The sequence below is a fragment of the Drosophila hydei genome, unplaced genomic scaffold (genome assembly GCF_003285905.1).
Source record: "Drosophila hydei strain 15085-1641.00,03,60 unplaced genomic scaffold, DhydRS2 tig00000001-arrow-pilon, whole genome shotgun sequence".
In the NCBI taxonomy this organism is placed as follows: Eukaryota; Metazoa; Arthropoda; class Insecta; order Diptera; family Drosophilidae; genus Drosophila; species Drosophila hydei.
The window spans coordinates 9,170,778-9,313,009 of NW_022045643.1; the positions used below are offsets into that span (position 1 = coordinate 9,170,778).

General features: G+C 37.5%; 2 protein-coding genes across 2 annotated transcripts; both read right to left on the reverse strand.

Moving 5' to 3' along the window:
* Positions 1-3,115: 3,115 nt before the first annotated feature.
* Positions 3,116-113,757, reverse strand: LOC111603338 (frizzled). The gene is made up of 5 exons (XM_023320875.2): positions 112,665-113,757; positions 74,855-74,974; positions 67,475-67,669; positions 67,174-67,399; positions 3,116-4,022 (listed from the first exon to the last, which is right to left on the reverse strand). The coding sequence occupies exons 1-5, from the start codon at positions 113,352-113,354 to the stop codon at positions 3,490-3,492; spliced, it is 1,764 nt and encodes a 587-aa protein (XP_023176643.1). The 5' UTR covers positions 113,355-113,757; the 3' UTR covers positions 3,116-3,489.
* On the reverse strand, positions 52,371-52,861 carry LOC111603331 (uncharacterized histidine-rich protein DDB_G0274557). Its single transcript, XM_023320866.2, has one exon. The coding sequence runs from the start codon at positions 52,765-52,767 to the stop codon at positions 52,498-52,500; it is 270 nt and encodes an 89-aa protein (XP_023176634.2). The 5' UTR covers positions 52,768-52,861; the 3' UTR covers positions 52,371-52,497.
* Positions 113,758-142,232: the final 28,475 nt, after the last annotated feature.

A 142,232-nucleotide genomic window follows, 5' to 3' on the forward strand; every position in this document is an offset into this window, starting at 1 on the left:
TAATCTTACCTTTAGTCTGCTATGCCCATTATATTCAGAGCATTTTTAAAAACTTTTAGAGCAAAATAGAAAAGTTCATTGCAAAAACATTTTTGCCACATTAACGCTTGCACACGCCCACGCCATTTTGTACACATACACGCACACACACATACGCCTACACACACACGCGCACATTAATAACTTTTTTATGGCGGTCACATAAAAACGCAACAAAACCCGCCGCCATATTGAATGTTTTTTCTTTCGTTTTTTTGGGATAAACTTTTGGCTGCATTTGTAGTTGCTCTTGTTTTTGTTGCCCTTGTTGTAGTTGTTAAATCGCACACGTGTTTTGTAAAACAGCGCCATATCCTTCATATCCTTACGTACATGTCCCGCTGTGTGCGTGTTTCCTTTGCACTGGCAGAGAGAGGGAGAGAGAGAGAGAGAGGTTGTCGGGGCATGTCTGGTTGGCAAGGAGCGCAGATTTGCTGGCCCTCGTTTTTAACTGCAATTTGTTGCTAAGGCGCTTAGGCCACATCCCCAGCTCTCGCTCACTGCTCATTCGGACCGCTAACGTGCTGTAGTCCTGGATTTTATTTGCTGCTTGCATGTGTTTCGCTTGTGGTATATTTCTTTTTATAGTCGGGAGTATTTAGAGAAACAAGTGTAATCAAAATTATATGGGCGTGTGGCTTTGCGGGCGGTGGGCAGCGGGCAGCGGGCAGCAGGTCGGGGCGTTAGTGGGTGCTAGTCTGTCTCTCCTATCAGCCCACTCGTAAATTTCAATGCTTACGGCAGTGTGGTTCAAGTGTGGATCGCTGTTGAGACCACATCTCCCTCTCTCTCGCCCACTCACGCACTTACACTCTCTCTCTCTCTTTCTATATATACGTATTTAGCTGCGGGTGTTTCGCAAGTTATGATTGAATTTGAAGCTGCTTTGTGGCTAGCTTTTAAAGTGCCTCTGCATGTGTGTAGGTGTGCATGTGGCATAAGCCTTCGTTCTAGTTGCTTGTAATGAGAAAAGTTTTTTGGTCGACTAACACACGAGACAAGTGCTTATTGTCTGCAATGAAATTAGTGGCAGATGAGCAACAAAAAGGCTTGCAGCTAACAACAAATTTACAACTTCAATGAAGCACTGCCAAAAATTTCGTTGAATGGCAAACAAATCAAATTGTCCATATGAACTTAAGCTGGGGGTTGTTTCGCTTTTTTGACTGGCTTAGAATGGAAAATGGAGTAACATATATGGAAAATGGGTGATATGTATTTTATCTAAGCTCTAGAGTAATGACGTGCATTGTAAGTCGTGATTTAATACATTTTTTGTCAAATAAACTCTAAAGCTAATACACACAAATTAAAAAGATAAATATTAATTTATAGTCAATGACAGTTCTTAGAGTCGGCTATCAATTTAAGTGAACTTGATACCTGTGAAGACTCAGAAAAAATAACCACAGCTATAGAGTTAGAGTTAGAGAATTTGCATGCTTTTAAAGCTGAGTTTTTGAAATCCTCTCATTTTATATTTATAAACATATAAAAAAAAACAGTAGTAAAGATAAACTATAGGCTTGGCCTATCAAAAGACACTGTACCTATTAAAATGTTGGATGTATATGGAATACATAAAACGACCTGCCTAAATCAGAGATCCATTCTTGCTAGCTTCGCATTGCACGCAGCATTCCCAATAGTTCATTGGGCCGGTTTGTAATAAATAAACTTGTTTTTATTGAAGCTAATTTTTCTGACTCATTTCTGTGTGGATAAATTCTACAAATTGCCAAATTTTCTTTGTTTTGAATAGTTAAGATATTCCTTTGACAGCTTTGGGGCAATCAATAAATATCTTATTCCGTAAGATTTGCTTCTATACAAATATTCTTCAGTGGAATTGTTGCAATTCCTGCTCAATTAAGAGTTTGTCTTCCCCCAGCTGAAATCAATTTAAATTTTAAATTAAAGTCGAATACATTTCACATTCAGTCTTTAACAATAAAATAAAGTTTTATTTGTTCATATTGTTGTTGTTGTTTGTTTTTTTTTTTTTTGCCATTTGTTATTTAAATATGTATACACACTTATAATTGTTTATTCGCTTAATACGCTTTAATTGTTGTTTTGCTTTTGCTGTTGCTTTTGTTTTTCTTCTCTATTTTACAACGACTATCATAATTGAATTTCATTTGAATTTTCTTGTTCACTTAAATGCTATGCGAATATTTTGCACTCTACAATTATCAAAAAATTATTATCGAGAATTTACAATAAAAAAATAAACAAAATGCTCAACAGTAGTTAACAAACACACATTAAAATGGCAGTAGATTTTATATTTTCTTTCTTTTTTTCTCATTTAATTAGTTACGCAAATTTTTCGCTTTGAGTTTGAGTTCTTAAGGTTTATGACTACAACGTCATTAAAGATGTAATAAAACAAATGCGTTTGGCTTTAAATATTAATTAGTTTAACAAATTAATACATAATTATACAAATACAAGTTTCGCACATGGAGGACATTTATTGCTACGTAATACATTCATATATATATATATGTATAAAGATATATATATATAATTTCTAGATATATATAGTAAGTAGTTGCTATATTTTTCGTACACATTAATGTTTAATGATTTTTATGTTTTTTTTTTTTTTTTTTTTTTCAATAAGCTGCGATTTTATTATACATTTATTTTTAATTAAATTTTAAGCATTTTAAGTTTTTTAGGCATTTTTTTATTTTTATTTGCTTAAATTAAATTGACTGTGAAATCCTGACTGTAATTATGCGAAATATCATAAATAATTGATGTGAATTTTGTAATGTGAAGCATCTTAAGCGAATTTCGTGAACTTTGAACTGTTCAGTCAGATATTCACAGCAATTCTTACATCTAGTCCTAAAGAGCTTAGACACACATACAACTATATATATGCAAATATCTATATATTTAATTAACTTTAGGGCACATTTAAAGCTTTCACAAATCAAATTGATCAAAAAACCTACTTAAATGCAAACTTATTCGAATTGAATGCGTCTGTGGAGTAGTAGAGTGAAGTTGCAATAGAGAGCGAGAAAACTCTTCTGCACGGAAATGGAAATGGAAAGCGGAAGCATGCCCCATAAGAGCGCTAGCATAAAATACTAGAATATTATCATTAGCTTATCAATTAAAATGTTTTGGTTCAACAAGAAAGCGAAAAGCCTTCATATATAATATATATACGTATAAGTAGTTATATAACTAAATATTAAACAATAGCTTAGGATAAACTTTTGATTACGCTTGATGGGTAGGGTAGACCGGGGCATGGATGAACTTTATACAAAGCTGTTCGAGGCTAAGCTACGACTACTTGTTATCCTTCTTCTTCTTCTACTTCTCTAATTGTGTTCTTGTGGCAGGGGAGACTTGGGGACTTTACGTGCTAAAGGCTAAGTAACTCTCGTTAGCCGCCACCTCAGCCGCCGCCGCCGCCGTCTCATACTAGACGTACGCTTGGGCCCTGGTGCGTGGCTCCTTGCCCTGGAGCCGTTCCACGAAATTGCGCCAGCTGACCATCGTCTTGCTGGAGTAGAGCCAAACGCTGGAGGTGACGCCCACGAGCATGGAGCACAAATACTTCACCATGTAGATCTGGAAGATGGGTCGCGCCTCCGGCGTGCCAGGCGGCCTGGCAGCCGGACAAGGTATGGAGAAGGGCTTGCAGATGTCGCGATGCCATTGAATCATCCACTCATCGAAATTGTAGTACTCATAGAACAGACAGCCCAGCAGACCCAAGGCTGGCAATATGAACAGACCCGAAAAGAAACCGATGCGCAGCATTAAACGCTCCAGCTTGTCTGTCCGCTTGCCATCCGTCTTCATTACGGTGCGTATGCGGAAGAGCGAGATGAAACCAGCCAGCAGAAAGAGAGCGCCGATCGAAAGATAAATGCACAGCGGCAGTATAAGAAAGCCGCCCAGTGAGTGGGTGTCCAGCTGGCCCACAAAGCAAACGCCGGAGAGGATGTCACCTGTAAGAGAAAAGGAAAAAGTATAGGTATAAGTATAAGTATAAGTATAATTATAAGTATAAGTATAGGTATAAGTATAAGTATAAGTATAAGTATAAGTATAAGTTATAATTATAATTATAAGTATATAAGTATAAAGTATAAGTATAAGTATAATTCTACGTATAAGTATAAGTATAGTTATAAGTCTCAGTATAAGTATAAGATAAGTACTACGTACTAAGTATAAGTATAAGTTAATAAGTCTACGTATAAGTAAAGTCTAATGTCTACGTATAACGTATAAGTATCATTATCATTATCCACAGTTATCCGTATAAGTATAAGTATCATTATACAGGGTATCAGTCTCCGTCTCCTTATAATTCTACTTATACGTTACATCATTATCGTCTACGTCTCCGTCTCCGTCTCCGTCTCCGTCTACGTCTCCGTCTCCGTCTCCGTCTCTCAGTCTCCGTCTCCGTCTCCGTCTCCGTCTCCGTCTCCGTCTCACGTCTACGTATCCGTTCGTCAGTACATATTGGAGCCACACTTCAGTAGATGAACTCTAAATTCATAAATTATTTAAATTTTCTCTTTGGAAAGTGAATTGCTTAATGCGGTGTCTTAAGTTGGCCACAGTGAAGAGTCTTAACTCATACAAGTTGCATGAGGCACAGTTGTCTAACTGCAGTTGCAATATGAATTGGGACAATTAATGTCCACATCACACAGAAATGCAGCACAAATATTTGAGGCAAATATTCGTTTTAATGCCAATAGAAACGTCATTTATGGCACAGATAGCCGCAGCAGAGGAGAATGTGGGGCAGAGGGGGGTGTAAAGATAAACAATGCTTAATTTTACTTTTACCTTTGGGGTAAATATTTACACAACGATTGCTTAAACAGCCACAGTGGAACAAAGTCGTCTGTTTTATCAAATAAACACACACACAATACACACACACATTGCTTCAAAGTCAATGTGCCGACGCTTGTTTAAACAATTTACAAGCAGAGCCCCCATAGCTGCCCCTACCTACCTACCCTACCCCTTTCCTATGATTCCCCCTTATTGTTGCCGTTGTCATCCGTTGACACCGCAATGAATCGAACTGAGCGAGTGATGGGGAATTGTTCGTTGACTCTACTCATTAGCGGCATATTTATAAACATGTTGCATGTTGTCTAAGCCGTACGATTTGGCCAGCTCCTATGCTCATAAATTATCGATTAGCCGCTGCCCCACCCTCCCCTCGTTTTTTATGAGATGCTAATTCTATTTTCACTTGAAGTTGTTTTTTTAGCGCTCGAGAGTTTCTTCCGCCTGATTGACTCTCGGATACTTTCAATTAATTTGCCTGGCCTGTTTAACCACTGAAGGAATACCCCTACTTAGCTAAATAAGTGAGTAAATATAAGCAGTTATTTAGTTCCCGCTGTTCCCCGTTGTTTAATGACGATCAATATATTCCAATTATATTAGTCGATAGCTTATTTGTTGCTTTTATAGCCAACAGATGGCGCTGCAATTGGTTAAAGCAGTCCATGGTATATCTGGAAATATTATTCTCTGCCATAAAAGTCATGTGCGCTGCAGTTCTTTAGCAAATTAAGCGCAGCGAAATTTATAAGCGCCTGGAAAATGCAGATAAACGAATACAATAAATAACAGCGGCGAGTTGAAGTGGGGCGGCGGCAATATCACACAGCAGGGAGTAAGAGCTAGGAATGCAACGAACGAGGGGAGGAGCTGAAGTTGTAGCTGTAGCTGTAGCTGGACATCAAAGCGCGCCAATTGAATTGAAAACTAAAACCAAATGCGTTCCACGTTTCACGTCCCACGTATTAAGCGATTTCCGCCACTGGAAACTGCAAATAAATCAGAGATCCGAAAGCGAACACAGCAGAGAAAGAAAGAGTGATAGGGAAAGAGACAGAGAGTGAGAGAAGGAATGGAACAAATGGAATACGAATGCCACCTGCCGCTGGAAAGGCTACCGCCCGGTTTGAGCCACGATATTGATCTTAATTTGCGGTAGAAGAGCAAAAGATATCAGAGCGTCAGATAGTGAAATAGTCAGAACGTCAGGCTACTAAAGGCGAAATGAAATGATATTGAAAGGAAACCGGCCCAGCGCTGCGGATCAGACAGTGGGCAACAGGCATTGAGGCCTTGTGCAATTGATAAATAAAGAGCAAAAGACAATTTGCTGTTGACGATGTGCGCAACCAGTTCCAGTCGCGCGAGTCCTTTCCAAGCAAACCTGTTTTGGGGAACTTGACAAAGGAGTTTGAAAGAGGAGTGAAGAGAAGTTGCTGCTGCTGCTGCTGCTGCTGCTGTGACAATTCACTACAATAACAACAACTACAACAATTCCTGTCAATTGTTTTGTATGGCATGAGGAATGCGTGTTTTGGAACGGGTTGGGCCTCGAGTCTGCGTCTGAGTTCAATTTCTGGTTCTGGTTCCAGTTCAGACTTCTCTCTCGCTCCGTCTTCCTATCTGTTTGTCCTTTGCGTCATTTGGGGCCCCGCATGTTGATGAAGTGCAGACAGCAAAATTCCATTTTTAGTCATGCCATTGCATTTGATTATAAACCAAACCGAACAGCAAAAATATATGTATAAAAAAAGGGAAAAATAAAAAGGGAAAAGTTTTTTGCCAGCACAAATTGAAGAAATAGCAGCAGCAGCTGCTGCCACTGCAGCTGCATTTGCTGCTCTGTGGAACAAGTTTCGTGTGGCAGGCAGCATCCACTCAAAAGGTGTTAATCTGTTGGCCAAATACGAGCACGAAAACTTTTCCCCCCAAGCACTTCAAGCAGGTGAGACAATCGAACAAAGGGCAGCAGACCCAAGCCTCAAAATGGCCAACACATAATGAAGCTGACGCTGACGCTCTATCTGACTCTGACTTTGATGTTGGACTCCAAATGAGGTGTCACTGGCTGATTGTCTATCAAAGGCAAGGCTTTGTCTATTTTTAGCGTAAAGGTGAGAAGAGTTCGTGGGACAATTGTTAGTTAACATTTTTCAATAAATAATTTTTTGAAGAGCTAAAAAAGAACTGAGAAGAATTAAGCACAGCTTTTTGTTTTTAATACCAGATAGACAGGTAGAAGTAAGGCAGATTTAATGAAATTTCAAAGATGTTTTCCAGTCAACAAACTTTCTAACCAGACAAAGCTTGAAGTTGAGTTACATAATTCATGCGCTTCAAAGGCATATTTTCTGTTTAAGAAAAGTAAATCGTAAATCGTTTCCGTATGTGAGCTTTTAGAGCTTTCATGTGCTTTAAAATTATTTTCGACCAATCTATGCCAACTTCAATTTCTTTAGCAAATAGCTTATATTAAGCTTTAATCTGCTAGTTGATTACATTTTTCCTTAAAAGCTTCTACGTAATAAGTTCAAATAGCTTTCTTAGTCAGCTTCAATTTAAAATGAACCCACAAGAGCTTTACTGTACTTTTGAAAATTCTTGAATGAAAACTTTGCCCTGCTTTGCTATCGCGGAAAATTATCTGAGAGACAATTTATGACAGAGCTGTCAAAATGTTTATCTTACACTCGAGCTGCGTACCTTCAATGATAAAAGATAATGAGGCAAATAAACTTTTATGATGGAAGACAAATATGTTGGAGGGGTTAATAAACCAGCGATTCAAACTACTTACAGTGGACAAAAAATAACAAAAAACACAAGAAGAAGAAGAAGAAGAAATTGTAAAATAAAAAGCAAACGGAGCCAAAAGGCAGCTAGAGACAATTGTTTTATAATTATGCTGAGAGGAAGCGGGAGAGCGAGCAAGTGAAAGAAAAGTAAAATTGCTTAATTTATGTGTCACTTATCTAAATGGAGCAGAGCTGCCAAGCAAACTGAGTCAGAGACAGATATAGAGAGGGAGAGAGAGAGAAAGAGTGAGACAACCCAATGAGTGTCTCTTAATATTATTTTTATAAAGCCAAAGCGATAAGCGACTGACAGCTGCTGTGAGGGCTGTGGAGCAAGGGGGAGGGGACTTTGACTTTCGTTGTCTTGTGGCACAGTAATTAAAATCTTGCGGCAAGGGGCGACAGAGGCAGACAGAGCGGGGGGCGTGGCTACAACTGGCGACAATAATCGCGGCGACAACTGCAAAGCGAGAGAAACAACATGCGATTAAATTTTAAATGACAGTTGACAGTTCACATCAGACTTAACGTGAACAAACATAGCTATAGCTATATATATATATATATATATGTACAGATATGCAGATACGAGCTGCAAACAGGATATATGCCAACTGAGCAGCAGGTAAAATGTCATCAGAGGAAGGGACAACGAGAGTGTGCGGGAGAGAGAGAGGGAGCTGAGAGAAGTAAAGCAGCTGTTAAAACTTGCCAGCCAACAGATTAAAGGTGGGCGCTCCGCTAGTGGGCGTGGCAGCTGGCAAAATGTTGTCTGTGCAAGCGAAATTGATAATAAACTTGACTCCAGCCATCAGTGGCAAAATATTGTATGCGCATGCTGCAAAGGGTTGCTCATATTCCAGTCCATAAACTTAATGGCAAAGCGAACTGAGTTTTCACTCAGTCCGTTGCCATTTCTGACTCTTGAGTGTGTTGAACTTTAGTTGGCAATATCTATAAACGTTTGAGCAGTATTATTGAATACTGAAATTAAGTTCATTTTCATCCACGTCATATGAACAGCAAGTAAAACTGAACTTTTAGATCAAATTTGAGCAGCAGTTGAAATCTTTCTCAATTGAAAATCAATTTATAGTTAATGTATTTTCCCGAATTATTATTTAATATTTATATTTATATTTATATTTATTTTAAAATTCATTTAGTTAAGTTTGATTTCAACTAAATGCTTTAATAAAATTGTTAATTTATTTTTGTAAGCAGGCAATGCAAGTTAAAATTTGCTTTGCTTTTAATATTAAAAATTTAAAATGTACAACATTTTTTGACTTTTATAATGAGCGACAAATGAAATCTATAAACAATTTCATTATATTATTAATAGCATATTTACTTCCATAAAATTTATTAATACTACAAAATTTTATTTTAATTAAAAATATGTTTAATTTTTAAATAAATTTGTAGTTTTTGGTTAGGTTCAATGGATTTTTGTTTTTAATCAGAAATGCAATATTTTCATAAGTGGAATTTTCAAATTGTTTATTTTGATTTAAAAGCAGAGCTTTAATTAAGATACACCAACTAAGTTTAGCATTTTTTTTAAAATAATTGAAAAGCAATAAAAACTTATTTAATTTAATTTTAATTAAAGTTAAATTTTCTGTTTTTTATTTCAAATTTATTTTCGTAATGATAAATATATAAATGAAAATGGATAATATATATTGAAATTAAATATTTTTAAATTGTGTTATTAAAATTGTTATATTAAATCGAAATATTTTGTTTTATTTATTTATTTATTTTTTAATTATTATATTATTGGTTTATTTTAGTTTTCTTTTTAAAATCGTTTTCACTTGATAATTATTAATATTTTAATAAAATTTAATCTGTACTGCAAGCATTCCTTTTAAATTAGATAGATTTACATAAATCACTAATTGTTTCCACAAGACAAGCGCCCACACTCTTGAAAACGTGTTAACCAGTGTAGTTAGAAGGACTCTCAGCATTGGCCCTGCCTTGTTTATAATCAAGCCGTCACCTTCTTTGCCGAAAACACGTTCTTTCAGCAGTTCGCATATGCCTACACATGTGCCGAACCGCCACTTAATGTGTGCCCCTTCAACTACGTTGCAACTACGTCTCTGCCTTGCTGACAAGGACAGCCCCGCATAGTTGCATAGTTGAACTTTGGCTGCCATTTTACAAGTGTGTGTCTCTGTCTCCCTTCAGCACCTACCGTCACTCTCTATCTCTCTCCATCTCTTTCTCACTCGTTCTTTGTGTGTTTGTGTCCTTGTTTCTACATGCAAATTGAAATTGTTTGCATTGTCTGTTGCTCTGGCTCTCCCCCAACACACAATCTAACCTCGCTGCCAGCTGCTGCTCTTGTTGTTGCTGCTGTCGACACGTAATATAAATTCTCAACAAATTTTAGGCATGTCTCTGCCTAACCTTCTACCCTGTACCGCAATCCCCTCCCCCTTCCTCGTCCCCGCGCCCACTCATTGTTCATGTCTCATGGTTCTGTGTTTAATTTTCAAATATTTACAGCAAATAATCGCAAATGCGTTGACAACAACACTCAACTTAAATACACAGTAGCAAATAACTACAGTGCGCACCCGCGCCCCCTCCTCCTACCTACACATCATGGTTGTCATGCCCACTTTACCGCAACGCCCACTTTTTACTAAATAAAATGTGCCACAAAATGACATTTAATTGTTTTAAAGTTTTTTTTTATTCATTTTACTTTTCAAGCGGTATGCAGAGCTGTAGTTGGCTGGTGCTGAGGAGGGTTTGTTTAAGGTAGGCAGGGGTTAACGAGGGGGGCTGTTGCTGCTAATGACACTTGTCGCGTGTGCAGATTTCGTGTTGCTGTTGTGTTTGCTGCCTCCATTTTTCCATTTGCGCGCATTTCCATATTTAATTGCGCATCTTGATAAACCGCGCCTCACTTTTCATGCTGCTCCAACTTGCCCCAGCACATCCACCCCTTTATAGTTGCTGCTGCAGTTTTTGCCTTTGTTATTCATTAGCTGTTGTTGTTCTTGTTGTTGTTGCTGCTGCTGTTGACCTCAATTTTTATTGCCTGCCACTTTTTTAATGTCGCGTGTCGCAATTTTTCGGTTTGTTTTTCTTGTTCTTTTTGCATTGTTTTTGTCACTTGTGCAACAGTTTGTTGAACTTTTGATTGTTTTTTTTTTTTGTGAAATATATAACGAAAAGTGACACAATTAAGAGAAAATCGTTACGATTTGATCTTAGTTAGAAGAGTTTAGACAATTGTGTCATGCGAGACAATGGAGAATTCAAGTTGATTCAATATAGAATCATTTCTAATATTATAATTGAATTGAGTCATTATAGAATTGAAATTCAATCAATTTTACATCAATCAAAAATTGCTAGCTGCATTGCACTTTTGATTCTTTAGTCATGTTTTTAAATACTGTATTGGTGTCATATATATTTATAATAATAATATTGCAATTAAGTATTTTACTAATATTTGTTTTAGAATTCATTTTTAGTTTTTCATAATATTTATTGCATTTTAATCCCATTTACTTTAATCCCATTTTATTTATTTTCCAGTTAATGCCTATAAAAATTAAATTTCTGAATGCCAAAAATGTTAATTTTTTTTATATTTAACTTATTTTATTTTTTTATGGGTGGGTCTTTCTTTCTTTTTATTTATTTTCAATATTTTTTATTTAAATTTCATTAAGTTCTTTATACTGAGATTTATTTATTCACACCCATAACATATATTTTTCACAATTTAATATATTTTTCTAAATTTCCCCTTATTATTCCCAAACTTCTTTTTAGCACACCCAAAACTCACAATTCTCTAGACTTTTATGTTCTTCAGTTCAAAAAGTTACACAATTCTTATCTAAGCTTGTGTTGCGCACTATTTCATGAGTGTTGTTCAGTCATTCGTTTATTCACACATTCCTTCATTCATAAATCTTTCATTCATTCAATTCGCGTGTGTCAGACAGTTCCCACTCTCCACGTTTTCCATTTCAACTTCAGCGTGAAAGAAGCAAAGCATTTGATTTCTGTCCATGTCATTTCAAAAGGCACACACACATACTCACACCTATGGCTACACCTACACACACGCACAATGCCAAAAGCCTGTTTAGACATGCATAAATTACAAAAAGGACAGAGCAGGACACGAGTAGACGAATCCACGCGGCATTCCTGCTCATATCCTGTCCCTCAGCCACATATTCAGGCAGCGCGCATTTTAGCGGCTCACACACACTCACACTCGCACATACACATACACTCGCATGCATTCCCGCCATTTTTCTCGCAATTTTCATTTGTTTTTCCTTTTCGACAGTTGGGCGCGTATTTAAATGCCGACCCCAAAGCCATTTCCAACTTGTTATTCAAATTATGTGGCAGCAGGTGAGAGAGAGAGAGGAAGATAAAGAGAGGAGTGCGAGTGTGAGCGAGACGGAAGTGAGCTGTGAGCTAACCGCAGGCATTCAACATGGCGTATGCTTGACATTAAGTATGCTCTTCTTCTATGTCTCTTTGCCCGTTCCAGTTACCCTTCCCACTTCCTCTTCCTCCCCTGCTCTTTGCTTCTCCTGCATCTACATAATGCGAGGTGCCAAAGTAATTAGTGCTGCACTAAGCACTCTTACCCTTTATATTGTACCTCGTACTTAGACAATTGTTGAATGGCCCCTTGCGTTCAGTTGCAAGACTAAAGCGCCATCTGTTGTACGATTATACGCAGAAGGCATAGAACTTAGGACAATATATGAAAGAAATATGTTACGGATTACATAAGGTAACTGAATATGGTAGGCAATTAGTTTTCTATTATAAATAAATTAATTAAAATAGGTCAGGATATTTGCATTGACTTATCATACTCTATGTGGTTTTATTTTTTTAAGAAACTTCGGTTTTGGAAATATTTAATACTGTTTAAAAAGTTGGGAAATTTTAAGTTTAATAAGTTTCCTACTTAATCTGGAGACGTAGTACGTTTTTAGACGTATAGTCAGAGATGTATAATAACTTTTCACTTTTAATTTACATTGTGAATTTATTTATATTGGGAATAATCAATGTATATAGGGAAATCATAAAATAAAGCATGAAGATATTTGCTGTCATGTCTTATGCACTAGCTTTTATCAATTCTTCTAATCATTAAATTTTATACTAATGGGTATTTTCTAGTCAGTTACTAATTTACAATATATATAGCTGATATTTTTCAAGAGATAGCTCTCTTTCCCGCCTCCACTGCGGGCAAATATAGAAAAACCAAGCGACGCGCCGGAAATGAATTTCGTGTATTTCACTTTTCCATTTTCCACAGCACACATTTTGCTTGTCGCCACCTGCACGACACGCCCTCTAGCGGCAGCGACTGGCAATAAAAAAGGATTAAAATTTATGAAATTTCGCAACTTGCGTTTTTTGGCATTTTCGTTTACGAACAGCGCGCAGCAAATGGCAAATGGCAACAGAAAACGAAAAAGAAAATGGAATTTATTGTCCATGGGTTTAAGCGTGCTTTGCGGTTAAGGCTAAGAATGCTTTGGCGTGTATTGCTGGCTATAAATAAACCAATTTTCCCAAAGGAAATCGAGAGAGACGGAGTGGGAGATAAAGGTAGATCCATTCAAAGGGTGCATAATACATAAATCATAGAAAATTCCATAACAGAAAAAAAGTTTCGCTCAATAATTATAACAAAATACGGGGAAATATCCTAGGATTTTTACAAAAATATGCTCAAGTCTCCATATAATGACAAATAACATAATACAGGGATATGCTGCTGTTAGAAAGGTCTACAAAAGTCTCCAGCTAAGCAAACACTAATAAAACAATAAATCCTTGTTTATCACATTTAAACACGCGTTTCTGCGGTCTTTTTATGTGTGACCCATTAAAACCCATCCACCCCTCAGCAGTAGGTTTCCTTAAATGTCCCTCTAAACTCAATTATCTGCGACACGCGAACGTGAAAGCTCAGAGTTTAGCAGAAGCTGCTTTCTACTATAAAATGTATAAAAAATTTTCATTACAGGAAGCTTAATTTAATGTAATTGCGTAGGTGGCAAGAGGAAGAAGAAGACGTATAGTAGGTAACTGGGTAGTTAGGCAAACAAATGTAAATGTCAAAGGAGCAAACTGGTCGCAGATAAGAAATGAAATGCGCTGCCTTGTGATTATGCTTAAGCAGGAAATCTCGTTTTAATGGGATGACTGTTTTTAAAATATGGGGAAATATTGAATTCCAAAGGAAAGTTAACAGTTATAGAGACTAGTTGAAAAATGATTAACATGTATATGAACTGATTCAAAATAATATATATATATATATATAATGGGATTTTATATATAGGAAATATATTAATGCTTACTCTGAATAATTTAAAAAGGGGAAATGGATTTTACTCTGTAAGTTTAAATATGGGAAATTATAGCTTCACAGAGAGATGGTAAATAAGTTGAAAAAAGTACCTTGATTAGAAAGATAAGCAAATATCTAGAAATACGGCTATATTTAGAGATTAGGACAATTTTACTATAAGGAATTTCAGCAGATAAGTACAGAAACTAAGTTCAACATCAAAATTTGATACTTCCTGCACAGCAATATGGGAAAGGGAGACAGATAAGCTAACGCGAGTAGCTTAAAAAAGATTAAGAAGGGAAATTAGAATCAAATGCTTTAACAGGAAATTCACTCACCCTTATAAACGTAATGAACTAAAAGGAGCTTAAATATTACAATTTACAGCTTTTAAGTGTAGAATATAAGCTTAATATAGTAGATCAACATAAGTAAACAAAGCATGTTGAAATGCAATTCTCGTGCGCCTTAAACTATGCAACACAAGCTGCAACAAATCCTAGGCAAATAAGTGAGGGAAGCAGAGCTAAAACCCGCAGCAGTCAACACTTGCGGCGACAAGGCCCAGGAGAGAGGGAGAGAAAGTGGAGGGAGGTAGATTAAGAAGCGAACCAGCTGGGGAAATTGTGAAACTGGGAAAACTTGATGCCCAACGCACGCTCAACTTCTGCTCGATATTATGTGTGGGGAAAAAGTTTTCTTTGTGTTTCTCTGGGCAGAGTTTTTGCTTACATTCTGTCGTCGCTTAGAACAAAACAAAAAAAAGGCTCAAATTCAGCTCAGCTTGCGGCGCGAGGCTAAAGAAAAATACAAAGTAAGTATTATTTAATATGTATTAACACACATACATGAAGAACAAGAAACGGAAGAAGAACAAGAAGAAGAACAAGGGGAAGTATGGAAAATAAATTAGAAAAGTTGTGGTTCGCCAAAAACTTTTCCAGAAATTCTATAGAAAATTTATGAATTTGATTTCTCACTCAGTCACTCACTCTCTCACTCCCTCTTGCTCTATCTCTCTCTCTCTCTTTCTCTCATTTTATTCAATTAAAAGTTGCTCAAGCAACATTTGCCCAGTATTTAGCCTCAATTTATGTTTACATTTCCCTCTGTTTGTTTTGTCGTTGATAGATCGAAAGAGGGAAATCAAAGTTTAGGCAGGCGTCAAAAACATGAGCCAAAAATAGAGAAAATATCTAAATAAATAAAAGCAAAAGAAGAAAAAAGCGACTTTTGTGGTTTTCACTTTCCGCATTCGTAATGAGAGTTTCCCAATGGAAATGGCGAGAATACAAGAAGAAGAGAAAAGGTTTAGGTTTCAATTGCCAAGTGTTTCCCTTTCTTCACTTCTTGTTTTATTCGGGGTATTTGTTCGACTGATTGATAGACAAACAGTATTTGGGGTAAAGGACTTAAGTCCTTCAGAATGTTTCTGGCACTTTTTTAATTGAAGGGGTTAGACCTGCGGACAGTTATTGGGAGTTGCCTTTGGGAGCTGCTTTCGCCTCAGTTCACCGCGATTTCAGTTGATTTGACCCTGTGGCGAGCTGATTTGCTTTGTGTATTGACTAAAGTTAATCAACCTTGCCAAAGAACCACAAAATAAGTAAATGCTTAAATGAAGCGTGCAAAGGACATAACAATTTAATGCTAAATGAGATTGGTTTAGACCAAAACCTAGCAATAAGTGCGCAAGGATTTGAGGGAAATTTAATAGAAATACAATAAATACTTTACTGATTTAAGCAGTTATTTGTTAAGGAATCATAGGCATGTGCTAAAGGAAAATAATATGGTTTTATGGAGTACATTTTATTGAGCTTAAAGGAAAATATCGTTGGATTTATAGTTTAGCAAAGAGTAGTATGAAGGAAATATCGATAGGTTACTTAGACCAATGCTAGTATGTGAATATTTCAATATGTTCCAGGGCAATATCATTCAATTTTTAACTTGACTTCATTCTAACTGCATTTCATTTTGCAAATTTTCCATTCTATTAAAGTAAAATATGAAAACTCAAGTAATAATCTGCTTTTTCACTGTTCAAGCCCTTTCCTCTCGCCTGCAATTACAGTTCCCTTAGCTTCACTCCTTGGCCTTTGCTCGCTCTGTTCCCTTCAATCTTACCCAGCGCTATTCAACAGTCTTATAGTTCCCGCTGCCTCGCTGTTTTTGTCTTGAACGATGTGCACACAAATTATTAAGAAACATTCTAACAAACTGCAGACAAAGTTGGCAACAAAAGGCACCCGCTTAATTATACACACCATTAATAACTAAAACCAATTTGTATGCGCAACAAGACGCAGTAGCAGCAACAGCTACTTCCAATGCCACCGCAGTGCACTTTATGTCTACTCCAGGGAAGTCAACGACGCCGACGCCCACACACATGCGCTCACATACACACACACATACATGCAGTGCACATAAATCAACACAGAAAGCAACAATAAAAACGGGACAAGCGGAAGCAGCAGCAGCAACGGCAGCGGCAGCGGCAGCGGCTGAACAAAACGCAATTTGTGCAAGCAAAGGCAGTGTGGAAGTAAGTGGAAGGAAAACAGCTACAATAACTGCCAAACAACAATAACAAGCAAGCCAAAGGGAAGACACGGTACACCAGCAACAACTACAACAACAGCTGCAGCAGCAGCAAAAAGCACTGTTGCAAATAAGCAATATTGATGACTTTACTGTGCGTTGGGCCGCCAGGTGGCGCTGCCTAGAAAGGGCTGCTTGCACAATCCAAAGAGACAATGAAGTAGCAACAAAAACAATGCCTTCCAAAAAAGAGCTGGCAAAATGTGCAACTAACGAGTAAATGCACACATACACACATACACGCAGACACACTCTCAGACAAAACAATGCCAATGATGGCCGCTGGTCTCGGCTTCGCTTATTCTCTCTCGCCTGCCATCTCGCTCGCACTCAATCAGCCGCCCGCTTTAAACAGCTTTTGCTCCAAAGCCATGCAAAAGTTAACGGGTTGTAGCTTTGGATTCAGTTTTGGTTTTGGTTTTGGTTTCGGTTTCGGCTCTCTCGTTTGCCTTTGCATTCCTACTTATTTTTTTGTGCATCATTAAATCGCATGCCCTCTCGCTTGCTCCTAGTTTGCCTGAATTCCTAGTTATGTTTCTGGTTGCCTCAAGTGGCAGCAGTAGCAGCAGCAGTTGAGGCCACCTCGAAGCCAGTTGCAATCTCATTACACGACTTGGTTTTCGAGAATTGCTCTGGCGCCGCTTTTCCAGGATTTCCCGTTTGCCTTTTCTTACACTTCTCAGCTACATGTAATTAGCATTTGGAGTGTCTTTGATTTTGTTGTTGCTTTCTCCTTCCATTTCTCGCTCAACAGAGCAAACAATTATTGCACGCATTTACACGTTGCATTTGCTTTGTTGTTCCATTTTTTTTTGTGCCGCCTCGTTTACTCGTTCTTTGCAAGCGAAACTGTGTTTTGCCAATTGGCTTAAAGTAGGATTAAATTTAAGTCAATATTGAAAAGTAAAAGTTAAATGAGTACAAACTTCTTTATACTAACTTTAACTTTGTCTAAGTTTGCTCTTGTAAATAGTTGCACTTCAGATTATGAGCTTTAATAGTTAGTGTTTCACTTGCTTTTGTTTACTATCAGTCTTACCTCAACCTAACCTCAAATTAACTCACAATTGACTCTCTATTGAACTTTCACTTTCCATTGTCTTTAACTGCTGTTAGAACTATTTGAACTTCCAAGTTGCAGCTTATCTTTCCACCTTTTCATTGCCTATCAAAACGCACTTAACACAATTGCGAGCCAAAAGTTCTAACAGCAAAACTGCCATAAAAGTAACTCAGTAACTCAACTCTCCCATGCCCTTTCCCAGCCCAGCAGTTGACATGCTCTCGCCCTGCTTTTATCTTAGCAACAGGTGCTCTTTGCTGTCAATAGTTTTGTGTGCCAACTTCTGCGCTAAACTTAACATGAGTGAGCGCGAGAGACATACCATAATTACAAGCTCCCAGTGATGGAAAGAGAGAGAGAGAGACAGTGAGAGAGGTGGCGTGAGAGCTTAAGTAAAGGGGTGAAAAACTAGCTGTCACAATTAGTGAAAATTCGTATATGACTCAATCTAATGATAAGTCTATTACAATGGGCCTGCCAAAAAGGCAGGCGAAGGCAATTGGAAATAACACTGCTGAGTACCGCAGTTCATTCAAAAATAACCCTTGCCCCACCCCACTCACCGAGCATCTAGAAAAGCTACTCTAGTTTATAATGCAGTTTGCCTGGGCCGCATTGCAGTCAATGGGCTAAGCCTGCTTTCGTAGCTGTCTCTCTGTCTGCATGTCTGTCTGCCCGCATTGATGTGTGCTACAGATAGGGTTATGCTCGCAGTAGAGAGGGATGTTCATGAAATTGTTGGATTGAATTAATTTATAGATATTTAGTAAAACAAATATAATAAACTCTATGAAATTTAGTTTAATTTATAATATAATTTACTTGGCATATAGTTAGAAATATTTTAGATATTTTTTCAAATTTCGATATTTTCTCAATTAATCGATATTTTTAGCAATGATAGATAATTTAATATTTTTGTTTATATTTATACTACAAATATCATATTTTTTAAATATGTTTGCTTACATATTTCCATAGTGCCAAAGTCACATAGTTTCATCTACTTAAAGAACAGCCCTCGCAAATATTGTATCTGTGTGGTATGTGAGTTTGTATGTAGCTGTCTCTGTCATAGTCTGCGTTCAGCCAATTGGCAATGATTAATAATCAAAATGTCGGCGCTGTCAGTTATAAAGTCACTTGACAGTTTAATCAAGTTGTGTGTGTGTGTGTGTGTGTGTGTGTGTGAGTCTGTGTGTGTGCTTTAACTGTCGATGCTTTGACATGAAATTTGCATGCGGGCTACGAGAAGGGCAAAGAGAGAGACGTTAAGAGAGCCAGTTGAATTAATTCGAGCATAGAGCAAACAAATTAAAGCAGTTTTCATTACATGCGCTCTCCCTTTCACTCTCTTTTACAATGCTGCTTCCCATATTAATTCCAAAGACAATCATTTTCCATTATAGAATACATAAGTAACTAGAGTAGTCTGTTTCATAGTTACCCAAATCAAAGGCCTACTTAGAAGGCAACAAAATGTGGCCAATAAACCGACAGCTGTGGAAATGAAAGCAAATACTGGCAAGTATCTATAGCAATATATATATATATAGCTATACATCTTTATATATATGTGTGTATGGGTGTGTGTGCTTAGCCCACCCCTGATATATCAAGAAGCACAGGCAAGCAAAGAAAATAAACAAAAATTATGACAAGCAGCAGCAAAAAATAATAAAAATGCTCAAGAAAAATTGCAGAGACCACAATTGGTTCGAAATGGGGCACACGTTGCCAACATGTGTGTATGTGTGTATGTGTGTGTGTGTGGGCGGCTGAGTGGGTAACTATACTAATAAACAGACCCCATATGCGCACTGTATACGAGTTTTAGGCATAAAAATGCCAAGACATAAAGCCAACTAACACGTAGGAGACTGCCCCTGCCCTTACCTCGATTGCCAAGGGGCTTATACCTTGAACGTTTTAAAGACATAAATACGAGTGCCTTGCATGCTGTGGGGAATGGGCAACTGGGAACTATCAGCACAACAGCCATATGGTCTAGTCTGACAGATGGGCGGGAGATGCAAATTTGGAAGCTGAAACTGTTTTGAGCGTAGCGAATCAATATTAATTCATGGAAATTTATTAGAATTTCACTGACGTTAATAATGAGCAAATATTATTACAAAATTGATCAAATTACACTGTGCGAAACTGATTTGGCAACTAGAGTCTAGTATAAATAGAAAAGAGACTTTGAATTTGAGATACGTTTCTAAGTTTAAGATGATTTAAAAGTAATTTGAAAATATTTACTAAAATTATTTATAAATAATTGGGCATTTTATGGAATATTATGTAATATTTCATATTGTATTTTAATTTTATTTTTTGTAATTTTAATTTAATATTTAAAAGCAAAACAATAGAAAATATGTCAAAAGCTCTCAATATGAAAGTAAGCACTTTTCAAATTATTTTTAACAACAAGAAAATATTATTTTAATAAGGTACACAGCACAGGCTGCTTGTGGACTGTTATACAAGAAACTGTTATATAGCTAGCAGCATTGTTAAGTGTGCGGCCATAGCAGAGACTGAATGTCTCACTGACTTTCAAATTACCATTAGCGTACGCTGTTCGCCCTCAGGCTTTGTCACATCAAACGAGTCCTTGCCCCTTGCCCCTCATCTCCTTTCCCGTTTGGCTTGGAAGCCCATTAACAATTTCATTATTCCATGTTTTTCTTTATAAAAGTTCTCCGGGGCGTTTCTTTGGCTACTTCAGTTGAGTGCGCGCCGCGGTCTAGCAAAACTAATCATTTTTAATAACCAATAATTTATTTTTAATCAAACTTTAATGAAAACTTGGACGTTGCGCATAAAGAATTAAGCAAAAAGAGGCAGGGGAAGAGGCAGAGGCAGAGGCTGGAGCGTTCCCAACTTTTGGGCCAACAAATTCAGTAGCCTTGTCATGCATAAAAATTCAGAGCAGTAGCAGCTATGGGCGTGGCTGCGATTCATCTCAGATTTATGGCGCAAAGATTGTGCGAGCCAGATAATATGTATATAACCATATATATATATATATATATATAGTATAACATATATATATAATATATGTAGCAGGTCGTGCAGAAATCAAATCAAAGCAGCCAAGCGAACGACAACACCTCACTCGAATCACTTGTTGCCTTCGCACTTGCAATCTCTGTTGCTGCTGCTGCTCAGTTTTTTAGCCCCCCTTTGCCTTAATTAATTTCTCAGCCAGGTCCAAAAGGGTTACCAGCTCATTATTTTTGCCGGGTTTCTGTCTGTTTTTTTTTTTTGCTTCCATACGAACACTTGCACTGCCCGGGGACCTGCAATTGCTTTGATTGTCCACAACAAACCGCCAAGAACTGGACAACTGGGCAAAGAAAAAAAAGAAACGGTGGGCGTTATTCTAAGGGAATTACAAGAAGGTTGACAAAGGCGTAGTCAGCTGGCAAGTTGCCTAAAAGGGATGAAATCGAGACGGAGAGGCAAATGGAGTGAACTAGCAAGCTGAGTGAAAGAGCCACAGATGTAGAGAGAGAGAGAGAGACAGAGAGATACAGAGAGAGAAAGAGAGAAAGATATAGGAGCTAGAGGGAAAGAGGAAACAAGAAAAGGGGCGTGAGAGAAACCGAGACAGATAGAAAGGTATAGAGCGGGATAGAAAAATAATCTAAATAAAAATTTATATATATTCTATGATAATCTGTTATACAGATTATGAATGTATTATACTAAATTGCAAAATACCTAAGGAAAACTAACTAGAACTCAGTACTTGAGTTTTTAATACAGTAACTATTATACATTAATCTCAATATAATCGTTATATATATTTATTCAAATTGAATATTGACTGTTAAGATTCATTTCAGTTTTAATTTTAAAGCTTACTTCAGCTCTTTTGAGCCCCCCTTCATCCTATACTAGGCTGTTGTACATATAACAGCTTAATTTCTTTATTTTGTTAATTATTGCACTTAACGCCCCTTTTGGACTACTTCACTGTTTCGCTGGCGAACACTTTTAGCCAAGTTTGGTACGAGTTTTTGCGCCTCTCTGCTGTCCAAGCCATTGCCCGTTTAGTTGCTTGTTCAGTCTGCTGTCTTCAGCCTTTGTCTTGTTTCTTTCTCTCTCTCTCTCTTTCGCTCTGTCTCTGTCTTAACTGTCTGTTCGCCTTCGCCTTGGCATCTGAAAAATGTCGCTGGTTAACTTGCTTTAAGTATAGTTTGCTTTGGCTTTGATTGTCCACTTGGCGGACAGTCGCCCACTGGGGTTACTTGCAGCAAGAATTGCAGCAGCAGTTGCAGCAGCAGCAGCAGCAGCAGCGCCTCCTGCTGACCACAAGATGATGATGACAATTATTGCTACTGTCCTTTACCCCAGCTCTCTGCCCCCTGCTTCGTAAGTCTCTTGTCGTATTGTTATCGAGCTCAGAGTCTGAAGTCACTTTTCCTCCGCTGACTGTCTGAAGTGCTTTTTATGAGTTTTCATTTGCTGACAGCCAACCGCAGACCAACTGCCACTTACATCTACCACTATCACTATTATTATTATTCGTATTATTCTTATTTTTATTTTATATTGGTTTTATTTTAAGCAACGTGCAACAATGGCGCGACAATTATTGCGTGTACTCGAGTGGAATGACTTTGTGGCTAGCTTGTCTACCCGATCGTAGTATCTCCTATATCCCCTGGCTTAAGCTCTTTAGTCTGCGTGCCATTTCGTTTTCGCCGCTGAATGCCGCTCATCAACTCGACGCTACGTGACAAGCAATTAATTAAAAAATTAAACAGGGGAGCAGCTGTGGAGAGGGCGCAGCATTTGATTGACAGGCCAAGTAAATGAAAAAAAAAAGGAAAATAAAATTGCCCTAAAACAGATCTCGATTCAAGCCTCAATACCAATGCCAATGGTCATGTTCATTGCGACTTTATGGCCAAACTGCTGGCCACAAAATTTGTGTGGCCATAAAACGAGCGTTGGCCAATGATAATAATTGGCCAATGATGCACATGGGAAAAGGCCAAATGGCCAATTGGCCAGTTGCTGCTGCTGTTTCTGCTGTGACTGCTGTTGTTGTTGTTGTCATTAGGCGGCTATTAGGCCATAACCATATATGTGAGGCGCTCATCTATCGATCATAAAAAGCCACAGTCACAGTTTGTCCACTCGGCCAGCTGTTACCCCGAATGACAGATGACATTTCGAGTGCTCAACTTTGTACATTGTTGTCATGGCTGTAACTAATTTTTTTCCTTTTCTTTTTTTGCACGAAAAAACATGGCTAAATACGCAGAAAAGTTAGCTCACAGAATTATTTATTTACTCCGAAGACTTCTCATTATCGGACCAAGCGTATGCAATAAGATGAAGGATGCGACTAGCTGAATGTACTTCATATATACTAACTACAATATGTGTGTACAACACAGACCCTAGACAATGCTGACCAAAAACAAATTCCAATGAAATGTGACAAGACAGGGCACAAGTTGAGGAGGAGCACGAGGAAGCTGCGCACATGTTTGGGCATAGACAACGCAAAAGTCTGTGGAAAAATTGAGTGGGAAAGAGGAAGCTGCCGACTGCCGACTGCTGACTGCTGACTGCTGACTGTTGGCTGTTGGCTAAGTGAGCTTCGGCAGCCACGGCACGAGTGTAACAAACAGCCATAATGGATGCATACACAACATGGCAACAGCAACAACAACGTTGACAACATGGCTCAAATGTCAAGCAATGGTCAACGGCTGTTCACAGCGAAGTTGTTGTTGTTGTTACTGTTGCTGTTGCTCCTTCATCTATTGTTGCCTTGGCTATTGGATTTTACCATATGTGTCTGTGTGTTTGACTCGATGTTGTCGTTGCTTCTATTTTACATGTGCCTAAATCTCTCTCTCTCTCTCACTCTTTCTGTGTCACTCTTTTCGTTGCCCCTCTTTGGCAGTCACAGCTGGGATTCCGGCTGTGCTTCGTTTCCGCCTGCCAAACATTTTGGGAAAATTTCAACCTCCGCCAACTTCCACTCCCACAGCTACTGCCGATGTGTGCATTCGCATCTGCATACCAGGTACTACAATAACTTGCCATACAAGGGCATTTAGACACTGGTCTGACGATATTTGCATGATTGGCTGGTGAGGCATGTTAAAAAATGCATATGCCGGGTCATAAGTCGTCGTGTGCACTCGGTTTGACGACTTATGAATAGATTACGCACTTCTAATAGTTTGGTCTGTCCTATGCTAAATGAAAATGTGAATATATAAATACTGTTCAAATATCAATTTATGTATAGCAGTTATATTACAAGTTAAAGTCTTTTTATAACAGTTTGTATAACAGTCTCATATGCCTACACTTGTAGGCACTACACTTGTCTGTATACAGTTACAAATCCTTTATTTTTGGGTTTAAATAAAAATATAACAGTTAGTATAACAGTTTCGCGTGCTATGAACTCCTGGAAAACTGGAGAACTCTTTAGAACTGAATAAAAATTGAAATATTATAGAGATTTAGAATATAAGTATGCATATAACAGTTTATTTGACAGTCTAAATGGAATAATTTTGTTGTTTAACATAATTAGTTGACCATTAGAGAAGTGAATTAAATTTTATTGAATAAAAATGTATAACATTTTTAGGCAAACAATTTTGCTAATTAATGAAGATATATAAATATATATTTATAGAACAGTTTAAGCATGCAAATGCGTAGAACAAGCATGGCATATTAATTTTTTCTATATAACAGTTCTATATAACAGTTTCAGCATTCGTTCACATTTTACCAAGAAACCAAAAACTCAGAAATCAAAAGTCAATCAAAGTATCGCACAAGCAGTATAACAGTATAACAGTTACAAGTATCTCTCATTCTGTATCGCCTCAATCAAGAGTCAAAAATGCACTTTTGAAGCCAACGGCAACAAGAGCCAACAGCGAACTGCACTTGAAAAGCGTCAAATGTCGCTCAAAAAATTGAGACGCGCGACTGTGCCGCAAGGAACAGCAAATTTCCGCAGCAGATGAAAAACTGCACTTGAGGCGGAGCGCAGCGGCTGATGGACAAGTGCAGATACTAGATACCAGATACTGACTCTACTCTATATGTATACCTAGAGCCGGAGCCAAGGCAATTGGTGTGGCACGAAAAGCTGAAAGACATGCCACAGCCAAGGGGAAGGCTTGGCCAATTTTTCACACCGAAAAAGAAAAGCGAACGAGCGCGAGATTCGAGTTTGTTTTTCGTTTTTCTCGATTTTTTTCTCTGTTTTTTTTTTTTTGCGTGAGTTGTACAACAATTTGTTATCTATGCATTTGTATCTAAACGTTGCATTTAACGGTACACAGACACAGCCGGGGCACGCACTGGAGTCTGAGTTGTTGTGGTTGTTGTTATGCAAGTGTTGCCAAAACATATTGACACTCAACACTTGGCTAAAAAAAAGCTTTCTGGCATTTTATATAAATTACAAAAAATAAACGAAAAAGTATCTCAGCTAAATGTATCTCAGTAAAATGTATCTCAATGTATGACAACAACCGAGCTGGCAAAACACTTTTGACAAGTTTTAGCTGGGTTGCATCTGCATCTGCATCTGCATCGGCATCTGCATCTACATCTGCTTATGCACCTTGAGCTGGTTTTCCTGTGCAGCATGTTGCAAGCTGCAAGCTGCATGTAGAAAGGGTTTGCGGGGGCATTCATTAAAAATGATTTATGTGCGTTGTCAATTTTGAAAATTATTTATAAGTTTTTATAGTTTATTTATGCTGTTTTATTAATGTTAATTTATGTATGCTTAGCTAGCCACGCATATATCTGGCAGATATTTTCACACAACAGCGAAGTTGATTTACAGCAGCTGCTTTTTTGCTTTTTCTGGCTCCTAGTCCAATATGGACACGGCCTAATTGGAGCCCCGCCTCACGCATTGCCACACACTCAAAGCGCGAACGTGTGTCCGAGTGTCTGGGTCTGGAGTCTCGATTTGTGGTAATACGAAACGCACTTTCGAAATGCAAAAAATTATGATTTATGGGCCAACATAATGGGCTACATTGTGCAGATTTTGCGGTTTACACTAGATTGGTCACACTTAAAAGCAATTCAGCTAACTGGAATAATATAATAAGTTTTCCTAGTATTCATTAAATCATGCTTATGAGTTTGACAACAAAATGTTGTTAAGTTCTTGAAGTAAGCTTAGGTCATGTTTGGTCGTCTTGGAGTTTTCGTTTGCTCTCTGGAGAACAACATAACCTCACTTTACTACTACGTAAATATTGTCTATGAGTTGTGAGCTCATATTGTGTATAACTAGCTTAGAACCAGTTGTCTGGTATTTAAATTCTAAACTGCTGTTCTAACCTCAATTAGCCACAACCTAACCTCACTTTTATGTTACTGAAATATTGCTCACCGGCTCATAAATGACTAGTTAAACTCATATTATGATTAATTGACATAGGTCATGTTTGGTAGTCTTACAAACTTCAAATGCTGCGCTAACCTCAATTTGCCACAAGCTAACCTCACTTTTATAGAATCTTAAAATTGTTTATGAGCCCTAAAAGTAATTATAAACTTACTCACTTATGTTTAACTAACTTACATCTAGTTTTCTAGTCTTGAAAGTACACAATGCTGCCCTAATCTCACTTAGTCTCACTTTCATTTTTACTTAAATAATGATTATGATGTCTATAATTGTGTTGTCTTCCAGCTCATATTAACTAACTTGGGTCAAGTTGTTTGGCTTTAACAAGCTATAGTGCTGCCATAACCCCAATTTGAAAACAACATAACCTCACTTTAATGTGGCTTCGAGTTATATACTCGTACCTTGTTGCCTTGCTCTTTTTTTGATATATTCGAGATAAGTTGAACTAAAAAGCACATTTCAAAATGGTTAATGGCCAGGTGACAATCCAAATGCCAGCTTGTTATACATTTTTTTTTCAGCCACAGATCGAGGCTTAAAATATGCCATTTTTTTTATCTGTATGTAAATTTATGACACTCCAAGTGGAGCCGAATAGCTTGACTTGCAATAATTATGACTTCTTGGCGTGGCACACAAGTATTTCTTTCAGTTTTCAGTTCTTTTTTAATGTATATAATGCCCATTTTTCTCTTTATCATTTCTTGTTTTTTTTTTTTCATTTTTTTTAGATATATATATGTATTTTGCACGAGTCATGGTGACGTGTATTGACGCTCCATAGCCGAGGAGGCACTTGACAGGCCGTTTCGAGTGGCATTTGGAGAAACCAGTCTCAAGTGCCACAGAACGATCTGAAGTGGGAAGCTGCGGTTAGAGAGCTTGAACGTACAGAAAAATACAAAATGTGAAAAAATGTTGTGCGTAAAGCAGACTGAAAGCCAAATAGACGCCGTGCTTCACATGTTAAAAAAAAAAAAACTGATGAGACGAGAGCCTGCAATGCGATTCCCAACAGTTCAAAATGTGTGGCAAATGAAAATATTTACACTTTGCTCTGATTTTGTTGGCTAGCACAAGCTTCAACCGGTTTCATTAACAATATCTCGTTAGCTTGCTCCACAAAAGACAACAAATGGTAGAGAACAAACAACAGAATGAAAGAGAGGGAAGAGAAGAGAGCGTGGGGTAGAGAGTTTTCTTAAACAATCATCATTAAATAAATTTATTTTCGGTTGACTTAATGCAGCAAATCGAAATGGCGAGTTGGAGATACGCTTTCCAAAGAGACCCTACTTGAATAGTAAGTAATTGAATCTAAATTTAAAATTGTATAAAAAATATATTTAAATATTTTTACAGATTGATCAGCTGTGCAGAGATTGAATCAGATGAATCTACATCAAAAATTTATATAAATATTTACTGAGCCTTGGAATATAAATGAAACAGATAAGCTTCGAGCTAAAGACAAATATATTCTGCGTTTTCCAATTAAAATGGGAATAAATATATTTGTTTATATGGAATGAGATTAAGAAAGGCACATTCTGGATTTTTTGCTTGAAGGCAGGCGACTCCGTTTGAAATGTTTTTATTTAACACCTAGGAAATTTGAATGTAAATAGAAGATTATTGGGAACAGGGCTTTCTCAATAATTTGTATACTTTTTGGCTCTAGCAAATAATACCCTACACTCTCTCTGTCTCCCCCTATATATATATATATATATATATATATATTTATATATATGAATGTATATATAAGCTTCTTTGGCAAGCTTCCCTTGAGATGGGAGGCTAACAATAAAAATAAAATAAATTCGCTTTATGGCATAATTATGCTACTCTGGCTAAGTGGTATGGACAACTTGGCTGAAGTGCAATTGGTAACGATTGTAAAGCGTTTTCCCATTTTCCATTTGCCGCACATGCGATTTTTTTATCTCATTTCCATAAGCCAGGCAAAGTTGTTCGAGTTAATCAGCGGCAGCAGCCATAGAATTAATTGGCTCTATTTACAAACAGTTCAAGAGTTTCAGCTGCTGTCTGACTCTCTCTATGTGTGTGTATAAGTGGCTCAAAGTGCATATCAATGTTGGAATTGATGGCCAATGAGCTGGCAATTACATGCGTATCTATATACATGCATATATAGAGAGCAATAAAGCTGCTTAATTGTTGTAAATTAGCTAATGGGGTCAATAAAAGACAGTTATATAACCCATTTTATGTATGAGAAATGAGGTTAGTGCACTTACTACCAATAGATATATATATATGGGAGCCTGCGTGCTATTGAAAACATTTACATACCTGCAATGAAAAAAGGCAAAAGAAAATAATTAGTCAATTATTTTAATGCAAAAATTATGTATTTTGTAAAAAAAAATATACAAAATATCCTAAAATAAATTTTAATTGTGTTCATATATATATATTAAAATTTTTTAAAATATTTGTTTTAAAAATATACACATTAAATTTTACTAAACTACACAATAAGTGTTTGACTTTCACCAAAAAATTTAGTCTTAATGTTTTTCAGTTAATTTTTTACTTAAGACCCAAAGTTTTCTTTCTTTATGTATTTTAATATATTTTTTTTCATTTATGTTAAGATTTTTTAGGTTAAGCTTTTTCTTGATTTTTCGAATGCATAAAAATTCTAGGTAATATTCTTATAAAATTGCTGCTAAATAGTTCTTAAACTCTCTATGTCTACTTTTACTAAGTCTTCTTACAACCTAAAATTTTTTTTGTCATAATTTCTCCAACTATATTTTTTGCTATACTTTCAGCTTAAATCTTTATGTTATTCATGGCATATTCATATCATATTCTATTTGAACTATAACAATGCTTCAGTCTCGCATACTTAAGCTTCTTAACACTACTTAAGGCTTCGCTCTTCATAGTTTGCACGGAATTCTCATATTATTGTCATTTAAATAAAGACACTTAGACTTATTTCATAGTTCTTCTGCTCGCTTCTCACATCGCTTTTCTCTAATCTCAACTTAACCTGGTGACCTGCCAATAGCCACACAAGTGCCACATACACATAACTTCGCATCATTTTTCCCATCTCATTTTCCTGCAGCTAATTTCCAGCGCATCGTACAGAGCAGCTACACATTTATAATTTTCCCAGAACCCCGCCCAGACTTAAGCCAAAAGTAACTTCATAGAGCACTTTGGGTGTTCGTTTACATGTTTTTGTTGCTGTTGTTGCTTTTTCTACTCTGCATTCTAAGTGCCCTGTAGACAGAGCAAGCACAGACAAGCCAACTCCCCCTCGCTCTCCTCTACAGAGTGTGAAAAACATAAAAAGGCCGCGCTTCAAAAATAAGAAGAAACTTTTGTTGTTGTCTTCTTACTACAGAAACTAAAAAAGTAAGAAATAGTGAAAAAAAAGTAAAAACCTCTTTTACATGACACGACACAATTTGCAAGCTTTGTTGTTCGTTGTTGTTGTTCGTTGGCTGTTGTTGTCGCTTCGACATGTTTGTCTGCGGCTTGGCTGAGTTGCCGACTCTACGTCGACCTGGTCGCCACTTGGACTACAGGTAAAGTCTCTAGACCAACTCGCTCTGTCGCTTTTGGCCGCTTTGTTTATGCGTGTGAAAATTTTTTGCCCCAAACTTTTCATCACATAAAATGTTTGAAATTTTATGCTTTTCCTTGACGAAGAAATTGGAGTAGGACTCCAATTGGCAATTTACAGAGATAGCAGAGATGGCATCAGTACATCTTTCTCCCTCTCTCTCTCTGTTCTCTTGCTAAATATGTGTATTTATTTACCAACGAAATTTCAATTGACCTGCTGCGCACATTTTGCATTAATTATGCACATTTATTCAATAAAAGCCAATGTAGTCTTTATTAAAAGCCAAACATGAATGCAAAAGTAAACCAAAATGCAAATAAAATAGCCAATATTTTGCACATTATTAAATAAATATGCCCACAGACAAATAAACGAAAGTTGACTGAAAATAAAAACCAATATTAATAATGATCATAATTATAATTGAAATTGTTCGATAGCCTGGCGTTTTGGCGATTGGGTGGGTTTGTGCGGCGCTAGATAAACGCGTTTAATTGCCGTCTGATTCTTATTAACATATCGGCAAACTTCAATTAATTGGCAATCAATCATTTTTAATGAAACAAGCCGAGATGGAGAACTACGTAGAACCGGCGACATTATCGACAGCCATCGATCTAGACAACAAATGGCAAAAGGCAAAGCGCAGAGGAAAACTCCAAGTAAAGAAAATAAAGAAATATCGCGGGAAAAACGTGCCCCAAACCAACTTGGCCAAGCGATTGACAAGCGGTTGCCAGTCAGAGTGCCTCGACTCTCACTTCTCTCTCTCTCTCTCTCTCTGGGTCTGGCTGTGTCTCGGCTGAGTGGCAGGCAGCATACCTGCGCCTGTAGCTGACTTGGCCCCATGGCATGGCTGGCCAAGTCAAGCAAGACAAGTCCGTTGCCCGTTGGTTAACGCGTTGCGGGTGCAGCTGTGGCAACTGTCGAATCCTTCGCGTATATTTCAGGGCTGGCAGCTTTATCGTTAAGGCCACTTCAATAGCTTACCAACTAATCAAATCAACAGTTCGGCCAAATGAAAGTGTGAATGAATAGTTGTCAATTAAAAATATAAATAGCTGCTAGCAATCAGATATGAATCTGATAAATAAATATATATATGTGTAGGAAACTGCCGACGCTAGGCCTTAGAAACAGCAGATACCAAAGTGAAAACAACTGAAGAGTTTATGTAGCTTACTGTAGAAGAGCATACAAATTTTAAATAAATACATAAATATAATACTTAATATGTATGTGCTCAATAATAATGAGAGTTTAAGAAGGCTACATTTTTTTAAGTAAGTAATTAATAACACAAAAATCAATCAGTCAAAGAATAAATTCCCACTCAACCTCAACTTCAATAAATTCAATGAAGAAATCAATTTTTCACTATCAATGAGTGTTCTTGGCAGCCCTAGTTGTTGTATTAACGGTTATGTGAGAATTTACATGCTATTAAGCTGGCCATTTGGATGAACACCAGCGGAGCGCCCACAAAATTTTGAACATATTCAAACAAATTTATTTGCGCCAGTAATTTACGAGCTTTCGTTTAACAACAGAAGCGGGGAGAAGACGAAAGACGTAGAATAAACCTCTAACGGGGCGCATAATTAAAATGTTAAAGCAAATGAGGAAGTTGTTGCTGCTGCTGTTGCTGTTGCTGTTGGAGTGTGGCAGAACATGGAACACGAGCAGCTTGCAACTAGCAAACTTGCAACATGGCAGGCAGCTATTCAAGTTGCCTGCTACAAGATTCAACTTTCAAGTCGAGTCGCGCATGCGCCTGACGCAAATTAATTTTCAACTTTTCTTTTTCTCTCTCAACATGTTGTAGATATTATGCTGAATACCTGGGGCACCAGGTGAGGGCAGTGCGCGGCTGAGTCGCTTAGCGATTCTACTTAATTTGCCAGTTGACTACAATTTTTGACTCGTGTTGCTTTGCTGTACTGACGCCCAGCTAGTTACGAGTGCAGCGCATCGCATCGCTGTCTTTGCCTTTGACTGAATGAAGTACACGAATAGTTGCACCTTCAACCTGTTCCTGTCCCGGCGACTGCGCCTGCCCCCTTATGTTGCAGAACTTTCGCATGTGCAGCCAGCAGCAGTTGCTCATGTGTAAAACGAAATGCAAAATAAAAAAATGTTTGGGACAACATCAGTTGCCAGCAGATGAGCAGAAGGCACATAGCTGCTGCAAAAAATTCAACAAATACACATTTCGGGGGCACACACGCATCTTTTTATTTACCCCAGGAAAGGAAAAGCCTCGAGCTGTTGTGTATCTGGGTACGTCTTTTCGTAGCTGGGAAATTTGTTGATTAAACTTGTGCAGAACTTTTTAATTGCTCCAATGTACCTGCCTCACTACACTGCACACACGCACACATTTTGTAATGAACCGTTTCCAAGATTCAGCTGAAGATGGTTTAACAGAAAATTGTAAATTGTAAAAATGAAAATAAAAAAACCTGACGCATGAAAACTTTGCGTTTTCACTTGAGTGTTTATGATGTTGACTGTAGTCTAACTAAAGTTTAACTACAAAATTTGAAAATTGATAAACCCAAGCAATTAATTAAGGTAACAACGTGGTGGTTTAGTAGAAAAATGCATGAAACTGTTATAGCTAGAAAATATTTTTTTAGCTTAAAAGTTACTTTAGCATACGGTTACATGACAGAGAATTGGGAGAGACCATAGAATATTATAATTAAAAGGTTCCAATGGGATGAAAATATATTATACGGATTATAGGAACTAGACATGCTATAGATTATTGGAAGAGCAAAATATCTTGGTTAGTTATTTTAATTATTCTGTCTTTTTAGATGATAGTAGGAAGCCACACGATTGGCATTTTAAGCTTGAATATGAAATAAAGCAATATTTAAAAAATAATTAGAACTATTACACAAAATATTTAAATAGAATATAAATAAGAAATAAAATAAATAAAAATAAAAAATTTATTTAAAACTGGTATACTATACACAAAACTGTTGTACTAAAGTAGTTATCTCCCATTTTATTCCCATTTTACTGTATAAACGTTTTATTGCCCAACAGATTTTATTTGCTTCGAGCACAGCTAGGAGCGATCCAACGATTGAAAAAGTGGAAATTTCAATACTCTTTTCGAAACTAATATATCTATATTCCTGTTAAGAATCATTCTCTTTATATACACAACATTGCCTAAGATTCTTTTTACGTTTCACAGTATATGCGCTTGTAATTCCCAACAGGTTCTTAGCACATGTTTGTGATAGCGGACAGTGAGAAGCCATAAGAATTTCATTAAAAGCTGAAATATTAAAAACATATATACGTGTCAAGATTCATAAGCAATCCAATTATACTGATCTCTTTTTATCACTTCAGACCAGCAGGTTTTTCGCATAAGCATAAATGCCAAATTATTACGGCTCAGCATCAAAATGTCACAAAAAGTAATTCATAAAAAAACTTTCTATATGCGTTAAGCATCTCTGTATATATCTCTACGGCACAGACTAAACATTTATATTTTTATTTATGTTCTCATTTAACTTCTAACTTCACCCTACGCAATATTTAACTAACTTTAAGAGAATTTGTTTGTTTTTGCAAATTCAGTCACCCCCATTACTTTCTCAAGCCATTAAAATATTAGATATTTGCTATAGAACATGCCCCATGCGCCGTCCCCGTAAAAGTAAAGTTTAATTTTTAATAATCCGATTCAGTGCACAGCAAAATGCTTCCTTACAGCAGCAGGAAGCTGAGGGCAGACAATTTAGTCGTCGCTGTGTGATGATCTATGGCGCCTGTAGTCAAGATTTATGCCCAGATTGGAATAATATGCAAGTGAGGCATGTGAGAGGAGCAGGGGCAGTGGACAAGGGCAGAGTAGAGGGACAGAGGCCAGGCCGATAAGCCATAAAAGCTGGCGAAAAACCTTGTGCTTCGAGCCTTGTGTAAAGAATAGTACAATAAAATAAATAAGAAATTGTATAAATTTATGGGGGAGGGCAGCCGACAGACGGTAGTCGACCGTTGGTAGTGGAGTTAGTCAGTCAGTCAGTCGGTTCTCGGTTGTCCGTTGTCTTACACTATATATATATGTACATATGTGGTTGCTTCCTGCACTTTGGCAGTCGTTGTCTTCCTCTTTTCCCTTTTTTTTAGAATTTAATTGGACATTATATCGCATATTCGCATATTCTGCTGCTGCTGGGCAGGCTAAATCAATGCCCGGCCATATATCAAATTGTGTTAAAGCCAAAGGCAAGCAAACGGCTAAGGATGTTGGAACAACAAACGGTAATGGCCATGCTCTATTGTCTGGCTCCAGCTGCTCGCCGAGTGGGGCATTATTTATGGCTAGCCATTGCCACCTTCCCGCTGTCCATAGTCGGCAGTCAACAGTCGCAGCTCGCATTCACATTCGCATTCGCACTAATGCACACTTGGCATGTCGCAATCGCTTGGAGGGTGTCTGCCCTGCCATGCTCTCCACTTGTGGCGGCTAATGTGTGAAAAGTGTCTGGGAACACTAGCAGCTGCAGCAGCAGCAGCAGCATCATCATCATCGACAACAGCGCCACTTAGTCGCCGCTCATCGAGGACTGTCGTTTGACAAACTGCTTGGCAATGATTTGCCGAATTACACAATTGAAACGGAGAGGGGGTAGCCGGCTTATTCGCATATGAGCAGAGTCTACCTCCTATTTGGCTCTAATCAAATTTGCTTATTGCGCTCATCAGGAATCGCGACAGCTTTTGGCGCTCAGCCAAGTCAAAATTCAGTCAATTGTAACTAAGCGGATAAGTTGGGCCACAATTTTGACAAGGAGCCAGAGCTGTCCGGCCTGATAGCTGTCGCTCCATCTCGAAATCCCATTGTTGTGCACTACGACACAATCTGGCCACGCCCACGCTCGCATTTTACGCTGGCGCCAGTTATTTTTTTTTAAATCGGCTTAAAATTTAAGCGCTATACGCCATTTTTTCATTCATTATTCTTTAAGATGTTTATATTTGTGCCGAGGACCAGATAATGGAAGAGAACCAAACTATAAGCCAAAAAAGAGCCCAAAGAGAATCAAAATAATCTAATTTGCATAGAGCTTGACAGAAACTTGTCACATAAATTGACAAATTGTCATAAAGAATTAGTTTTTCCCTCTCGTTTTTTGCATTTGATGCGCATAAATTAAATAAAATTTGATTGTTATTGCCAAATAAATAGAAGCGAATAAATTTTAGATTGAAAATTTAAGCAAACACAGCCAATGAATTGACTTCTAAGCCATTTGAGTTGAAAAGAAAATGAAAATAAATATAAATCATTTCTTTTAGATAAAAGCTGATTTTAGTTTAGGCCTGAGCACTTAAGTTTTAAAGGAAATTAAAATAAATATATAGAAATAACAATATACTTGATAAAAGAGCAATAAAGTTTAAGCTCAAGCTCTTCATTCAATATGTTAAGTGGAATAGAATAATGAATAAGGTACTATATACGGCATTGAAATTTATCTTCACATATTTCAACGAATGCGCTTTAAGCTGTCTTTCTCTGGGTGAAGTTTGCCCAGCTCAGATAAAACCTGTTTATATATCTAAGCTAGATCCTGCTGCTCCCATTTCCCTATCTCCTCAAAGTTGACATTTTAATTGGGGGCGTGCTTAGCATATCAAAAAATAAAAAAAAAGTAAAAAAGAAATAAAAACAAAATTGTCAAACTCTGCAGCAAGAAAAGTCCCATATGCTGTTAGCACAACAGAAAAAAAAAAACAGAAAAAAGTAAATCCTATTATTAAGCTGCGCATTAGATGTGAATTATGCTGGACCCTAATTATTGTTGACATGGGAATATTCCTGATACCTTGCAGCCTCACTCAGCTTTTGTCTCAGCTGAGAAAATGCAAAAGCATAAAAAAAACAAAAAAGATGCCGTAGATTAGTGCGTTAACAATGGGTCAACGCTGGGTCACTGGGACGACAAGTGGATTAAGTGCGACCCAGAGAAATGTCTACCCTTGTCCACAGATTAGTCTGGCATTCCATTCCGATATAGCTCACGCATTTAAAGCGCATTTATGGCCAGCTGTGCTCAATGCCAAAAATTAAAGCAAATTGCTATATGTACTTCGTGCTCATAATTAATTTCGTTTTTTTCGTTTGCTGTCAAATTGCAAACTTTTTGTCGCACCCTATGACAAGTAAAACTTTATCACATAATTAAACAATTTTTACAAGTGACTTTTGCTGTCTGCTCCACCTGCTAAAAAGTTGCAGAAGGCAGGCAGAGTAAAGAGACCCCCGCTCAAGTTTTTTCAGCTGCATAATTTACTTTGGCCCACCTTTTGTTGTTCGCATAAGTTCTGATAAATCATAAGAGCTGCTGGAAAATGCGTACAGTAATTAAATGGCAAACAGAGAGTGAGAGAGAGAGAGAGAGAGAGAAGACAGCTACAAAAGAGAAGACAGCTACAGCTTAATGAAAGGGAAAAATTAGCCCAGATACGAAACATGACTAGGCATATAAAACTCTTTTATTATATATATATATATATCTTTATGTAAATCCTGATGTAAACAGCTCATTAATGACGCTACATTATCTTGCTTAATCTATCTTTAGTATTTCGCAGAATTTAATTGAAATATTGCTTGAAGGTAAACAATATTGAAAGCGAAAATTTAGCGTTCCAATGCATTGTTATCCTGTACTAAACTCAAACAAAGGGCACATAAATCTTAAGGCTATGCAGCTCGGCAACTTCTTTGGGTACTCGAGTCTTCTGTTATATAGACCTCGCTCTCTCCCCTTCTCTATCATTCTCCCATGCTGGCAGTAAGCGTTCTTCTCGTGCTCGACTTGGCATTTAAATTGCCGCTGACTTGCGTCGACCTCTGAGAACACAATGCAAATACAATTCTTGCCAAACTATGCCGCCTGCTTGTTTCGCTTGTTAACCAACTGCAAAACCGACAAAACCAAGCAAAAAAAAAATTAAAATAAAAATAAAAGAATAAAAAATAAAAACAAAAAGTCAAGCGAAACCCGCAAGTATCTTCAGCATTTTGCATACGAGAGTTCAACTCGAGTGGGGTTGACGTTTGAATACCTATAAACAGGATAAATGTATACAGGGTATATGCGCCTAATCGAAGAAAAAGTATTAAAGAAATACTGCAAGGTAACAATATAATGAAATCCAATACTCCAATACTAGAATACTGGACTGGAAATAGTAAAATACTGACATACTAAAATACTACGTCACCAATATATTACAATAGAATACTATACTAGAATACTATAAACAGAAAAACTATAAAAATTTTAAAATACCAGAACAGCTCAATCTTCTAATCTCATTTTACAATTTCGATCAAATTTTCTTTGGGAAAAATTGTGATATTTTCCGATAAGCTCTTACCTTCCAGAGTATCTTCATATATATCATTATTATAGACTACTTGCTGCCATTACAGCTGCACACTCCACTTAAAATATCGTTAAGCATAAAAAACAATAAAAATAAATACCTATAAACACTTAAAATGGCACAAGTGCAGCAGGCCACTGCCCCTCGATGCGCCTCTCCACACGCCACAACTCACCTATGGCACACTTGGTGCCCCTCTTACGAACGGCTACCGAGTGCCCACATGCGCATCAGAGGTTGAAGGAGAGCTGAGCTCCGACTGCCAGTTGGCAGCAGCAGCAACAACTAGTTGGCCAGTTTGGCCATTGTAAATGTCAAGCAAATTTGGTTGCTTGCATTTTTCGCCAGCCCCCTTTGGCCGGCTCTTTCAGGCGAGTTATGGCCATGTAGATGTCGCCAGAATGCTGTTGTTTGCAGAAGGTAAACAAGGAGTTAGTTGCCAGGCATTTGCCTGGCAGTTTGGCATTTAAATGGGTTCATATCGAGCGTTAAGCTTTGCGAACTAACTGTCGATGCATCGCATCGCTCAATGTCGATACTTAATGGAAGAAGGCCGGAAAACCTCCTTCGATTTGGCAGATGTTCAGCCTTATTTTATTCCCAGGCATAGTTTTTTCACAAGGAAAAACAAAAAAGTAGCTCCCATATCGAAAAATAATTAATGCCCATGTATTATACTCTGGTTATGGCTAATTTGTGCGCATATTTCTCAAGAGGTTTGCCCTCTACCATCTCCCTCACAATTATGTGAACTGTAAGAAAATGAAAGCAACATTTTGCTAATGAATTCGCACGTATTTCTTTTCTGAAGAGTCTCTTTCTCTACAGCTTGTTGGTGGTACGTGCCGCATGAAATGCGCATTTAAATGTGTAGGAAAATTAGTTAATAAATCACACATGGAAAATTGATGAGCTGACGTCGAGTGTTGGCTTTTGCGGCACGCAGGTAGGCTGGCTGGAAAATGCCATGAAAATTATATTTTACCTTTCTCATATACACTTATTGTTTACTTTTGCTTTTGTTATGCATTACACGTAAATTATAAAAATGATGTATGGCGGGCAGTAGCCAGGAAGAGGAACAGCAGAGACGGTTCACGTAAATTGATGCAGCTCCCCCAAAGGAATTCACAATGGATGCCTTAATTATGTGAGTGGCTAAAGGGAGGACAGCGGGAGGGAGTACAGCTCAAGCTCAACTGCACTGAATTCGAAATTAATGTCAGAGTTGAGAGACCTTTGGCAAAGCAACTCGCATTATTTATTACCCACACAGGTAAGCTGAGCGAGATACTGCCAGCATGGAGGAGAAATTGAATTTGAAAGTTGCGCAATAATTGAAGAATTAGTCAGTTGTCAAGCCGGAAACGAGAGATTTTTCGTTTGCTCTTGCTCAAAAGAAACCAAACCACAAGCCAACAAGAAGAGAAAAAATGGTGTAGAGACCAAACCACTAGCAAATGAACAGAAATCCGGAGCACAAAACTCCAATCAGAAATTTTAAGGTAAACGAGAAAAAAATAAACAAAAAACTTTAAAACCCGATGAACTCATTGCCATTGTGCAGGCAAAGACCCCAATAGCTCCACATTGTCATGTAACTCAAATCGAAACAACAACAACATCAGGGTACAGCAAAAACAACACTTTACATGTGTAGCCAAGGCACAACAAACAAAGAGCAAGGCACACACACACACACTCACAAAGAAATGGTAAGAACAAGAACAACACAAATAGCTGGCAACAAAATAGAGCCAAACAAGTAGAACTTGTCTAGGCCTAAAGCATAGCAGAGGCGTCGCTTCTGAGGGGGGTCTTAAGATGAAGTTTGTGACTAGTAGCAACAGCTACAATTTGTAACGAATTCAGTTTGCGTACTTTGCAGAAGGAATTCATGAGCCTTTGTCTTTTGATAGCTTCATTTGAAGGCAACTTCAAATGTTAATGAGTTTCCAATTGAACTCTGCTTTATTAGTTTTTTCAGGGATATATGATGTGTGCAGAAACTCTCAGTAGAATGAATTCGGGCTCCATAATTGCATCAATTTCTATTTTAATTGATATTTTAAGTTTGGGAAAAGATTATATATAGAAACGATTAAGCTAATTATGATTTTCATTCATTATTTTTCATCAATTATTTAAGACATCATTAAAATAATTTCCACCAACAATTTTTCCTATTTTTTCATGCTCATTGTTATATTTTTATTTTATTTTTTTTTATCTTTTATTTTTAATATTCATATTATTTTAATTCCCAAGAACTGTTATTGTATTTAATTAATTATTCTGTTTTATCGATTTCTTCTTCATTGTGGCACATGCCGCCTCTGAGTTTGCGAGCTGTGCAAACAAATGTTTCCCTTTAACATTTTAGTTCTTAAAGCCGGCTATTTAAATGACTTTTCTTTAGCTCTTTTACTGTTTGGCGTTTTCCAGCGTTTTTGGTGTCGAAAGTCAAGATCACAAACGTGATTTCTACTTGTTGTTGTTGCTTTGTTTGTTGTTTGTTGCTCATTTTGGCAAACGCTTCATGGCTACGAGAGATCGTGATCTTTAAACTAAGCAAACTCTGTTGTTATTTATTTGCGGCCATTGCATTTGGCCCCTTGCTCGGCCACGCTGATTCGATCAGTCGTCACTTTGTAGCCGCTGCTGCAGATCGGAGCCAACTTTGGAGTATATATATATATATATATTTCGATCTAGCCAATGCTCGATTTATGTTGGCTCATTTATTTTGACAAGCGCAGCGCCTAAAACTACACTCGAGCTGTGTTTGTGTGGGTGCCCACAGTCTCTCGATAGCTGAGCAACTTCAAACATTTACTGATCACCGCTAAAGTTTGTTATGTTTATTTTATGCGGCTCTCCCTTGCGCTCAGCCTCCAGCCACCAGTTCTCTGATTAATGTGGCGCACATTAATCAAGCCATTGAGCGGCTCACTTTGTTTGAAGTTGATCAAGCTATCTGGTACCGTAGTACTCATATCTCTCAATCGCGATCAGTCGTTCGACCTGTAAAGACGTGAATTCGAACAGCCTTCGCTTAAGCTCTACTGCTGCAGAGTTCTAAAAATAGAACTTTGCGGTGCATTCTTCAACGCAACAGCAACAAAAACCGCACACGCAGCGTTTTCTTATCGCTTGCTTCCGCGTAACTCAATTGCTTTAATTGCAATTTACGAAATTTCGTCGCTTGGCGCGAGTGCGCCTGCACTCAAAAGCACAATCCGCGATGACATCTAATGTCAATAACCTCGCTACAGCTGTAAAGGTAAATGCAGAAATGCAAGCCCAGCTTAACGTTGTGATGGCAAATAGGCAAGCCTCCATCATGCCAATAAACTCAAAAATAGATATCGCCTCCGTGCAAGGCATCACTAACAACAAAAACACGAAACGTAAACAGCCAAATTCACCAAAAACCATCAAGAAAAGGCTCATCTTCGACGAACCAAGCACCAGCAATGCAGCATTAATATCAGAAAATCGATTTTCACTGCTCGTAGAAGAAGATGAAGACTACAGCGAATCACCTGTAGCTCCAGAAGCCCCAGTATTGACCGACCAGCAAACTACACCGAAACCTCGTCCGCCCCCCATATGGTGTCCAAACATCAAGTCTGTGGCCCTACTTCAACAGATAATAGATAAAGTAATTGATGCTAAATCATACGTAATTAAGCCAAAGAAGAATAACATAGGTGTATTAACCCAATGCAGTGAGGACTATCGCAGAGTTATAGACCACTTTACTAAGCTGGAATTGGAGTTCCACTGCTACCAGCTTAAGGAGGACAAACCATATAGAGTCGTGTTCAAAGGGCTTCACTCCAGCACTGATACAACACTAATTAAAAAGGAATTGGAAACCAAAGGCCACACAATTACAAATGTGCACAACCCACTGAGCCGTATGGACAAAACACCGCTAAATATATTTTTTGTTGACGTGGCTCAGGCCCCCAACAACAAAGAAATTTTGGACATTCGAGTTGTCTGCAGGCAACGCTGCACAGTGGAACTGCCAAGAAGATACAACGACCTGACACAATGCCATCGCTGTCAAGAATTTGGACACACACAACGCTACTGCCACAAAGCTCCCAGATGTGTGCGTTGCGCCGGGAAACACGCATCCAAAGACTGCACCCGCGAAAAGGACCAGGCACCAACTTGTGTGCACTGTGAGTTACAGCACCCAGCCAACTATAAGGGCTGCCAAGTATACAAGCGGTTGCGCAAATTGCAATCCCCAGCACAAAAAAGGAGTCCCACACAAACACCGTCTACGGGTCCGAGTACTGCTTCCGAAATTACAAGGCCCCGGAGCATTACCCAAGCCACGAGCTTTGCAACGCCTATTAGTGGTGTTTCTTACGCACAGGCCGCTAGAGGTGGACCGTCAAATAAGAATACCACAAGTGACACTTTGTTCACTGAAATGCTTCAGCAACAACAACGTCAGTTTGACGCAATTAATGCCGAGCTCAAAGCGATGCGAGAAGTACAATCCCAACAAGCAACCATGCTAAACAGTTTAATGGCCATCATAACCAAGCTTGCCTACAAATAATGGCTTTACGTGTGGGTATCTGGAACGCCAATGGCCTGAGAAACAAGACTCAGGAACTGGCTGCGTTTCTCTCACAAGAAAACATAGATATAATGTTAATAACAGAAACTCATGAGTGCCCCACTACACAAATTTTCGGATACGAACACTATCAGGCTCATGGTGAAGGAGCAAACTGCTTTGGTGGATCCTCAATCCTCATACGAGCAACAATACCGCATACACCTTTACTGCCAATTTGCAACGCAACAATGCAGGTCTCAGCCATCACCCTGCCTACGTCTATTGGAGCGATCGAAGTTGCGTCAATTTATCTTCCGCCAAACACTGGTCTGTGTGATCATCACATGGAACAGGTTCTAGGCCAAAGGTTGAATAAGACCCTCATCGGCGGCGACTGGAATGGATGGCACCCATTTTGGGGAAGCAATAGTGCGAATCGTCGCGGAGAAGTCATATTTGAGGCGATTCAAAACTTACAATTCAGCATATTGGCGACTGGAGCCCCCACCCGTTACCCAATTAATGGACACAGGCCCTCGGCAATCGACTTCGCTGTCTACAAAGGCATCTGTGACCGGCAATTGACCATTGAAGAATCCTTGGACCTATCCTCTGACCACCTGCCACTAATAGTCACAATCCACGCGCAGCCACAGCCCTTGCCCATTAGGAAACAACTACTGCCAGCAGGATCAGATTTAGGAGTCTTTAGGCGCGAGCTCCATTACTCTTTGCACATAGAAATGGAACTTAACACTCCTGAAGACGTGGACTACGCAGCAAACAAACTGCAGGAAGAAATAGTCAAAGCTGCGCACCAAGCCGCCCCACCATCTTGCCAAACAAGACAACAGTCTCCGTACAACATCCCCCTCACCTTGGAGGCCCAACACCTACTAATACACAAAAGATGGGCCAGGAGACGCTGGTTAAGATTACGCACGCCTGATGCCAAATCCATGTACAACGAAGCCACGAGGCATCTTAAAGCTGCTCTCGCCCTGCTTCAAAAGAGGTGTATCAGCGATGCGCTGGTACGAGCTGAATCGCCCACTGACGCAGAGTTTCAATTATGGAAATTTACAAGAAAGCTCAAACGGCAGCCAATACGACGTCATCCCATTCGGAGCATTTCTGGTTCCTGGCACATTGGAGACGAAGCTCAAGCTGAGGCTTTTGCAAACCACCTTCAAGACCAATTCACGCCGGTGATTACCGCAGAGGCCTCAGAAATCGAAGCAACAGAAGACATCGTTCTCTCGCCCCTCCCAGCTGAAGACCAGATAACTGGATGTACAAAAGAAGAGGTTCTTGAACACATCAGAAGAGTGAAGGCAAAAAAATCCCCTGGATATGATCTAATAAACGGCAGAGTCCTTAGAGCACTGCCTGACTCCACCATAGACTACATAACTATGGTGTACAACGCCATGCTCCGCATCCGGCACTTTCCAGCCTGCTGGAAGCGCGCCGTGATTGTGATGATTCCTAAGCCTGGCAAACCCGTGGGAGAAATTGAGTCGTACAGACCAATTAGCCTGTTGCCAGTACTCTCCAAAATATTCGAAAGAATATTTCTGGAACGAGTACTGACACATCTGGGACGCCAGGAGGCCATTCCAAACCATCAGTTTGGCTTCAGGAGACAGCATGGAACACCGGAACAGGTTCACAGAGTTGTGCACCATATCCTTGGAGCCTTTGAAGAAAAGATGTACTGCTCTGCCGTCTTTTTAGACATCAAACAGGCGTTTGATCGAGTTTGGCACCTGGGACTGCTGCAGAAAGTGAGGACCACCCTTCCAGCCCCATTTTTCGCGTTGCTATCCTCATACCTTATTGGAAGAACCTTCCAAGTGTCAAGGGGGCAAACAGTATCCTTGACTAGACCAATTATGGCTGGAGTACCACAGGGTAGTGTTCTAGGCCCAACACTTTATACTTTATTCACAGGAGATATGCCAACTCCCGAGCCAAATATAGGAAGTACAGATGCAGTACTCATAGCGACCTATGCAGATGACACCGCCATCTTATCACGTCACGTATCTGCGCAAGAAGCTTCAGACTCACTACAAAAATATCTGGACTCTTTCGGACGCTGGGCAAAACGGTGGTGTATCACCATTAATGCACAAAAGTCTGTACATACTACCTTCGCCACTAGAAGAGGAGATTGCCCAAGCGTTGCATTGGGGCCCACTATTCCCAAAGCCTCAAAAGTAAAGTACCTTGGTATCACTCTTGACAGAAGGCTGACTTTTAAAGCGCACATAAGTCAAGTAACCTCAAAATGCAAAAGCAAGCTAAAAACCCTCGACTGGATGCTGAGAGCTTCAAGCAAGTTGTCTTACAGCAGCAAGGCCGCCATCTACAAGGCAATAGTTGTCCCAACCTTCGTATATGGTATCTCTCTATGGGGCTCCTCGGCGAAGACTACAAGGAACAAAATTCAGACCCTGCAGAATAAAGCACTACGCAGATGGACTGGAGCCAGCTGGTTTGTAAGAAACTCAGTCTTACATAGGGATTTAGCAATTCCCACAGTTGCTGAACTCATTGGGCGACACAGTTCAAGATACGCGGACAGACTTGCAGCGCATCCTAACCATCTCGCAAGCAACCTGGCTATAAACAACAATAGGCGAAGACTGAAGAGATTGCATCCTCTAGACAATATTAGAACTAATTAAGATAGTAGCTACAAGTGCAGAATAATTGGCATATCTGCCCTCCCATTAGTTAAGGTTTAGAGCTAAATGCGCTATAGAGTCTAAGACAATAAGCTGCAACAAAATAAAGAAATAAAAACGAAAAAAAAAAAAAAAAAAAAAAAAAAAACTCATATCTCTCCCTCTCACTAAATGTCTCTCTCTCTTGCTCTTGCGCCGCCCGTTTGCGCTCTATTTAGCAGTCAGTTTACTTTTAATTTAAAACGATCGATCGATCGCAACTGAAACCGAGTTTCGTTAAGGCTCGTTCCATTGATCGTTTCATCGATCGGTCCCGGAGCTGCTGTTTACGTTTTATGCTTTGTTTTTAAGTTTATATATATGTGTACTTTTTCGGGTGTTGATGATCTCTGACGATCGTTTTTTCGTTTTTGGTTAGTTAATGGTCAATTTGTTTTCAATTAATTGGCTTGTTGTGTGTTAATGTTTGTCGGTTACGTGTGTAGCTCACTCAAAGACAGTCGTTGTTCAACTGTGTGTCTGTGTTTGTTTGTGTTTGGAATGTCAGGCAATCTTTTGGCTTAAGTCACTTGCACTTTTCAGAGCTCATAAATTTTGAACTGAACAACGCCAGCGTTTCCTATTAAAAAGATCAAAGCAAACGCCAACAGAGCGTAGCCAGACAAACTACCCACAACTACACAACAGTTCATCAGTCAGTCAATTGAAAGAGTGACGCATTGATGGAGTGAGGAATGGCTACAGCGACTACAGATTGTTATGTAGATCATACGATTAGAAAATAACAGCAGGGAAAACAACAAAATCCCACAACATTTACAGATGGAAAGATAATTAAGCATTTAGAGCCGAATTGCCTGTGTCGAGCTCTATATAAATTGGGCTAAAAAGATCCAGAGATATCTTGAGTATTCTAGTTTATCACAACTTTCCGCTTTAGCACAGTTCTCACTGTACTCAAGACATATGTTGATGAGTCAAATTTTGAGATTCTGGTCCATGCAAAATAGTTTTTCTGCCATATTTCAAACGAGAGCAAAAATTGTTGCTCTTTGCCAGGGTCTGCCCTTTTGATCATCTGCCGCCAAGATGAATTTTCTTAGAATTTCTCTTTGATGCCCCACCACTTGGGGCAATGAGGAAACGCGCCGAAACCAAAAGACAGACACCCATAGGAATAGACACATTTGAAACGATCGCCCCTACACAAATGAAGATGAATGGCAGATGTATCAACGCACAGAGCTCTAAGAGCTTTGAAGTTTTGGTCTGTGCAACTTTTGTTCATTAGCTCATTTCCACTAATTCAGCTGCTCCCAAGAAGTCTTAATTATGCATACACACACATATAGACATGAATACATTTCTATATATATCTCGGACTACCTCAGGGGTGAAGTTTTTTGGGGTTGGCTTGCCAAAAACTCTTTTGAAGTTTCTTGTGTGTGAAGTTTTTGGCAAAGTTTTGGCATATCTCACATATAAATACGTTTATGAAGAAATGGCTTAATGCTTAAGTGAGCAGCTATATAAATGCAAAACTTGTTTTCGCGTTAAGGGCAAGGTTATCATAATAAAGCATTAGGGTCGTTTAATGGTTAAGTTAGAAGCACACGAAAGCTTGTAATTCCAAGAAATACAAAAGATCGAGTTTTAAGACTTTTTAGGTACAAATGAATATAAGAATTTAAGAATTTATAATATATTATAAGTAATTAAAAAATAATTATTGTAATAAATAATAAATAATAATAAATATTCAAAATTAAGTAAGTATTTAAAAATTGAAGTTAAAAATATATTAAATTAAATTTAAGATTTAGTCAATTAATTAGAATTATCCAATATAATTAAAATTTATTAATGTAATAAATGGTTCATAACCTTTCGATTAATACGCAAATAAATTTATTATATATTATTGTGATGTATACATTATTTCTGCTTAAGCTGCGAAAAATTTGGTTTCTATTGCTAATACCCATGCATCTACATTTTAATAAAAAAGATCAGAGTTTTTACATATTTAAAAAAATATATTTAAAATAAATAAATTTTCTATTAAAGTTTATAATTCGCGCTCAAGTCTGCATAATTAAATTTATTAAAAGAAAACTGTTTAGTGTCGAGTACTTAAACTTTTTATTATATTGAATTTAATGTCGCCCTCCATTAAGAAGCTGCACAAGTTTTGCTCTGGATTTGCGAATTTATTTCGCCCTTCGCCCAACGTTGGCAGATTTGGCCGTCTGCTGTTTGGCTAATTTCATTTTTATGACTTTTATGCGAAGCATTTGCGTTTATGTTTTTTTTCTGCTTGTTTTTACTTTTGTCTTTTGGCCCGCTGCAGAATCTGAGTCGGAATTGTAGTTGGAGTCGGCATCGGATGATTTATGGCAGTCTGAATTTTCTTTGAATTTTTTCACATTTATTATTATTTTATTTTATTTTATTTTGTGGCGTTAAAAATATTGCCAAGCTGCCATAAATTTTGACAACTAATAAAAATGCAGGCCACTGCAAATGCATTCCATTTGCATAAGGCTCAAAGGGTACCAGGAACCAGAATATTTTTATATCGATTTTAAGCTAATTTGCATATTAAAACCAAGTCGTCTCTTCTTTTATGGATGTACCGCTCAGACATGGCTTGACAAGTGTCTCCACATATGGCTGAGCCATCCATCGATCGATCGATCCGTCGATATCGAATGCATGATTTATGCCAGCTCTTTTATGTTTCTCTTTCACATCAAGCATCATTTGTTGGTTCCATTGTCTACAACTAATTACCATCATCAACAACAAGTTGTTTGTTCGCTTCGAGTCGAGCTACCAACACAAGTTGAGCATCCATCGATTTGTTATTGGCCATTTGCCTTACCATAATATTCAGTATTACCGTATGAAGTTATCACTTAATCATTTTTATGATTGCACTATTTTTGGGCTTCGAATCGAAAATTTTTAAATTCTTTTTCCCATTTGGGTTCTAGTGTATCATAAAAGTTAGTTTACGGTTATGGTTTGCCTTTTTTTTAGTACGACGTAGGCAGTTGTAAAATCTTAATGAATATGAAGTGACTTAGATCTTTCTCTATCTCTCTCTCCCTCTGTCTTTCACTCTGCTGCAAGAGGCAGCCCTGAGCTCTTATTGGCATATCATAGTAAAGGAATATGGTATGTGCTTAGGCCAAATGCGTTTTATGGCTAGATGAAACTCTTTGTAGCTAACAGCCGAGAGTTTTTCTCACAGTTCTTTCATTTTTTAAGGTTATGTTTACAGTTAGGAACTGTTCTGTTATATACTAAAAATCTACAAAATTTCCTGGTTCAAATGAGTTCAACTTAGCTTAGCTAGCTCTTTCGCTCAGCTACATCCCTCCATTCGATTACTCGTGTTGGCAAAATATGCCATTAATAATAATTTCACTTAGCTTAATTAATGTGCACTTGTTGCTCATTTGGCTGCATAGCAATTGTCATTTCAATTAAACTCTAAAAGTCATTAGCTCGTTTTTATATAAGCCGGACAAACCGCCTCAATAGCGATATACTACCATAAGCTCTTACATAATCGGCCATATATTTTCCATGCGCGCACACACAGAGCAAAAGTTTTTCAATTTTCCAAATCTTCTGCTGCTGCTGTTGCTGCTGTTGTCTGGCTCTCACATATAAATAAAATGGCGCTGGGGACGGCGTGTAATTATCATAAAGCGGAATCTTGTAGCGCCAATATGAAGCTCATAACTTTGTATGGCAGAGCAGAAGGCAGTGTGCGAGTAGGGGTACAGTGGGTACAACTGGTCACCTCCTGCTGCCTGCCGACTAGCCTAATGCCCATTTCGGTCATCCGCGTCACCAGCCCAAACGATGTAACTTTCAATTTGCGTAATTTTCAAGTGAGTACAGGCAAAAAAGCTGATCCCTCACCTGAACCCAATGACTGTTGCCGTGCGATGCCATGAGAAATCATTGGTGGGTGTTCGGGGAGGGGGCCAGGAGCTAGCTAAAGTTAGTTCCTGGCTGGATTTCTCTGACTGTGAGGCGTGGCTAACTGCTGCGTTAAGGTGCACGCTTGTCATAAAATGCCGCTTATTATGCTGGCTATTAATTTTTAGTGCTTAGACGCAACTGCCTGGGCCTGGACGTGGACGTGGACGTGGACGTGGACTTGGACCTGGCCTGGCTGCTGGCCTGGGACCTGAGCGTGCCCCCAGTTAGACTGCTCCAATGCCAGCCCCATCATAGTTACCAAACCTTGTTGTTGTTGGCCAAGGCAATTTATGACATACATGCGGAATGGACAACGCCATCTCTCCATCCCTATCCGCATCGCCATCCTCATCGCCTCAGCGCTATCATTGTGCCTGGCCACATTTTGGCGGCATATCGCGCGGCTTCTATCGCAGCCGTACAAATTTATTTTGCGTTTGCATGCACTACACTCCAATTGAGCCTAATCACTACGTAATGAAGCTTGCAAAGCTAGCTTAAAAAGATTTTATTTGTGTGCATAGGTCAACTTAGGAACTTAATTTTATGGACTCAACTGACTCTTAAGTATATTTATACTTTCAAAAAAGGTGTTTAGGGTTTTTTATGAAATTCTAATTTTAAGTGGTGTACAGCAAATATTGCAAAAAGTATAGAACATAAACAGAACTGTCAGATCGATAGATATATCAGCTAGATATAGATCTAAATAACTAGAGATCGGAAATGCGAGTGAAAAATAGAGATCAGAACAAAGGGGCCGGAAGGTCGATCAATGCAGATACAGCTGAGTTCATTAAAATTACTATTTTTACTATACTATTACTGTATAGAAAACTTAAGCTAAGAGACGATTAAGAGATATAGATAGATCAAAAATACAGTAGATAGGTATATAGATGATAAATGTAATTGATAGACAGATAAGAAATATGATAGATATATCGTTCGTCTTAAATGTCTGTTATTTTTAACTGTAATGAAATATGTTATCTAAGGAGCATAAATATACTTTAGTATAAGAATTGTATCTAAATAAAGGTTGAAATAATATTAGGTATTCGAGAATCTCAACTGAATAGTCTTCCATACAAAATATGTTTGCTGGAGTAACATTCCTTCTATTCATTCTAGCTAGCGCACAGCATCTACAAACAGATCTTATAGAGTATCTGCATATCGTATATGTGAGCATATGTTTATTTATTAAAACTAAGCATCTGCTGGCGTATTGGGGCGCAAGAAGCGAGCATGTCGAGAAGTTACCCATCATTAGTACTAACAAGCGACATTACGCGGCAGCGCTTGCGTTTGGGTCTCTCTATATTTCTCTCTCTCTCTCTCTCACTAGTAGTCTGAAATCTTTGTTGGGGTCTCAGCTTCTTGGCTGATTACATTGGCCAGATAGTTGCGAGCACGCGTACTTGATATGGCTTTGTCCCATTACGCTGAACTCTTCCCCTCTCACTAGTTCACTCGCCTCATATGTTTATTTAAGGAATTTTTATTACCACATATGTGTGTATGTGTATCCAGTTTGAGTTTGAGTTTCTGTTGTGGGCATACTTATCGCATTTTTAGATTTTTCATGGGTTTATTAAATTGTTTTATGTGCACTCCCCCAGCTGGTCAAATGTCATAATGTGAGTTGTGAATTCTTGAAATTGGTCTCGAATTTGATTGCAGTGCGGCGGCATTATTACGCTAATGATGGCATTGACTACAGACAAAATTTCCTGCATGTTAATAGCTAGAGATATGGTTCTTAGATTATGGCTGTTTGTGCAGAAATTGTTTAACTTAAGTAAGGATCACTAGCTAGACAAATTATTATGAAGTATGTGCCGAAATTATATGTTTCTTAAGTACTTTAGCCTGTGTTATTATAGAAGAATTTGTTGAGTCGTATATTGTTATGGAGTACACACCTGAAAGGAAAAGAAAAAAAGCATTTATTAGTCATTGGAATTGGAATAAATAGATAGATACTGTTATATTTTTATAGACATTACATACGAGGAGATATGAGACTTGAAACTATATATTTTTTCCAGCAAACCTATTTATCTTTAGCCTTATACATGTAGCTTTAAAATGTCATATAATATTGAATATTCATTATCTTGCTAAAAAACAGGTATTATTGATTGTAAATCACGATGATTTACCGTAGCCTTATCTTTAACTCTTTTATGACGCTGCCAACTTGTGCCACAACAAGCTTAAAACACATAAGATATGGTTAACTTGTTTACCATGGCTTACGATAACAGAGTCAAACTTGAAAGCTTTACGCAATCAATCAATACATCAATTTCCTCGTTAATCAACAAAAACACAAAACTCATTGCCTGTTCATTTATGGTTTTCTATTTATAAGCAATTTTTTGTTGACTTGCCATATAATTAAATACAAATAACAATTAAGATATATAGCAAAAGCTCGTTTGCTTTTGGACTGGCGGAGATTCAAACCCCATTAGTGGGCATATCAAATAATTGAGTTTTTTTTTTTAATTAAGAGCGACAAAAATACGATGACAATTATGAATTGAGACGTTAATTGTCTATGCATAGAGTATGAGTGTGTGTAACTAGATTCATTTTAGCAGCCTTCAATTTGAAGCCTGCCGCATGAGATTGTTCAGAATTTGCAAGCAGTCAAGCTGGTGGGTTGGTCAAAAATAATTTTCATATTTAATTGACAGTCAGACAGATTGAGAAATGCTACCGATTCCATTAGCGCGGCCTGTCATCAAGAGTTTCCATATAAACCACAATATATTTTGGTTTTTATCCATTTATTTCGGTCTTCGTCTGTCAATAGAGGCTGTAAAATTGAACGCCTGCTGCTGCCTTCGGGGCGTATACATATTTTTTCAAGCGTCTGTCGCTTTATTTAACAGCAACATGTTTTACAACATTATTAGACAACGTCCACGGCGAGTGACTAGACATTCGAGCTGGCGAATTTTAATTACCAATATTTCCAGGTGTCGAATCAACGTCCCACTCGTCTATGGTCAACACTTTGCACTTTATGACAGTTGCCCTCCTTTTTATTGCTCTTTGCATAAAAAGTAGTTAATTACACATTTGTTGCTTGCAGCTAATTAGCAATTTGCGCCAAACAGTTCTAATGGCTTGTAATTGGCCAACATTTGTATGGCTCATTGATATATAATTTCATTTATATTTATGCGCTTAGTGCGCGATTAGCTCGTGGGGGTTCACACATGGTCCACCTTAATTGAATTGTCACTGCGACTAATTCGCTTTCATGCGTGGTTAGCATGAACTAGACTCATTGTTCTTCATTATTGGGTTTAATTATTTAACTTATTAGTTAAATAGCACACATATACACAAATGTATATATACATAAATATTTGTGTATAAACATTATTTAACCTTTAGACTCCAATATTAAATTGCTAGTGCTTTTTTATGTCTAATGTTTTTTTTTCGTTAACAAATGATAAGATATCAAGTATCTTCCTTAAATACGATAAGCTTTTTGCGCAGTTTTCTAATTTCACAATTGCTATTAATATATACTAATTATTTATCGTTTTATTTGGCAGCTGTAGTAATTAGTAAGCTATTATTTCTATAAATATATTACTTTTGTTATGACTAATAATTTTGTTTGACTTTTTGGTTTTCAATAATATATATTTTTGATGAAAACATATTTAATTTTTTTGTTTTTCATTTTTGTTGCAGTGCTCTTAAGCGCTTTTCAATCACTAAAACTTGAAAGCAATAAAAGAATTATTTTTTAGGTTTTGTTTATATATATTTTGTATATTATTTTTATATATTTTTTTTATATATATTTTACATATATAAATATAGTTGTATTTTGTGTTTAATAAATAAAATTCGTGATTAAATGTATACATTTACATGTATGTAAATTCACTTCACAGGCAGTTCACAATAGTTAGAATAGATAAATTTGTGGCCCATCGCATTCCAAGTCAACACTTAGCAGTGATGATGTGGTGGTCCATGATGATGATGCTCATAGTGGCCATGATGATAATCATGGTGTACGTGATGTGGCGGTGGACCGTGATGATGATGGTGATGATGATGATCGTAGAACGGCGGCGGTGGTGGTCCGTGATGATGATGATGATGATGGTGCGGCGGCGGATGTCCGTGTCCATGGTGTCCATGGTGACTATGATGGTGTCCCAAGTGCAATCCCAAATGGATGCCAAAGAGGCGGTCGTCGTGATGTGGTGGCGGCATTATTTTCACTTTTAATTTTCTTGTAATCCTTTGCTTAACTGGAGCTCTTAATTCCACGAGCAAAACAATTGTACTGTGCCCACTCCTAACAGCAGTTGTCAATATATACTGGGAGCAAAGTGTTGATTGCCTATCAGATAACATTTGTAGGTGATGCACACGAGTTGTTAGTTATCTTATCGCCTGGCCATTTCGTTTATTATGAATCATTGTGATTCATTGACTTGTAAAAATAATAACACATTTCTTATCTTCTTCAGGGCTGGGCTAATCTGAGGTTCAGGTGAGTAAGTCCATTCAGCTTGGGGTACTTCCCTCCATTGAATAGCCATAAAAAAAATGTAGCCAACTAATCGCGGTAAATAAATATATAAATAAATAAATCTGTTTACGCTTTTTCCGCAAACCAGAAACGAGAAAAAAAGCTTCAGACAAAACTTATGGAAAATGCAAGCAGAGTAAAAAGTGGAAAAAATGGAAAACATGCCACAAAGTGTAGCAACTTTTTGTATAGCGGCGTCGAAAACTTTTTGGCATCTGCTAAAAGAGCAAAGAAAAACTGGCTGAGAAGCGGGAGTGCACGACTAAAAAGCACCCTGAATCTAATCATTATTATCATTGGCATTATGTTTATTGCGTTATTCATAAGCATTAATATCATCATTATCATGTTGATCAATCAATTTCATTATCATTACTATTATTATTATGATTATATTATCATTATCATATCATTATCATCATCATGCGTATTATAATTATTCTTAGCAATGGCTCAGCAATTATAATTATTATTATAATATATAGAGATGGACTGCCAAACATATCTCGGCCAATCAGCTCATTATGCCGATCAGGTTCATACTTTATAAGAAATACTTAATCACCTCATTATATTTACATTTACTCATTGCTATACCCTATTTATGCACTTTCACTGGTCTCAGGGTATAAAAAACTGTGTATAAAAAGTAAATGCAAGAAGTCGCCGACAATAATTTCCGCCTGCATAGCTGGTCCGGACAAAAGGAATGCCAGACAGACTGGAAATGCTATAAATACCGAGAGGCCATTGCAAAAAGTGCGAAAAAAGAATACAAAGCACGCGATATACACTCTAGATGCAGGCAGTCAGAAAGAGTGAACATTTTGTATGGAGATTTAGCAGATGCCAGCGTGCGGCAGGAGGTGGGGGCGGAGGAGGTGCGATAAAGTGAGGACGTTGTCATATCAAGTGCTTAGTGCGTGCCAGCGACGTTCTCATAGACTTAACAATAACTTTGCCTGGCTGAACCCTTCGTGGAGGCGCGAGAGCGGGTGTGCCAGAAAGCATCGGCGCAGATAAACTGCGTTAGAAGTTATAAAGCGATTAGACTGTGCGACGGGCTGGCAACTCCATTGGGAGGGTTGCAATGTGCGCCAAGGAAAATTGCGACAAAAAAAAAGCGGAAAACTTTTTGCTGTATCAATTTAATGCCTATTTAAAGTGTGAGCCGAACCCAAAGGGGCGATAATATCAGACACCCAAGGGAAATGGCAAATAGATGCCGCGAACTGCAGGTAATGCATAAATTTGATTTTATGGAAAGTACTTGACAAACTTTCTATAGCCAGAGCAAAGCTGGTTTATTAGCTCGCAAAGTAAGGAAAACTCAATTGGAAACTGAGTTTTTCTAGAGTTTAAATTAAATTACGAGAAATGGTAGAAAAGAGGTAAACTAATAGATAAGAAATGAGGGAAAATATATATATAAATAATAATGAGTAAGTATTCGTCACTTAATGAGAATAAATATAATATAAATTGTTATTCTAATAACTCATTACGTCCACAATCAGGCCAAGAGCTCTTGCCGGCTTGCCGGCCCCTTGACTTCAGCAAGCTTAATATGCTCAGCAATCGAACCAATTATAAGCAACAAATGCCTCAAATCCCATAAATTTCAGTAGTCTAGCAAATCAGAGCAGTTCAATCGACCTTTTACTTTGAGCCGGGTAAACAAAATCAAATTCCATCCACACAATTTAGCCCCAAACCCTCTACATAAATATGGCTAATTAATTAATATATCGACAACTGTTGAAAAAGTTGTTGTTGTTGTTGTTGTCGTGCAGGATTCGAATCATACGGGCCCCAGACTCAACTCAACTCAACTCAAATTAATTGAAAATGTCAAAAGTCAGCGCAATTATCGTAAATTATAAACACGCGTCGGGGTTATTGTGGGGTTTCATTCGATTGCCAAGCAAAATCAAATCCAAATATTATTATTATTATTATTTTTATTACGTGAGTTGGCAAAAATCAGCAGAATTGCAACCCCTAATAATGAGGGTGGGTAATTTGTCAACGCATAATGAAATGTCAACAGAAAAATGCAAATATAAAAATATACATTTATTTATATACTTATCTATGTAAGAGATGTATGTATGTTCAGCGTGGTTAATAGGAGAACTTGCTTGGCTGGTGGGACGGAGACTCATGACTCATGCTCACAAAAAACAAAAACAACTAGAATCAGTGCAAATTTGATATGCAATTGAGGACGGACAGACAGAGAGACAGACAGAGCTCTCGTCTGCTGTAACAAGCCATACAAAATGTTCAAAGCTCTTTTGCCGCAGCATCCTTGCCTGACTATGCAGAAATGTTCAGCCAAAAACCATATAAAATTATTATGCTGGCCAGGCGGGTGGACGAGGTGAGGGTGGTGCGAAAACTCGCTTATGACAATGCTCAAAGGCATTTTTTGGCCAGCATCAGCTAAAAACCCAGACAGCTAAGCCCGACGGCGACAAGAGCCCGGACCATGTGCATATAAAGTCCAAATAAACTCAAGTTGTTGACAAAAGGGTTAAAAGGCCATAATTGTGGCCAGGGTTCCGGACACAGCTAGGGGCAGCTCTGGCACCCAACCTTCACCCAGCCCTCCTTTTAAGCTACAGCATTTTTATTGAAAGTGTAAACATGACAGTCATCAAAATTATAAAGCCAAAAATCGGGTGGCTTGACAAAGTGCGACTGCAGCTGTTCGGGGAGCAGTGTCGTCCTTCCTTTCGGTCTATGTATAGAATTTTTGTGCGCATATTTGTGTGGCACTTGAGTTAAATACAATGTGCCAAATGGGTTTAAAGTAGACAAAAGCCACTGCGTAGACAACATTATTGCTAAGTGCTACAAGGGCAATGAAAACTTTCCGACTATGTCCTGCCGAGTCATAAAACTCTATAAATAATTATGATGCAGACAAATATGTGTGTCAGCCGCAAACAAATTATTTGATATCAGAAACGAAAATGCAAAACGTATTTAAAATGTGGGTGCCTAGGTAAGAGACTATTTCAACAGAAACCCACATTCCTTGGTATTGGTATTCGAATGTGAGAAGGGAACCTCTTCTGTCTATCGAGTTACTAATTTGCCTAATTAAGTGCGCCGCTCCTCGTTCCCTCTAGATATAATCATCAAAAGCAAAAGAGCTTTAGCTAAAATGAAGGGCGAGTCCTATTCAATTATCTATTCAACTCAGCCTTGGCCGCACAATTTCCATTAGTCTGATAACAATAACTCAATCAGAGCGCAAAAAAAGGAGAGGAGCAAACTATAGATGACTCAACCAAAAATAATAAAAAAAAAAAAAAAAACAAACCGCAGATGGAGAATCTTTTGAAAAGGCATCAGAAATCATTGTGTCCTAAGTAGATTGTGCGAGTCAAAAGCGTCTCAAAACAAACCCCTCAAGTCAAGCGACTCGCGCCAGCCAGTCTTCAAAATTCAACCCAGCAATATTTATTTTATAAAGCTAACAAATTTGCGCAAATTTTCTCTTTCAAAAAGAAAGAGACAGCGGCATGCGTGCATATGAATGCGATCCTTAAGGCTGAGCACAAAAGACATCGCTCCGACTGTGTAGCTAACAAGCGGCCTACCCCGTTTCTGTTCTTTTAAGTGATTTCAACCCGGAAATGCCCATAAATCGATTTGGGGGTAGTCTGGTACCTTCCCCGTCAGCCCACCACCCACAACAAAGCTCAACTCGAGGACATCTTGGTCGGGCATCGACGACACATGAGGGGCGTTCGCTTTATGGCCTAAATGAATGAATTGAAATGGGCGGCAAGTGTATCGACTTATGGTTGAGTTGAACACAAGAATGTGATGGTGATGCCACACTTGTCTCTGCAGCTCTGCCGGTCTCCCGCCCGCTGACCCGCAGCTCCTTTTGTGCGGCAGTTGGGTCGTGTGTGCGGCACATGCGGCAACGGAAACGCCACATCCGTAGAGTCCGCACAGTCCGCACACAGTTCGACGGAGCGCAAGCAAAAGTCAATAAAATAAAATTCTAAAGCCAAAAAGGAAATAAATTAACAATAACCAATGATTTTTCTTCGCTTTTTTCCCTGATTTCTTGATGCGTTTATAAGTATGACCATGATATGCTATCGCACCATCCACAATTGTCGGATGTTGTACATAATTTGGCGCCGGTCAGTCAACAGCCAAGGCAAGCAAAACCGGAATACGATATAAAAGAAGACAACTTAAGAAAGTTTTGTATAATTTATAACAATTGAAACTCAATTTGCATATAAAAAACCGACATCGCTAAGTAAATTCTTGACTAGATAAATCTAGCAAAATACTAATTATTTGTATTTTACCTACTTCATTAAGGATGCTTTACTCTACAAGCCATTCAATACTTAATCTGCTTTCATTTAACAACTTTTTTCTTTATATTTCACTCACTTATGCAATTTCAATTAAATTTTCCTTTCATGAACACTCTGACGAACGCTCACCTTAACCTCAATTATGCTGCAACTTAACCTCACTTTCCTTTCAAATATCAACGTCATTGACCATGGCCCGTCCATAACTTTTGCAATTTGTAATCAATTTACTTGCACTTTTTCATACATTTCATGCTACATAATTAGCCCCCAGTGCAGTCGGCGATCAGTTTGGCTGGCAAAAACCTTAATTAACCCATTACCTCTGTGCAGCAGGTAACTATTCAACGCGTCATGCAAAAATGCCAGGCGAAAAACTTTCAGCAGTTTTTCATGCCCGTAACATGTGAAAGGTGTTGGCCTGGCAAAAACTTTGCTCGTTCTCGGAAGTTGTGCCAATAAATTTCTTCTTTTTTTATGGCTCGCAGTGGATTTAAACAAAAGCTCTGGCAAGCTGCCGAGTCACACACCTCGCCTAAGCCAATAATGAAAGCCACACAGCGACGAATGCGTACGACATGAATGAAGCAAAAGAAAAATGTTTTAGTTCTGGTAATTAACAAGAGTTCGAATTTTCTTTTACGCTCGCCCAATTGAAATCGAGTGGATTTTTCGACTAACAGAATCCTCTGCCCGCCAGCGATTTCAGCACTTTACACAGCACCACTTGCCACGCCCCTTTCTACAAAAGGAAAAAGGCAATTTAGAAGCCCGAAACGCAAAGAAAAAACATGGCAAAAGATTCGCTTGATTCGTCACTCTCATTTTATCAAATTAGACAAAGGGGAGAAGTTTTCAGGGCACAAGCCCTTTCAATGTCTTATAAGTGCTCGAAGGTTGGGCGGCTGGGCTATCAGGGGTTAAAGGTGCTGGCAGCGCCACAGGAAGCGCTGGAATTGCCCACAGCCCGGGCCCATATCGAAGGAAAGGCCTCTACTCGATACGAGCATAAACCTGCCACAGAGAAAAAGAAAAAGAAAAAAAACGAAACCAAACAAAAAGAAGAAGAGATTTTAATGACAGCAACAACCGCTGCGCTTTATGGGCTTTACGTGAGATGCTCAGAAAAGCATTCAATGTGGGCGTGTTTATTGTCGCCAACGGCGGCAGGATATTAGAAATAAACAGCACAGCATGAGGCGCCACCAAGCAGCAAGCCGATAAGCCGCCGCCGCCGCCACTGCCACAGTCATTGCCACTGCCGCCGAAGCAACTGCCGCTCGTATGGTAGACAAGTACCAAAATGTGGTAATAATTTGAGTGAAAACGAAAATGTTCCAAAAAACATTTATGTGACTCTAATGCTCGATTCTATTAGACTTTTAGTCAAGAGACGGAGTGTGTGAAAATGGGAGACAGCCTGAGAGTTTGCAAAAAGAAATTCAATTGTCTTATTAAATCTAATCGCAAAACATAAAAGTCTAAATATTTTCTAGTAATTCAAAGGAAATATACTTAAATATTCTAGCTAAACTTTTATGAGAATTTAATACCCGATTCTCTTGGAGTTTTAACAGAGTGAAACAACTTTGCCAAATACGTTCAATTGTTTTATTAGATCTCAATTGTTTATTATTATTAATAAATCTGAATTTAAAAACTACCAAAGATGGAGAGAAGGGCGAAGAGGGAGCAGGGACTGACGGCTTTCAAAATTAAACTTAATTGTTCTTTAAGCTTATCTTTCAATTAAAAGCTTGAAATATTTAATTAATCGAATCTAAGCAAAATATTTTACATTCTATACGTTAGCAGTTCCTCCTTCTATTACTCTTAAATCCACTTCTACTCCTTTTACTAATACTTTTAGTTGCATTTCTGCATCTTTTACTAATACTTTTAACAATACTTCTATTGCTACTACTATTACTATTACTACTATTTATACTCATAATTTTACTTCTCCTCCTACTACACACAATGCTACTCTACTTATACCAATCATTTAACTTCATCCTAAAGTTGAGTAATTTTTTTCGTATCAGACACTTACAGCTTGTTTTTAGCGACCTGCAACACATTCATTAGTCTCTGTCTGTTCGGGTCTCTCAGATGTAGCATCATTAACATTGCTTTTCACACTTTGCGGCATTGTTTCCTTCTGGTCATTGGCCTGGTCTGTCCGGGTCGGAGCTTACGGTTGGGTCTCTTGCCTTTGGGGCGCATTCAATAAGAAGAAGTGTTGCGCGAAAAACCTTTCTGTCATTTGCCTAGGTCTGAGTTTTTTACTTTTTTTTCACGCTCTCTCAAATTATATTAATTCGAATTAATGAATTTAATTGCCACTAATTAGTGGACACCCAGTGCCGACATCTTGAGACCCTAATGATAGCGACCGCTATTCGAAAATATCTCTTTGTTCTATATAATTATTGTGGATACCAAAATTTGCTATGTTCAATCAAGAGTTAAGCTCTTCGCCAGAAGCCACAAATAACTTAAATAAACAAAAATGGAAACTTATTAAAAATACAGCTAAGAGCAAAATTGGAGTCTGCAACCGGTGACTAGAAAATACCCTATTCTAAGGGTCTTGAAGAGAGAAGCAAGTAACTAAAGTTGGGTTTCTACTATTTGTTCTACTGCTACTTCAACTACTACTGCTACTTATTACTAATACTCTTATGACCACTCTTTCTATTACTCTTGCTACTACTTCTACGAATATACTACTACTACTATTTATATTTATTTTTATATTACTAATTCTAAGTACTTCTAACACGTAATTACAATTTCAACTGTAGTTTATCCATATGTCTTAGTCATATTTTTATTTCTATTTTTATTATATATCTACTATTTGTACTAATCTTTCTACCCCTTGTTATAATTCATCTTCTATCATTTCCTTGACTCTTAAAAATAATTTGCATTCATGCAATAAATTTAAATAGAATTTCAAAGTTATTTTATTTTATTTTTCCCATGTAATGAATTTCAGTATTTGCCCAAACAAATTGGCAAATTTCGTAAATCAGGAATCGAACACCTTCTGCAACACGTAGCCACAGACTTCCCTCTATGCCTTTGTCTAAACAAACATATGAAATTGTAATCAAACATATAATCTGCAAGAGGAAAAAAGCTATGAAAAAATTCATGTAGATACAGAAGCCGCACAAAGCTGGACATAAAAAAGCCATACAAAAATATAAAATACTTTTTAACTTAGTCGAACTGTTGATGCTCTAACTGTTTAATAGAGTATCCAGTTCAGATACACATCTATACGCATAATGTTTTATCGTGAATACCCTTATGTAGAGTGCTAGACAAGCGCCAAATTGTAAATGTAATCAAAGATATGGAGACAACAATGTCAACGACAGCAGCAGCAGCAGCTCTAATGACAACAACAACTACAACAACAAGTTAGTTTGAAAACTAAAGCTGAAGCTGAAGCCGAAGCTGAACAGAAGCCACGCCAATCGCAACATCTAGCCGCGTGTACCGCATGTAGCCAAGTGTAGCTACAACATTGCTGTATCTCCAACTGCGTATCTGTTGCTGCTGCTGCTGCTGCTGCTGGCGTTGTTGCTGCTGGCGACTCACGCACGCTTCACGCTTTTTGTTGTCGCCAGTCGTCGCAGTAGTTGGCAGCCATTTTAGCTACCGGTTTTACGCGTCAAAGTGCGCGTAACTTTTGCCGCATGCCACGGCGCATATTGTTGTTGCTGCCGCTGTTAGCTGAAGTTGCAGCAATTGTTGCTGCTGTTGATATTGCTTTTGTTGTCCTGATAGTTGGTCAAGAGCTGTTGGCCAACTGGCAACTTTGTTAATTTTGCCCTTTTGTTTAAGTTTCAATTTTGCCTTTGCTCCAGAGAACATCGTTTTTTTTTAAACTTCGAATTTATCAATATGGTCAGTCTAAGAGTGCTTTATATGGTTACTCTAAAATTGAGTTGGTGGGAAGTGAAGAAAATTGTATAATGCAAATTTATAATAAATATATATTAACTCAAAAAAATTTATATTTTTATATATTGTTTTTAGTTCCGAAACTAACAAAAAATTTTCATTGATTAAAATTTAAATAAAATGTAGAATATTTGCAAATTTTATCAAATTTAAACATTACTTTAAATTTAAAAAAATAGATTAAATACTTTTTTAATTTTGTAGTAATTTTTTAAATTTAAAGCTTAAATAAGCTTTATTTTTTTTTTTTTAGGTATTATTTAAAATAATATATTGTGTTAATTATTAATAATATATTATTTTTAATTTACTTTAATGTTAATTTTTATTGCATTTTTGTAATATGCTCGTACTAATTATGTCTAAGAATTCAATAGGGAATTCAAATATTTCTCTATTAATTCGATTTTATTTGTGCATTCTTTATTTAAATTCCATTTAATATGCATTTTCATGAACTTATTTTTAATTCACATAATATTGTTTTTGGTGTTTTTTCTTTCTATACATGCAACTCTCAAAATGCTGTCCATTATCCATTGCTTCATTCCTTCAACTCCTCATGCGTCTTTTGCTCACCTATTCATATAGTTTTCTATTGTCTTTGCACTCACGAATTACTCACAGTTCGGGAGGAGGAAGCTTCTCACTCAATCGTTCTGCGAACTAGTCATGGAGTATGTGACCTGCATGTGCCATGTGCCATGTGCCATGTGCCATGTGCCTCCACCTCCTGCTGCTCCTTTGTTTTGCAATTCGTTTGGCATTTCATTACATTCGTTTTCTCGCTCTCTTATTGCGAAATTCATTCATTTGCTTTGCTATCGCGCAAAAGATTACTTGGAAACTGTACGGAAAAACGTTTGTGAAATTCTTTGCTTTCACTATTTGATTATATTTGCTCCGATTATTAGATTTTCGAGCTTTAAGGATATTTTGTGCGCGTCTTTTGAGGCATTTCCTGCTAACAAAGTGCTGCCTAGCAAATTTCTGCTGACGCAATGCATTAGTGCAGCTGATCTTGGCTCCAGCTACTGTCGAATTGCTCAGCCCCACCACATCATAAATCATTCATACGCAGCTTTTTTTGTGCCACTCGATAAGTCGTCGTCGTCGTCGCCGAGCTGCCCGCTGCCAAATGCTAGCTAATGCAATGCCAGTCTTCAGCCAAGTCCCACAAGTCGTCTTGCAACCGGCCAGGCCTGGATAAATTATGTTAATTCCATAGCTGCTAGTCGGTTATATTATTTTTCCCTCTCTCTTTCTCTTCCTCTCTCTTTCACTCACTCTCTACGATAATAGCTTGACAAATGAAAGAAAATGTACAAGTGAAAGAACTTGTTAATAGAACTTGGTAATACCCTAGGCAACCAGAACTTTATATAATAAATTACAATTCTTTCAAGCAGCACAGCAATGCATACCTCTTCAGCACTTGTCCGCAGGGTATTTGCTGCCCTGCCAAAGAGACAACTCAAACTGGAACACGACTTTGTCTTGCAGCATATAAATTGCAAAAGCGCAACAAATTGTTAATTTTCTTTTCTTTCAATGGCTGCTTTTTCCTCTAGCTCCTCTGCCCCTCTCTGCCTCTCCGGCTCACGCTGGCAGTCACAGTCGCAGTCACATTCATTCGTCTCTGCGCCTTGTTGTTAATTTACATATTTTTGTGTCACAGATGGATTTATATTTCTTTCTTCTTTTTAACAAGCGTAAAAGGCAAAAGACGGAGAATGAAATAAAATTGTTAAGAACTTGAAAGCCAACTGTTGACCAGGCTTACTACAGTTTGATATTTATTTAAAATGCCCTAGGCTCATTTTCGTACATCATGTGACAATAAAATATATATATTTTCAATACATTAAATAGAGTTTACGGCAGATCCTACTGAAAACTAATCCAAAATTGGAGACAGCAAAGCTCAGGGCAGAATTTAACACTGTTTGTTATGCCTCCCATACGGACATACATATTGGCATTTAGCATAAATTAAATATTAGCTTTTGCATTGAAATATCTCCCTGTGTGTGAGAGAGAGAGAGAGAGAATATATATATTTATGCAGGTGATTCATAGGCTTTTGCTGTCCCAAAATGGCAAATCCATCAAATGAGCTGCCAACGCGTTGCACAGTCAATACAAATTGATGTGTCCCCAACTCAGGGTCTGTCGCTGTAACGTTTATTTACTTAACGAAAAGTGCCGGCAAGAGAGGAGGGAACGGTGAGAAAGGTGGAGAGAGGCGTAAAGGTATACAGACAGCCAGACTATTCGTATCTGTGAGCATTATTCAATGTTTGCTGCGAACGTGCGCAAATTACAAATTCAATGCACGTAGCCAAAGGCGGCGAGGCTTTAGGCAAAGTTGGTAGCTGGAAGATGGTAGCTGCTGGCTGGCTGGCTGCTAACTGTTGGCTGACACTGTTTACGGAACGCCATCATCGTCGCCTCTTGGGCAAAGGCAATGGCAACAGCTCTCAACCAGCTGACGACACATTAAAATAATGTATTTTTAAATTTAACATTAATTGTCGCTGAATGGTTTCTGAATGGGCTGCCTTTGCCTTTTACCGTTATGTAGTATCTCTCCCTCTCGCTCTGTTTGTCTCTTAAGGAGTGCCGAAGACATTTATCCCCTTCAGCCCGCTGTGCCCAGTGCATTAAGTCATCGGCAAAGATTTTCATAAATCGTTTCGGCTCGTTGTTAATGTTTTCCATCTTTTTTTATTTTTTTTGCATATAACGAAAATATGTTTTTTATGGCTTTTGCCATTTTGCATGCATTAGCGACTGTCTGCATTGCTGTATGAGTAGTGTAACGTGGGTTGCGTGGCGAATGCGGGGGGCGTAACAGGAAAGCCTGTTTAAATGGAAATATTTGATTGTGTTTGCACAGCACTTGCGAAATTGCAATGAGCTCATTTCGGTGAGACATGCACTAAGGCCGCAAAGATGAGAAATATAATACTTTACAAAAGCTTTTTCAATATAAAAGCAGGCAAAATAATGGAAAATTAATAAAGGAAACGATTTCATTTGAATCTCCCTTAAAAGTTTATTTACTCATATATATATATATATATATATAGTAAAGAAAATAAAATGTTCAAAGTTGCAATGAAAGAAACTAAGAGTTATCTAGATGGTAGGACCCGACTCAATCAAAGAATACTTTAACGACATAAGGGTTCTTTATTTGTGAATATTATGTAAAGAAATTAAATCATGTTTCTGAAAATGATCATAATTGCAGAAATTTACATAATTTATTTTATTATTGACGTAACTGAAATTGTTGTTATTAGGTAATGATATTTCTCAATATGGTAATTATTTCAATTACTATGATCATTATTATAACAATCGCTGAACCTTATGAGTATAATTACTCTACTTAATAAGCTCATGAACTATTTAAATATTTTCTACAATTAAAAGAATAAGAGAAGCCTTCCACTGCTCTGCATTACTGCCCATTTGACTTGGCTTTATATGCTCCATCCGGAGGTCCCTCTCTGAACTAGATCTTACACTTGATTCGATTAAGTGAGAACTAAGTGTACCCTCTGCAGATTGAAGCCTTCTATATATAACACTTTTAAGCACCTTCTATCGTTTCAATGTCAAATGCATAACCAAGGTTGGATCTAAATTCAAATAGACAGTTAGATTGACAAGCGGAAAGGCAAACAAAAGTGGACATAGGTTAGACTTCCTCACCTTTAAAGAGGCTTGCCACGTCTCCCATCGCCTGTTAAATACATTTGCGTCGATCCATTATAACCAGAAGACCTTTTCTAATGGGTAATAATTTGAATACGCACTGCCAAGACAAACAAACAATATACAAATATATAACCTTTTCCATACCATAAACCTTGACCAAATTCTATTTTCTTGATTAAAAATCTGGGGCATACCCTTTCGGCCTATTAAATGCAACTAATTGCCCCGGAAGCTTTAACAATGCGCTCAGTTTAAATTAGTTTTACGAGTAGTTTTGTGCACTTGCTAATGCCGTCGGCATTGAAGGCAATTATCGGGTGTTAAGCCCGTGCCAAAACCTCGCTCACTTTACATTCGACATTTACAGCGGGCAGTTAATGTTCAATATATGGCCGTAAGTGGCCATCCAGAAGCTGCAGCCGGAGTGTTCTCCACTTTCATTGGATTTGCCTAACAAGCCATAATCATGTGGTGTGCTGTATTTAATTACTGCCCGAATGCGTATTCGCATTGCAAATTAACAAGGGTTAAGGGGAGGGATATGTATATATATATATATATATCTTTGTGTGGGGTATCAGCTTCAGCTTCAGCTTCAGCTTCTGTTTCGGCAGCCACAACGACATCGTCTCAGCTGCGCTAAATTCTAATGCGCCGTAATGCCAAACACAATTGAGTCATTAAGCCGCAATCTAATTAAGACCAAAAATGTGAACGGCTCTCCAGGAAAAATACTAAAAAAATAAGAAAAACATGGCTGAGGCTGAGCGGATAAGCAAAGATGCTCGAGTTGCTCTTCCCGCTTTGACCCCCAAAAGTCTAGCTAAAAGGTAAGCGCATAAAAAATATATATATATTCGCCTCTTTACGGCAGTTTAACGTGACCATTTTAGCAACCATTTTGTTTTACATTTCTTAGCCAAGATTTATTTCGTGTCGGCTTTCGACCACGTAGGTCATTAAATTGCTTAGAAATCGCGGACATCAACTTTCCGGCTGCTCAGCTCGTTTTTAAATGAACCACAAAATGACTGTGAAACGGGCGGCACGCACCGTCTGCTAAGCCCAAGTACAATGGGCAAAAAATGTCAATTTGTGAACAAAAAAAAAATTATTTTAATTATTAATTATTTTACAGAAATATAAATTAATTAATAATATAATTTAATAATTAATAAATATAATTTAAAAGAAACAGAAAAAATGGCATATGGCACATAATTTAAAAATGTATGTATTAACTAAAATACTAAGTTCTAAAATTTGTACGCATTGAAACTTAATCAAAAATAAATCAGAAAAAAATTATTTATAAAATATTTTGAATTGTAATAAGAATTCTTTTATAAATTTGTTCAAGGAAATTAAATTTAAAACATTTAATGATATTATTTGCTCAATAAAAAACTGAATTAAAAAATATTTAAACATTTTTAAAAATAATTTATAGCTATTTGAGGGTAGCAGCAATTATCTAGTCTATCCAGTGTAAGGCTTATATATCTACTCTAAGTCTCAAGTAAATATAAATTGAATTCCTAGAATTTTATATTACTTTATCAGTATTTCAGAATTATTACAATTTCAATTCCTTTACTCAATATCTGTTAATATTATTTTTCAGATTTCCACATAAAATATTTGAGTACTATATTTTATTTTGCTTCCCACTATTTTGCCGCTCATAGGGTTCTTTGGGTTTGTTACTTGGGGCTTTGCAGCATCGAAATAGATACAGTTAATGCCACAAAATGATGTCTAATGACGGTTTCGTCTTACATGACGAACACTGACGGCTGCTGCTGTTGTTGCTGTGGCTAAAGCCGAGACCGCATTGCCTTTGGGCTTGGTTAGTTTGTGTATCTATTAAGTGCTGGTAATTTATAATATGCCTCAAGTGGACTACACAGGTTAAAGTTCAATGTTGTTCTCCTACTCGCCTTCCGGTAACTGTAGCTGTCTCTCTCCCTCCCTCTTGTCTTATGAGATTATTAATAAGCCATTGGATGACGCACTTACCTTCAACTTTGGCCAGAGCCAGCACGGATATGGTTTGAAGTGCGGGCACCGCCCAGGCAACCAAATGGAATAAATGAGATTTATTTTCAATTGCCTCGTGGCCCCATTTAAGGCCAGCGGCCAGGAACCACGCGAAAGCCAAACATGACCACCAAGCAAACGCGGCCATGCAACAAAAATACAATGCCATGAATAATACCGTACAGGAGGTTGTCTGGCGATGACCCTGCCAAGGAGAGAGGCAGATAGAGGGAAGTTGGTTAATAAAAAATAAAATTCATTTCACCTGCTCCACACTTACCTGCGTTATGGTGGACATCATCTGCAGTCGGCCCAGCTTCACTGGCGGCGGAAATGGCTCACGGCACGACACCGAATCGCCCGCACCCAATCCGGCCACATAGGCACAGCCAACGACGAGATAGCAGACGGCCAGAAAGACGATCGCCCGCTCGGGATAACGAAAGCGGGACGAGTCTATCAAAAAGGTGAGCACCTGCAGTCAGTAAAACAACAAAATTAAATAAACATATTAATTATGCATTTTACAATTAAATCACTTTGTAATTATATAAATATGTAAGAAAAGATGCCGCTGCGTTCATTTTATTGCCAACTGGCTTAAAAATGCATTAGGCATTGGCTGGAGGGAGAAGTTGAGGCCTGAGTCTCGGGACTTGGTCATTAGGCACTACACATTAGCTGATTGTTGTGCAATTTATTTGATCTGAGCTCATTTGTAGCTCATGTTTCTGGCTAAACGAGTTGGCCCTAATGAGACTACAGCCAAGTCCTTGGCCAGCCCAGGCATTTAGGACGCGATTTAACTAGGCATAGCCAGAGCAATTTGTATATATATATGTATATATATATATTTGTATTTAATACTTTGTATTTAATAATGCTATAAGGCTTTATTTCGCATTGCTTTGGGAGCTGTACACACACCCACAATTGCCTGACAATTCGTAAGGCTTTAAAGGCAATTTCCAATTAAATGGCTCAACCACTTTGACGAGCCACAAAAGGCAACTCAACTGAATTCAGCCCACCCACACAATTCAACACATAAGCCGCCATAAAGTAGAGCTGCAATTGGCTAACTCTCATCTTCCATCAGCCAAGACAGCGGCTGTGGCTCTGCCTCTGGCTTTTGCCAGCTAATTACGCACAATTTAAATGAATTCATTACCATTGAACTAAGCCTGGACTGAGCCTTAAATCTTTTGGCTCTTGTCTCTTGCTTCTTGCCCCTAACGTGCCTAATCAGTGCCCTCCAAGCAAAGCCATATAATTTGATCATTACAAAACTATCAGTGGAGCTCTGCAGCACTGCTCCGCAGTTGTTTTCCATTGCATAATGTGCTGCTATTATTATTACGACCAAGAAACATTTGAATTATTCATAGATGTGTAACACACGACCCAATTGTCGCTAGGCGCAACTTCTCATTTGTATGAATTTTCTAGCTTTCATATGTGTAGAACACTTTTAGGGTATATGGGGTCTGTATGTGTTATGTGTCTGACTGTGTGTAGAACCTTTATAAGGCCTACTAAATTCCAATCGAGAGGTAACTGTACTATTTGAAACGTTTTTAAAATATTCTAGCATATAAGTAGAAAGAAACCGCATTTAAAATTTCACTTTTTCACTCCAATTTTCTTTGCACTTCACACACTTCCCAAAGCATATCTTTGACCTCTTGTTTAACAATTACAGGGTATTACTGAGCTGTCTATATACTCTTCACAAGCTAACGTTCTTCTGTCTTAAGTTATAGTTCTGCCATGCCTATGTCTAATTCCCGCCCACGTCTTAACGTCTAGCTCATTTACATGCAAAATTTATGCCTGAGATTTGTGGAGCGCGCGCGCGCTCGAGTGTCTGTGTGTCTGTGTCTCTCTGTGTATGGGGGAGTTTTTGTAACGCATTTGTTGACATACACAAGGTATATAAAAAGCAGAAAAAACACACACATGCAGACACACAACAAAATTGAATTGAATTGTTTATTTATGCCAAACAATTCAGGAAAAGGATTGCGCAGACACAGGTCCCGCAAAAGGCAAGGGTTACGCGACGTCTATTTTAGATGCTCGCTCTGCCACTTCAAGATTATATACAGATACAGATGTATGTATATATATATACCTCACACTCTGCTGGCAATTTGTTATGCCACGCATGCTGTTCATTTGTAGTGAGGGGCGTTGGGCGTGGCCGCTTGTAGGTGTGACTGCTGAAATTGTAGCTACAAATGAACTGAAATAAGCAAGCGCAAAGGCAAAGCGAAAGCCAAACCAACGAAACAGTCGGAAACAGTCATCAGAGTCGCAGCTCCCCTTTGGTACTACTCCACAGTTACACCTCCCCCACCCAGCCCCTACTCACTATCTCTGGCAAGCGACTAAGCCAAAAATTATGCGTTACTCGAGCTTCAGCGCTTGGCTCTTGTTGTCTTCTCATCGTCGTGATGGGCGTGGGCTGCGCTTTGATAAACACGGGGCGTAGTTATTCAGTTTCCGGCTGACATTTAACTACGTTCATGATACGAACAGCAGTCAAGGAAGTTCACTTGCAGAGAGGCAGCAAAAGCTGAAGAACTCACCATAATGAAAATTTGTGTTTTTCGGAAAAATTTTAAAAATTTCTCTGATGTTATTGCTGACTAAGTTCTTGTTCTTGAAACTTTGCTTATCAAAAAATAATTTTTTTTAATGATCCTTTGATATTTTGTTAAAAAATAACAGTATTTACTTTGAGCAAAATTGATATAGAGTTTTTCCTATAAAAATACATTGTTTTTTTATTTAATTAATTTTTATCATTAATTTAACTATAATATATTATTAAATTGACTTACATAATACTTCTATATTTATTACTTACTCCAAAATATTTTACTGTTTTTATTATGTAGTTTCATTTCAAATTCCATTCTACTTATTTTATTCTACATTTTCTCTCCCATACAATTGCGTGTTGGATTTCCCTCACACAGTTGTCAACAACTTTATTTGCCTTCTTTTAGCCTATTAAATACCACCTAAAGTCAGCTCTCTTTAATGCGTTAATTTTAAGCACCATCTTTGTTCGTTGCCAACTCCCAGTGGATTAAGCCCATTCAGCCCACGCAAAGTGTGACCACACCTCTCCCAAAAGCCGAAATTTAATGTTTAATTTCAATTTCAACGCCGCTGCGGCTCATAAATTTTCTAAAACTAGTCATTAAAAACAGTCAAAAACTAAACCGTACTGCCCCCTCCCTCGCACAGCTTTGCTTTACTCTTGTCCAGTGAGTTTTGCATAAATTAAATTAAATTCTTTTTCGTTATGCTCTAACGTTTTGTTTGTAGCGTTTTTTATTTAAAATTCAAACCAAATGACTACGTCATTTGCATACTGCCAAAGAGACAACAACAATAGGGAGGGAAGTGGGGGTGCTATAGGGGGCCTATATAGTTATACCCTCTATCCATTGAAAACGGAGAGTGAGGGTATATTGGCTGTGGTAACGTGTATGTAACAAACAGAAGAAGACGTGCTGCACAGCATAATGATGCAAGACTCTTCACCTGAGAATTCCCATTCACTTATCGATATTTAATATCATCGATTTTTCTCATTTCCCAATAATATTCAAAATCAAACTTTAGATATTTTGTCATTTCTGGAACGCTTCAAGATTTATTGCGTATAAAGTTTCTCCCCAACTGTAAGCGAATAAGATTGAATGATTCACACAGCTACTCCTCACCGTGGTCAGGGTATCTTCTAGTCCGACACTTAAAACTGGAGCATTTTGACTTATTTTAGTTAGGGGGTGTTTCGGCGTCATCATCAATTTCAGCGCCTGCGATTAGCATAAAGCTTTGCACAGGTTTTTTGTGAATTTGTTGAAAAAAATAATTGCGGCATAAATTGTGGTAAATGTTTACGGCTACGTTTGATATTCTGTTTTTAGTTTTACAGAAATATATTGGACAGTCTATAGTTGTTGCTTGTCCGAACTCTTAAATGATTAAAAAACATAAAACGAAAAAAGATTGTTTATGTTGTCATTTAAATGTGCATATTTAACAAATGTTTATTATTATTTTCAACATATTTATGCAAATGGCAGTCAAACAACGAGAGTCGAGAGGCTTATTCAAAAAACGGTTTTCGGCTCTGGGCCCTATGTGTATATAGATATAAATGTATATAAATATTGTTAAAAACTTCAGGATCTGGTTGCAGTTACTTTCGTCAGCGTGACAGAGCATATTTGCACACATCCTGTGTCCGCCCCGCTTGTCTGTCTGCCAGTCAGTCAACATGCGCCTCAGTGAACTTCTGTTACAGGTTTTGTAATTAAGAAAACTCATCAAAGTCAACAACATGCCGACTGACTGACTGACTGACTGACTGGGTCGCCCGCTCGCTTATTTGTTGTCAACATTATCAGCGCTACTTGCCGTGTGTTACGATGTGTATGTCACACTATTCTAGTAGGTTGCATGCCCAGCCCAGGTCTGGTTCCCATTGGCAACTCATTGAGAGCCCATTACAGCGCCATTCATTTCCTTTTCGCTTTCGTTGTAAAACAAATGTCATGGCTTGACATGTCTCTCATCTCATTCCCAGCCCATGCTCATCTAATGCGTTTAATGAAAAAGGTGTTGATTGTTGACAGTTTTCTACCACTCTATATCCCACTCGCAGGGCGACATTCTCGTTGTCTCCAGGCGTTAGCTTGAGACTCAGATTCCACGGCATTTTATCTGTCAGGTTGTCAAAAGTCAAACGGCAAAGTTCACAGTCAGGTTACATAGTAAAAAATATTTGTTTGGTTTTAGTTTGAGTTGCGTTTACGTTTGCGTTTGCGGAATTGAAATAAATGTGTTTGTTTATATTCCAGTTGATACTCTGCTCAGCTAGACTCTGGCACACTAAGCCCCCAGGCACTGGCATCTGCAACTTTGTCATTCCAACCGACAAGTTTTCAATTAGACTAAAAAGAATGAAAAACTTTTCATTTTATTTTTTACTTTTCCAGTAGAGAGTAAATAGTAAATTGATATACTCTTACTGTCTTGACATAGTCTTAACTTTTGTTTATGCACTCAGCTAAAGTTTTGTATACCTCAAGTTAGAATAATATTTTAATAAAAGGAAATATATATATATGCATATATATATAAATAAATATGCATTTTATTAGCAAAATCTTCTTAAAATAATTTCATTATGAAAAGCTATTTTTCTGAATACTAAACGGACAGATGATACTAAGATAATTAAATCTGTAATTAGTTTGTAGTTTTAATGTTCTTTTAACAAAAGAGCAAGGTTATACTGAAGCATTAATTCATAATGCAGGCTATTAAATTTAAATGCAATTTTTTGGGCTAGAAAATACTATTACTAAATTATTTAGAAATTTGAATATGAAATATAAAAAAATTCACAAAATGTTTTTCATCTAGATCTGGTCTGAAAAATAAATAAAATAAATTCGATTTCAGATGCTTTTTGTTCCTAAACAATACAAGAAGTAGGGATTTTATCCATTATCATATTATCATTAAGAATTTTATATACCAACTAGTCAATGAACTGTCAAATGAACAACATTTTTGTTTTTTCTCTAAGGCAACATTAGCTCTCGTTAAGCGACACACACAACTTCATTTGCCAGACAATCGAATGTTAAGCCAAAATATCATCATGTTTTGCACAGAAAATGAGCAAAACAATCATTTCCATCATCAGCTATGTTGAGCAGGAAAAATGAAAATGGAAATGAAAATGGAAAATATACAAAGCTGAAAGTGAAAGCTGCTACCCCAAATGCAATATGCAAAATGAGCGCTTGGAAAACATAATCATTCTCATAAAAAAAATGAATGTAGAGCTGGGAGCTGGCAAAGGAAGTGGAGCAGTTTGGCAACTAAGTGGAAATAGGCAACAAAATAATCATTTTTCTACATACATATTGCGCAGTGTGATATGCGTGGCCACGCCCACAAAAAACAGAGAGAAATGCCACTGACAATGGGCGACAAATGACATGCAAGGCGAAATTTATTACAAAAAGCAAAAGAAAAGTGGGAAAATGCGAGAGGAAACAAGCAGCAGCAGCAGCAGCAACAGCAGCTATGCAAAATTTGTCGCACTGAAAGTGACAATGTTCTCGCCCCCACACACACACCACAGTATGTATGTGTGTGTGATGGATGTAGCTCAACTTTATGACATTCTGCAAGCCAACAACAGTTTTAGCTGTAAGTTAACTCCCAAACATCCGCCCACCCCACCGCAGATCGTACAAATTTGTGCTGTTGACTAAAATATTTGATAGATGTGTTCGCTAGCTCTCCACGACACTCCCCCTTTAAGCCCCTCTCTTTCAGACTTATTTCATTGTTTTTGCTTACTCTGGCCAAATTATGGCATTTCGCTCAGCCAAATAGATTTTTTATTCAAATTGAGCTTATTTTTTATGGCGCATGATACTTGATGGATATGTTGGTCTATATGATATTATATAAAGAGCGATGGGCTGCAGTCAAAAAGGTAACAAAGTTAAGATTGAAATTTCCACGAGAGACAAGGGTAAACATATATATATATATATATATGCATGTAATATATGGATATGCCTGAAATAAGGCAATAATTTGCATATGAGCAAAGCGTAAATTGCTTGAAAAGGGTTGGCTAATATGTAAATAAAGTCTATTTATGGTTCTGCGAATATTAAAAAATGATTTATATTGAAACAATATTCAATTTCGCTTGCCTGCGGTGTTTACTGATTGGTTAAAAAAAGTTGTTAATATAAAAAAAATGTTAAAAATGATGCACAAGTCAGCATAACTATCTTAATGCTTAGCTTTTCTGCTTAACTTTTTAATTTAATTGAAATTTAGTATAAGCTCGTTGCCATTTGTGGCTTTTCAGCTATGCAAGACTTCAGCTATAACCGGAAGCCTTTTTCAGTCATAATATTTATTTGCCTTTGTTCACAGACTCCCTGCCTCCCTCCCTCAGTCTCTCACTCTCTGTTATTTTCAATGCCAACACACAATCATCTTTTATGCAAGCGACGTGAAAACAAGCCAAGAGGCACGCTACACGCCCACCTGCAGCCAAAAGCAAATAAACAACGAAGCAGTTAGAGCAAGCATATTCGAGTTGATATGAAACAGAAGTTATGCAGCTATATGAAAGGCGAAGGCAGAGAGTCTTCCCCAGCTCTGTTTAACCATATGTTTTGCCAAGCTTATTGAAAAATATGCTCTGACAGGTAATATGTCAATGCGTGGGATTGGCCAAAGTGCCAGCGTCGTCTCCGCAGTAACATAATAGAACCGGCTGCAGGAGCACAGACAGAGGAGGGGCTGGCATCTGATGGTTAAGGATATATATATATATATATGCAAAGCTTCGTTCGGGCCCCTCAAGGCATGTTCTTAAGCCAAAAGAAAATATAGCAGCACTCAGTTGAGAAACCTGCGCAAACAGCAGCAGCAAGGATAAGCTTAGGTAGTGGGAGGTGTGGGGAGTACTGCAGTTCTGTCTCTGATGATTTATCGCCGTCAAATTGAAAATTGAGTGCCTGACATTGTGGCAGGGACGAGCGCGCATTAATATTAAGTTGAAAATAAAAAGAACTGTCGTTCGTTCACTTACCGTAAAGAGACAACTGGCCACACAGATTGCTGCCCAGGAGCCAACCCAGTAGCGCAGCACGGTTCGCTCGCGTTCCGGAAAAAACATCGCATGACATGGGGCTCCGCAATCATGTAGATCCTGTAAGGAGAAGCCCCATTCAAATGGGAATGCAAAATACGTAATGAGTAATGCGAATTGACTAAGTGAAGCGGCACAACGGAAATTAATTTTCTGCGGTGCGTAATTAATTAGACTTTGCATTTAACGAATGCTCTTCTGACAACAATAACAATCTGTGCACGTAATAGAAGTGAGTGACACAGAGAGAGAGAGAGAGAGAGACAGATCCGAAGAGAGAGAGAAAGAGAGAGACTGAGCTATGTTATGGCTTGTCTGTACGCCACGGCGCAACACTTCATCATTAATTAATAATTTTAAGCTGCCTGGCAGCGGGCGGCAATTGTCGTAAAAAGCAAATTGAAATTTTTAATAAAAATTAAATTGTTGGCTAAGAGAGGGTAGCACAAATTTCAGAACATTTTTGTAGTTCGACAAGAAAATCCTTCTTGCATACTTTTTAACTATTTTATTTATATAAACATTCTTTCTATATGTCTACTACAACGTTATCTAAACTCTGGCAAATTTACACAAATTTTTAACTAAATTACACATAAACTAAATTTCGTAAAGTTTGTCTTCCTTTTTCCATTTTTCTGTTTAAATCTCTCTCTTAGTCAGTGTTTCTCCCTTCTTTCTTGCTCTCTCTGTCTGACCCACTAACAGTCTTGTCTCGCTCTTCTATATCTAACTTTTTGTCCCTATCTCTCTCTTCATCTGATTTCTGCAACATTCTTACTCTCTCTTCCCCTTTCTGTGGTCTTCCTGCTACATTTGCTCTCATTATAATTTTGTCGCTCATTATTTTCATTTATTTTTAAATTTCATTCATTCATGGATTTTTTTTCTCCATGGATTCTTTTCTCTCTCTCTCTCTCTCTCTCTCTCTCTCTCTGTGTATATATATCTTTATATTTCTTATAGCTAACTCTTTCACAGTCGTCTTTCTATAATTTAAGCACAGGGTATCTTGGAATCAATCAGCTTAAAATAAGTCCTCCATGGTTTTTTCAATAAACATATTCTGTACATTCATATTAATTACTTGTTACATATTAATGTATATTTATATTAAAATATAGCAATTAAATTTAAATTTATCAAAATTCAAATTAAGAAAAAAAGAAAATTTAACGATTATGAATAAGTAATCAAGTAGAAGTTAAAGGTATTAAATTGTTTGCTTGTTCAATATACAATCTTTATAATATATTCTAATAAAAATATGCTAATAAACATATAGACTCAACAGCTCTGGCAAGTTTTTCACTTCTGAAACTTTTAAACTTTATTGAAATCTTGTTCCGTTTCAAATCAGATTTTAGTTAATTTCAGATTCACATTCCGTCTGAGTGTATAATTTTTATGCCAGTTACTTTGGCTGGCAATTTGGAGGCGCTTCCGCTGTTAGCAATGTTTTTTTTTTTGCAAGATTCAGAAGTTGTCTTCCTCTTCGGGCCTGAGTTGTTGCATGCGCCACAAATATGCGTAAGTATATCCCAGTCTTCCCTGGTTGCTTATCATTAACATCATTATATGAAATTTGTTGCCGGCTGCTGATGTTGTTGTTTATTTTCTGCGCTTCTCTTATTTGGGACCTGAGCTCGCGCCAGATAAAACGCGTTTAACGCGACGACGTCGACAGGTTCGCCCAGCCCACACTCCGCTCTAACCCTCCGTTTCGACTCAGTAAGAAAAAAAAACGCAATTTGCGCCGCTAACCTAACGATGATTGCCCCAAGTGAAGAGCAGAGGACCAACAACATCCAATCCAGTTGCAGGATCAGCGGGAAGCGCCTTTTAAATTTTTAATGGGAACTTCAAATAATGCCCTGGCCAAACACATAAAATTTTTCGGGGTTGCTCTTTGACAGAGGTTGACTGCGGCTATGGCTGCAGCGCCTCCTGCCCACAAACTGCTTAGTTTTGTTTTCCTTGCTGGCTCTGGCTTTAGACCATCAACAGACGAAGAGGCAGGCGGACAGCCAGCCAGCCGGCCTCTGTGGGGGCTTTGGCTGCATGTGAAATGAGCTCGACTCGAGTTGAGTCTCAGAGTTGCACAGAGATAGAGAGACAGAGAGAGAGAGAGAAATGCGTGAGGCAAACATTTGCAGATGTGTCGAGAGATTTGCATCAGATGCAGATACATTTCGTATTCGCAGTTGCCAGTCAAGAACAATTTTTGCAATGTTTGTTTGCCTTTCTCTCTGTGCGTGTGTGTGCGTGTGTGGCTCTATCTAAAATTCAAATCTCTTGTGCCATGGCAGGCGCTGTTGCCGCTCTTCACAATGCAATTGGCGGGGTTGTTTTACAGTGTGTTCACTGTGTCTGCGTGTAGTTCAAGGTTGAAGCTCCCCTCGAGCTTGGACGGACAAAAATAATCTCTAGCGTAATATCATTAAATTGCATTCATTGCCCGCAGAGAGCTGGCAGAGCTGATGAATTGCATGGGCAGGGCTGGGCACAGAGAGTTCAGGGCTGCAGTAGTTGTAGTAAAATTTCAGTTTGTTTGTGGCGTACTTTAAATGAACTCGGCAAGACAAACAGACGCCTCTTCTATGGCCAATTAAAGCACTCGAGCTTGCGGCATGCAACATCGTGCGGCAACAGTTAGAACAAAAACCCAAAAGACAACGTGGCCCAAAGGAGTTACAATAACAACAACTAGCACACTGACCACAACAAAAGCCTTGGGACTTGCACATTGCATTGTTAGGCCTGCTCGGTCTCAGTCTGGATACAAGTCACTGCCCGCATCTCTGCTCTGGCTCACCCCGCTCGCCGGCCACCGCCTGCGTCTCCTCTGGCGGCTCTAGTCCGGCCCATTGTTTTCGATTTTTATGAGGCATGTATAAATAATTGCGCCCAAAGGCCGCCGACATAAGTTTTCATGCCGGCCGCGTGGACGAACACCAACAGCAACAACGACTAAAACGCGACTAAACTGAAGTCCGTTGCCAGCTGCCACGCCCCTGCCCTTGCGCCCCGGCCACGCCCTTACTTTGCAACAAACAACATCTTCCATCTTGTTCTGGTTTTTCTCTCTCTTTTGTTTTGACTGCCGGCTACAAATGTAATAAAAAAATGGCAGCAGGCTGCAAGTATGAGCAGCATTTAAGGAGTTTTTAATTTATTATAAATAAATTTTATACAGAGACGAGGCCGGGGCAGGCACAGAGGTAGCAGAGCTCAGGTATGCTCAACGATGGTTGGAATATTGGGGGGCGTGTTGATGATGGGCAACCTGCAAATTATTATGACTAAAGTCAAGAGTCAGGCATAGGGCATGAAGCACAAGGCAAATGCGAAGGCACAGTGAAACGAAATCCGTTGTCAAGTCATAAAAATTATTAAGTGCAAAACTTATTCAATAAATTTTTAGAAAATTGTAACAGAAATGCTTATAAATAATATTTTCAAAATAAATAGAAAATTTAGACACTCAAGAAAATGCGGAAAATGAATAAATTGTTACAATATTTGTGGTCTAAGCTGTTTAAAAAATGAATATAAAACATAGCTAATACTTAAGCTAAGCTATTTGGATAAAGTTGTTCTAAGTTATATAAGCTGCTGAAACAATTTCTTACAATATATTAATTCTTAGAAACTTTAATTTCTTATATTTTCTTAAATTCTCTTAAACGTTTTCAACCCCTTTTCTTATATATCTCTCATACCTCGTCGAAAGTATTATATCATTACCTTTAAGCAACGTGTGACAGTTGTGCGAATAAAAAGTGTTAATGGCTTCAGCTCAGACTGCTTTAATAGACACACGCACGTTTTTCAAAGCAATTAAGATAAAATATTTGCTATTTTTTTGTGTTTGGCAGACGCTGTGGTCATAAAGTTGTCATTCTATGAAAAGCTAAACAAAATTTGAAGAAGTTTATATGAAACTTTCTATATATATAGACCAGTGTGGAACAAAAACTTTGGCCGTAGCGACTCTAGCTGAAGGCATTTAGCCACAGATTCATCATCAACCACCCGGGCCAAAAGCCAAAGCCATAGACAACCCTCGACAGCGTTAATGATAGCTGTGACTCTGTGTGTGTGTGTGCGGGTGTGTGTGTGTATTTTTGGGGGTGTTGCTGACGTTGTTAAAGTCAAAATAGACGGGCGAACAGACGGTGGAACTGTAGAAGCTGCAAGGCAAAAGATCTAAAGCATTGAGCGGATGTTTCCAATGTGCAATTCGATTGTCCTGAGGGTGGATTTTCGGGGCGCAGGATGTGTGCAGCACAGGATGGGCCTGTCGTCTAGTCTGCTCTCTATCTCTGTGTGTTTGTTTGTGTATGTGCTGCTACTGATGTCTGGCAGGTCCTTTGGGAAGGACGCCACGGCGTCGCACTTGAAACAACTGGCAAGGACAACAGGAAACAGCCTGTGCTGACAACAAAACATGCATTCGAGCATTGAATAAAATTTCGAAATAACAAAAGAAAAAATTGATATTCAATAATGCGACCGGAACGAGCACAAAAGTCAAGACGACGACGACGACGTGTCCAACAAGTCTTAATAAGCAATTTTATGCAGGATGTAGCCACAGACAGAGGAAGAGAGAAGGAGAGAGGGAGCGAGCAGGACCTGTTTGAGCCCGGGTTCAGGCAAAGGCGACAAAGTGTTAAGCGTGGTTGACCAAAACACCAACTAAAACGGCAACGAAATCAAAAATTGCGCTCATAATTTATTAATATTATCGGATGGGTCGCCAGCCAATGGTTCAAAAAATGAAAAACGAAATGCGAAAAACCACAGGGCCCCAAAAAGCTCAAAGACAAAGTTCGAGGGCCGCACAAATTACACATGTCGACACTTTATTAAGGACACTCCGAACTGAAACTGTGCTCGTGCCGCTGCCGCTGCCTCAGTCTCTGCCGCCACCTTTGCCTGACGATGGGTTCAACCATTTCGATGGCATATCAAAAAACATTTGCTTTTTGCGGTCCCTCAACGAGGCTGATCCTGAATCCACGGCATAGCACCGCCGGCTATAAAATGTCGACCCGTCCATATGTTTGCGGCATAAAAACCAGGCAGTAGGCGGGGCTACACCCCTTTTATTTTGCAGCACCAGCCAACTGATTTTCTTTTTGTCTCCTCTTACCGCTCGGCCTCCTCGCCCTCTCTCTCTGAAGTTGGCAGCTCCATCCAATTTGTTGTTGCTTAACCCTTTCATGGCCAAATTGTTAAGGCAACGTACAAATTATGCCCACAGCGATGAGGAGCGAAAACAACAAAAAAATTGCATATGGAATGCGCAGAGAATGGGAAGATATAAAAGCGGTTCGAGCGGCTTCTGCAGGGTAGGCGAGTCCGTTTTTTGGGCACATGTAAATGACAGAGGTAGGGGAATGATGGAATTTATAGCGGATCCTCTCAGCCTCTCGCTCTCCCGCTCAATCCCTCTCTGTCTACCACATATCGTGTAATTTGAATGGAAATTTATAATGAGCGACGTTTTAAAATTTATGTTGCCAAAGGTGACACAGCACGCAAATTAAGGTTGATGGAGAGTAGGGGCCAGGGCCCAGCCTTTAGGCTGTGTGAATGTTGTCGGCTCGTAAGAGAGCGGCAAAAAAAAAAATGAACGCAAGGTGTTGTAAAAGGGCGCCCAGAATTTATTCATATATCAGCACAAGCTGAAATGTATTTCATCTTCTGCGCATTTGTTTTCCTGGCTGGTTTTGCCGGGCAAAGTAATTAGCTATTGAAATTAAGAGCGAAAAAGGGTTTTGAATATGAATTAGAACGACCCTTCGTGGCTAATGATATAAGCCAGAAAAAAAGAGGGCTAAAAACATGCACGTACATGCGTATTAGGTGATTTCACATATATAAATATTAATTAATTTCTTATTCATATCTGAATTAAAGCGTGGAGATAAGCTTTAATGTGCACTTGAAGTGCTTCATAATAATTTATTTATTATAATTAGACACAGCTAGCCTTAATCCTCTCCATGCTACTTCTGCAGATCCCTATGCAAACTTTGCTCAACTTGAAGTCCCCACTGACTGCCACTCGAAGCGCCTTCGAGCAGAAATCTCAGTTAATGCCAGCTAAATGCTAACAACTTAAAACCAACTTAAAAGCGACTTAAAGAGCTATACTCACATTCCATACGCACTATATATAATATATACGATATATACAAATGCCATGTACGACGCTTGCCCTAAAGACTCCGGCAAATATTTATCGGATCGCTTTATATGCGACGCACGTACGCAGCGGGTGAGAGGGACGCAGTCGTGTTGCATACCGCATACAGAAAGACGGAAAGAGACAGAGGCAGACAGAGAGTGAGATGGACAACGTGACGTTGACACTCATACCACATGGACACAATCCAGTTGCTAGCGGTCACAGTCACGCAGCTGACGCATAGCAACAGCCACCACCACAGCAGCAGCAGCGGCAGCGGCAGCAGCAGCAACAGCAACATGATAACCCACATAATACAACACAAACCAATCATCCAGAAACAGGCTTCTACTTGAACATTAACCCAAAACAAATTAAACAATTTGTTGCGTCTAACCAAAAAAAAGAAGAAGGAAACGAAATTGTTTACGGCGGGAAGGCAACGTTTAAATACTCTTGCAGGACATGGAAGCAGATATAGAGAAATTAATTAAATTTATAGATTTTTATATTCATCGATCTATCTTTCTATATCTCCTCTATTTCTATATCTATATATATATATATATCTGCATCTCTTTAATATTAACAATAATTCATATAAAGCTGACTTATTACACACTCTCTAATCTTATAGAACAACTCTCTACACAGAGCAGAGTACAACCAACTGTAACTGTAAACGGCTGGCAACATGCACACAGGCAACATGTTGCAGACGCAATGTTGCACAAGTTGCTGCCAGACATTGAATTGATTTCAGCTTAAATGTTCAAATTTTTAGCTCCTGGCACGTTTTTTGCTGCCGCGCTGACATTGACGCTGACAGCGCCGGCGACTGCGATGGCGACGTTGGCAGGCTGCAAGCGCAGCAATTTTCGATTTGACATTTTGGCAGCTCTCTGTCTACTTTTCTAATTGCATTGCCTGTAGGCGGGCCGAGGCGGGTATAAAGTTTTAGGTCGTGTTAGCTGAGCTGGGGTCGAGCTCTGGACACGCTTCGCTTGGCAGCATCTTGTGCATAATTTGACATATTAATTTTTAGTTGGCCTGTCATGCGGCATTTTCTACAGTATGACAACAACTAATGAGCAGCAAGCACAAACGAACAAACTTTTAGCCGGGAGGGGGCTGAGAAGTTAAGACTCACACACACTCAACCCAACAAGACTCCCCCACACACACATAGACAGCCGCTGCAGCCTTGTCATTATGCTGTTTCTAAACTGTTTTTCTTTTCTATTTTTTTTTATTTTATGACCACATGTAGCGCAGCTCGTCAACGCATTCGCAGTTGGTGGCAATTTCTTTGAATTTTCTTTTTAGCTTTATTTTGAATATGCCCTGTAATGGAGTGCGTCAGAGAGGGCATAGTAATTTTAAGCAAAGGAAAAATAGTGTGATCTTATTCAGATCATATAAGAAATAAAGAGAAGTGAGGAATATGTGTGTAACTTTTATATAGGGCCCAGTTGTATTACATACTCCAATCATCTCTTAGTAAAGCATATCAGACTCTCAACTACAGAGTAACTGTTAGTCGAGTAAAGTTTCATATTTTCTTTTCAGTGACATATTTTCCTATATTCTTGATTCTATTCGAATGCTCTTGTGCTCTGCTTTGGACATTTAACGTCAACTTTTCCAACAACAATTTTCCTTTGCCTTGCGCTTTGTCTTCGCTTTGGCTACGTTTACCCAGCGCGCCACGCCGCGTCGTCTGCGCCGCATAATTTAATAAATTTATGAAATTTAATAGACAGCAACGTGTTCGGTGGCCACAAATTTGCGGTGGGTCTTGAAATTTATATGCCAAAGCTGACGCTGACGCTGACGCTGAAGCTTTAGCCGCCGAGTGGGCGTGTCAATGTGTTGCAGTTGTGTTTGCCGGAGCATGAAAATGATTATACTTAGACCGTGTCTAGAAAATATAGCTCTTAAAGACTTGCCAAAGAACTTCAAGCAACAATGGAAATTAATGCTGTAGCCTATTAGACGGCTTAGGAAGTCTTTTTCTCAGTTTATAGAACTAAGTATTATAGTGGGATTTTGAATGGAATTAAGTTTATTAAAGGCACGCAGAGTTGGCTTTGGTGTAGGATGATGTAGGACTAAGCTGATGGCTTTTTCTTAGCCTAGTTTGGCGGGTTGTTTCTAACTAAATTTATAATATGATTGAATTGTAATATTATACTTCCCTGCATAAAAAATCCAACCATATTTAATTTAAAAACCTTCTTAAGCTCTTCATTATCCAATTGCTCAGTACCTCCCACAGCTGCCCAACTACCCATGCGGCTTGCTTAAATCGCTTATAGAGCTGGACTAAGCAGGTTTAGCTCTTCTTTTATTTTTTGCTTTCTTGTCTGTAATGCCGTATCAAACAGTTTAAGCTTGAGCTTCAGATTCAAATAATTTCCGTCATTAGGCATACGTCACGCGCCACTCATTAGACTTTGTCAAAGAGTGCTTGGATGCAACGGTAATTTCGTATTGTCGCGCTGTAGTATCGCCTAACAAGCAAACGGTCCACTTTTCAGTGAAGTCCTCCCCTCTCGATACATTGCTGAAGAAGAAAAATATTACAACAATTTGCATGGAGCTCAAAGCCTGTTACTGCGAAGGAGATGCTGATGGAGGCTGCTGCTTCAGCTGCAGCAGATGCAGATATGCCGCGAGACCTGAGGACTAACGGCACAAAGTGTGCGGCACACAGATGCATCGATGATGATGATGCTGCTGCTGCTGCCTGGTTGGCAAGCAAGCCATACAGTTAGAAGCCGGTTCTCAACTGCAAAGGCTACCAATAATAATTACAAGAACAACAATCAAGTTATGGGCAGGTGGCTAAGCAGTGGCTGACGAGGATGCCAAAGTCTTGGCCCTGCCAGGTAAAAGTGATGCGCTTCATAGCTCTGGCCCAATCTGAATGCAGCATTGATATAATGCTCAAAATTATATATCATTTGAATAATAACGCATCAAATTACTTAAAGCAATGCCATATAATCGATATGACAGCTACACAAATTGTTAGGAAATGAAAGATGATCGACCAATCGTGTTTTGGCTGAATGAATGTGAAGCTGCCACGACTGAGTGCCTGGTAGGGTATTTGCCAAGTGCATTGACATGTGGCAAGTCCATTGTGAATAGCTCAAGTTGGAAGCAGACACTTTAAAGACTTCTTTTATTTAGAAGCTTGTATAGATGAAGCTGGATATGTAAAGATAGATTTGTGAGATTGGAATGTCAGCTTAAAGGCAGTTGTTCGTGTCTAAAGATTCAATTTGACAATTGTAAGAATAAACAAAATGAAATTAGCTTTCCGCTAGGAAAATACTCAGTACAACAGTTGGTAGATATCAGTAGAATGATCATAGATCTTTGTTAGACTTGTAAGTTAGACAGGCCAAGCATTGAGTATCTGATGGAAACATTTTATTTCTAAAGTAGAACAAGCTTAAATCGTAATAAGAACAAGAAATTTATAAATATGAATTCAGCTAAGCACAATCTGGTACACCAATTTTCACAATGACAACCAACATCGTTTTTGAAGAGATGTGAACCTATAACTCCGTCAACCCATTAAGCGCACCACACAACGATTTGCTGTACATGCAACTCGCACACTCTAAATGCAACAATTCCACTTATTTACGTACCCATTCAACCAAAAATGGATTTCAAGTGTACGACAAGTTTGACGAACAAAACTATTGTTATGTTAACAAATTTCAACAATCTGCCAGCATTGCTCTGGTGTAAGTCTATTTAAATGAAATGTTAAACCAAAGTCAACAAAAAGCAACTATCAGCTGTTAAATAGATTGTCAAATAAAGCAGTGTTGTCAACTCTAGGTTGTGAACATCTAAAAAAAAACATGCTTTATATTGTAATTAAAATTAAATTAAAAACTGTTTTAAAATTTATTACTAAAATGTTTAATAAACTCTATATTTATATATATTTTTTGATATAAATATAAAATTTTTTGGTACTAAATTTTAAAACTGATTTTAATTTAATTTTTTAATTTAAAATTAATTTTAATGACAACATAAAGCAAGTTATTTTTTAGATATTCACAACCTTGATTTGGAAACACTGCTTTATTTGACAACCTATTTAATAGCTGAAGTTGCTTTTTGTTGACTGGTTGTTGGTTCCTTCTATTAGCAATAACCTCCTATGTAAGACGCTACTTTAAAAACTATTGATCTATATTTGAAATCCTGCAAGTGTCTAAATTGCATTTTAAAATTAATTTTTTTTATTTATTATTTTCCATCGCCACATTAACTATGAGTCCATCTAACAGATACCTTCTCTCATCAAATTAAAATCTTTGGCATCTTCTGCTCACTTTCGTTGTTCAATAGTAAGCGCTCATCTGCACATCTTGAATATTTCTAAAAATAAGCGTTGGCCCCATAAAATATAGAGAGAGAGAAAAATTTGTTAAATTCAATTTTGAGTTTCAATTTTAATGCAACTCTTGTCCGCGTGCTAAGTTCATCTTAAAATTGTTTTGCGATCAAAATTCTTTTAGTTTAACAGTCACGTAAAGGCGGCAAATTGTATTTCTCATTTCCAAGGTCTTCAGATGATTTTCATTTGGCCTGGGAAATGACACTTGAACTTGCAGCTGCATTTCGTATGCCGCATGCCGCAGATGCGCAACACTTGCCACATCATTGGCTGACATCGATAGCATTGAATCAATTGAAAAGCGCGCTCGCGTCATGAATACAAGTCAGAAAGTGTGAGAGCGAGATAGCAAGAGCGGGTTAGAGGGAGAGAGGAAGAGCTTCGGCTTCTCCTTTGGGCATTCGCAGCCTGAGAGGCTGGCCATTAACTAAAAGCCAGCGCTCTTGATAGGGAAACATTCAGAAAAAAAAAAACATTTACTGAAAACTGTTTGCAACAATTTTTCACAGTCGGCTGCCATAATTTTTCACACAGAGCAAATGCTGGTCTACAGATCTAAAGCTTGATTTTTTTTATTTTTTATTATTTTCTGCTTTCGTTGCTTTTATTTTAACACTTTAAGCGCTGACGTTTAGAGGCGCGAGAGACAGGGAAGGGCAGCGGACATTGGGGAGTTGGTGTTGGTATCGCGAGAGCCCAACTGCATTTTCATTTCCATTTTTTGTTCGCTACAGTGGCGAGCGCTTTGTAATCAACAGAGTCGAGTCGAGCTCCACTCGGCGGAGTCCGGTCGCAGATGCATCGCAGATACAGATACAACCACGATTTATCTCACAGTTTGCAGTCTAAACAAAAATGACTGCCGAGTTCGCTTTGGTACTCGTTTGGGGTCTCTGGTCTGCCCTAGCCATAGGGTAGTGTAGCTGGCTCATCGGCTCATCTACTGCCAAGCCATTTGCCATGTCCGCATCCGCAATCCATTCCATCTTACCCATTCCCTCAGCACCTTTGCTCCACGCGGCGACAGCGATAAATGTTTTAGCATTTCCAAACTACACAAACTACAAAACTCTGAAATATACAAATGATTTCGTATTTATTTCAAACCAAGTTCCTAGTTCCAAGTATCCAGCCGCTGATCCACAATGCCGTTTCGCCTAACGATGACAGCGCATTCGCTCTGCCTCTGGCTCTGCATCTGCCTCTGTCTCCAACTTCGTCTCCCGCTGGCCAAAGCCTCGTTTCGTGCTGTGCTCTTCGCTTGGCTTGAGCCATGTAATTTAGTGCAAATTTCAGCGGGGTTAGGCAATTGTGATGCGGGCCTAACTGCATCTGATATTCAGTTATGGGCTCTGTATGTTCAAGTCCTTGCTTTGCATGCGTAAACACAATTCTAACACGGAGCAGCTTGGAACTTTGAAATGCTCTTTAGAGGCATATCTTTGTGTAATTAGAACTGGCTAGCTAAAGCGTATGTCTGCTATGCTTGCAATTAGCACTCGGTTAGAGTTTCACGAGTAAAGAAGAGTCAAGATTGTATTCTTACAGATCTATGTCTAACCAATGTTTGTCAGAGACTAATAGGCGTGTTGTACAATGGTCTTTTTATACAGCATAATTAGTAGCTATAGTAGATTACTATATCAACTACTTCTTATTCCACTTAAAGCGTAATTAGCTGTGCCGTATATTTCTATAAAGTATACTTATACATTTCTACCGAGAGATTGAAATAGCTAGCAGAATCTGTTAGGTTGGGCCTATAATATATAATATATATATTATTAGCTTAATCAAAATTTCCAAAATTAAATTTCTTAACTTTAAGATATTTTTATCTGTTGATTGTTATCTTCACATGCTTCTTTCACCCTCATATTGCATCGAGCTCAAGATTTTTCTATAATATTCATCAGCATTAACTACTTTCCAACCTGTCTTAGTTTTTTTCTTTTAGCTTTATACGTTGCTTCTAAAAAATCTCTTACAAATATACATTTAAATATAATCTGTCTATAAGCCACCCTCACTAATTCCTTCCATAAAACCTCTCTATAGACACAGCTCAACAAACGCTCTCTGCCAACCATCTCCATCTCACCCTCTCTCTCTCTCTCTCTCTCTCTCTCACGCCCATCTCTCTTTGAATTCCACTCATAATTATAAGCAGCACATATTAAGTCCAATAGCATCGATACCAATTTACAGCTTAATATACCCACACATGTCCAGAACACGATCCTGGCTTAAATCAATAGTTCAAAATGCCAGCCGCAATCCTCGATGCTCAACATATAATATAGTGGGGCTTGCTAAATATAAATCTATGGCACTCGTATATTAATTTGCTGGCCATTGAAATCGCTTCAGCGACGGCAACAGAATTCTCGTCAGTGGACAAATTTTTTTAACATAAACAACTCAGAAAGTGAGCTGGAAAAAAGCTGGATAACTGACAACTGGCGAGCTAAAAAACTGCGCTATATGCATTTACAATATTTGCCGCATTTATTTTCATTTATTTTCCTTCATTTTTTTTATCCCGTATCTGTCGATAAACGAAGTGCGCGCTGAGGTCGCGCTGGTGGAGCTCTACAAACGCCGCTCATTGAATTCGCAACTCGATGGGGCTTTTGGTTCGGCGTTTCTTTTGTTCGCGTTGATAAATGATTTTGATATATACATATATATATATAAAGACATATATATATATATATATATTTATAAAAAGCAATGCCAAAGCAGCGGGGAATCAAATTGCGTCAAAAGCCTGTCGGTCTCATTAATTTTGAGCGTGGAAAATGCGAGACGCGACGAGACGAGAAAAACCTTTTAATACGCATTCAAATGCTTTGTCTGCAGCCTCAACTGATATTCAATTGGTGGAAAATGCCGCTGTCAATGCTGAAAACTATCTCTCAAATAAAGGACCACAGTCAAGCCAGGCCATTGAGCCAGGAAGTGGTTTGGGTTCGTTTGGTTATTCGGCTTTCGATGAGGTTCTTCTGGTCAGGGTATGTCGGTTCAGCAGAGGTCAACGTCGTGCCAGCTGCCCAATGAATCAGCATTCGTCATTCAATTCATTGTACAAAAAAAAAAACAGCGCATTTAACAGCAGCTTTTGTGTAAAGCCCATTACGTTGAGTGATTGAAACTCAAAGGGAAATCTGTATGGGCTATAGAAAACTGTTTAGAATTAGGATAAAGCCTATAAATCAACATATATTCATAGTTGATATGGGTAGGCATTAGGACATAGGTAATTAATTACTTAACTCAATATGCTATGGCCATTTAGCATGAGCAAAATTTCTATTAATCAGCAGGCATTTATGGCCAATGAGAGGTGCAATAGCTTAAGTGAAACTCTTTAGAAATGAGATAATGTTCATTAGACGGTATGAATAAATAATTGATATAGTCAATCGATTTCTATATATACATAGAGTTTCATATATTTAATATATATATATATAAAACATATTAGAAATAGTTGCCATAAGACTTCGCACAGAGGAAGACTCAAGACTATAGAAGATAGACCCGTCTATAAAAATAAGCAACCTAAATTAACTCAGCTCGGCTAAACCCCTCATCTACTTGAACAAACGAGTCTAGTTGTATGTCTAATCATTCAATACTCCAGTACACGTCGCTAGGTCTTCGCAATTTCTTCGCCTCTACAACATCAAATATTCTTCCCATGGCAAAACATTTTATATAAATAAATCATATTGGCCACGCCAACTTTAATTCCTCAAGAAAGAAAAAAATCCGATTTAACGCTTATTAAAGGCCATTCCATCCCACATATGCTCTGCCAACGCCGCCTAGGCCATCTTCTCTATGCGATTCAACCTATCAACTTTAAGCCATTTGTCAACACGCTTCGTTCGGGCCATTGAGGTTGCCAGATAGCCATGCAAAAATGAATACACGCTCAACAAAAAAAAAAGAGACAACAGTGCCCAGCACAGACACTGACGCGAAACTAACCGAATTTTTGGCACTCTCCCATGACCGCAGTTCAAATTTATAGGCAGAGCAGCCAAAAACCCAAATGTCGCTTCACTTGAGCGTAAACAGTGCCTACCAAATGTACGACAACAACAGAAACGAAAAAATTGCTGAAAAAAAAAAACAATAAACAACGAGAAATGGGAGCCACTGTTTGGAAGCATGGAGTTCCGATTGCGTAGCATAGAAAATCTCAAATACAAATACAAATACAAAAGCCTGGAATATCCAAAATAACAAACAATTTGTTCAAAATACCCTGTAAATATAGTAGGGTAAGGAAAAGTTTAAAGAGGACGTCATGTTAAGCCTTCTAAAGCAATCTATCTTAAATTTGTTTTTGCCTATTTAAAAATATCTTCGACTTTATTATATAGTCTTATACTTAAAGCTGTTTATATCACATTTATTACAGGGTATTTACTAGTTAGACATTCACATATGCTCGAACAGTTCCCATGAAAAGCAAATTAAGCCGTCAACCAAATCTGAGGAATAGAAAAAAATTTCTGTTTGCGTATTTGACAAAACAAAACAAAAAATGGAAGAAAATTCTGGAAAATTGCAAACTGACTACCGCTGCACCTGCAACAATGCCATGCCCACAATTGTGCTTTCAAACAAAAAGGCGGAATGGGGTACAGCAAAAAAAAAAATAAAACAAAGAAAAAGATTTAACAAAATGTTTGTTCGAAATTTGTTCGAGCGCAATTTGCTGTATAGGCCAAGAAGAAGGGCGCCCAACGCGGCATCAAATTCTGTGATGCAGGCGAAAAGTTTTGGGAGACCCACAGCCATTGGTAACCCCCAGCCTGTCTAGCCATATTTAAGGGTTTAGATGAGCGCAAGCGGGAAAGTTGGCAACTTTGACAGGTCACCAGTGCTCGGAAAATTCAGTTCGGTAATTGCAAAATTTGTGCGACTGGCGCGTTGCAGATAATGGAAAACTTTCGGTGCCGAGTTAATGCCACTTGAAATTGTCGACGCTTTGACAGATAGAGGATGAGAGGGGTTCAGGCAAGGGTACTATTTACCTGCCGCACAGGTAACCAAAAGTTTATATTAAGAAGCAACAAAACGAAACGAAAAGTGCGACATTCAGCAGCGAATTATTTGCGTATTTATGGTAACAGTTTTTGACCCTTTGCTCCTGACTTGCCACAACTGGGATTACGCAAGAGCACTACGTATGCGCTCGCAATGGGGCCTAAAAACTTTGCCAATTGGCTTTTGGCGTCAAAAGCTGCAAAAGTTTGTCCAACGCTTTGCTCTCAATCCGACATCTTTGACAGCTGCCAAGAGAGAGAGAGAGAAAGCCCAGAGCTTAGGACTGAACTTTACTGGACTTACGCTTGATAGATGATTATTACTTCAGTCATATGCGTAACGTACCTGAAAGTAAAAGAAGAAGAAACCATAATAAGTATTTCGTAAGTGCAATTAAAGCAAAGTAATAGGAATGGGAAACTTCACCTAACTCAGTCACTTCTAAATATTTCTAGTTGGGAAGTTCAGTTCTCTAACGATTCTGAGACTACATCTCCATTATTAAAACTAATAAATGACCGAATTCGTTTCTTATCATGTTATGCACCATCTTCAAATACCCATAACTCTATTAAGTCTAAGCAGCCTAAATTGTCTATCCTTGAGCCGCTTATCTCACTCTAAATTCCATCTTCGACCATTTTCCTTATATCTCACACTCTATCCTTGTTTGCCCAATTCATTTTGCACAGCTCATTATGGCACTTGAGCTCCACATTTTGTGCATCGAGCATCGTTTTACAGTCTCCGCCAGCAGCTTTCACCCAGGCGCTGCCACACATACTCCTCCCAAATTGCTCAAATGCCTCTGCTGCCGCTGGAACATATAATTTTTGCTGTTAATGCATTTGGAAAGTAGCTGCATAAAATCGCTCAATTGGCTGTGGGTTGGGGATTACGTAGGGGGCGTGACGAAGGCCACTTTGGACTGCTGCCCAGAAATGAAAAAAAAAATAAAAACGGCAGCTGTTTTGTTGGCCATTTACTGCCACTTTAACCTAATTTCATTAGCAATAGTAAAACGGAAGGAATGAACAGAAGTGGAGGAGGGGCAGAAGGGTTCCAGTTGCCACTTTTACCTGCAGTTGTTAACTCAATTAAGAAACGACCCCAAAACATGGAGAGAGATAAAAATCAAATGTAAAAATAAACCAGGCCCGGCACAGAAGCCAGTCCAGTCCAGTCCAGTCTATGTCCACTCTCTCACTCTCGCCCTGGACACGCTGGCTGAGCGAGCGGAGGTGAGCGGGCATCGAGTGTGAATGGGGGCCAAAGCCTGCCAGCTCCACATGCATGTCAAGTGTCTTCGTCTCGGTCTCCGGTCGCCGTCGTACATAAAAATCCAATTTTCGTAATTAAAAAAATAAAAGCCGCGCAGCAGCAGTAACAGCAGCCAGGGGTTGGCTCTGGACACAGCTAAAAACGAGTCCCATCTCATTAGAGCACACACGCACACACACACACATGCATATGCACACGCAGGCAATTCGCTCGAAACAGTAGCAAAATCACTTGAAAAGCATGAAAAACAAAATAAATATCTGAATACATTCAGTTCATATTCAAACCAAACATGCAGAGCTGGAAAACTAAGTCAATAATAAAGACATAACAAAAGTAATCTAAAATAAATAAAATGAATTGAATGCCAAAGAATAATGTTCTAGCTTTTCTCTATATATAAAAATCTCTCTCTCTCTGTCTCTGTTCAAAATCATCGCACAGTGGACAACTGAAAGAAATGGACACCAAAGCTTCACATTTTTTGACATTGTAAGGCTAAGCACGTTTTTAATTATGTGCCACTGTGAATGAAAATGAAGCGAGATAGAAAACGAGAAAAATAGAGAGAAAATGCTATAGTGAAAGTGAACTAAACAGAGCAAATACAGTATATTCCTTGTGCAGCTGCAGTGCCTATTTTAAATCAGCAAAGCTCAAACTTCATATAGTTGAGAATGAGTTTATTGCAGTTGAGGCTTATTTATATATTAACTTTTGCAAAAGAGAAAACATTTACCTATATAAATATTATTATATATTATTAAAATATGCTATTTAGCAAATATCACTATTAATTTATTCTTTCTGTTTCTTATATTATTTTTTAAGTTTTGAATCAATTGTTTATTAAATATCAAGGCAACTGACATCCAGGTGCTTCACATTTATTTTATAATAATTTATTTACAACACTCATATATCTCTTAAAGTATGCGCTTTATAGGCATAACAAAAAAACTATGCGACAATTCTCATAGCTCTCCCATGCCTTTAAGATCGTATCATACTCAAATGAGTCTGTGCTCTGTATAGTTTTTATGGCTGTCGGGCTCCACCTTCGCAGCAAGCATCAGACTTTAGAGTGCATAAAAAGGATTTGCTGCTAAGGCGTTTCATCACGTTCAGCTCTGAGAGACAGAGCGAAAAAGACAGGAAGAGAAGCGTAGAGAAAGAGAGACAATGAAAGGGATTTGTTTGGCACTCAGAAATTTTTTATTGCATTTTGATGGCTTTTAATCAGCTTAAAAATTAGTAGCCAAGGGTGCACATAAAAAGGCGCCCAGTTGCTTTTGTTGTTGCTGTTTTTTTTACTTACTCTCCTTATATGTACTCTATATGTAGATTAAATTTTTATCTTAGTGCCAGATTATTATGCTTAATGATGCACAACATAAAAATCCTTTTTATGATATGCAAAGCATTTTGATTATTTGCTGTAAATAATAAACCAGCTACAACTGCAGCCAAAAAAAAAATTGAAAGCTCTAAGGACAGGATGCAGCGGCTATAAAAAAGTCAGGGCATTGCCATAAAAACACTTAAGCCGCGTCTTAATATGTGGGCATGGAGCATGTAGATCTGGCGAGGCGGAGCGACTGATATGCTCCACTGAGAGCTGAGAGCTAAGCTAAGAGCAAACATCATTTCCATTTCATTCTCATGTAAATTGACACGTTTCATTATGAAGATGCAGCCGCGCCTTCTGTGGCAAGGGACGAGTTGATTATGAGCGGTTGCCCTTGTCGCAGTGGCAACAACCAGCACAAACACCACTATAAGCGGGAGCATTGTCGGCAGAGAGAGTAGGGGGAGGTGAAGGTGGAGGAGGAGGGCGATAGCGCATAGCGGAAACCCTTTATATCATATCATGCTCGCATCATGCCACACATTGTGGTCGAGCTTGCGGATTGCGAAACTTGATCTGAGTGTGTACATGTGACTGTGTGATATATATGTGTGTGTGTGGGTGTGTGGTAACTGAACCAAGTGTAATATCAGGGACAACAACTAAGCCAAAACATTTCAAAATGTATTAACTAGAAACTGTCCGCAAATAGCTTTTGAATTGGGCTAAAGCTAAGCGACAGTAATAAAGTGGTTGAGGTAGAGAACACCCAAGCATCTTGTAAAGAAGGTGAGATTGATGAAGTAAAGAAACTATATGCTAATATGAAACTATATACAAAAAGATTTGACTAATGTGGAGTTAAGTATTATATGTAAAAAATAAACGTGTGCAGCGCATGATAAGCACGGACCGACAGACGGCCAGACGGAATTCCCATTCTTAATGTGTTCAGAGTTGAATAAAAAAAGAAATATATTTTAAATATCTATAATATTCTATAACTAACTATATTTATAGGCTATCTCTCTTATGTTTATCAAACTTTCATGAAATTCAACAGTTTCGTAAAATAAATAATCTATAAATTAGCTTCTATGTGCACCTTCTTTAAGCAATCTAATTACAAAATAAACCCTAGTATATATTTATTATCTTAAAAATAAAAGCTGCTTATTAGCTGTAAATCTTTAAAAATAAATTATATGCCTTTCGTCTAACAGTTCTGTTCAGCTTTAGCTGACAGCTCTCTAATTGCTAGCCAACGAATCTCCGGTATCTGTGGCTGGGGAGCTTAATTTCCCGAACGTTTGACACTTTGAGCTACTGCCGTTGAACCTAAAACGTTGCTTGTTGTTGCTGTTATTATATATCGGCTAAGTGCTGCCACAGCCCCATCATTTATAACTGTCAACAGTTTTGTGGCCAAAACATGCCACAGCAAGAAAGACAAGAAGTACGCAAAAAACTAATATTTAAGCCATCAGCAGAGAAGCAGCTCTGTGGGGGCAATTGCCACACTCCATGCTGCATGGGGCAACAAACGTTACTGCAACTGCAACAGCAACAGCTAGACAAACAAATTATGGCCACTGTCAATAGACGCGCATTTCTATGCCAACAAAATTGCCGAGAAGCAGCAAAGAAAAAAGGAGCGGAAAGAAAAATGTAAAAACAAAAAAAATGTAGCGAGAACGCTGCAACGGGCTGCAACTGACTGCATAATACTCGTTTAGCTGGCAAGACGAAAAATTAGCTAAATTAATAGTGATATTACTGAAATGCCAAACTTGATTATCTGAGCTGCAAACTTGTGATTCTGATTCCTTGCGGAAGAGTGATGATCAGCAACAATTGAGTGGTATCAAAGCCGTACGACCTTAGAAGCCTGCTCTTTGAACCATGAACCAAATTTTGGATTTCTGAGCTTAAAGAATATAGTTAAACATTTGGACAACAGCCAAAACCAATATGCTCTTCACACTTCGCGAACGAGTATGGAAAACAGGCCAAACAGGGAAAAAGGCACCCACAGCTAGTTGCACGAACTTGCTTGACTGATGCCAAAGTTTGCCACAGCAAAAGCAGTTGGAAACGAATTTAGTTTTCGTATCTTTTTCTTGGATTTGCTGTTTCAACCGTTTGCCAAATAGCGAAAACTGTGAAAATGGCCAAAGGCAACAGCAGCGACGGCCGCAACAGGCGGTTCCCTTGGCTAATCATTGCAATTGGCATTGGAATTGAGCGCAGGCCAACGTGCTGGCAACATGTTGCAGCAACAACTGTAATGCAAGCAACTTTTTAGCACATTGCATTTACATTTAAGGCCGAATATCTATGTAGCAATATTTTTTTTGTGCAATTTTTTACATTTTTGTAGAGTTTATTTGCTGTTAAACCATTTGTAAAGTTTTCAAATTCTTTTTTATTTTTATATACATATATTTATTTAGCTTTGTCTGGCCTAAGGACATTTTTTAACTGTGCAGCCAGGTGTAGCTGTGTGTGTGTGTAGGTGTATTGGCGAATCGTTTGGCAGCTAACTAGGTTTTATTTTGCTGCTGTTGTTATTTGTTTTCGTCCTGCGGCGATTTTCGTCTGTTTGCCAAATTATTTTTGCATATTATTTAAGTTTATTGTGTCTTTTTTGGGCAATAAAATGAAAATGAATTTAGATGGCTTAAATGAGCTATGCGGTGAATGGGAAAATTGTGTAAATATTTAACAATTACATGAATCTGTAAGCTCTATTATCAGGCAATCAAAGGGAAAGTAGTTGTCCAATAAAACAATAAAAAAACATCTGTTTCCATTTAAGTAAACATTTTAACAAACTTTTCGCATATGAAAAACAATTATTCAAATTAGAACAATTAAATTTTAGTTCAAATGAGAACAAAATGATTATTTGTTTTTGTAATATTTATTAACAAATCCATGAAAACATGACTGCTCTAATAATGAGTATTCGACTCTATACTCTATACTATACTCTCTTTATAGAAACTTAAAAATTCATTTTAAAATTTGCCTATTTGGAAAAAAAGTTCCCTGGCTTGTAGCAGCTGTAATCTAAACAAAAAGTTTTTCATCTCAAGACAAAAAAAAACATGATTTATTCTATTTCCACGAAAAATCCTATCTTAAAGCATTACAAAATGCAATCAGCTTCCTGTGCAACGCTTGCAAAATGCAAGTTTTTTAAAGATTGTGTGCCTGCAATTGATATTTTAGGAAAAATGCAGTGCATTTAAACCATATTAGTCATGGTAAATTGAATGGAGGCAAGATCTTGAATGGCCGACGCCCATTTGTGGCACTCGGAGGCCCATTTATCGTTCATTTTTTATCGACTATTGCGCTTTTGCATAGCTAATTTCCTTTCAAGATAAAGCCATAGACACAAATGGCCATAAATTACGCACTGCACTCGGCACTCTTGCGGCTAAAAATCGCATTTATGTTTATCGCCAAAGATAAACGCAAACTGCATTGCCTCCATAAAGATAGCCATCAGATAGACAGACGGCGTACCGACGCGAGGCTTTCACTCTATAAATATAATATAATCTAAGCATATTTGTAATCTTAGCAAGGCTATCTCGGCAATTCAATCACCAACTTTAATTGTAAATTTCAACTCGCCTTAAACTAAAACAAAAACGTCGACTGCTCTTAATGGCTTCACATTATAATAATCGTCTATAATGGTATAATGGATGCTACAGCAGTTGCCACAGCCTCAACCAGTTGCTGTTTAAGGACAACAATTTTCACTTGATCCATTGACAGGTGACCAACATGCGATATCTGTTATGTTAGGGTAGCAGCTCATTACACAGCCAACAACTAGTTCGACGGCGAGTAACCCAATGCGAAACCCACAATATACATTGCAATATCTTGCAAAAACGGATGTTATATGCACTCACTCACTCACTCACTCATTGGCTCTGTCTTTGTTTCTTTTTTTTCATACATCTGTCAGTGCTCCAAGTGAACTCTTTTTTGCGGCGGCACCAGCAGCACTTGATTGTTTTCTCACCTGCAGTGTAGCTCAATGCAAACACCGAAGCTGAAATTACCTACCTATTAACAGTTTTATGTTAAAGTTTTTGAATATTATTTCTTATAGGAGTTTCTATATATCTCATAATTCTCGTAATTTCTAAACAGTCAGTATATAGATTTTTAAAAATTATTATTAGATTTATTAGATTATAAAATGTACAAGATTATATATTAACAGCATAAGACATTGTTTAATATATAATTTTAACTAAGTTTCTGTAATTCTTCATTTGCAAGACTCCACTGGCATATAACAGCTGTTAGTTAACAGTCTATCAAGATAGCTAAAGTCCTGAACTAAACATACGTCAAATTCTAGCAGTTCATCAAATATTTTTACCGAACTATATACTTTACAGAATATGTTATTTAACAGTCTCTCAAGTTAGCCAAAGCTTTAATTATATACCAAAATAAACACTGTTACTTCTATGTTAGCTACTTATTCAGTCTCAGCTAGCTCAAAGTCTGCTCCGTATCATCTATAAAGTCGTTACTTAAATTTATTCAAATTTAGAAGCAACTTAAGTGGTAAATCCAACTCAATCATAAAATGGTTATGCCCACATTTGAGCTATAAAAACGAAAGAAGAAGAAGAAGAAAAGTTATTCGCTATGTGGGCATTTTATCACACCGCACTTTGATTCTTTTGAGTTGTGTGAGCCCCGGCTTTGGGGCTGAGGCAACTGCCAAAGCTGCCGCTGCATTTTAACTCACTCTCTCTCTCTCTGCCTCTATCTCTCTCCCTCTGTGTTGGCATGTCTGTTGCGTGTCCATCTCAGGCGCTTGGGTTCTGATTGTGTTTACCTGTACGGGCTATGCGTGCGATAGATCATCTGACGTCCAGATATGTTGTATGTGTGCTCTGGCCCTCGTAACAGCGTTGGTCAGTTGCAGATATTTTAATTAAATTAAACTTTACTTTGAGACACGTGTCGGACTCTGGCAGAAAACTACCTTTCGCATCTTGCATGGGTGTGTTTGGTTTTGGCATTCGCATCCGCATCCTCACACACTCAGCGTCATCTTCAGCCTCATCAGCATCGACATTGGCCCTGCCTACAGAATTTTACGACAGTTTTTATTCTTCTTCCTGTGCCTGTCCCTGGGCTGAATCTTGTTATTCAATTAAATTTCTGCCTTGTCTGTGTTTTAATTGCATGAAAAATGGGTTTTAACAGTTTGTTTATGTGCTCGAGTCTTGCTCTCTGTCTTTCTGGCCCCTCTCTCTCTCTCACTCGCTCTTTTTCTTTTCCTCTGCCTAATTGATGGCCCGTGATTGTCAGAACTACTGCAAATTGTTTGAACAGTGCTTGCATCTTAAAAGCTGCCAGGAAACTAAATATATATTTTAAAGAATATTTGCTAACGAATGTAGATGCCGAAACTACGACAAATCTTTAGGTAATTTAAAATATATTTTTGAATAATCTTTAGCGAAGTTCGTAATAATTTTTAAATATTTCTTATGAAATTTTCGATTGTAAAATTCTCCATTTCTAAATTGATTGAATTTTCTTTCTAATCAGTTATTTTGGAATACTCAATTCTTTACATCAGTATTTATATCAACTGAATTCTATATATTTCAATATTTTTTAAAAACTTGAGTTCAAAATTCTACAAAGAAACGTTAAGTTACTATCAAAAATGCAATATTATTTGTATTATTCCACATCTTTATTTTCTCATTCAATTTCTCATACCTAACTCAAGAAACTTTCTATCCAGTGACTACTGTGCCCACAGCACATGCTCAGCTAATATTTGTTCGAGTCGGTCTCATATGTGAACTCTATTAAATTTAGTTATATAATCACTCAAGCTTGTCTATCTATATTTTTATTCATCAAATACTCTCGATTACAGAACACAAATGTTTGACCTACAAAAACCTTTTCAACTTTTGACTTTACTTCACACACAGTTCAAACACACCCACCCACACACATACAAAAAGTTATCGTGCTTGTTGGCCTTTTGGATGACATGCCTGCTGTTGTTGCTTTTGTTGGTCTAACACAATTTGGTCACGATTTAAGCAACGCACACGCCAGAAATTCATCAACAACAAAAGCAACAGCAACAGCAACAGCAACAACAACAACAACAACAGCAGGAGCAATATGCATAGCTATGTTCCCTTCAGGCCCACTGGCAACATTTTTGGCGTCGCATTTCTCCAATTTGCCTGATAAGAAGCGTTTGGCTAAAAACATGCGCCAAATTACAGCAAATTTCTCAATGTTATGTGAACAGCTGACCCACACCCACAAGCGACAACAAAATTCTTTAGGTTTTATGGCTGTGGCATGCATAAATCAAGAAAACGTTGCATGACTTTTGTGTTTCGTCAACATCTGTAATCGAACGAACAGAATTTCATAGCCATGTCACGCAAATCTAGATAGAAACAACAATAAAGGAGCACCTAAATAAAAGTAGGCTACATTTTCCACTTGTCGCTATGCAACTGAAAGGCACACAAAATGTTTGACTGGCAGGCAAAAACTACACGCAAGCATAGTCATATTAGTTCAACCCCATCCCCTGCTTTGCTCGCAATTGAATAGGTTGCAGAAAACATAAGGCCACAAATCAGAAATTACGAATCACGAATCACGAATCACGAATCATGTTATCGCTGTGATTTGTCAGCTGACAGCCCCACAAGGCAACCTCTGCTCCTTGTATCTGTCTCTTTCTCTCCCTCTGTCGCCCTCTCTCATTGTAATTAACGCTGTAATCAAATTGAATACCCATGTCAAATGGCCCTCATGACAGATCAGCATCAGCAGCAGCATCTGCATATGCATCAGCATCAACATTGGCTTCAACAACTGCCTTCGCCTCTGCTTCGTCTCTTCCCACAATTCGGCCTTCTGCTAGTTAAACAACTTTGACTGCTTCAGTTTCAATTGGACCAGACATGCACAGCTCTTCTCTTCGCTTCTCATTGCAGTCGATCCATCATCGGGCTTTAAAATCAGTTGGCGTTTTCTTTTAGTTGTCTGCTAACAGGCAGTTGGACTTGTTTAAAGGGTAAAACGAGTTTTCCCCTTTCGGTTTTGTAACAAATCAAATAGAGCACATGTGCTCTTTTTCTTATTAATAATTGAAAAGGAAGGTACTATTTATAAATAGAAATAGATGCGTATGTAGAAAAATTTTATTATATTCTATGTATACATGTATGCTTATGTGTATGTTCTCTAATTGAATTGCAAGCTATATGTGGATGTATCTATATCAAATGAAGTTATTTAAATTTAAGGCATTTCTTCTTCTTCTACATACAACATTTTTTTGCTTTTTTGTATTTGGATATATAAGATGATATTATATGCCATCTATCAGAAATTTTTGTAGCCGTTCTTACGAAATATTAGAAAATGTATATAATATATATTAATAATATTATATATTTAATATATTAATAATATTATCGATTATTAATAATTGTATACATTTTTAATAATATTATTAACAAAGTAATTTATTTTATTGCTATTATCTTTTATTTATTTTTTTTCTTAATATTTTTCTGCATCACATAAAATAGTTTCATCGTGATCAAATATTTTAAATTATTCTTTTCTTTGGAAATCATCATCTTGATGGTTGTTTTGAATCGTTACTTTATCAAGTTCAAATTTTTCTCATAAAAAATATCTTGTTTAGGGTATTCCAAGTTCGAGCTGCCATACAACTGATATCAAATCTTTATAGTTTTATTTTATATTCTGCCCACGCTTTCATACCTGTCCAGCATCTGTTACTGCCTCTTTGTCTGTGGCTGTGCTTTTGGTTTTTGTCTCTGTCGCTGATTGCTCTAGATATGTATGCACGCTCCATAGGTTGTCATGATTTACAGTTATGACAATTTTAAGTTGGTTCATTAGAGACAGGCACGCAGTTGAAGGCTTAAATGCTCTACAAAATAGTGTTTACGTGGCAGCCTCCCTCTCATACACACGCTCTCTTTATTCCTCTCTCTCTCTGCCGCACTGGGTGTGTGCGTGTCTGAATGTCTATGTTATGATTGAAGATGATTACAGATGTCTGCTTATGGCAATTGCCTTTTTGTTGTATGAATGCTGTTGCATCAGTCGCTTGTCGTGTTGCATATTTCCCAACTCGGCGATTTGTAGTTTAAGTCGTAGAATCGCAGCATTCGCGATGGTTTGTGTCCACACTTAATTAATAGCCTCTGCCTGCATTTTTCAGCTAAAGCATTCAAGCCAACTGCTGCCTAATGGCTCTTTAACTATATATTTATGGCTTAAGCGATGGACGAACGCGTTGGCCATAATGAAATGTTGGCATGTCGAACCCTAGCATCTAGCATAACCCATTGATAATTGAATGCCTGTGACTGCGCTTTGTAATATCTTCAAGTTATGTAATAGTTCTTTTCTAGGGAACTCTTTGACTGAACGACCCAGCTCTCTTGCTTTGCTAATAATATTCAGCCGACTTTTTCACTCAAATTGAAAGAAAGAAAGAAAGGAAAGAAAAAGAACGTCGGTCAAAGATTTTACACCTAAAGACCTTATACCTGCAAGAAAAAATACGGACTTACCTTTTTATGCCATTTAAATGAAAAACTCAGTACTCAGTCTCAATTATAGCTACATTATAATTATGCATCTGATGCAGCAACTTATATTTTGTAAGCATTGTTAAACTGTGATCTTAACTCTTGGGCTAATGAAGCGCGATGCTGTTGCGTATGAGCTTTTTAGCAGCTGTTGCGCCATTATCATTTGCTGAGCTGCTGTATGCTCGTAAACCTTTAACAACTTCTTTATAAACCTGCTGTAGAAGCCCACACATCCACACAATCACACACATACATATACATTTATATATAGACGAAGCATATTTTCCCCTGGGTCTACCGCCAAGCCAATGCGCTGAGCATAAAATTTATGATTTGCCTTTTGGCTGCCTTTTCTGACAGCGACGGCAACTTGGACTTGGGACTGGGGCGACATCGATTCGTGTTATACATTCGACTTGGGACAAACCAGAAACGAGTTTCCAGCTGCCCATTTGTGGACTTTGGAGCTGAAGCTGAAGCTGAAGCTGAATCTGAACTCGATCTTCAAATACGAGTCGTGCCTTTTAATTAAGCTACCTGCTGGACATGAGCTCGAGCTCCAATTCCAATTCCAAATGGCAATTCAAAATCGAAACTCCTATATGGGGAATCTCTAGGCGAGGTGTTAACTGGTCCGACTGGCAAGCGACTCCAATTTGTATTTGGCCAAAAGCAGCTACGGCCAAATGCCCCAAGGTATACCAGACCAAAACAAAATTTCCATTCTGATTATTTATGGCGCGGGTCACATGAAGTTAGCAAGTTTATTGGCCCAAGGACCACTTAATATGTCAGTCGGTTAGTCCCGATGCGGCTCTGCATATACATATATATACATATGTATATGCATTTGTATTTGTGGCCATGCCTATTTTTGGACTTTTGCTGCGACCTTTTTTTTGTTTTTCTCTTGCCAAATGATCTCCGTGCGCACTTATTTATGGGCCAAGTTCTTTTACTTTTGCTACCAATGTTTGCGCAATTGTCTGGCCAGCAGACAATGGGCATTATAAATTCATCAGACTGTCTCCTCTGACATACAAACAGGGTCGCCTCAGATGAGAGAGAGTTTAACAGCGAGAGAGTGAGATGGGGAGGGAGACACAGAGTCTTGGCTGCATAATGTATCTGTATCTGAATCTGTGTAGCCATGTATCTAAGTATCTGGGAGATGCCTTTGGTCACAAAATGGCGCAGCGCTTAGCGAACAATGCAAACAATAAGCAAGGCGGCTAAGACTAAATCTATGTGATTGACCATGAGATACCCTATATATATATATATTAACCTTTATATTGATTCTTCTTTAAAAATGCGTGTAATCGAGAAATCTCCATTTCTTGACATTATCCTAAATTCATATTAAAATTAAGTCTTTCTGTCCAACTGATTGAAAGGAACTATTCACACACCCAGCCACCTTGCACTATATACAGGGTATTCAAAAAGGATGTCTGCTTTGTGGTTGACATTTGTTTTGTTTGTTGTTCGCATTGTTGTTGTTGTTGTTGTTCTCGTTGTTGTTTATGTCGGCTTGTTCCTATTGTTTTTAATTGTGTCAAATTTTTTTAGGTTGCGCGGGTGCTGAGACTACAAAATGGCAACTAAAACTATGGACTGGGCTGCCAGATGCAAGGAATTGGTGAGGGAGAGCACTAGGCACATCTCCATTTCACTAAAGTGGAGCACTGCGGCAGTAGGTGCAAAATCAAAAGCCACTTCACAAAATATTTACAAAGACCACACACAAAAAGGCTTGTCATATTGTTTTGTGAACTGAATAGCGAGCTTTGAGTGGGGGCGGGGAAGTGGCAGGTGCAGCAATTGGAACGATAATTAAACATGCAACAGTGTAAAGCTAAGCAAACTTTATATATATATATCTAACAAATAAACGGGAATAAAAGATTAAAGCTTCAATGGGCATAGAAAAGGTGAGTTTTGGGTTAGGCAAATGCCTATGCAGAAATTTGCTCTAAAGTTCTACAGAAATAGAGGCTTGCGTATAAAATGCTGTTGAATGTGTGTGGGCCTTAAAAGTTATGATTTTCAAAAATTTATAGTTTCTAAACTTTACTCTTATTAAAATTAAAATCCAAAATCAATTTAAATGGTTAAAATTCAAATAATTTAAAATATATATTTAATGATTTGCTAAAATTGTTTTTCAGTATTTTAAAATTTAACAAATTTTTTAGTCTAACTTTTAATTTATATTTGTTTCAAATAAAATAGTACAACTTTTAAGTTAACAAAATAAATATTCTATATTTAATAATAATCAAAGAAATATTTTTTTTAGTTAAAAATCGTACATTCCCTTAACATCTATGTGTCATATATTTTATTTTATTTGTAAATTATTTCTTCTTGTCCAATTCATAGACTAATTCATTAGAATAAGTTCTGCTTCAAATTAGATATTCAAAAATGATTTGATTATTTCTTTAGTATGAAAACTGTCAATTAAGAGCTTAGCATTCAGTTCCAACCAACTGACAATTTAGTAGAAAATTTTAGCCAGTGCCAAGCTGCTCGTCAGCGCTGGCTTCCAAGCCTCGGTTCATAGTTTCATTTTCTGTTCGCACTTCGTGTTTATTTACTGTAAAATCTGATATATGTGAAAAATAGGTGTCAACTGAATTGTCTGACTGACTTTAATGCTAGGTGTGGCCAGGTTCTGACCAGTTATTACGGTAAATGGTCGATTTTTGTCATTCGTTTCGGCTTGGCGCGTGGACTGGCATTAAAGGCTTGTAATTAAATATTTTAACAGTCGGCTGTCAGTTGAAAAAGTTGCAAAGCGAGCATTAGCATTAGCAAAAAGGAAAAGCCGACGGCCCATGAAAATACTGAGTAGACATATATGAGAGGGGGTATGTCAAACTTTGTCAACCATTTGGTAACAACTGCCCACACAACATTGCGACGGCGACAACTTGTGAAATGGAAATGCGAGACATTCGCAAAACTTGACAGTTGGTTGGTCAATCTATCAATGGTGGGCTATTTTTTTTTATGCGTGGGCAGCTAAGCAGGCATGTACCCTGTAGAAGAATGGCTAACGGGTGAGTTTGAATTGCAAAAAGCAATTTAAATAAGCCAAGCGAATCTTAAGGAACACACGTGCAAAGCAGCTTTCATCTATGTAATTTATACCCTAATTAATTTAATTTTAATTTTAAATATTACCGGGTATATCATAAGTTCCTTTTATTTTGCTTTCAAATACAAATTGAACACTTATTATTTGTATTAAGCATTCAACTGAAACATTATTTTACAGGGTATTGCATAGTCAAAATTTAAAAGTAAGAATAAACTTAAGAATAAACACAATGTATCTGCTTCAAGTTTTTTGTTGAAGTATTGTTAAAAATGTTGTTTACAGTTTCACTTTTAAATTGTTGCTGCCATCGGGACAAAGGAAAGTGGATGACAAAACGAAGAAAATGCAACGGTACTTCGTTGTTGATATTGCCACTTAGTTTGACACTGTTACCGCTAAAGCTGTTGTTGCTCTGTTATCGCCCAGTGCAGCTAGTCAAAGGCGAGGCGAAAATATAAAAACAAAAACAAAAACAAAAAGCCAAAAGCGAAAACACAAAAAAATAAAAGCAAATTGTTTGCCATCGAGTCTTCGATGTAATTTTTATAGATTTACAGAGACTTAATGCAAGGACACACACATACATAAATAAAAGAGTGACAGAAAGAGCGATAGAGAGAGAGAGAGAGAGAGCGTATGTGTGCTTAAGTAGCCGGAAGCTTCTTTACTTATTTTTGCGATTGTTTTTATACCCTGATCCCATTAAAAATGGGAAATCAGGGTATAATGGTTTTGTGCAAATGTATGTAACAGGCAGAAGGAGGCGTGGCAGACCCCATAAAGTATATATATTCTTGATCAGGACGACAAGCCGAGTCGATTGAGCCCTGTCCGTCTGTCTGTCTGTCCGTCTGTCCGTCTGTCCGTATGTGTGAACGCGTGGATCTCAGCATCTATAAGAGCTAGAGACTTGAAATTTTTTTTGTAGGTCCGTGTATAGCACGCGCAGGTCAAGTTTGTTTCAAATATTCGATAACTATTCGCATTTAATTGTTATCGAATAAAAACATTATTGAAATGCAGTAAATAAATTATATCTCAAACGTCTTAAGAGCTAGAGCCTCCAAATTTTGTATTTAGTCTTATGTATATTTTATGCAATTTTGATTTTTGTTGGATTTTGGATACCGGCTCCAAATTCCCCCAAATTCTTAGAATTTAAGTTTAGTTGGAACTAGGGCCATTATGTGAAGGCGTTTGCATCTCAACCAAGCCAATAGGATATGTAGATCATATGCTGAAAATTTCATTAAAATCCATTAAGTAAAACAGAAGTTATTAAACAAAACGTTTGGCCAATTTGCAAAAGCACATGTCAGCAGCGCCACGCGCACGCATTTTTCCTATGCTTGTGCACACATACATTGAAATGCGTGTATTCTTTTCTATTCCAAGAATTGAAATTGCGATTGAATTAAAGCTGAATCTTAGCTGCTACTTATGTTCAAATTTGCAACAGATCGCATAAGAAGGACAGCGGCTGCGTTGGTAGAGGCGCCGCTCGCATGCAGCTTGGTCCGGGTTCGAGACCAGTGGAGATGAAATGTTTTTTATTGTTTTATTTTTAGTTATGAAGTGGCGGTGTTGGTAGTGTTTGTGCACGTTGCGCAAATAATCCGGGTTCGAATCCTGGTCTCGCAATGTCGATTTTTATTTGTTTTCTTTTTTTTTTTTAATACTCGATACAAACTACGGAAAATATTACAAAACTCAAAGGACTGGGATCAGGGTATCTCCTAGTCGGGCACCCCGACTAGAGCTTTCTTACTTGTTACTTCTTTTGCTGGTCTTCTGCAAATTAATTGAGTTGAAATTGTTGTTGTTGCTGCTGCTCGTGTGAGAAATAAAAACAACAACAATGGCAAATAAATAGTCATCAGCAGCTCGGCATTTATTGGTTAAAATTGATCAATTCGAGCGGAAAATATTAAGTGGATTATAGTTTTAATGCCGCAGGAGCTAAAGGACATTCCGTAAAAATAAATTACACAGATTGCAAACGAAGGGCAAACACAGATATATATATGTACGTATATATATTGGTATTTATCTATATAGGCCAGCAGCAAGTGGATTTTCGACCTCGTCTCCGGCTGTCTGTAGAGCTTTGCCCACCAAATGATTAGAGAGGCGACTTTTGTGTAGCTTAACGAAAAAGCTTACAAAAGGCTGATAAAGATAAATGCGGGTGTAGTCGGCGGGGGCAAAAGCAGAGTGAGTGTCTGCTGGTATGAAAGTTAAAAGACACATCAGTTGTTTTAGCGCTTATAATAACAATTAATAGTAAACAGTCTAAGAACTCAGAGAGAAGCTATAGAGGTGATTATGTGAAGAATATTTATATGTAAACTTTAGCAATAAAAGCAGAATTTAGAGGCAGGCGTTAATATACTATATACAAAGTTGTTCAAAATAATAATAGTGTGAGTGAGCAGTAAATGCTGGATAGGAACATTTAATGCTAAACACAATAATTTGAAAACAATTTGAAGCGAATATTAAAATACTCTAAAAAAAATGTCTTTAGAAGAGAGTTGTTTGTTGCCTGAAAAATATTAAATATTTCTTAGACTTTTCATTCAAAAATGAATAAATAAATTAAATACTAATTAACATTTATAATATAAGACTAAGGTATAAGAAAAAATATTATGTACAAATATGTAAATGAAATATGTGAGAAGAGGCATGTTAGGCTTGATAGATGTGATCTGTCAAGTTTCATCCAGTTTAATGGCAGTCTAGATAAATAATGTATTTGTAAGCAAATTTATTATTTTTAATTTTTTTTTCTGAATCAAATGCTCAATAAATTAGGAAATAGTTTGAACAATTTAAACTCTCTAATTGATATATACAGCAAAGTCCTTGCAGCAAACAAAAAAATTAATTAGAGAGCTGCCAAGAGCTTGGATAATCCAATTTCAAAATTTCTTAGCCAATTATAAGCCCCTCTAAGCCAGATTTGAAATAAGCAGTCTTAGGCAGTTTGCCAGCTGACAGCTTTAAGAGCCATCATTAGGCGCAGATACCCTATAAATAAAGCAACTAAGACCTTTTGCTAAATCCTTTTAGATAAATTAACATTTACAAAGCACGACTTTAGGCACTTCTGAAATTTTAAAATCAAATTACTCAAACTGAAAACGACGAATAGGCTCAGCTGTGTGTGTGTGTCTGAAGGGGCTTTTCTATTAAATTAGTTTGGGTTTGTGTTGAAAATACTCATGATTCTTGTAGAAGGATACTCAGCATATGTTTATTATGCAAAGGCAGCGGGGTATCATCGTCCACAACAAAAGAGTTTGATTCCTCTTGGCTCCGTCCAGACCCACATACCAAAGGGATTGTGGGTATCCCTGGAGATTAGGGAGCAGTTGAAATGTACCAGAAAACAGGACACAATCAATTACATATTCGCTTGGCTGCTTTTGTTGGCCATTCATCAATTAAAAAGGGCATCCACAGCAAAATATTTAATGGCATTCAGTCAATGGATTATCCTGCGGGCCAATGAATTATCCGACGTCTCGTCTCGTCTGGCTAAAATGCGTCAAAAGCGTTTTCAAATGAGCCTTTTAATGGGTTTACGACTCTGCCCACGACCCCCTCACCAAGAGAAGAGTTTTCAAATATTGCCCGAATTGGGCGTTTGCGTTGTCCTTTCGCGCTCTTTGATTAATTTATTTTTGGCCGGATTTCAGTTTGTTATTGCTATTGACATTAGGCGGCCGAAGTGATGGCGTCGCTGCCACACATATTGAGCGGCAATCGCTGTCACTGTGCAAACTTAATTCCAGGCCATTTTTAAGCCGCAATCCCTGCACACGCCCCCGCTGCCGACCCTTTTGCTGTGGTCAAGCAACGCATTGCCAAAATGACGGACGGGCTGTTTATTGAAACAGAGTTGCTGTAGATGAAAGGAGTTAATAAAGAGTATTCCCTCTAGCGCCATGGATAAGGAGAGATAACGTATAGCCGGCATTCCCTATCGCGGCCCATAGCTCTTGGCAGAGCAGAGATAGTGTAAAGGGGCATTCCCTCTAGCGCCATTGAAGAGCAGAAATGGAGCATATGGAATATTCCCTGTAGCCCATGGAAGAGACGAGATATATAGATAGCTATATTCCCTTCAGCGCCATGGAATTGCGATTTTGGTTTCTGCGGTTAAAGCGCAACAATTCAGAAAATCCGCTCGCATAGCTGCTGAGGTTTTGAATTACGAATCACTGTTCGATTGTTAAATCAATCAATGAAGTGGCTGGAATGCCAGCAACAACGCGAGCAACAAAAATTTAGACCAAATGCATGTGGAAACATTAACTGAGATGTGCATGTAGAAAAAGCACATCCAAATAGGTAAGCCCTTAAACTGACATTTGAGACTGAAAAATGCTGATTATTTTTAAATTAATATATATATATCTACAAATTTAAAACATATATATATAATAAATAAAATATCGTCTGTATATAATTGTAATTGATGGAAATATATAAAAATGTTACATCAATAAAAAATATTAATTTATACCTATTAGTAAATATATTTATTTTTCACAGATTCCATTCATATTATTTACTTTCCTATATAAGATTGACCTTAGAGCGCGCAAAATATATTTTTATTTATATTCATAAGTTTTATATTTATATAAACATTTTTATTTATATTTAGTTTCATTTTTCAAGCATAATTTTTTTAATAAAGGATTTTTTGCTGATATATATAGAATTTTAGTTGCTTACAGACTCAAATAAACTCAAGCAAGTAAAAATGTTCTAAAATTTAATGTTTGACTTTTTGTATATTTTTTATATGTATATTTTATATATGAAACAAAATAAAAAACCATTTTAATGTGGGTCAAAAATTTTACAAATATATAAAAGTTAAAACTATATATATTACATATATGATTTATATTTTAATTTTTTTAATGCCATAAGTTAACATAAATAAAGTAGAAACAATAAATAATACTATTGCTTTTATATTCAATATAATTATGATAATTAGCAATATTTAAAAGCAACAACTACAAATCTAATTCCTAAATTAATTGTTAATTGTCATTCATTGTCATTGGCATTGTTAGTGTACAAAAAAAAGTTCCACGCACTTTTATCTCCTGCATTCAATATCATTTACAAAACAAACTAATTGCCTACACACGAATCTCCTTCTTTCCCTCAATCTAAAGTGTGGAACTTAACAAGCTGCGATATTTCGCACGCAGCTCTCCTTCTTGAAAAAAAAGGTATTTAAGAAATGGAATTGCGAGAGATGTGAATTTTCTGCAGAGGAATGATGAGAAATTCACACACACACACACACACACACATGCTAAGGCAATAGCGAAAGAAATGAAATAAAGGCAAAAGGAGACAAGCAAAAGCAAACACAGCGTATCTAACAGCTACAGAGATAGATATGTATCCGTCAGATACTCGCAGCCGGGCAAAAGTGTGAACTATCCTGCCTCAAAGTATTTAATGCGCTTTACACACGACAAACAACGAAGGGGCTGAGACCAAGCAAAAGGACACACAGCCAGGCACACACAAACACACACACAACACACTCGAAGCACACTTGAGCGTGAGCAAACAAGCAATGAGAGCAATTGAAAGATATATTATATTAAAAATAGAAATCGAATGGATGGAGGCAAAAAGAACATCGGCTACAACAACAACAACAGCAACAATAACAATAAACAACAATAAGAGATAGAATAGCTGAACAGCTAAACTCTTCAGTCAGCCGCAAACTAAATACTCTTCAAATTTAATGAATATTTAAATATATAAGAAAAAGTGAAATAAACTTATTACTATCAAAAATTTTAACATATTTTGAAAGTGCATAAAATATTAAGAATTCGAAGAATGGCATTCATATATTCATTTCTTAATCTTAAATATTTATAAAATTTAAAAACTACAAAAAATTTAATTTAGTTTTCTTCAGGCGAATTTTTATTTATAACTTTATATTAAAATTTTTCTTTAGATTGAATTTGTTTCATTCGCAATGACTATATTTAAATACATAATATTTTTGAGAAACCTACAGAAGTTATGCAATGGAAATTAAATTATTTCTTAGCTCTTAAACTTATTAGTCTAAAAACAAAATTACCTCATTAATTTTTCTCTTTGTTGAGCATTCTGAGCTTACATAAGAACACACACAACCTTAATCCTACTTCCATAACAGCAATATGATTGAAAACAAAAGCCAAGCATTGTTTTAGAGACATTTTCAATATCAAACTTTGTACATATAGCTTAAATTACAAGATAATATCAGTGAGGGCTTATTAACTTTGTTGATAAGAAAAAAATCCAGTTATAATCATGATGGATCTTTTCTAGCAAATAAACGAGTTACACTATTCAACACATATTGCATAATGCCCTCTGCGTAGAGTGTGCAGCGCACAAGAATAATAACAACAGTAACATTAAAGACATTTGATCATTACTCATAAAAACAAACAGAGAAAAGTCAGGGGAAGGTTGGGGTAGGAAAAAGAGGTAAACAGTTGAGAAAGCAAAGCAAGACAATGCTGAAGCTGATGATGCGGCTGATAATGATGACGATAATCGTAATGAAGCTGATGATGGAGGAGCCAAGAAAATTAATTATACAACGTGAAAATGCGCTGAAATGCATATTATCAAACCCGAAGCAGGCAGGGGGTCAATGGAGAGGGAGTTGCGAGATTTATTAAGCCTTGCCACAATTTTCGGCTATTGGAATCATGAGCCATAAGCAGGCATTACAAATTGCATTGAAAAACTGGAAAACTGGTTTTCCCAAATGCACAACACGAAGAAGCCAAAGCAAAAAGCAAACGAAGATAGAGAGAGTGAAATAAGTGAAGAGGAGTCTTCCTTCTGTGAGCTGTTTTACCTGCTGTTCAGGCAGGTAGGCGCAGCCAGCCACAGGGCGACTCGAGTCACTTGACAGACGCCCCGCGGCTTCGACATGGTGGTTGAAATTAATTCCACGACGCAACAGGATATGCAGCTATCCTTATATTTCACTTCTTCTTCTGCTACTTTTTTGTGTAAAGGAGCAAAGCGAATTGCGCATTGGGTTCAAATGAAGACATAAAAAACCATTTGACCCAAATGAAATGCTATGGAATACGTCGAATATAACGGTATACAATGTCTTTAGATATGCAACGGATAGGCCAGAGAGGGAAACTATGGAAAAGAGTATTGCAGTTGACAAAAAGGAAAACTGCTACACCAGAAATTTTTTATATATCAGAAAAAGATCAGTAAAAATCAGTAAATTTTATAATCTTTTGTTCGAGGAAGAATTTGTAAAAAATCTTAAAACAAAAAAAAAATAAAAGTTTAACATATAAAATAAATCCTAACACACATTTTCCTATTTATAGACTTGTTCACAAAAATAGTAGTGCGACTGAGAACAATATTTAGTGATAAACAGAAAAAACAATTCATAATGTTTCACATTAATTTAAGATTTTCTTTCTTTGAGTTTCACTTCCTTTTGCTCTATCGAACTACATATAGATCACTTTATATATCTCAACTAATTTTCTTTCAATTAATTCATTTCACTTTTCGGATATAATTTGTTTTAGACTCTTACCTTTCCTCCCACTTTCAGTTCATAGCCCATGCCGAGAGGCGTCTTCAGCTGGACGGGACATACGAATCCGATATTTCGATGGGGACTATCGACGCTGATCTGATGCTTGCGCGTCGTCACTTTGGGTGCACTGCGTGTGGGGGCGGGCGTGGAGGCGGAGGAGGTGGTGTTCTCGGCGACACAGAGATCCTCGCCGCCATGCACTGGGAACTTGGAACACTCCAGATTCTCGGGCCAATTGAAATTGTAGGTTTTCATTAGATTTTCGCAAACGCGCGCCGATTCGCAGAGCGAGCGACAAGGAGGAATCGGCCGTTCCAATATGGTACAAACGGGCACGTAGAGGGAGCAGAGGAACAGCTGCAGATCGACACTGCAGCCGATCTTCACGAGTGGCGCGAACTGATGCACCTCCAGGCCCGCCTCCTCCTGCTTAGTGTGGCCGATCAGATTCGGCATTATCGTCATATTATAGGGTATATTCTTGCATATGGAAATTGTGATCGGTTCACAGCGATTGTGATGCGGAAAGCCGTCCAAGGAGCTGCCTGCCAAGTCGGAGCGATAATAGGCGCTGGCATCTAAAGGCGTTTGATCGTAACGCTGTGCAGCTTGGAGCATCGCCGGCAGCGACAGCAGCAGCAGCAGCAGCGGCACTGGCAAGGGCAGCATTTTTCGATTTTCACTCATTTCTTGAGCAGCAAAATTTTGATTTGTGAATTTGCTTGTAATTTATTTTCCTTTGAATAAGTCTTCCTTCGCTTTGCTGAATTCTTAAAACTCACTCATTTTGACAAAACACGCGCACACACAAACACCGTAGCTGGGTTAGCGGTAAATTTTTACTTATTTTATTTAAAACACGCACAGAAACAAACAACCGCTATTTAGCCTTAGCATAGCACAATGCATTATTTCATTTCAATTTAAATTTCAATTGCATTTAATCTTTTTTATTATCACTTAACACTTTATTTTTCGGCGTTTTTGTTTTGCCGTACAAAAGTACCGTATGCAGGCAATAGAAGTTTACGTAAAACGCGCGAAACAGCGTTAGGAATTACATCAAAACGAGATATTCAACCGAGAGCACAACCGAGCGGCAGGGCAGACGCTGACAAACTAACTATTGCATTGAGCGTCGCTCCATAGTGCCAGAGTGTGGGAGAGAACAGGTCTCTAGTGGTGGTGGTGGTGTTTGGTGGGCGAACGCGAGCACGAGCGAGAGCATCGCTGAGCCGAACATGCAACAGCAGCCGTCGTGTCGTCACTTGTTTGCATGGCTTACGCTCAACTTGCTGAATATGTGTTCTCTTGTTCTCTCTGTATTCAGCAGTGTATGTTGCGTGGAGCGACCTTGAATTTGACGCTCAATGCAGTTGGGGAGAGCGTGAGAGAGCGCCAACTTAAACAGGGCTGTTAAACGTTTTTGTTTTGGATGATGTTGCGGCGGGAACAGCGACGTCAACGACGGCTGCGGCGACAGCAGCTTGAGCTCCTGTTGATTGAGTTAAGTATCAACAAATGGTTAAGCGCCGACGGTTATCAAATTAATTAAAAACACAAATTCAATAGAGATAATAATAATTAAGCTTGAATATAGAGTTATTTATACAACTGTTATAATCATTAGCATGCTTAGCGTAGAACATCAATCTTAATCATTTACAGCTAATGTCTGCCCAGAAGGTGCCGTTATTTTTGCATTTACTTTCATTGCAAAGACAAAGACAAACACATGTTAGGCGCAGTGAACTCTGATAAATGTATTTCCGTAATTGTTCAGTTCGCATATTTACACGACTAATGCGACAATTTATATCTATCTCTGCCTATTGCTATTCTCCCCTCTTTCCATTCAGCTCATTCAGTTTTTGTTAGAGACTTTCTTTTGCACTACACTTGAACTTAATTAAGTCATTAACTTGCGCTTAATCTGCGCTTAGCATGGCAACAATTGCTGGCAAAAAAAAACAACTCAAACAAACTTCGCATATCTAAGGAATTTCTTACTGCTGAGTCGAAGGGGGACAGCCAATGAACTTGTTATATTGACAATAATGATGACATTAGAGGAAGCTTTGTCTTTATCTTTGGTTTTGTCTTTGTCACCTGCAGGCCGCTGTTGTCCGATCGCTGCTCAGAATGCATTCGCTCAAAGTTTAACATATTTTTACTCGCACACACACACACGCACAGACGCATAGGCATGTTTGCTGCTTATTTCCCTCTGTCATACATAAATCGGCTCTCTCCACTATGTGTCCCTTCTGCTCTCTCTCTCTTTCTCTCGCTCTCTCTCTCGCTCTCGTGTGGGCTGTAAACAAGTGTTACCGGTTTAGCCGGCGTTGTTCCTTCTGAGCCGCTGTGGCTTCTCTTGTCTACTTCGCCTTCGTCGGCTTGTTTAATAAAAAGCGCCAAAGTTGAGGCAGCATAAAAAGACTTTTCATTGTTGTTGCTCAGCGATGTCGACGGCGCTGCTGTTGGCGCTGCTGCCGCTACTGCCGCCTTTGCCATTTGACTTGCTTTGCTGCTGTTGTTTTCCGTTGGCGCTCGTTTTATGTTTACAAGTGAACGAACTTTGACGCCGCCGCTCAGCTGCTGCTCCTCTCGCTCTTCCTCTCTCTTTCTGTCTCTGTCTCGCGCACACTGACTATGTTAGAAAGTATTTGTTGTTGTGTTCTCCGTGTGTCTTTTAGTATTTGTTTCGCATGTCATTTTATGTAATTAAACTGAAATTGCCTTCAAACTGTAAAGCATATGAAAGGTAAAGATTTGATAGAAGATAGCGAAAGTTAAATTGAATATTTTTCTCTTGTTGAAGCGAATAAGTGGCCATAATGAGGGCTATTATTTGATATTTAATAGTTCTACTTACACCTAATGAAATGTTTACATGACAATAAGCTTGATCTTTATGATTGTATGATACGCATCTTAAGTACGAGTGGGAGCATGCTCAACTTGTCGTTTGTCATAATAAAGATCTTGTTATTTTTCAAAAAAATTTTGTTTGGTATATTTTGTTTAATAACATTACTCTTAACATATATATGTTATATTTTATTATAATAATTTTTATTATAAATGCTACATTTATTTTTATTTTATAAAATTTAATATTACTATATATTTTTTTCAATTTTTTATATTTGATACTACATTTTTATATTTACAAAATAGTATTTATATAATATTAAGAATAATAACAATAATATTTAGTTTGGTTGAATTATTACCACTTATTTATTAATATACATTTTTTTTATTTTTTAGGTTTCTTTTTATTTTTTATTTTATATTTTTCAGGCAAATATTTTTCTCTTTATTTTTTCTTTTATTAAATTTTTGTATAACACATATTTAAAAACTTTTAACTTATAACATACAAAAGTTCTATAAATAAAATTCCACATATTTGATATGGTTATTGTTGGTATTCTTATTAAATGCTTTGAGCGCTCTTTTCAGCTCTGACATTGTTATCCTTTAACATTCAAGTTGTTTTTAGCTACATAAATAATCTCCACTAAGCTACACTCAAAGAAAAGACGGGGAGCAGGAAACACAACCTCATTTGTAGCTACATAATGCGAAAATCAATCCACATAACTTTGCTAGCATTTTTGGCCCCGTAAGCAAAGAAAATAAACAAGCTGCCAAACATGGCGTCCAAATTAGAAAGGGTTTAACAGAACGAACTCATATGTGCGTGGTTTAGCTGGGCTAATGCAAAAGGGACTCGGGTCCTAAGTCAAAAGGGTTCTGCTACGCTGCTAACTGCAAGTATTTACATTTGTCTGACCTCCCTTAACGGAAGCCAAGTCAAAAGCAAATCCATTTCTTAGCCGGAAGCCCACCCCCAACATCTTCGAATTTGCCATCTTAGGTCACATTAGTTGACCAGTTTTACAACCCTCTGAAAAAGTCACGTGGCAGGCGAAACTTTTTGTAGTAGCGCCCCCAACGCCCAACCCCCTTTGCAACTCGATTTGAAATGTCAACTTTGGAAAACCTCAGCCGCAGCCTCAGCCGCAGTCATAACAAACTAATTAGATGTAAAAGCTCGCTCTTACACTCTCGCCCTCTCTCGCTCTCGCCCAGGGGCTCACTGATTGTGGGGGTTGGGGGTAGTTGAGATTTTGTTGTTGCTGTTATTGTTGTTGTAAGCCCTCTGGCGAATTTCTTGATTAAAAGTTTACGTTTTGTCTGCATTTGCCAGCGCCATTTTTACAGCTCATTTGTTGCTATTTGCGCTGAGATCTCCCACGGCCTCTCTCTGCACCCCCTACCCCTGCTCTAGCCCATCCCTCGCCCAGTACACAACACACCAATATAGCGCTGAAAAGTTTGGTAGACTTACATAAATAATGCATTATTTACTTAAAACAGCCAAAGGCCAAAAGCTCAATTAAATTTTTGAAAAATGACCAACAACTTTTACCCTGGCTAAGTAGAGAGAGAACGACAGAGATGGACGTATATAAGAAGAAGTGTGGGAACTGTAGGTTACAGTAAATTCGTTCATAGGGCTACCGGAAAAGCTGTTGGCTCTGTTTGCATTGCATTGGCCAGGCCCATCAATCAAAGTAAAGCGCTGCAATGTCCATCAAACTAGGCTCGTTACAAGCGCCCTGGCACGTTGGATGTCCTTCGAACAAGATGGCACAGCAAAAAACAAACAACAAATAGGGGTAGTCCCACTTGAATACTCTGCACAAATGGATGATTATGAAAAGTGGCTAAGGATTTATAATGGTAAAAAGTAGATGCCTAACTGGGATTGTTTTCTAAGACTAAGCAATGCTTCAGCGGAACTAGTTTTTAATTGATATGGAACTAGTTCTATTTTTCAATTACTATGGAATCAACAAACAGCAAAACAGAGCATTCCCCTATTTAATTTTAATTGATTTTCATTATAATATATTTAAGATATTGATATAATTTTATTTAATATGGAACTCGTATTAAATTTGAACTAGTTCTGATTATTAATAGAACGTTGAAATTGAACTATTTTATGTACCTTATTTTGATTAGTTCTTTCCAAATATAGTAAATTAACTGAAATTTTCTGGAATTATTCATAAAATTGTAGCGAACTAGCTATTTATAGATATGGAACTAGTTCCTAGAACTAGATCCTGGATATTTAATTTTGTTTATGTGAGCTAAAAATAATTTTTCCTTAAAATTTGTACAGCTTTTTCTTTATATTATCAATAATATAATGACTTTGGACTCTCCGTAAACAAATTTTTTAAGCATTCGTCAGAATGAACCAGTTCTTTTATATGATATATTCACGATTTTAGATACTCTCATACTCATACTCATGCGAAAAATGACTGAGAAAAATTTCAAAAAATTTTTAGCCAGACAAAAAATTAAAAATATGTGCAAAAAAATATTTAATTTATAAATTTTAGATTTTACTCAAAAATTAATAAATATAACATATGCAGATCTTAAACAAGGTCAACTAACAGTAAAAGGAGCGCAACAGCAATTGAACTGTGCTTGATTCCTATATCTGGAATCAAGTCAAAGATATTCAAATCAAATCAGAGCATTATGCGTAAGGCTAAACATATAACTCGAGGGGAACAGAGTGCATGGCCAAGTGGTAAGAGGAGCACAGCAGCCTGGACTATAAATAATTGCATTTGAAATTTTGCATTCAGGTGAAGTTGAGCGCAGGTAACGGGATGGGGAGAGGCAATGTGCATTGCCTGTTGGTAACATGCTGTCTAGGCCTTGGCTATTCCCGACAGAGTTCACATGCGGAGTCGCATTCGCAATCGCGTCGAGTTGCGGAAATTTGCAATTCGCTGCCTCGGCTGCGAATGCACTCACAAATGGGGCCGTTGGCTGTGGCATGGCATACGCTGCGTATGCGTGATAAATGTGCTTACCGTGGGCCGATGGGGCAACGGGCATGGCCACATACCGCCCCATAATTCCCTCAGCTGCGTTGGCATCAGCGGAAATGTGTATGCGGTTCCACCTACGCGCGCCCCCATCCCAGCGGCGTTATTTATGCTATTTGGTTTACGACTTTTGCCACTCACTAGGAGAGCAGAAGTGTAGACAGAGTAGTGAGTCGCGGCAGGTCGAAGAGGACGTGGGGAACGAGTGGGCATGGTCTATAACGCCGTCGGCTAAAGATTTGATCAACTTTTGTGGGAGAGCGCAAAAGATTTTTGTTTGCCTCGTTGTGGGCCATTTTGAACTCTGAACCGCATTGTGATTTACATGCAAAAGGGCAAGAGGGCGAGGATCTCCCTCGATGAGGGGTCTTCAGGCAGCAGTCGAGGAAGTTGTCGACACGTTGCTTAATTGGGCGTTACTCTCCGTTCAACTAGTCGCCTGCGTCTCTGTGGCTGGGACTTAATTGAATGCATTTTGTGTTTATTTGTGGGTCCAATAGTAGCCGCATGCTTAGCTTCGAGTTATGAATGAAACACTTTCGTGTACAAAGTGAATAGATTGGGATTTCAAACTCAAGAAAGAGTATCATGCAACATTTTCAGATTTTCCTTTATAATTTCCTTATCCATTTGCTTTGTTTTCAGCTCTACTTGTGCTTCCGTTCGCTCTCAACATTTGTCTCATCAGACAGTTTCCTGTCCTGCCCTTTTTCTCTACTAGACCCAACTGCAAATATAGTTATTCAACTTTTAACTCTTTTTTCCACCTAAAAATCTGGCCAATTATCCAGGGCCAATCCGAGCTAAGCTTGGCCAATCCAATTAACAATACCCTTAGCCCTGGCCCTCATTATTCCATAGCTTAACTTAACCCTTGTAAACCACTTCAATTGTATTAAACTCATTTGCCTTTTTAGGGTTTGCAGTAACTTTCCATACCCTCTAGAAATTAAATGTACTGAAAGGGTGTATTGAAGATAAAGAACATTTTGCATAAAAAAGTACGTGTACTGAAATAAAATGTAATGAAAATTATTATAAAAAGATTTGGCTGAAATCGGAGCATATTCTATGCAGGCATTAAGTGTATTATAACTGTTTTATAATTTTTCTTAAAATCATTTTTGTATTCAATTATGAAAAGAGCTTGCTAAGGGAAAAATTTCCTGACGAAACAAATTTAAATGATTACTAAATTAGAATGTTTTACTAATATAATAAGAAATTGCTCAAAACAGGGTATCTTCCAGTCGATATACATTAATTTGATCTGATTTGATTTTTTAATTATTAACAAACAATTTTTTAAATTTATTGCTAATATGTAGCATCACTAGCTATACACAGGGTATCTCTAGGTCAATCAATATTAACTTGAACACTTTTTACTACTCGTTCTTTTTTTTTTTTTGGATTGTCTGAAAATGTTGCGAAAAGCCAGCTAATTTATTGTCCAAATTTCATTTTTGATGAATGCATTTTACTAAATAGGTGTCTAGGAGAAACTTTTGGTACCTGGCGGGATATTCGTAGCCGGTACAGCAATGCATAGATGAGGGACAACAGCCGCAGCGGGGTAGATACAAAATTTGTTAAGCGGATGTGGAAGCCCACACACACACACGCACGCACACATGAACTAGCAACAAATTAAATATGGCCGCAACATATCGTCTGGAAAAATGGCAGACACACGAAAAAAATGAACAAAAAATAGAGAACTACACAGCAAAATGCGAGTGCAAAAAAAGTAAAAAGATGGAAACAAACAAACACGAACAACGAAAACTTTTAGCAAGGGTCAAAACGTGCACAGACTGTAAAATTAACGCCACCTTTAACCGGGACCCGGCCTGATGGGCGAAACGTGTGGAAAAAGTCAAACAAAAGGCCCGCCGAAGGGTGCAAATGTCTGCAAAGGGTTGCCCAAGCTGCGCGTTTTATTTATAAGTTGCTCATACGCCACGTGAACCCAACATGAAAGAGAGACTTTGAACCAAGAACGGTGGCTCCATAATCAGACGGGAAGCTGACCAAACAAAAATTAAACAACCAACAACCCGCCTTTAAAAATGTAAACAGTCTAGGGTGTGTTTTAGAAAGCATGACCCACAGCTGGATGCTCTGTGCAAAATATAAATATAATAAAAATATAAATTAAATTTTAAAGAAAATTAGATTTCCCAATAAATGAATAAATTTAAATATGCCTATAGGAATAAAGGAAAAATTATTAAATATTAATATAAAAACCAACGAATATTCAATAATTTATTAATAATATAAATATAAAACTCAAGTAAATAACATTAGAATATAAAACTTAAATATTTTTAAGGATGGAAAACGTTAAGTAAAAATTCTAGTAAAAAGTAAAACATTTGCATATAAAACATAAATAAATATTGAAATAAAATTATATAACAATATATACATAAAAAATTATAAAAAATATTTTTTTTATTAGTTTATCTATAAATCAAAAATACTATTAGGTAAGTGATACTAAAAATAATAATTTAATAACAGAAATACATTTAAATACATACAAAAAACAAATACTAAAATTTAAAATATAAAAATTAAATAAAAATAAGCAAAAAAATATTTTTGTATAATTTTAATATAAAAACACATAAAATACAAATTAAATAGAAATTCTAAATAAAATAGATAAAAATGTATTTAAATAAATACAAAAAACTATTCGAAATAAAAAAAAATATATAAGAATATAAACGAAATCTACTTTATTTCTGAAAAATGTCTTCTTTAAAGTGTCCAAAGATCCGCATACCCTTAATCCGTAGTGTGTGTTCCTGTAACATGATATTAAACACTCTCGACTTTCGATAATCAAGTAAATAATCTACATCTATTAATGCTTCTTCTGCCTTTGTTGGACAACCTCTTCAGGATGGAGCAGAGCAGAGCAGAGCAAACGAAAAATAAAAGGGGACGCTTAGCGTTTTAAGATTGGCAAATTTTTACACGACTGGCAGCGACGCGTCGTCTGGCAACTTTGACTGCTGGCAAGCCACCAACTATGACGTCGACATACACACCCACATATATATACACATGTATATATATGTGTGCATGAACACACACTTCCGCTTCCGGTGTGAGTTTGAGGGGATGCCAGGTAAATACCTAAACAGAGTCAAGGAACTAAGGGTGAAACATGGCTCGTGGTAAATGTTATTGATTTTTGCTTAAAGTTGACTCGATTGCAGCTTTAATACATATGGCACACACACCATGCCACGCTGCATGCCTCAAAGGACATGTTCCAGCGCGCACAGGACGCAGCTATCTAGAAATGTTGCGCCATAAATTGGCAGCCAACAATTTCCTTTGTTGTTGCTTTTGTTGTGTAATTAAAAGCGCAACAGGAGCTCCAAAATGGGGCGTAGTCAGGACGCGGTGGACGTCCCGCACGGTGGTACCATATGATTTGAAGCAGAAAATTAAATAAATTTGCATGTCAAATGCGCATTAAAAGCAGCGCAGGCTGCGCTTTTTTTTTTTTGCTTCTGCGACCCAATCTTCTTCTTTGTCGCCCGTTGATTGCGACAACAGGCAAAAGGATTTGGCAGGACAATAACAACAACAACGAAAAAAAAATGTAAATACACATGCCAAATGGAAAAGGAGTCGCAAAACAGCATGCAAGAGATGAAAAAATATATGCAAAAGACTTAAAGGCAAGAGTAAGGCAGAAATGTGAGAGAAATAATCTCTGAGGCTTTGGAGACAGCACAAAAACAACAACAACAAAAGCTGCGCAAATTAAATTAAAATGTTAAGTCTGCAATGTGGGGGAAATTGGTGTGGGGAGAGGGAAAGGAAGGCTCTGCAATTTTGTTGCTAATGATTTTGGCTTGTTTTGAGTCTTTACAGTTGGCCATAGTCAAAAAAAGAAAGTAACCGAATGCAGCAGTCCTTGCTGTCCTTGCTGTCGTTGCTGTTGTTGTTGGCAACAAATTCTAAAGAAATGTTCAGCCTGCAGGGAATTGTGTTGCTACTCCAATGAGCCAAAAGACCGGGGGCGGGCCTAGAGGATTGGCATCGGGTTTGCAATTGAAACAAAAACAATGCAATTTTACTTCAACTAAATTAGTTGTTTTTACCAGAGCTTATGCTGAGCTCTGCGGAACATGGGCCGAGGGGCGTGGCTAGCTGTTGGCAAATTTGTTGAAAAGTGCTGGGAAATTTGTCCAAAAGTGTTTCGTTAATTGGCCAAGACAAATGATGAAGCAGCGGCAAAGGGTGAAGTTGCTGAAATACTTGCATAGCCATTTTTGTTGCTGCTGCTGCTGCTGTTGGTGTTGTTGTTGTTGAGTAGAGCAAATGCTTGAAGTTCTCATAGCTCAGGTTTGTTAAATAACAAAGAAAGCAGATTACAGCAGGATTCCTTTATGTAACTTAATTAGGGTTATGTAACTCAATTTTGTAACTAACTGAGAGTTATTATGTAAGCAATACTCAATTGTTGTAATATCCGTGTGTATGTGCGTCTTCTTAGCTTTGATTATATGTTGATAAGCGCTTTAAATTTATTGAAGAATAGGCAGCGTTTCAATTTGAATTTAATTAAAAATGAAACTACGCTAAAAAGCAATTGTACATACATCAAAATATTTAATTTATATTGTAAAGATTTATTTATATTTTATTTCAATCAAATAAGAAATATAAGTAAAATTGTAATTTAATCAAATTTATAATATAATAATTATATTAATAAATTTAATAAATAAAATAATATAATTTAAAGAGAAAAAAAAGAGAGTAAAAATATTATAAATAAAATTCAAAATATAAGCCAAACTAAAAATATATAGTAAATAAAATTAAATATATAGTAAATGAAATGAAAATAGAATAAATTAAGTGGAAAATAAATAAAAGGAAACAATATGAAAGAAAATTAATTTAAAAATATATTAAATATCACGTAAGTAAATATCCAATAAAATCAAAAATATATTAACAAAAAGAAATATATTAAATAAAATGAAAAATAGAATAATTAAAATTCCAAATATATTTCGAAATTAAATACCTGGCAAGCCTGTTCATGCTTTTTAAAATAACTCTTCAGTTGTTCAAATCGAATTCAAAAACAATTTAATAAGTTTAGTTCCCCACTTAATTAATAAATTTCTTTGTTGCCTTAAACCGCAGATCACGAAGCTGCCTCTCATAACCATTTGACGTAACTCTTATGTCATTTACATTTAATCAAGTGAATCGCATAAACTGGCATTCGGTAAGCTCTTTATGTCACTCATTTGGCTGTTCATTTAGTGTGTGTTATAAATTCTATTTAAAATGTTGCATAAGTTGTGCTAATCTTCACTCAATTGCTTTTAGCTTCAATTTGGATGCGTTAATGCCACGTAATATTAACAGTTAATTTAAAATATTAATAGCCCATTGATAGGAAAATAAATAACACTTCAATTCAATGCGCAAGTGAATAAATGAATAAACAAAATTTCCAATAAAGATCAGCAGGGACGAAAAAGGTGGAAAATGTTAATGCGCGGCCTGTCAATCAAACGAATTCAATTGAAAATCGAACTGCAGTTCAAAGGCAGCTGCAAAAAAAATGCTATAAATATATATAAATATATATCTATACATGTGTATAAATGTATGTGTGTGTGCAAATATGCCAAATATTTTTAACAGCAGCGCTTTGCCAACATTATAAATCAATAAAAAAAACAGCGTTTAAGGCGAATTTTCCAGCCATAAAAAAGAATCATATGTGTTTGCTAAAAAAATGTATACATATATAAAAAAATCACTTTATGATATACAACAAAATTTGATGTAAAGCGGAAAAAAAATGAATCAAAGTTTGTTGTCAATGGATTTCAGAAAATATTTATGAGCCAGAAAATTGGGTTTTCGATGCAGCATGGCTCAGACACAGCTGAGGCAACTACTTGGCTTGACGCTCGACCAGTTGCCGCAACTGCTGCTGCTGTTGCTTTTTATTGCAGGACAATAAAAAGCCTATCAAGTGCCTGGCAAAACGCACATATTGAGCCATTGCCATAGTCAGCTCTGTGTATGTGATAGACTCACGCGCATTGCACGTACTCAGCCACGGAGCAATTTAATGTGCCATCAATTTTTGCCGCCTCCTCGACTAAAGACACCAGACGTAGCTGTAGCTAAAAAAGGCTCCACGCCTGTCATGCGTGCCATAACCCTCCGAGGAGTCACATGCCCATCTCCTTGCGCTTGTCTGTGTCACCTAAAATGCCATCAGGAAAATTGGAAAAAATCTATACAAATAAACAGTGGCACACATTGCTATAACTAGCTTTGTCAGTGTTGCAAAACGCTCGACAACAAATAGGCCAACGAGACGTTAACAACGCTTTAGGGCTGCAAATGCGACGTGCGCTCCATCAAGGACAAACAGCAAAGCGAGCACGAATGACAGTTTGGCATTGAGGCTCAGGCAATCAGAAATTGTATTTGTATTTGTATTTGTGTGAAAATACTCTCAGATAGGCAACAACTCTGTAAACGACACTAAATGCCTACGATAACGTTGGACCTCTGCTGATGGCGGTAATATAGATTAGATCAAACTGATATGGGTGCTGGCATGTTGACAAGCTGATTTCGAATAGAAGATGAGCTCAGGCATGTTCTAACATAAAGTATTGAGTAAAATCAATTTGAATTAGAAATCATTTATACTCTAAAGCAGCTAGTTCGTCGCTCTGTCTCAAGCCACACATTTTGGGCACGTAAAAGAAACCAAAACTCAAAGTCCCCTTTCGCAAATTTCACAATTCCAAGTCAACCAATTTGCGATAAAAATAAAACATATTGCCTTACATATATATACACAAGACAAACGGGAGGTAACGCGTATTGTTTGTCTCCTTCTATCGCGTATCTTGTGTATAGCACACGGCGTATGCGTGATGCTAGAAAACTTTCACAGTTGCAGTTGCTGTTGTCACGTTTCGCATTTGCTACCTAAACACTTTTTTTTGCCCGCCAGCCACAATTCGTCTTGTACTTTGGGGCTTTCAATACTCTAACTGTGGATAGTCGAACTAAGTATATCTGTGTGTAAGAATATTTGAATGTATATACAAATTTTAGCTGAATCTTTATAAAAAATTGTTTTTATTTCTGTAACTATATATATGTGGGTATATAAATATATTTATATATAATTATATATATATACGCAAATATATTTTTAAAAATTCATGTAACTTTATCCCAAGCTGTAAACATACAATTATGAATGAATGCAAGTAAATCTATAGACACTTGCATCTACCGATGCAGCTGCAGTTACAACCACGTAAATATACAGATATAAGCACATGCAGATACATATACAGATGCAATGTAATTAATCTGTACATGTATCTACATGTGCTTTTATCTGTATATTTACGTAGCTAAAACTGCAGCTGCATCGGTAGATGCCAGTGTCTATAGATTTACTTGCATTTGTATCTAGATACATACATATACTAAAAAGCAACCAATGTATCCCTTGCTGAAACGTTAATAGCTTTTATAATCTGTATGTGAGCTGCATAAGTAAATAAAGTTTATACTTGTATATGGATATAAATGTATCTTTAGCTATTTGTAAATGTATCTTTAGGGATATTTTTATCATTTGTATATATATATATATCTTCTTGCAGATGTATCTGCTTCTGTGCATATATTTTTTCAAATCTGTATGAAAATTTATTTTTCAATTGAGTTTTGGTTAAAATGAAATTTACTAATTTTGAAAATGTTGTGGTATTTGTAATTTATATTCCTAAATCATGATAAAAACTATTTGAAAAATTGTTTTTCTAAGATTTCTCCCAAATAAATTGTTTGTGTTTATATTATTATCAAGTGAAATATTTACAATATTTCCAACCAAAATAAAAAAAACTTTGATTAAAAGAAGAGCAAACATTCTTTGCATTCTTCCCAGCTCACGTAATATTTTAACTGTTTTGAGGGTGGCCGAAAAGGGGAAGAAGCGAAACTTTTGGCATATGCAAAATATTTTCTTCTTCTCGAATTGATGGCCCAAAAGTTTGGCAGCGCCTTCTGCGACTGGAAAGGAGTATGTTGCATTAACATTTATACTTAACTCAATGCTGTGAGTTAAAACATAGTTACTAGCTGCACCTGCAGTTGCATCTGCTGTTGGTCGCATGCAGCTGTGTCGGCTTTGGGATTACATTTCATTTATCGATTTATTTGAATGCCTTTGCTAAGTTGTTGGCCATAAAGTTTCCTGCAGGTAAGTTTTTAGTTGAATCCTTTTCGCATTTGCATGCGAAACTGCTCAAATAGTATCTAGTTTCGCATCGGCATGCCAATTGATTCACAAATCGGATAATTCAATAAGCTTACAGTTGTTACGCCCATTCTCGATATTGTTGTGCAAATACTTTGCTAACTTGTGTTCAGGAAATGATGCGCAAAGGCTGCCTCTCCCTCCTCTCCCTCTCTTCTCCACCACTGTCTGTGCAAATGTAAATGCAGTTAGATGCAGAGACACAAACAGCTATAGCCAGAGCTATTGATGCTGCATTGCAAATGCACTTTACTGTAGTTGAGCTTCTTATGTTGTCCTTTTGGCTGCACTTGCACAACTTTCCAACTGTCCTCGCTTTAAATTCCAAAATTTATTTTGTATTTTTTTGCTGTGCTCATAAATTATTTTGCTTTAAATTTACCTTTTAACAATATGCCATTGGAAAGTATCCGGTTATAAATTATGTATTTACTTGGAGCTATTGCGCCATTGGAGCCTGATGCTAACTTATTAGTTTAGCTAGCTTTTTATATAATCACTCAAAAGTATTAAAGATGATAAATGACACACACTCTCCCACACACACACGCACAGTGGACACACGAACTGGATCTGTTTTTGGGCTCCCTGAACAGCCCAAGCTCATAAATTTTGTTTGCTAGCTGCGTTATCCAAGAGAGACTATCGCATATTGTAACACAATTTTCTGCCCTGCACTGCAATAAAATATAATATTGAATGTATAGAAATTTCATAGCTCGAAGAAGTAAGAGTCTTACAATTTAAGTCATCTTCAATAAAAAACCAGGATTTTAGGGTAACTTTAGTTGTCGCATAATTTTATATATATTATTAAAGATATTTTTAAAAACTTAAAGATATAAGTCTTAAGTTGAATTTTATACATATTTACTTGGCCAATAAAAAATTTGTTTAATACTAAATGCCTTTTTCTGTATTGACATTTTAATAATCTTTTGTATTTTATTCGTGAATCAAATTTGTAAATCATTTAAACTATATATATATATATATATATATATATATATATATATATATATATATATATATATATATATATATTATATTATATTATATATTATATATATTATTAAAATAAAAAAGTCTTTACTTCATACTTTTTATCAAAACATTTATTTTAAAGTTAAGTTTTCAATGAAATTTATTGTATATTATATTCGATAGTTTTTTAAGATAAGTGATCTATTAAAATGTTAAAAAATTCGAATAAGTTTTCTTTAAATTTGGTCGGTTTTCTTGAGCTTGATAAAGATTAAATTTCATACTTACATAAACGTAAGTGCCCTTCTTAGATAGTAGTCATAATTTAGAAAAAACGTTTTCTATTTATTATTATCGAAAAACAGCTGCTATTTAACGAAATATCAAATCCACCCAAGAAAAACGAAACCAATTCACAACCCTTTTTTCATTATTTTAAGGAAAGCAATTTATGGCATAAGGCAGCCATCGAAAGGATACCAAATCGAGTAGCAGCAGCAACAGCAGCAGCAGTGGAGCCCAACGAGTGGCAGTCGCCATATGCTACAAATTGACCACAGCATCATAAATTTGGGGATTTAACATGGGAATGCGAGTGGCAGTGGGTAAAGGAGGGCAGGCTCAGACAGTGCTGTTGCATAGACCGAAGAAAAGTTAGAAAAATATGTGATGTCTGCCCTGGCACTTGAGCTGCAGGTTGGTGCATAAAACATGAATTAAAGTAATGAAAATTTATTGACTACAACTCGACTGGGTCATAAATGTTGCAAGTCTCATTATGAATGCAAGAAATGCTATCCCCCACATGTTGACAATTACGCGCAGAAAAATATCTTTTTAATCTACAGCATGGCCAATAAAAAGAGTCATTTCTGTATGCTCAACGTTTTTTGTTTTCGCACCACATACACAGATCCAGGCAAATGAAGAAAACCCCAAATAAAATACACAGGAAAAAAAATTAAGTTTCGGGGCCAGCAATTTTTCATGCTCGCCGCCATGGAAAATCGTTTTCCAATCACGTAAACACAGCTGGAATTTTATTGCTGCGTGTTTTTATTAAAAAAAAAAAAATAATATAAAATGAATGCAAAATGCAAGCACAGAAGCTGAGCAAAATCGCTGAACGCATTTTCGCAGAGCTTTCGCATTGTAATAACAAAAGTTTTTCCACCAAACGCCGCCCACAGTCCAAAAATAACCAAAAAACAACGACAAGAAAATGAAAATGAAAATGAAAATACACCCAAAAGGCAGCCGCAAGAGCAACCGAAATCTGTATTGCCTGCCGTCCAATATGCCACAGAGCGCTGCTGCACATTGCCACACGAGTGGCTTCATATATATATAAATAAATGTAAGCTCCTATATCGTATATATATGTGTATATATCCACCATATAAATCAACCCAAGCGTACACACTTATTTGGCGCACTATGCTCGCTATGAAGTTGCGACTTCTTTCCAACTATTTTGCTACTCTTTTAATTAGCGGGCATGTCGACTTGATCTGCCAATTTGTCTTGTTTGCAAAGATTGATTTTTTTAAAGTTACTGAATTTTTAAATATAATAAAATATAAAAATATATTTTTTATATATATAAAACCTGCTCTAATATATTGCAAATTTGATGTCATTAAGGTTTAAATATGATTTCAATCTATATTTATAAATCTATATTTCATAAAATGAAGGACGAAGGACGACAAGTTTGACGAACAGAATCTTTTTTGATAACAAATTTGAACAATTATCAAGTTTAGTCTTTACATATAATCATAATTAAATGTCATGTAAAACTCAATATAAAACAACTATCAGCTTTTAAATAGGCTGTTAAATGAAGCAATATTGCAAACTCAAAGTTTTAAGCCTCTAAAGAGAAAGACCTCTAGTTATTTTTTATTTTTATTATATATATTTATATTACAAAAAAAACTTAAAACTTAAAATTAGCTTATTTTTTTATTTTCAATTTTTATAAGAGTATTCAAGTTTCAAACATTTGCTCGTATGGGCGTGGGAGCTGCTGCTGTTGCACTCTGTTCGCATCCTTCGCGTCGTAGAGAATTGTTCTGCTCATTTTTTCAGTTTGTCGCTCTTTTCTTTTGTTCTGTTCTTTTTTTATTTATCGTGTTGCATTTATTTATCATATTCTTGCTGCTTTTGTTTTGCGCTCGCTGCATTGCTCGCTGGCGATGGGCAACGGGGCGTATGATGAATGTAGTGCGCATTAGAGAAAACGTTTGGCTTGGCTGGGCTGGTTGAAGGGGCGAAGGGGCATGGCTGCCAAAGAATTTATTTGTTTTGTACTTATGGTGTCATAAAATTGTTTTAAGGCCAACTTAAATAAAAACGCTCAGCAAGAGAGAGAGACAGTGATAGAAAGAGTATGAAAGGCAGACAGGCGTCAGGAGTGGACAGCGAAATGGAAACAAGTAGCGCAAAAATGGCGCAAAATCAAATGAAGATAAGATGTGCACAAAAGTGGAAAAGCTCTGAAATGCATTGCATGTCATTTTTGTGCATTTCCACCAAAGGGAAAACGTTTTGCATTATTTGCTAAATGTAACAGATCAAGCAGCAGATATCTGTCGAGCAAATTCCACGTACAATGGGCTTAGCTCTAAGGAAAGTAAATATAAATTGTTATTTTGTTTTTATTAATTTCAAGGAGAAAATATTTATAATTTAAATTGATTTATAGGAAGAAGTGTATTTCAATTTCAAGAATCACATTAAAGTCATTCAAATGTAAATATTACAAATATTTATTTATATTGCATATGTATTCTTTTATATATTGTCATGAATATATTAACGTATATATATTCATAGATTACATAGTTATATATTTATATCAAAATATTTTAGTAAATTATATAATGACTTCACCACATTGAGAGAATTATGTAGGATTTGTCCATGCTCTTTCACAAATATAAGAAATTTCAGGAGATGGTGTTTCAGGTGGTATCATATGATATATAAAAACACATAATGTTTATATAAAACTGTATATTTTTCATATAAAACTGCTTTGATAATTCATTGAATATAATAAAAATATATTTTCAGGAATTTATGTATTCAAGTTATTCATTATTACTATAAAGATATTCATCTTATATATTTACATCTTTAAGAATAGTTGATCTGTGGTAAAGTCCGAAATCTCTCCATTACACTTACAATTATTTTAAGTATAGCAATTCTTAAGTTTCACTCTTTATGCCCTTTTCGCTAACGTTTCAAACTGCTGCTAAAAATTCGCTTTGTAACCACGTGCAATTCCCTTGGCATAAATTTATAAGAAGCTTGCCATAAATTTTGGCTTGAAATAGCGCTTCTGTCAAGTGCTGCGTTGTTTCTTCTTTTGCTCTGTTTTATTTTCTTATTTTTGTATGCATTTCACTATTGTCCCCGACGCTGGGCGGCGCACGCTGACGAGGCGTGGCAGCGCATTAAATTTAAGCTGCATAATGAAATGTTTGCAAATGTTTTGCAATGCAAATGCGAAATGCGTTTCAGGTGCAGCAGCCATGGAGCTGCCACGAGCAGCAGACAGCGTGCCTGAGGCGCCACAACTGCTGGCAAATTATCTAATTAAAGCCAAGAGAGCGCCGAATGCCAGTTGAGGCTTACAAGCTTTAAGCTTTATACATATATGCAAATAATCCTTAAGAGAGCATGCAAATATGCAAAAAAAAAAAAAATATGAAAAGAAAAGTTAACTAAAAATAATTAAACAAAAACAAAAATGATATACAACTAAGTGGAATATAAGGAACAACTTTCAACCAGAGGAAAATGCCACTAAGCAGCTTTAAGTGTCTGTCAATGTCATATTTTTGTGAAGCTTACAGCTCTTCAGCCTTTTCTCTTTGTATTCTCATAGTTATAAAAGCTTAAAACAAATGCAGAAAAGCTAACCAGAACAGAAAGTAGAGGAAAAAACGTTAATGATAGTCGACTCTTTGAATACACTGGCAGAATTTAATAAGTCTCACATCAATTGCCTTCAGACTACCTTTAGTAGTGGTATATCCATGATGATTAAACAAAGCAAGGCTAGCATAATCTGTGCCTATATGCCTAAGCACACATACATTGATATGATAGTGAGATTAACACACAATAGCTCCGATGACCTTACTTGAATTCATGAGAATCGTAGCGAAGAGGTCTTTTAAAATTAGGCATCTAAAAGATATACATATATACAGACATACATTCATACATTCATACATTCAAACATTCATACATTTATACATTCATACATTCATACATTCATACACTTATACATTCATACATTCATACATTCATACATTCATACATTCATACATTCATACATTCATACATTCATACATTCATACATTCATACATCATACATTCATACATTTACATTCATACATTCATACATTCATACATTCATACATTCATACATTCATACATTCATACATTCATACATTCATACATTCATACATTCATACATTCATACATTCATACATTCATACATTCATACATTCATACATTCATACATTCATACATTCATACATTCATACATTCATACATTCATACATTCATACATTCATACATTCATACATTCATACATTCATACATTCATACATTCATACATTCATACATTCATACATTCATACATTCATACATTCATACATTCATACATTCATACATTCATACATTCATACATTCATACATTCATACATTCATACATTCATACATTCATACATTCATACATTCATATTCATACATTCATACATTCATACATTCATACATTCATACATTCATACATTCATACATTCATACATTCATACATTCATACATTCATACATCATACATTCATACATTCATACATTCATACATTCATACATTCATACATTCATACATTCATACATTCATACATTCATACATTCATACATTCATACATTCATACATTCATACATTCATACATTCATACATTCATACATTCATACATTCATACATTCATACATTCATACATTCATACATTCATACATTCATACATTCATACATTCATACATTCATACATTCATACATTCATACATTCATACATTCATACATTCATACATTCATACATTCATACATTCATACATTCATACATTCATACATTCATACATTCATACATTCATACATTCATACATTCATACATTCATACATTCATACATTCATACATTCAATTTAAATATAAGAAACTAAGAACACTTTCAGCTTCCATTTAAATTGCATTATCATAAGTAAAGCTCTATGAAAAGTCACAATTTGCTTTAAATAAAACCGAACGCAAATGTGAAATTAAAAACGGCTTCCAGGCATTTGATAACACTTTTTTAATGCACGTGCAACAACTGAATTCCCTGACACATTTGGTGGCTGGCTGCTTGACCCTCTGCTGCTGTCTGACCCTCATGCAGCTAGCCCTCCACCCTGTTTGCCTTGTCTGCCTTGTAGCTTCATAATTAAGTAATCCCCATGGCCGGCAACGCAGTGCACCTTAAGCTGAGATTGGAGAGGCCGAGAGTGGGCCAACTGGTTTTTGCGGCTACCATAACGGAGCACCGCGATGGAAAAGCCTGAATGGGTGGCTACCAAAAAAAATTGAAGGCGCACAATTTTCGCCCAAGTGTCAAGCGGCGCAGAGGCAACGGAGACGACAGTAGCCGGCACTGCACTGCGGGCATCCCAATGCCGGGACCACAAGGAACAACTCAAACTCGTCTCAGTTATGGCCATGTGCGAAAGCAATGAGCATATCTTATTACCACTGCAGAGATTACCAGCTAGCCAGACAGGCAGGCCGAGTGACAGGCGGGGAGCGAGAGAGCTTAGAGGAGGAGGAGTTAGGCAACTAGCTTTAACGGCCTTTTGCTTTGACTTTGACACATGTTATGAAATTTGAATAGATCACCATGGTTATTACGTGTATGAGAGAGAGAGTGGCTTGGAGAAAGAGATAGAGCGAGATGGAGAAAGTAAACATGATGCAGCAAACCTGTAAAATGTAGTTGGTAATGTTTGTTTTTCGTAAATTAAGTTGAGACTCGTGAGTCTTGTTTCGAGTTGTTTAAGAACATCTGGACGATGAGTTTACATGAATTGAGTCAGTTAAATGAAGTTGTTCTGTTAAGAATTCGCCTCTAGAGTTGTGGCAATCATGAAAAAGAAACTAAAAGAAAATATAAATAGTTTTAAGCTGCGCGAGAAGCTTAGGTATGCGAGACGATATGGAAATTAAGAATTGAAGTATTTACAAGAGTAACGAAAGAAGTTAAGAGCTTTCTAGGAATGTCGTTGCAGCATACTCAAAGATATGATCTACTATTGATTGCTATTCGATATAGGCTGGAACTCAATTGGAATGCATTAGGAGAGAAGTTCATATTTTACAGCTGATGTATGGAATTAGTAAATGAATAAATATAAATATATTATTAATTTTATAATAAGTATTTAGTGCGCATATTCACTTTCCATTACTGTGTTCAATTATATGTAAATTAGTTAAAATCCTTAGCTTCTCTCCAGCCCTAAATTAATATGCCTTAATGCTTAATTTAAATATCTGTTTTGCACACTAAGAATACAAATTAGTGTAGCCACAACAAGCATATGGCCATGTAATTTACTCATCGGCTAGTTAACCAGCCAACAATAATCTTGAAGCGAAGTACTTGGTTTACCAATTTAAAATCAATTTGCACAACAATATGTGTGGCACACACCCCAAAGATGTCCCATGGGAGCGAACAGCAAACAGCAATTATGGCTAACATGCTGTCTGCGTGTGTGTGTGTGTGTAGAAAAGATTGCAGGAAAGTGTGGCAAGTGCATAAAGGCAACATGTTAATGCAAGCATATATTATGTGGCAATTATAAATGTATTAATCAAACTGAGAGATTGAAAAGATAATGAATGGTCTGATTGAACGTCAAGTTAGTGCCGCTTGACTGATCTCTCTGTTAGGGTAGCCTAAGCTTTAATCTCACTTCCTTCAAGAGTCATTGATGATCCTCGAAATCTTGCGGAGCCTGCGCCGATGACAAGCTGATGTGGCAGACTCGTTTTTGGGGCAATGAGCACACAGGTGGCCAATGGCCGGCCACAATCGAAGCTGAGTCGGGAAGCCAACAACGGAAATCGCTCTGGCAACTTGATCATTATGCATACCACCAAGAAGCTGAGCCGAGGACTTGTTGTTGTTGTCGTTGCTGCTGCTGTCTCCTGTCTGCTGTCTGTTGTCTCTTGTTTCTTGGCTGATTGCGTAATCACTGACTCGCTGACCATAAAATGTGTAGACAGGCGCACTTTTAGTGGCCAGCAGCAACAGCCAGTGGCTTCTACCGTTTTAATTGCCACAAATTAAAGTATCATTAAAATATGTAGAAAAGTCTCGCGCCAGCAGCAATATCAATTTCATGGGACAGCATTACACAAGCGCAACCTACTGCACATACATATATTGCATATTACACATTCTCTGACAGCTCAGTAAGCAAAAGCAAAGTAAAGTAAAAAAAAAATTGTAAATTGATTAAAACCCATTAACATGTTCTTTATCACTCAGCACATTGCGCTACCAAAGGGGAAAACACAGAGCCCGGACAGAAGCTGCGGAGAGAGTGTCTTCGAGTGGCTCTTCCAGTTGGCTGGGAAATTGTGTAAACTCTGGAAGAGCTTGTGGGTTGGTCCACTCTGACGACTTTTCAACAAGCTGTGGTCGCCGGCGAGCCTTTAGGCTATAATATTAGGGGGCTGTACAGTTGGGTACTCAAATTTTATGAGCCTAGACTGATAGATGGCTTTAATCAGCTACAACGGAAATGTTTGCCCAACTATCTATCAGTCACAACTATCTGCTAGTAGCAGATGTGCAGAGACTTTTATTTAATTAAAACCCAAAACTATATATTTAATTTAATTGCTTCATTATGAAAACATTCTGTTTAACAACTATGGAAAATAGTACAGCAAGCGGCTAATGACAGCCAGAGGTAAAGAGATAATTTGCTACGAGTTTGCTAAGCAAACTCTTCTAATTCGAATATCAGAATCAAATTCACAACATTTTCACTTGTAACTCAATTATTTAAATATCCGAACTTGTTCGCCTTTTCCGTCAAACTTTTCACATTTGCATATGCACGTGGAGCCGAAATGTTGAGTGTTGAAAAACAAACTCGTTTCGTATTTCATTTATAAAGTGAACTTTTTTTTGGAATACCCTTACTGAAAACCGCAAATACCTTCAGAACTTTCTCGCTTTGCAAATTCATCAATTTTATTGTTTACCGCAAAAGCTGCTCCAATAAAAGAAGCAAACGAAAAACTATTCCGAATTGCAATTTCCATTTGGAACCGCAACTAATTTCAACTTTATTATTTGATTTCGAGCGATGACCAATGGCCATAAGTCAGAGGCTATAAATCACTCATACGCCAAGTGGGCCACAAGCTAGAAACAAAATTCCGAATAGCCAAGTTTATGTGTGTGCGTGGGAGTGAGGCTTGGAAGCGCCCTCAACTGTCAGAGTACGTTTCATGGTTCGTCGCTCTTCCTTGGCTGAAGGACTTGCTTCTTATTTCTCGTATTCATTTTTTTTTTGTCTTCCCTTTTGGCCAATTTCGCGCTTATTTACGCAGTTGACATGAGCAACATGTGCACTCGCAAATCTGGCCAAGCAGCATTAACCCCTTGTTCGCCCATGGCTGGGCAAAAGACAATTTAACACCTGAACGGTGGTGGCACACTCCGATATGTGCTACTCGTAATTTATTGACATATTTTGGCCGCTTTGATTTCCCTGCCACTGCGCTTGTATCCATTTTACGCTCAAGTGAGCTGCCATCTGTTCCTGGGCACAATCATTCGACGACAAGACAAGAGCGCCATATGTGTTTTTTCTCTTTTGCATTTTCTACTGTGTGTTTGCCTTTTTCCTGTTTTCCCTTTGGGCTAAAACAAAAGCCGCACACTTTTCGCGCCCTGTTAGCCAAACTGGCTGCTTTAGCTGTTGGCCTTAACACTTGACTGGGCTTAAACGCTCCTGCAGACCTTGTTGCTTGTCGCTTGCATTACACTCACTTATGGCCAATTATAGTTAATGTCTCAATTAGCGGCAGTTATGAAAATTATTGACTGCCTCTGCTTGCAGCTAAGGTTGTGTTTTTTCTTTTTCTTATCTCCCTATCTCTCTAAGCCTTTTCTAAAGTTTTTTGCTCAACTATTTTCACTCGCTGCGGCTAATGGCCCCTACGTGCAGAGAGCGGGAGGGGCAGGTGCTTAAATGTCCGCCGCTCGGTCAGTGGCTGTTCCATTGGGTTGAATGACTGCAACAGATAAGATAAGCTTTCGCTGCAACAGGAAATCGCTTCAAGAACTGGCGATCGCATTAATAAGTGAAGCTTGTAGACATCGATTTTCTAGATTTCTGGCATAACAACTTAAACCAACGATTTATCTGCATATTTTCCCTGCACTTAATTAAAGTGATGTTATGACAAGAACTTTTTTCTTTTATGTAACTTATGTTAATCCTTCTGGAATCATTTTATATTTTTCTTCATTTTCATATTAGTTTTTCTATCGCAAAGATAATTTGAAGTGAAGCTAGGAAACTTATCAAATGATACTTTGTTTTGGTAACTTAATTCTCATAAATTTTGAGTCTCCCTTAAAAATATACAGTTAAAAGAATATTGACATAACAAAGCTTCTTTATATGTAATGTAAGCCTAACATTTACTGTTTTTTTTCTTACTCTCAACCTTTGTGCTAGGCAGAGACTCTGTTTTCCTATCCCTTACCCTATATAAATAGTAAAGTCTCTCTTAACATTTTTTGTTCTCTCTCTTTCTCTCTATCTATCCATCTCTATCTGTCTATATAGCTCTCCCTATATCTGTCTCTCCGTAACTATAACTTTCAGATCTCTCTTCAATCCTTCTCTCTCTCTCGCTCCCAATCTCTCGCTCTCTCCCTTTCTCTCTCTGTCTATCTATCTATATATCTCCCCCTCTACCTATCTCTTTTATTTACATATCTCTGCATCTATTACTTTCTCTCTATCTCCCTCTTTTATCTGTCGCTCTCTTTCACTCATGTAACCCTCTCCATCCCTGTATCTCTATATTTCTCTGTGTAATTCTCTCCCGTCTTTCTCTCTCTCTCTCTCTTCTTATTTTTACATCTCTCCTGTTCCATCTTTTTCTTTCTCATTCTAAAAAAAAATCAGTGCTCACAAGTATTTTTTCCGAATTGAAAAATAAGAAGTACTTCAATAAAATTTCAATAACTTTTCCCCTCATTTTATTACGCACTTCCCTTCACACTCTAAAGTCCATTCCAAATTTAGCGAGTGTAGCAGCTCATTAAGCGGAAAAAAGACTTCAATGTCGCACATAAATTAGTCGACGGTAACAATTTCATTTTGCTATTGAAATTGACGGCCAGACCCCACTGGTGCACCATCGGCACAGGGCAGGGGACAGAGGAGTGGCCCATTCTGGCAGTGGCACCAACTGGGCCATAAATCAAAAGCAGCGCACGGTGTTTAATACACTTGACGCCAGATTTCCGCGACAATTTGCGCATGAATTAAACATAAAAGCAAGTTGGCAGGGTAACGCACAGCCACCCACCCGCCTACCGTCCACCTACCACTTGCTGCTCATTCTATATGCGACAGCCGAAATCCAGAAAGTACAGACTGGGGCATTGGTGGAGCTGGAGCTGGAGCTGCTTGCTGCTTGCTGCAGCTGCTCTGTGAGTGGGCAAATAAAATCAAAGTAGGTAACACGCGCAAATAAAACACTTGACACATTAAAACGGCAACAAGAACTCACATGAGAAGCACGCGTCAGACAGAGACAGCAAGAAAGTGGAGAGAGTAAGAAGGGCGCGAGTAGGGGGCAATGCCATGAGCAATGCGGCTACAAATTTCCATTTTGTCGTTTGGGGGCCTGCCTCATGCAAATAACTGACACTCACTGAGGCAGCTGCAAAGGATGGGGCAAACAGGCCAGGATATGAGCTCACATATATCTAAAGTGGGTGCATGTGTGTGTGTGAGAGTGTCGCTTTACATGCGCATACATACAAATTTAACGAGTCGCATTTATGATACCACAGACAAGTATAATAATTTCAATTAACGACACCCGCGGGTGTGTTTGCACAGCCAGGTGAGGCTGAGGAGACTGAGCTGAAAGGGACAGCAAGAGAAAAAGAGAGAAGAGCCTGTTCCAGGAAGGCTCCGAACGAGAGATGACTGTGTGCATACAGTTGAATGAATAACGAAATAATATGCTATTTTCTAGGCAAATTGTGACAGCAAATTATATGATAGACATAATCACAACGAGATTTTGGGGCAAGCAAAAAATCAAAGCTTTAAATCAAAGAACATTTTCAATTCAAATTTATAGCTATTTATATATTTTTTAAAATTACTTTGCGTACCTATAAAAAATTTGTAAAAAGAATTATGTATAAAATATAGTATGATAAAAAAATATGATGTGATAAAATATGATCATTTTATTCTTGAAATATTAAATACTATTAATGAAATACAGGAGGATATATATGCACGTTTTCTCTAGGTAATTATTTCAATATTTTACAGAAAATTTACATATATATATTTTCATTTAAATTATATTATCTGTTAACTCTAATGGGATTAATCCTGTTCCATTTAAATGTCAAGACAAATTTATTTAATCAAAAAAATTAACTAACAGAAAAAATATTTGTAGCCTACTTTTTGGAGCTGCTCGAAAAAAGTTTAAGGCTATATGGACATATACAAAACATATAAATATGTGTATATATGATGGTGTTGTTGTTTTTAAAGTACTTTTGAAAAGATTAAATAATATAACATTTTATAGTTACCTAACATGAAGTCAATTTTTGACAAAGAGTAGTCAAGACTTTGACTCTAGAACATATTGACTCTAGAACATATTTCTAATAAGAGTCCTTCATCTTAATTGTAAGGTAAAGTATATAATTTATGTTTTTATTATATATTTGTTATACTATATATTTGTTTGTATTACATAATAATTTTTCTTACATTATTTAATTTACTTAAAGTTAACGTAGCTCTGGCTGATCAGACCAAATTATCTCACTCCCTATCTCTCTCCTCTTGTCTCACTTGTCACACAAAAAAACTTTCAGTTGATCACTGTGATTTCATCGTGATCACTGTTTTCCGCATCACTATTCACACTGCTGCACACACAAGCCCAAGTCAGGTGTGGACATAAAAAGGAGCTGCTGTTGCTTTTTCTGCTGCACACACACACGCAATGTTGTTGAAGTCATGAGAATGAGTATGAGGATGTGTATGAGGTAGAGTCACGTTAAGGCAACGCATTGGTATGTTAGTAGGTCGCAGCTGTGCGAGTGTGTACGCGCATTATTATGCCTCTAATTAACTAAACGCATATATTTTCTTAGCCACATCTTTGGCCAAGTTTTACAGCCGCGCCAACTCATCAGCATAAAAGTTTTTAATGAGCCATTTGCTGCCTTTGTCGCTGACTTCATCTCACTCCGGCACACACACACACAGACTTGTATACATATTTATATATATATATATATATATATATATATATATGTATATACACATCCTGAGTTTCTTTTTATCCGCCTCTTGGCATCACATTTCGAATGTGTAACGAATTTGTTATGACAAGCTTGGTTGACACGTTTTAATTAAATTTAATTAGTGAGTTTCGCTAAAACAGGAACAACAACAACAAATTGGCTAACATGTCAGCTGGATTAGGTGGGCAGCGTGTGACAGCTGAAGCCAACTGACAATTGACAGCATAAAGATGAGGTGCCTACTAATTGGAATACTGAAGCTGTAAAGCTGATTTTGGCCTTCCAACAAAATAAAATCTTAATTAAAATGCATTCAAATTGCGCGGTGTTAAAATTATGAAAAACATCAAATAGCACAGATTGAAGTCTATTCAAGAGCAGAAACAAAGTCATATGTGCTTATGTGACAGCTTTAAATATTAGTAGTGTCCTATATTAGTAGGGCGATAAGTTTATAATGAGGGTTAAAATGAATGGGTTAAAGAGGAAAATCAAATTATATAAAGTAACATAAGATGAATAGATTGAGAGCAAGGAAGCAAATTAAGTCAGAAATGAAAAAGCTTAATTTAATAATCATTTTCAACAGAATTTTTGGACACGTATGGGTTCGCCAAGGAGGGTATTTCTTAAGAACTCATTGTAAATGGTTAATATAATTATATTTCGCTTTGTTATAAAAATATCTATTACAGCTTAATAAAAACATTTTGTGTTATTTAAAAGAACATTTCTAATTTATTCTTCTCTAATCTAGACTGATTTTCGAAACGATATTTGCTGCACATAAAATCAATGCTGTCATTTCAGTGTTATTAGAACTCAAGATATGGTAGGCCAGAGGCCTAAAATATACTTCAACATGGACAGATCCTTTTGATATGCACATTTCATCTGCAAAGTCTTTAATTGTTAATCGGCTGTTCGCAAGTAACAAATACATGATGTGATTGACATATTGCTCATCAGTTTATGTAGATGGAGCCCAGGGAAATTGCTCGATTTCAACGCATTGCCTGCCTTCTTTGAACATTTTGTATCAGTAAAATATTTTTATTTTTGATTGAACTCAGTTTTCATAAACCTCACAACATTTGTGACTAGTAAGTTATAAAACTATGCATCCACGTCTAATGTGGCATGTCTCCAACAACTTAACTGCTAAGATTACTGTAGATTTACCATCTATTGGGGTGTGGCAGACCCGACAATATCGGAATAAATCCGAAATGTTACACAGAAAGTTTCCATTTAGTGTAGCAGCGCAAGCCATAGATATCATAATGTTGCTCATGCCATGTCAAAGTGCACAAATTCAAATTATGTTAGTCAATCTATCAATCAGTCGAAACATTCATATACAAGAACTATATTGAACTATTAATCAGTATCATCGCACGAACTCTCGATTGCTATTGTCATGTTTGTAATTCAGGCAATAGCTGTCATTATTAGGTTTGCGACTTATGCAGTTCGCCAAGCGCTGAGTCTAATCAATTTAGGAATTATTTATGCAAATTAATGGAGTAAAAGCAATCGGGACGGCTCATCGATTACCCTGATGCCAAAGCATAAACAGTGGCGACCACTTGATAAAGAACACATAACGCAAGTGCCAGGGAAC

What these genes read in the sequence shown, in the direction of transcription:
- LOC111603331 (XM_023320866.2), bottom strand. Translation starts at nt 52,767, where the DNA reads ATGCCGCCACCACATCACGACGACCGCCTCTTTGGCATCCATTTGGGA.
- LOC111603338 (XM_023320875.2), bottom strand. Translation starts at nt 113,354, where the DNA reads ATGAGTGAAAATCGAAAAATGCTGCCCTTGCCAGTGCCGCTGCTGCTG. An exon ending in TGGCCAGTTGTCTCTTTACG is followed by an intron (nt 67,670 to 74,854) that starts GTAAGTGAACGA and finishes TACTGACTGCAG; the next exon opens with GTGCTCACCTTTTTGATAGA. An exon ending in GGCTCTGGCCAAAGTTGAAG is followed by an intron (nt 4,023 to 67,173) that starts GTAAGTGCGTCA and finishes TTTCTCTTACAG; the next exon opens with GTGACATCCTCTCCGGCGTT.